The 144,132-nt window shown below is 40.4% G+C and overlaps 5 protein-coding genes across 5 annotated transcripts; 2 read left to right on the forward strand and 3 right to left on the reverse strand.

Moving 5' to 3' along the window:
- Positions 1 to 5,420: 5,420 nt before the first annotated feature.
- On the reverse strand, positions 5,421 to 10,258 carry LOC135473142 (protein canopy homolog 2-like). Its single transcript, XM_064752976.1, has 6 exons — positions 10,136 to 10,258; positions 9,238 to 9,339; positions 8,576 to 8,691; positions 7,952 to 8,149; positions 7,159 to 7,264; positions 5,421 to 6,929 (listed from the first exon to the last, which is right to left on the reverse strand). Exons 2-6 carry the CDS (start codon positions 9,335 to 9,337, stop codon positions 6,727 to 6,729), a joined length of 723 nt encoding a protein of 240 aa, XP_064609046.1. The 5' UTR covers positions 9,338 to 9,339; positions 10,136 to 10,258; the 3' UTR covers positions 5,421 to 6,726.
- A 178-nt stretch (positions 10,259 to 10,436) lies between these two features.
- LOC135472590 (methionine aminopeptidase 1D, mitochondrial-like) lies at positions 10,437 to 17,238 on the forward strand. Its single transcript, XM_064752149.1, has 7 exons — positions 10,437 to 10,494; positions 11,291 to 11,592; positions 12,111 to 12,302; positions 12,678 to 12,841; positions 12,986 to 13,083; positions 13,459 to 13,506; positions 16,309 to 17,238. Exons 1-7 carry the CDS (start codon positions 10,482 to 10,484, stop codon positions 16,449 to 16,451), a joined length of 960 nt encoding a protein of 319 aa, XP_064608219.1. The 5' UTR covers positions 10,437 to 10,481; the 3' UTR covers positions 16,452 to 17,238.
- A 7,336-nt stretch (positions 17,239 to 24,574) lies between these two features.
- On the forward strand, positions 24,575 to 91,078 carry LOC135473861 (ankyrin repeat and death domain-containing protein 1A-like). Its single transcript, XM_064753781.1, has 15 exons — positions 24,575 to 24,672; positions 75,039 to 75,111; positions 79,437 to 79,552; positions 79,972 to 80,070; positions 81,189 to 81,287; positions 81,603 to 81,707; positions 84,269 to 84,367; positions 84,997 to 85,095; positions 86,195 to 86,293; positions 87,150 to 87,248; positions 88,132 to 88,230; positions 88,683 to 88,781; positions 89,469 to 89,564; positions 89,958 to 90,183; positions 90,791 to 91,078. The coding sequence occupies exons 1-15, from the start codon at positions 24,595 to 24,597 to the stop codon at positions 91,009 to 91,011; spliced, it is 1,707 nt and encodes a 568-aa protein (XP_064609851.1). The 5' UTR covers positions 24,575 to 24,594; the 3' UTR covers positions 91,012 to 91,078.
- A 2,114-nt stretch (positions 91,079 to 93,192) lies between these two features.
- On the reverse strand, positions 93,193 to 100,060 carry LOC135473671 (putative amine oxidase [copper-containing]). The gene is made up of 2 exons (XM_064753536.1): positions 97,982 to 100,060; positions 93,193 to 94,786 (listed from the first exon to the last, which is right to left on the reverse strand). The coding sequence occupies exons 1-2, from the start codon at positions 100,058 to 100,060 to the stop codon at positions 94,505 to 94,507; spliced, it is 2,361 nt and encodes a 786-aa protein (XP_064609606.1). The 3' UTR covers positions 93,193 to 94,504.
- Positions 100,061 to 127,224: 27,164 nt separating this feature from the next.
- LOC135473672 (uncharacterized) lies at positions 127,225 to 128,558 on the reverse strand. The gene has a single exon (XM_064753537.1). The coding sequence runs from the start codon at positions 128,494 to 128,496 to the stop codon at positions 127,225 to 127,227; it is 1,272 nt and encodes a 423-aa protein (XP_064609607.1). The 5' UTR covers positions 128,497 to 128,558.
- Positions 128,559 to 144,132: the final 15,574 nt, after the last annotated feature.

Raw genomic sequence — 144,132 nt, forward strand, 5'->3', positions numbered from 1 at the left:
TCTGGTAACTGCAAATGTCTGGCCACGGTGACTGTCTGGTCGCTGGCTGTTTGGCAACGGTGACTACGTGGTAACAGTAACTGTCTGATCACGGCAACTGTCTGGTCACGGTGACTTTCTGGTGACGGTAACTCTCTGACCACGGTAACTGCCTGGCCACGATGACTGTCTGGTGACGGTAGCTATCTGGCCACTGTAACTGTCTGGCCACTGTAACTGTCTGACCACGATGACTGTCTGGTCACGGTAGCTGTCCGGTCACGGTAACTGTCTGGTCACTGTGATTGTCAGCAGTTAACAGACGTTTGGTCAAATAACATATTCCATAAAATCGTATAATTTACAAGTGGTATAAGTGGTAAATAACTGAATACTAATAAAGCTCGTATCATCTTGTTTTCTGTAAATAACAAAGACCATAACGTCACAATTAATACAATAGTACCTACATCGGCGGCGGGCCAAACTTCGTTAACTTTACGTAAATATTTTTCGGTTGACGAAATTCTGATGCTGTCCAAGTGGGTGGGTTGGTTACATTTGTGTTGTTGTTTGCGATGTTATGGTCTTTAAATTCCCACATAATAAGGTGATATGAATTCAGAATTACTTTAAGATCACGAGACACTTCGTTTTATGGCGTATAACGTTGAGACTTGATCGGTCAGTTATTTTATGAGAAATATTTCTCTCTTAAAAGGGAAAAAGACAGCCGCAAAGTGAAGTGTGTAACCAGCAAAACCAAAACAACAGCATGCATGTGTATAGGTGTGTGCTTTGAGCTACATACTGGGGACAGACATTTAGACGTAATGTTGACTGTCTTAAAGGATAACAGGCATCTGCAATATAATTAAACCAACGCTTTAATGTATGAATATTGTTGGGCTGCCGAGGCCTACTTCTTCTTCAACAATTGTCTGCCATTATCTGCACCATTACGAAACAATAGTTAGACCTCACTACAGATTTTCGTCGTCCTTCTCACCAGTACTCTGCCTCGCACTCTTGCTTGTGTCAACCATTCCGTATGTCCGTTATGTTCCCTGTAGGAACCGCCATTGACTCACTGGTGTGGACCTCTGATTTCGAGGTTTGCGGGTTGCTCTAAATCATGGACTCGTAGTTTGTGATGTATATCAAACAAAAATACTAGTAAACCAAAGATAGCTTTGGCGTTTTATAGACACTAACCTCAGTTTTCAATGATGTTAGGAAGTCGATATTCTAGGTATGACAACTTCCAATTTCAAAAACGCGGTCCTGATAATTTCCAGGAAGAATACATATAAATATCTTAATCCTGCTTTCATTGCATTTATCCTCTCGGCAATGCGGTCGCGCTGAGTTCAACCTGCAGCGGATGGTCGCTGATTTCCCGCGAGTCCGGTCCGGTTTCCTCCCGCCATAACGCTGGCCGCCGTCGTATAAGTGAAATATTCGAGTACGGCGTAAAACACTCATAAAAGTAAATCAAGTAAGTTTCAATATGTATGTCGAAGTTGGACATGTACCTACTATATGCTTGGTCCTCGAGGATATTGGTACATGTATAGGCTATATTATATATCTTCATAAAATGGTAATCTGGTATTTATATAAATCGATAATCTATTCTCAGATTTTATCGCGATTACGCTATTCTGTTCCGTAAAGATTTAACGTCACTCTCAACATGATTTCTGTGAAACTAGCCCACGATAGTTACTTGCGCAAGGCCGACTCCTAAGGCGACATATTTATATTGCCGTGTGACATGAAGACCATATATTAGTAGGCCAGTATGATGACTAAACCAGTCACTGCACAGTGACTCCAGGCAGACCAGAACTATCCCCTCGTTCTTAACAAAGCTAAGCTGGGGAAGACTCAAGTTTTCCACTTTTTAAGCCAGACAAGCATGGCTGGCCTCCAACCTGATTCTACGGTCTTGTGAGCTCGTATCTATTAAGCAACTTAAGACTAAAATCATCAATTGCAAGTGATTAAAACGACGTAGGGCCAGCTCAGAACAGGAAAGAATTCAAGACTGTGGTTAGTACACTGTTCTGCAGTAAAGAATTAGTGCGCATGTTTAAACTTCCTATGGCGGAAACATTTTAACATTTTCACTTTCAAATTTTGGTAGAATTTCCCTGAGATGCGTTCGCATTGCACTATCTGTGTCCGTGTCCGTGTCCGTGGGGTGATAGCTGCTCGTGGAATGGAAGACATCGTCAGGGCCCTGGCTCATGCTGCACGTGCTCGTGGAATGGAAGACATCGTGTCAATCTCCTCTGCCATTGGCCAGGGCCCTGGCTCATGCTGCACGTGTACGTGGAATGGAAGACATCGTATCAATCTTCTCTGCCACTGGCCAGAGCCCTGACTCATGCTGCACGTGTACATGGAATGGAAGATATCGTGTCAATCTCCTCTGCCATTGTCCAGGGCCCTGGCTCATGCTGCACGTGTACATGGAATGGAAGACATCGTGTCAATCTCCTCTGCCATTGGCCAGGGCCCTGGCTCATGCTGCACGTGTAGGTGGAATGGAAGACATTGTGGCAATCTCCTCTGCCATTGGCCAAGGCCCTGGCTCATGCTGCACGTGTAGGTGGAATGGAAGACATCGTGTCAATCTCCTCTGCCATTGGCCAGGGCCCTGGCTCATGCTGCACGTGTACGTGGAATGGAAGACATCATGTCAATCTCCTCTGCCATTGGCCAGGGCCCTGGCTCATGCTGCACGTGTAGGTGGAATGGAAGACATCGTGTCAATCTCCTCTGCCATTGGCCAGGGCCCTGGCTCATGCTGCACGTGTACATGGAATGGAAGACATCGTGTCAATCTCCTCTGCCATTGGCCAGGGTCCTGGCTCATGCTGCATGTGTAGGTGGAATGGAAGACATCGTGTCAATCTCCTCTGCCACTGGCCAGAGCCCTGGCTCATGCTGCACGTGTAGGTGGAATGGAAGACATCATGGCAATCTCCTCTGCCATTGGCCAGGGCCCTGGCTCATGCTGGACGTGTAGGTGGAATGGAAGACATCGTGTCAATCTCCTCTGCCATTGGCCAGGGCCCTGGCTCATGCTGCACGTGTACGTGGAATGGAAGACATCGTGTCAATCTCCTCTGCCATTGGCCAAGGCCCTGGCTCATGCTGCACGTGTAGGTGGAATGGAAGACATCGTGTCAATCTCCTCTGCCATTGGCCAGGGCCCTGGCTCATGCTGCACGTGTACGTGGAATGGAAGACATCATGTCAATCTCCTCTGCCATTGGCCAGGGCCCTGGCTCATGCTGCACGTGTACGTGGAATGGAAGACATCGTGTCAATCTCCTCTGCCATTGGCCAGGGCCCTGGCTCATGCTGCACGTGTACATGGAATGGAAGACATCGTGTCAATCTCCTCGGCCATTGGCCAGGGCCCTGGCTCTTGCTGCACGTGTACGTGGAATGGAAGACATCGTGTCAATCTCCTCTGCCATTGGCCAGGGCCCTGGCTCATGCTGCACGTGTACATGGAATGGAAGACATCGTGTCAATCTCCTCTGCCACTGGCCAGAGCCCTGGCTCATGCTGCACGTGTAGGTGGAATGGAAGACATCGTGTCAATCTCCACTGCCACTGGCCAGGGTCCTGGCTCATGCTGCACGTGTAGGTGGAATGGAAGACATCGTGTCAATCTCCTCTGTCACTGGCCAGAGCCCTGGCTCATGCTGCACGTGTAGGTGGAATGGAAGACATCGTGTCAATCTCCTCTGCCACTGGCCAGGGCCCTGGCTCATGCTGCACGTGTACATGGAATGGAAGACATCGTGTCAATCTCCTCTGCCATTGGCCAGAGCCCTGGCTCATGCTGCACGTGTACATGGAATGGAAGACATCGTGTCAATCTCCTCTGCCATTGGCCAGGGCCCTGGCTCATGCTGCACGTGTACGTGGAATGGAAGACATCGTGTCAATCTCCTCTGCCATTGGCCAGGGCCCTGGCTCATGCTGCACGTGTACGTGGAATGGAAGACATCGTGTCAATCTCCTCTGCCACTGGCCAGAGCCCTGGCTCATGCTGCACGTGTACATGGAATGGAAGACATCGTGTCAATCTCCTCTGCCATTGGCCAGGGCCCTGGCTCATGCTGCACGTGTAGGTGGAATGGAAGACATCATGTCAATCTCCTCTGCCATTGGCCAAGGCCCTGGCTCACGCTGCACGTGTAGGTGGAATGGAAGACATCGTGTCAATCTCCTCTGCCACTGGCCAGAGCCCTGGCTCATGCTGCACGTGTAGGTGGAATGGAAGACATCGTGTCAATCTCCTCTGTCACTGGCCAGGGCCCTGGCTCATGCTGCACGTGTAGGTGGAATGGAAGACATCGTGTCAATCTCCTCTGCCACTGGCCAGAGCCCTGGCTCACGCTGCACGTGTACATGGAATGGAAGACATCGTGTCAATCTCCTCTGCCATTGGCCAGAGCCCTGGCTCATGCTGCACGTGTACATGGAATGGAAGACATCGTGTCAATCTCCTCTGCCACTGGCCAGAGCCCTGGCTCATGCTGCACGTGTAGGTGGAATGGAAGACATCGTGTCAATCTCCTCTGCCACTGGCCAGGGTCCTGGCTCATGCTGCACGTGTAGGTGGAATGGAAGACATCGTGTCAATCTCCTCTGTCACTGGCCAGAGCCCTGGCTCATGCTGCACATGTAGGTGGAATGGAAGACATCGTGTCAATCTCCTCTGCCACTGGCCAGGGCCCTGGCTCATGCTGCACGTGTACGTGGAATGGAAGACATCGTGTCAATCTCCTCTGCCATTGGCCTGGGCCCTGGCTCATGCTGCACGTGTAGGTGGAATGGAAGACATCATGTCAATCTCCTCTGCCATTGGCCAGAGCCCTGGCTCATGCTGCACGTGTAGGTGGAATGGAAGACATCGTATCAATCTCCTCTGCCATTGGCCAGGGCCCTGGCTCATGCTGCACGTGTAGGTGGAATGGAAGACATCGTATCAATCTCCTCTGCCATTGGCCAGGGCCCTGGCTCATGCTGCACGTGTAGGTGGAATGGAAGACATCATGTCAATCTCCTCTGCCATTGGCCAGGGCCCTGGCTCATGCTGCACGTGTAGGTGGAATGGAAGACATCGTGGCAATCTCCTCTGCCATTGGCCAGAGCCCTGACTCATGCTGCACGTGTAGGTGGAATGGAAGACACCGTGGCAATCTCCTCTGCCATTGGCCAGGGCCCTGGCTCATGCTGCACGTGTACATGGAATGGAAGACATCGTGTCAATCTCCTCTGCCATTGGCCAGGGCCCTGGCTCATGCTGCACGTGAACAGTCACATGTATTCTTGTCAACAGTAATAGCGTTTACTGAATTATTTTACATATATTCAATTTACAAAAGCAAATAAACAATACTTGATTACAAATGCAATTTTATTCATAAAATCTGGAAAGTGTAAGAAAATAAAGACGAAACAAGCGAAGAAATGAACACCAAGATAAAGAATAGTGTGGGTGCAGATATGTACACTCAAAGTAGTGAAATTCCTTACGAGGTGTGATGAGCTTACACCGTGAAAATAGCTTGATCCACATTAAGCATGATGTTAATGCAAAACTCACTGTATTAAGATGGTTCTGTACCAGATTCTCACATAGCCTGAACACCTTCACCAATAGTTACCCCACTTCTAATGTAGAAACACATAAAAAACAGTGTCACACAAACGTTTTGTCTTTTTGCTCTGCCAAGGTATGTGTGTTTTACAAAATGATTCACTTTTCCATTGGGACTTACCAAGAACGCATCTGTTAAAGCCACCTGTGAGTGTACAATTGCCTGCATGTACAGTAACTAATATACCACATGTTCAGTCACTGGAAGATGCAGATAAAACCGAACTGCCTATAACGGCAAAAGGCACTTTATTTTCATTTAACTGGCTCAATACATGGATTATACTCAGGCTGTTATTTCCAGAGCATCATGAGATACAAATAATCAAATCTCAACCAAAAATGTTTTCAGACTTGGACATATTCAAAACATAATGTTATATTTGTGCAGTGTTCATATGTAAAAAAAATTATTCAATTAATACCATATAAGTGTGAAGTTGATGAAACTAAAGAAAACCAGGCCTTTCACATTACATTCACATAGGACTGAGAGCGCAATGCTTTGCTGAACTCACTCGTTCAATTTTGCAAATAATCATGTGCACATTTTGATAAGCCACATTTAACATCTGTGTCAATCGGTAAGTAATCCATAGCACTTGAATGACACAAATCTAGCCTTCTAACATTTGTGTCACTTAATAAAGCCACATGTGGCATTTGTGTCATAGAATGTAGAGCCCCTCATAACATTTGTATCAGTGAGTATGTCATATGTAACATTTATGTCACCCAGTACAAAGCTACATGTACATGTAACATTTTTATCAATCAGTAAATTAATATATGTAATATTTGTGTAACTTAGTAAGTCACACGTCACACTTGTGTCAATTCGTAAGTCAGATGTCACATTTGAGTCAATAAGTCGCATGTAACATGTGTCATTAAGTATTAAGTCATTTGTCTTTTTATGGTTACACTGAAATAAAATCTGGTAGCAAAATAAAAACCTGGTTAACCCTGGCAATGTTTGTACAGTATTATACTATACAAGATGAGACAATGAGCACTTCAACATGTTTAATAAATATAATTCCTACAGACCGCCATCATAATTCTGTTTTCTCTGCCTCTATTGGAGTGTCTGTCTGTCCATCTGTCTGTCCCTCATCATCTTCTTCTCTAACTGGCTCAGGTGTTTTGGGGGCTGTTTCTGCTAGTCTTTTCTCCAGGTCTTCTATAACATCAGCTTCTTGTTCCTCTAGGGTCGGACTGGGCATAGGAAGGACCAAATCCTCCGGGGTGCAAAATCCTAAATGAACAAAATAAAGGCATATGTCAATACATATCTCTATTTTCTTTGAAGGAGACCAGTAAAGAAAAAAAACAATTGAAGAAAATTTCAAAAAGTTGGACTTAAAGAGCCTGATACCTTAAACTTGATATTGTATAGATGTTTTTGAAGTTTCTGAAGTCCTGAGTTATACAAAAATGCGAATAAAAATATTTATTTAACAGCAAAATCAACCAGAAATCTTAACCTGAAATATCCACACAAACTTTCTGCTCAGCAACAAACTGAGGAACGTCTGTCTTCTTAAAAACAACCATCATTTCTTCATCATGGTCTTCTAAAAGTTCCTCACACTGTCAAGGCATAGAAAAAGAAATGATGTCAAATTATAGCAGTCTTTCAATTTTCTGTTACAGTCATGGTGAAAACAGATCATTTATTTAAGAGATTTTCATGTAAATTAGTGCTGAATAATTCTTTATACTATCCCGTATTAGGGCTAATTTCTATATATTACAGATTACACCTCTCACAGAGCAACCATGTAATGAATTTATCCTGCAAAAAACCTATGAACTCAGCAATGAAGATCAAATCACTTCAGCAACGTCAGTTTTCAAAGCTCAACAAAGGGATAACCTAGTAAACACACATATGGCATCAGCTGCAGGGTAAGTCGCAGTTTCTGTCCAACATCAACAGAAATATTTTGCCTTATGTAAGGTCAATGCATTTAGGACACCATTGGTTACATCATGTACTTAAAATGAACAAATCTTTTCTGTTTCATTCTATGAAAACATATTTTTAGAATAAATTTTGTTTTTTAAGTAATATATGCATTATTTTTAATTTACTTCAATTTTAAATACTGCAAAACTGGGTGTGTGTGGAGGAAACCATTCCTTTCCTATATTAAAGCTGGTTGGATTTAAACATGCACTCACTGGTCAATGCTTTGATGTCTATGGCTAGGATGGTGGCTTGGCCGCCTGTATCATGGAGGGTTGTGTAGGCATAATACTGAAGTATGAACTTACAGCAGCCAGGTACTTCTTCTGTCTGTCTGCGTCTATCTTTACACCTGTCAGTTTTACAGGCTTCTCTTCTTTAGAAGACATGCGCACAATGCTGGTCCTGCCTTCTTGGTCAGTTATCTCCCCATAGTTGTGCATGTGAGTACACAGCTCTTCCTCAAACAGTTCAGTCAAGTGAGTCTCTGACCCAGCATAAGGCACCTCAGCAGAAAAAATGAACAGAGAAATATGTTTATGTGACAAGCAATCCAGTAATCAGTCAAATATCATTTTCACTTTTAAAAAGCAAAACATATTAAAAGAACACAGCACCATGAAATTATCCAAAGGACTGTTCCTTTCTGCACATAACTTGCTCATTGCATCATCATGCCATAGCATTCATTCAAGCCATTGGTTCTGAAGGCAAAAGTTTTGTACCTAGGTAGGTGCAGGGGAGATAATCTAACAGAGACTGCAAGGTCGCTTTTGATTATCTCCCCTAATACATCATCCATTCAAGCTTTGTAAATAAGGTATAGAATTTTGAATGTTCATTATGCTTACTAAATTACAACATTTAATATTGTCTAATAATTACAATGAAATTTGCATATTTTGGATTCCATAGACACCTGTGACAAATACCTCATATCTGGCTTGATTCCCGTGACTGTCCACACGAAAACTTCCCACTTCAATCATTCTCTTTGGATCAACTATACTGATCCTAAACATAGTCTCATCTACAACAGCTCTGCACACTGGCAAATTGGAAAACAGAAAACAAATGAACCAACATTAGTATAGTCATGTACCAAACTGTTTTTTTTTTTTTATCAATACAAATGTTATGATGTACAGTACTTCACCTGAAGTTTAGCCTATTTCAAATGACACATTTTGCTCGATTCTCATAGATTCATGCACCTTATAGGGCCCCTTAAGAGTTTGAAGTTTGAGTATTATTGTATTTTTTTTATATTAGAAAAACTTATTTATTGGCATCAAAACTATCGTCTTAAGGTTTATGTGCTTCTGACAGAGCATTTTTACAAGCTAAACTAAGGTGAAATACAGTATTCTCCCATAATATGAAATACAGAATGACTGAATTTGGTAGTTTCTAAACTTCATATATGTATGAAAATTACTTTTACACACAGAAGACAGGTGTGTAATATATGTTTTTTTCTTGAAATTTTGCAGATACATTTTACTGTCAATTGTTTTGGACATGTAAGTTACATGTATATACCGATGTATCTGGCCAAATGGACATTTAATCAGATATGACTACTAAATCTTACCTTGACATTTCAGATTCTTAATCTCCCCTCCTTCAACATGTCCCAGTACATTCAGAAAGCAGAAAAGTACCAAAACAACCAGTTCAACTGCTACACTCATCTCTGTAAAACAAAAGTTTGAAGAATTTGATGCTGCATACTCAAGAATTGTTTACTCAGGCCTGTAGACCTGCACAGCTCTGTGGGGCTGTGATTATGTATACTATCACAGCCCTGTCTTGTTCCATTAGCTTACCTTGAACACCTGTGTACTTCCCTTGCTGGCTTCAGTATACTACTGCTGGGCACCAAATAATCTGTCTGTCCGTAGTCACAGTCATCACAGCTATCAGTTCTAGGTAGGTGTTCCCATGTGTCATCACTAGTAAACCCACACAAGGATGAACCTATAGTGGAAACTGGATAAATTCCAATTCCAACTGCCTGAGATAGCCTGTACATTGCCTGCAGTGTTCAATTTATCTGTGGCGGAATTTTGAGTGTCAAGAACAAAAACCAGATATGTAAGCCCCTACCTGGTATTAGACGAAGTACATGCAGTAAAGACTAAAGAGAAGTAAAAAAAAAAACAACAAAACAAACAAAAACAAAACAGCTCTGAAAAATGCGCCGACATGTTAATGAAATAAATGTGCACTTGCTCACTGTTGACAGCAACATCTGTGGCACTTGTAAACAGACAGGTACGTATTTTAAGTGATCTATATTCCAGATTTGTGTACGGAATCTATACAATATCACACTAGTGTCTAGTGCCAAGCCAGAACACAGTCAAAACTCTTACTGCAATTTGTAGGGCCCATCTCTACAGAACCGGTAAAAATCCAGTCAAAGATTATTTGGTTGTGGCTGATCGAATTTGTCGTTTTAGCGCAGATTAGTGACGATGACATCTTACCTGTGATTGAATTTTGGCTGGTCCGGCTTGGAAATTTTAATCCCTACTACCGCTTTTCAGATTATCGGCTCGAAGATGTGTTGCCCACGCCGGCCAGTGGTTGACAGCCACGCGTGTCGTTTGCCACCGGCCGCTTACACCACTAAACAATATACACACACCGAGTGAAATGAGCAGAGTAATACGATATTATACTAAGTAACTTTCACCGAATTACAGCAGAAAAAATATGCCGTGATTATTCAAATATTGCATATGATAACCTCTGAATGCTGCCTCATATTGGTCATTAGTTTGGAAATGATGGAAGGGGCTCGATGAACTTCAAATCTAGCAGAAGACAAAAATGATTTTTAGAGGTATACCGGCTAAATCAAATGACATCCTCAGTAATGAATGGAAGGATTGGGGGTTTTTTTGGACTTTACATGTCCTACAAGTATTGATGAATTTTTATCCATGTTCATGGTGGATTTCTGAGTCCTTTGAAGTCAAGTTTTGTGTCGAAAACTGGACGTGCAATGTTGTACGTGGCTTGTGCGTTACCTACCGGCGAAGGCTGAACTTATTCTGTGGGTGTATGAAATATACTTTCGTCTCATGACGAAGCTGAATGTATTTTCCTCCATACATTCCTCTATATTTTAACTGCAGCTTCAGTGACGTTATACATGCATATGTGGAAGGGCGGAGGGTAGGGGGATACTGTTATTTCTAGCCTTGTGTTCGCTGCTGTACCGGTTATGGCATAAAGTTGCTCTCCCAAGTGAGTTCCAAATTGATTTTGCTCCCCTCCCCTCTATATATAGCTGAACAGGGAAACACATGGCCTGGTTTCTCCGGGCTTGTCAGATTTTCCTGCGTTACGGAATGATTTATTTCACCCGAAAGCTTAACCTGCAAAAATGTGCTTTAAGAAACACAATAAAACCTTAGAATGATACGTTTGATACCTACACATGAGTTTGTCTGATAAGAAATCAATATAACTTCATGAGTGGCCCTACAAGATGGCCAAATCAGTCAGACTTCAGCAAAAAACTTGAAAAAAAGGTAAACATTAGGTGAAATACAGTAAGTAAAATAATACTAATCATCATGTCATTGTGATTGATATGAAATAAATCAATTGTTATCTTTTCATACCGTGAACAGGTATCACTTATAGTGTGTTGTCATCAGTAAAAAGTGCACTGTTGAGAGAAACGTACAGGAGTGGTGTTGTGAGGGGTAAAGCTGGTAGAGTCCACTATTCCTTGTTACGACCCTGGGAGTGTGAGGTCAGTCCCCAGAGGGCTGTCCCTGACAGTGTTCCCAAGCCTAACTATGCCAGCTCAGGCTACTCCGAGGAACCTAGGACAGATATAGAGATTAAGACTAGTGAACAGATTGAAACCTTGAGGACATCTTGCTCATTGGCAAGGCACATTTTAACCATCGCTGGTGAAGCTGTGAAGGTATGATGTAGTTGCATTTACTTGACACATTTTTGGAACAAACCTGTTATATGTTTGTAAACTGACCATTTTTTTGTTTGTAAAAAAAATCTTCAAACATATATTAAAGAAATAAATAAATTACAATATTAACTTAAAAATAAGTGGTGCATAATTATCTCCATGAAATACAAAAAAAAAAAATTCTTTCCAGAGTTTTGTTAACCTGTGAAACTAAACTATTGTTATACATTTTTGAAATTTAAATTCTGTCAATTTTACTTGTGGCAGGTAATTTCTAAAAATCAGTTTGACTTCATGATCAGTATTAGTCTTAATTGTTATCAAGTGAGAAAAGCAACACGTAGCTGAAGATGGTGTAGAACGTTTAAACGTTAAGTAATGTAATGAAAGTACACTTCAGCCGTTAAGGAGTAATTTAATTTTCATCAAGGGACAGCACATTAAGAGGAGTTGTGAATGTCACGTGTTTATGAACTTTTCTGTACAGGCTAACTAAATGTCCCTTTGTCCCACAGGTGGGTGTGACCACAGACGAGATAGATGAACTTGTCCATGACCTATGTATCTCACACAAGGCCTATCCGTCCCCTCTGAACTACCACGGCTTCCCTAAGTCTGTCTGTACCTCTGTGAACAATGTGGCTTGTCATGGCATACCAGACAGCAGACGACTGGAAGACGGAGACATCATCAACATTGATGTTACAGTAAGTGTGATTCCGCTGTAAGACATAATGACCAGCCAGTCCTGAGGGTTTTTGTAACAGCCTGTATAAAAGTATAATTTTAATCCTGAATAATTTGTTTAATACTGCATTAGATGTACATATACAGGTAAGGTTTTCTGATATGTGGTGCTCAACATTTTGAATATTTTCTGAGAGCTAAACCAGATCCTATTTTTTTTATATGGCGCTGAAGACATACCGCACTGATGTACTTGCAGGACTATGTATTTGTTGTAAAGGTATTATTAAACCAGTCCGATTTGTGCCAACTGAACATTTTCTGTTTCATCTTGTTTTTAAAATTTTTTAGTGTTGGCTTCTCTGGTTATGTGCTATTTTCTGTTGTATTGTCAGGTGTTTTACAATGGCTACCATGGCGACTGTTCTGAAACTTTCTGTGTGGGTAATGTAGATGAGGGAGGAAGACGATTGGTTAATATTGCCCGGAAATGTAGAGATGAAGCCATTTCTGTATGTAAGGATGGTGCCCGATTTTCTGACATTGGATGCAAAATCAGGTACATATTCATGTGCATGTATTTAATTGATTTGTCAGGTGTTAGCTATGTGCAGACACATGGACCGACAGTTTATTATCTGATTCATGTTACAGACCTGCTTTTTGTTGGATAGTTCATGGTTTTGTAATTCTGCCTTGACAGTGAAATTGCTGAGACTCGGGGCTTTACTGTGATGTCCATGTTCTGTGGTCATGGTATAGGCCAGTACTTCCATGGCCCTCCTGACATCATTCATGTAGGTGAGTAGCTGTAGTTTGTGCTATTAATGCTTGAAATTATATCCACCCAATTTGACAATGCACCATTTTAAGGGAGGCAACTCTGGTGAGCAAATGGAAGATGTGGCATAGTCTCGATTTTACACAAAATAAATGGTTGTTTTCAGCAGATTTTGGTGTTACATTTGAAGTGCTGTATCCTTTGAAATGAAAAAGTAATGTGGGTGTATTTATTTAAAGATGTCTTCGTTTTCAATAAACATCACTGAATTTAACAGAAGCACATATTGAAGACAGTGTAATACAATCAATATGCTCATTTTGTTTATTTTGTAACAAGTTGAACACCTCTGAAATATTCCAGCTAAGAAAATGCATTTTTGTTGCTTCTGATAGCTCATGAGGACAGTGCAGTGATGAAGGAAGGAATGACCTTTACTGTGGGTGAGTGATGAATGCCTGGAGGTGCTTGATTAGCAGCAGTCGTTACTTATTAATCTGTGTAGACAAGCCTAAAGGCCTCAGACATTTCAGGTGTCATATTGTATCTACAAACAGCTCCTTGTGCGTCTTTATATACACATATATTGTGCATCCCTCAGGCTGAACTACAGAGTTCTTGATATGCTGTACTCTATATCACCACACTGTCCATTATGAAGTGTACATTGTACATACAATCCACACTGTTCATTGTGCATTGGACGCAATATGACCACACTGTCCATTGTGCATTGTTGTTGTGATGAGACAACACAGTCTTCTTATGACCAAAGTATGATGAAAGTGAAATGAAATGCCAAGGAAATGAACAAAAAAAACAAATTTGGAAGGGAGGCTCAAATTACCTGCCTGTAAGTCCTCCTTTAAGGGGTTGGTTGAGGTGTGTAGGACATGCCATATCCCAGGCTGGACATAAGATGGTGAAGTACATGTACAGTCATGGAAAAAATTATTAGACCACTCATATTTTCTTTGGTTTCTTGTTCATTTTAATGCCTGGCAACCCTAAAGGTGTATTAACCGAAGATTACAATGAATACGACAAAAATCCAGCTGATTCCATAATACTTTGTCGTATTTGATATGCTTTAAGGTCAGTTGTATTCCTAGGGTGTATGCGAGGCAATTTCATGCTTTCCATTTACATGCAGACTTACATAAAGAGTGGTTTCCTGTTTACATGTAGGCTTACATAAATAGGGGTCTCTTGTTTATATATTAAGACACAGCACAACTCGGTAGTTGTCAGCCCTCATAATGCCTAAAACGAAAGAATTATGTGGAGCCAGAAAGGCAGCCATCTTGGCACAGCTGGATACTGGATTGAGCGAGCGACAAGTGGCCAAAAAACTGAAGATCTCTAAGACAGCAGTTCATTACACCAAGAAAAAGCAAGCCGAACATGGTACTACAAAACTGCTAGCTGGTCGAGGCAGGAAACGTCTTTCTACCCCACGAGATGACCGAGCACTCATCCGGTCCTGTATCAAGAATCGTCGTCAGACCTCCAGAGACCTTAGAAATGAGTGGGCATTGTCAACAAATGTGACTTGTTCAGCAAGAACAGTTCGAAACCGACTTCTTGAAGCTGGTCTAAAGTCGCACAGGGCACGGAAGAAGCCCTTCATCAACAAGAGGCAGCGGAAGGCCCGCTTGCGTTTTGCGAGGGATCACAAGAATTGGACTGTTGATGATTGGGCCAAAGTTCTCTTCAATGATGAATCCAATTTTGAGTTGATGCCTACTCTAGCCAACTTACTGGTTAGGAGGAAGCCTGGGGAAGCCTACAAACCAGATTGCCTTGCTCCTACTGTAAAGCATAGGGGTGGATCAGTGATGATCTGGGGTTGTTTCAGTATGGGTGGAACAGGACAGATGCAGTTGTGTGAAGGGAGAATGAACCAAGTCACATACAGAGCTACTCTTGAAAACAGTCTTCTTCCATCAGCTGCTAAACTCTTTCCTGGCTCGAATGACTGGATTTTCCAACAAGACAATGCCCCTTGCCACACGGCAAGGTCAGTTAAAACCTGGATAGAGAACCGGAACATTCGAACCATGAATTGGCCTGCTCAGTCACCTGATCTGAATCCAATTGAAAACCTGTGGAATATTATCAAGTTCAAAATGGAGAACCACAAGCCCAAAAACAAAGCAAATTTGTTCGAATTTTTGCAACAGGAATGTGCTGCTGTGACCGCAGGGCAATGTAACAAACTGGTGGAGAGCATGCCAAGGCGCATGGCTGCAGTCATCAAAAACAATGGGCATGCAATCAAGTACTAACTCCCGTGTGAGACTGAGAGTCATGTGACTACGTGACTAGGAGACAGGAGAAAAAATGAAAAGCCAACATGTTTTTGAGAATACAGTTGCCACATCTACAGATGTATGAACTTAAGTGATTTTGGTCATTGTCAATAAAGTCATAGAGAACTGATAGATATCACCTCTTAAATAAAACCCTTATGAACTATTTCTGTTTTCATCACTTTCTTTGCCCAAACAAATGTTCCTTCAGTTGTGCAAGGTTTTAAAATGAACAAGAAATGGGAGAAAGCAAGGGTGGTCTAATAATTTTTTCCGTGACTGTATATTCTACACGAATCTTACAACTGTGTATCTTTGACAATTACATATAGTATTATAAACTTAGCCATGATATATTGGAGACATCATGCAGGGAACCATTGAAACAGTATAGAGTGAGCACTTGGCGACATATCATACATACTGCTACTATAACACCAAGATATAGAAACAAAGAGGCTTTCATAGAGTTTGTGACTAAATAGTTCATATATTTATTTGATTGGTGTTTTACACTGTATATTTCACTTATACGATGGCAGTCAGTATTATGGTGAAATAAAACTGGGCAGAGCCTGGGAGAAACCCATGAAATTCTGCAGGTAGCTGGCACACCTCACGTATGACAGTAGAGCAAGCCAGCATAAGTTGGACTTGAACTAACAGCGACTGGATTGGTATAAGGATTCTGGGTTATAGCGCCGCACTGTCACTCTTACCACTGAGGCCCCATGACTAAATGATGCTGGGTTGCAATTATAGTTTCATTGTTAATCTGACTATTAAAATACGTCTCATTTAAGTTCATTACTCCACTCTAGGGTGAACATTTGATTTATTATCTAGTTGAATCATCTGTGTTGTTCCAAAGATTCTTCTCTTATCTCTTGCTGTCTGTTATTGTGAGTGAGGTGTTTTTTTGTTTTTTTTCAGAGCCTGTGATTTCAGCTGGTGGAGGGAAAATCTGTATCCTAGAGGATGGATGGACTGCCATGTCTGTAGATCAGAGTCGATCAGCTCAGTTTGAGCATACCATATTGATCACCAAGGATGGCTCAGAAATCCTGACTGCTTAGTTTGATCAGAGGTAATGAGCGCTCCACGACTCATGCATACTTTTGTAAATCAACTGAGCTCCAGAACTGATGAACTCACTTTTCACGTAATATCCATCTCATCACAAACCTGAGCCTACTAGGTGATCATTTGAGTGTGAGAATCTTATATTGACGACGAAGGAGGATTTTGAAAGCTATGATGTCTCAGGAGCAGGATTGATAATCTTGGGTAGAGCCTATCTGTTTGAGCAAAGTTGTGGCTCTGGAATCCTGATATCATCAATATAAGCTGTGTACGCAGTGTCGTGTGGACATACCATCCTCAATACCAGAGCAAAGTCTAAAGCCTTTTACACGGACCATCCAATATGCTAGTCAGTGAGTGTTAAGTGTGCTGAATGAATGACTTGTTGTTTGACATTTTTGATGTGTGACGGTCTAGAGGTGTGTATATATGTGTGGACAAGTCTTTTTTTTATCAAAACAGTTGTTGATGATTTTGAGATTACATATACATGATATGTACATAAGCATTTTTGATTGTTTTCTTAATTGAACCTAATGTAACTTAACTTATCTTGTGCTTATTTGTTCAACTGTTATATTTAGGGTTGTTCTTTATTGTACTTACTGATGTTTTGTGAGTTCCAACTACTCTACTTGAAGAAATCCGTTACTAGGCTAAATGAATGTGCTCTTCTCGCTGAAAGTCACTTCTCTATTGGATTTTCAGCAGATGATTTATTTTTTGTGACCACCTTCTTGTTAAAGCTGTCTGCAGTTCATTTGTATAGCCAAGTGGTTAGAGGTTAAAGTCATACCGTACGCAAAACTTGTGCAAATCTTCTTGGCATATTACATAGTGCTTATCACTGTCAGAGCTCTGGGTCTTTGCCTGGACTTCACATGTGTGGTATATATCCTATAAGATATTCTCTTAATATTATAGAATAGGGGTGGAGTATATATCTGACACGATCTCAACTGCCATATCAAAAACGTGTCAATATTGGTATGTATTTATATTCATGCCCATGTGTAAGTAGGGGAATTTTTGCCACTGGCTACCATATTTAACAATATCAAAGTTTCAACACCACGTAACTTCTGAGGAAGACCTGGGTTCCTATGTATTCAAACAAGGTAGTCATAAGTTGCAAGTGCTTAGAAAGCCAAACATTAGAATAGGGAAGGACACAAATTGTGTCTGGTACATTGTTCTGAGGTAAGAAATCAGTCTGCAAATCTTCCTTGAGCAAAACATTTTAATTGTAGTTTTGTTAATATTTTTAGTTAAGTTCTAAGATGTTGGATAAAAATGGGGCCTGAACAGAAGAGTGGAATCTGAAGGGTTAGTAAGAGGATGGAAAATACGCTAAGGTGAAAGGAAAGCTCAGCAGAACTGATGAGCTATATTATTGTTGAGTTATAGACGTTTCAGTATTAATAAACATGTGTCGATAAATTATATATTTTACTGAAAATATAGTATTTCCGTAGACATTGTAATATCAGTGTAAATTGTCCGTGCCAAATGGGTTATTGGAATCCGTAAACAAATAGTTGATGTTGAGAAATGAATTATCGATATCAGTAAATGAATGAATTGATTTTGAGTCGATAAAAAGGGACCCATATACCGTGCCTTTTTGAGATTTTGAATACGACAATAGATGTAACAGGGTACAATGTATAGCTTATACAGGTCAATACGAACACGTTAGTATTTGTCAGTGTGTATTTATCTTCGATTCACTACCTCGTCCTACGCATTGTACAAGAAAAACTACAACCACCAAAACGAATTTATTGTGATATTTGAAGTCCGTAGATTATGCATTTTAAAATATACATTGCCGTTCAGGTGTAATTTGATGGGATTGATGATTAAGCCTAGTGATATTTTTTACATTGCTGTGAAATAAAGTTAACGTTTGTGAGTTTAGAATAGATCAAATAGTTTTGGTTATGTTTTGCACGACGAAAGAAAGCTCCTTTGACCAGGGATTACCTTCAACCGGCCTGTTCCATGGCAGGACAGCTGCACAATATGTATAGCATGTTAGGTGCGATTATTTTCCTCGTTTCCGTCATATAGTTGATCGTAGTCAACGTGGTCCTTAATTGCTGATTTAACACACTTTCATTTGCTTCGCTGCAAACCCACTAGCCCTTGATCGTTGTGCATGGCCTCAGCATGTTCGAATCCGATTTCCGCTACGGTCCGATGGGTTTTCAAGGCGCTGCCTTATTTCCCCTATCCATACACTTGGCAGTCATCACAAAAATCAAAACGTCTGGAGATACAGTTAAATCTTTAAACTCTGGATCCAGTAGAACTCGGGGATATTTATGGTAGCAATCTTTACATGAAATCACATGGGACATACCGAACTCCTGCTGTCATTTCTGAGGCTTCTGTCATCACGAGCTCAACATATATTCTTTTTTTTTTTCACTTATACGACGGCGGCCAGCATTATTGTGGGTGGAAACCGGGCAGCGCCCGGGGGAAACCCACGACCATCCGCAGGTTGCTGACAGACCTTCTCACGTACGGCCGGAGAGGAAGCCAGCATGAGCTGGACTTGAACTCACAGCGACCGCATTGGTGAGAGACTCCTGGGTCATTACGCTGCGCTAACGCTTTAACCGACTGAGCCACGGAGGCCCCCAACATATATTCTACATTAACTTATAACTATCAACCAATGTCCGAACAGTGCATAGTCGTTCTCTAAAGTTTTTGTATTCTGGGTGTGTGGACAAAATTACGATTAGCCGGCAGCTAGCTGGCACAATGGCGTAGTTCCTCTCGGGTGCATGGGATTGTGGTGGGTCCTTTTCTCCCATGTTTTGCGGTTTTGTTCTCATTACGTCCAGTTGTTTTAGAATATGTTGGTTAGCCTGAAGTTCAAAACATATACATGATGCAGAATAGATGAACTACTGCCCACAACGTTTATCGCTTGGTGGATATCGTTAAATGAGATTTTGTAAATTCAGTCAAAAGAGGGATTTGAATGGCCAAAATGCGTTCACATCAATGATTTATACTGATAGACGCGCTTGTGCAGAAACAGTAATGTGGAAAATGGTTAGTGAAGTTTTTGCATGGACAAGATGATGGCGATTAGTGATCAAAATCAGGTTAATTCCACGAAGGCTGCGTAACATACATAATGTACAAATGATCTCAGTTGCAATTGCCTCGTCAAAGTATATACGAAGATACATCAAGTATAAGTACAGCTCATAAGAAGATGTGACATTCTAATCCTTTCGTTTTCACCTAGCTCTGAATTTTCTTCCCCGCCAGTCCTGTAGCATTCTTGGAGTGGAGTTGTGTATATATCCTCCCGGCACAGAAAACAAACAATAGCCTTCCGTTTTGATTTCCCAAGGAAGACTGCCGGTAATCAGGTATAGCCTAGGTCTCTCTGTGTTCAACTCTTCTCACTTAACATTCTTATGTAGCTCAGGGGCTTGCTTACGTCCGCTTGGTTAGGTAAAGCTTTTAAGCATCCCTTCGATTTAATGGGTTTCCTTTAGCAGCGATCAGCTTTACTTAAAGAAGCTCTCATCGCGAAAGCATCTTTTTACCTTGCAAAGTTTGAAGATGAAATAAAAGTGCTGGCTGTGTAAGGGAACTGCTGTTTTTTCTGTCTTTTTGCAACCCAAGTTGCATCTGTGAACAGAGCTCATGCAAAACGACATGCACTAAATCCAGATGTCTTGGACGGTCATCATTTAGAGCTCGAGCCACCGACATTGTGTTGAACCGTAACATCCAAATAATAGAATCAAGACGGTTTTATGCTAGTTCCATAAATCAGGGTTAGTATTTAACAAATACCGATTAACATGATGAATGGGAAACAAGTTTTAACGTATACGACTGTGGCAGGTTTTTGCAGAAGCTGGAGTGCCCCTACTCTGTGGGTAGGAACTTATGAAATTTTGATGTGTTTAGACGGGACGCTTTTTTTTCAAAGCAAATAAATATTCGACCAAGTGTGTTTTTTTTTAAAGTTTCCTTAGTTCTTCAATAACGTGTACAACATGAAATAAGATGATTGACAGGAATGATGATCAGACTGGGTACACTGTACCTGAATAACACGCTTTAGATTGGAAATGTGTCTGTACAAATGGCAGATCACTGAAAGTATGCAAGATCATCGTACTTATTTCTGTGTTTGTAAATTAACCATACTTCAAAGATTCAGACAAGGTTTTAAAAGAAAAGATAACAGATGATATGACTTTAGTTATTTTGGAAGAGGAATGGAAACAAACTTAAACGTCCAGAGCAATTTTGTTATGAAGTGTTTGACAACTGTATAAATGTACTTTTAATCTGGAATTCTTATCAGTCCATGGTTTACGTCATGTTAGAGGAATCTAAAACATCATGTTGAGCCATTCGTACACGTACATGTACCTAACGCTCATATGGCTAAAAGGCAAAACATTGTCCGTGTAGTGTCAGAAATAACTCGCGCCTGATAGGTTAAAATTTATAACACGACGGCGCTTTCGATTTTCTCAGTTTGAGCAATTTTGTTTACTTTGAATTGCGATGTATTGGTTATGTAACAAAAATCAAACAGGTGTGTTTTGGTGTACTTTACCGATGTACATACATAATCGGTCTAGTGACGTCTTTTCATTTAACGATTGAAACGATAAAAAGGGACCCATATACCGTGCCTTTTGGTGGTATACTTTGATTCCATTACATTCCTGCTTCTGGGCTAATTGGATTTAAAACATTCATGCTAATTTAGTAAAATTACATCCTGACCCTGTGCAAATAATCTAGCGTAAACCTATGCTGTGGGCAAATTAGGGCTTCGTACTCGTAAGTATGTAAACCTATCTTCCAGATGCCCTCAGTTCCATTATAACTACAACACCTGGCTCTTAGCTAATACCCAAACTTGATTTAGCTTAAGGTTTGCAGTTCAATCCCTGACTTTGGTGCTATCACATGTACATTTACATCATAATGCTAAAGAATTAAAAATTGCTTGATTCGTCTACTCATTGATATACTGTATAAGGCTATTTTACTCTATATGCTCTCTGAGTACAGCCATGAGTCAAACATTACTAGGAGTTTTTTTTTTTTTTTTTTTGCTTTTTACATTTATTTGCCAAAGATTGATATTATGTACAACAAGACCTGCACTAATGCAGGTAGAGTAGTTTAACAGAACTAAGGGTCGACATGTTGTCTAATTTGCTGGATTGTGATTGATAGGAAGCCAGCAAAATAAGGATAAAATTGTAAAAAGGAACGTCTAGAAATGTACGCTTTTATTGATCTGATAGGAGGCTGTAAAATATATTTAGCAATTTTTTAAACATACGTTTGGGCCAACATTTAAATTAGAATGCTAAAATATGAAACTCGGGTTTTCCTCTTTTTATTTTATCCCCGCCAGAGAAATTTGGCAACACCATGCACGATATATCATCTGTACGATTTGTACTAAATGCAGACGACTTAGAACTTGGCAGGCCTACAGGAAGAAATATTTACGCTTTGTATTTATCAGTCAAAGAATCTAAAGATGGTAATATGTAACTAGCTCATGAACCAGAGTGCAAAGGTCTGTCTGACATTGAACTTTTAGGTGTTCAAGTCTTCTGTTTCCAATGATCCAACTTGTTAGAGAAAGTCCCTAAGCCAATTCACTCATAATGTTCAAAGTCCATTTAATATTCTTCCTTCAATTACGTCTAATGACCGAAAGTTCAAAAGAAAATCTAGACGTTAAGAATTTACCGACAAACAAACAATTATAAGAGTCAAACCTACATGTAAAACCCTTTTTTATTTCCTCTCAGACGGTTTCAAAGAAATACTGCATTATTCTGAAGGATTACTTAAATGACACAGATTTTTTTTCTGTTATGAAAGTGAAGAAACATTTATGATTTCTCATATATAAAAGCAGATATGAACAGCAAAAAAAAAAGCTAAGTGGATGAAATGAAATTTTCGTGTTTCTTGGACTGAAATACGTAATAAGTAGGCCCTCACCTGTTAAATCTTGTGTAACAAAGTACGTGCATTTGTTGTTTTAGAAATTGGTCTAGCGATCATTGAGCCGGAACATTCATTATGGTTGTAGGCTGGTGTTTATTTGTTTCGATGCCTAAATAGCCTACACAAAATTGTCCATATTGTTACAGTAGTTCCTTTGTCTGGCCTTTATCGTCCCAGAATAGCGTTTTTTTCAATTTTTCTTGATGACTTATATTGCAGAAAAGACGCAAGGAATGCTCTAGGCAAATGAGTGAAATCAGTATTCAAATCGTGTACAATGTTAGTATATAAGTTACTCGGTGTTCAAATCGTGTACAATGCCACATGTGGGTCTAGATCATTTTTTGTTGTCCCATTGACAATCAAGGTAAAATTGTTTACAATGATATAGTTTTTTTTAATCATATTAGGAATACCATCTGACAAAATGAATGGCGTATTCGTAATATGACACGTGAACATATAATTTCATCCCATTTCCCAGAAGGCTCTCAATTTCAGTTAAACCCAAAACGATGTGGTTCTTTTTAAAGATGTTATAAAATACAATACAGTCAACAATATATTTTAAGTAGATATTTTGTGACATATATGTGCGAAAAAAGCTAACGGTATTGGCAACCGTTATAACAGGTAGGCCTACATGTGTGCAAGGGTCTTCCTTGTAAAACTTAAAGGTGGACAAAACATAAACATGACATACAGTTCATATGAAAGAGTGTGAAAAGTTATTCCTAAATGTGGTCTTCAATATTTTTCCGATTTTTCGTGAAGGAGAAAAAGAAACTTGGAAATAATTTTTGTATGGTGGGTATTTGGGACCACCTTTTGGTAATTATAGTCTTTGTTTAATAATGTCAAAAATGAGGATGTAACACAGGTTTAATAAATATTTTTGCACTAGAATTTGTTCTTTTCAGGTAACAAATGTATTAGACCTCAGTTTGGATTATATTTATATTTTCAATATGTTCATAAATATTATCATAATTTAGGTTAAATATATCCTTATTTAGAACATTATTATGCAACAACAATAATACCAAAAGTTGGACCAAATACCCACCATACAAAAATATTTTCAAATACCCTTTTCTCTTGAAAGAAAAATTTTAAAAATACTAAAGATCACATTTACAAATAAGTTTTGACGCTCTTTCGTATGATTTTGGCATCATTTTTATGTTTTCTTCTTCATTAATGATTTCCAGGCGCTAAACGTAATTTGAAAGGAATAGACAAAAAACCTTCTGCTATGCCCACTGAGAAAATGAATTGATTTTTACACCTGCAAGTTAGGTTAATGAAGGCCCTTTACCTTTCATCTGGTTGAAATGAGACTGCTTGTTCACAGGCCACTGTAGCCTACTTGTTACATTTTTTTAAACTCCAGGCAGCAAACTTGTAGCATATAACACGATTTTGCAATGACGTAACGGGCCAATTTCGATGCAAACAACCCAATGATGGCGCTAATTCAACACAAAAAGTAAAATTATAACGACTAATGGCTTGATATCATATAACGGCTCATGCTATTTTATCATGGTGATAATTACAGTGGTGAATGAATTCCAATGGACCCAGTGGTTAAAATGTCACGGTCACTAACATATAGGCTGATATCAAGAACAACAACATATGGACCTCTGTTCTCACCCCAGGGATTCCACAGAGTTGTCCAGGGTTACGCACTTTCCCTTTCACTCCACGCTGTGCGTGAATTAGTTTTGTGCTTCAAGTATTCAGCACATCACACATTTGAGTCACAATGCTTATTTCTGAGGAAACCCATTCTATGTTTAGTATTGACCCGCGCTCTCTGTTATGACGTGTAGCATTTGTCAGGGGAGTGTGGTTCTAATAGAGTAGGATCCTGCACTAAGCCTTGTTGTTTCTCAGATCGACTCCTCCGAGCTATAAGGCCCAAGAGGAATGGGAGCGGCGGGGATTTGACAGGACCACCATTACGGTTTCTGGAAGCGCATTAAAGAATTAATCACTATCTATGCGGTTGCTGGCCGCCGATGGGCGGTAGTGTTGCAGTAGAGTGATATTTATCTTGGAGCGATTGAATCGGCCAAGAAGCCAGGCGGTGCCATCATGTCCAGGGGAAGATACATACAGTACCAGCTCACGCCGGATCCTCCCCTCTCGCCAGGCCCATCAATAGAATTTGGAGTAAGTCATTTTTATTGTATGCACGCGCCACCTGTACACTAGGCATTCACTTCATACCTACCAGTCCGTGCAAGGTATCATGCTCACGAACTCAAACCGTCCTGAAGAACTGTCAAGAATTTCACTGACTCCGAAAACGTATTTTCAATCATAGTCTGTTCATTGATAATGTCAATTGAAAACGATTTTCAATACTGAAATCGACAACACCACATTTAATAGATTTTCATTTGGCTTTTGGATTTGATATCAAATGTGTTACAATGTGTTTAGCTTACAATGCAACGCAATATTTAGTTCGCAAAACCAGTGTGCATATTGGTTTTATTATATGATTTGTAATCGAGTTGTATGTTCAGTATGTATACACAGCTTTCCTTTATAGTTTGGATGTTATTTTGGCAAAATAATCTTACAATTGGTTTTGAATAGACATAATTACACGATTTTCATTCAAATCACATCTGTTGCTAAAGCAATGTAGCAACTGGCATACAAAATGATACATAAACCGGAAACAACAACCAGTAGCATCCCTTACTCTCACAGCTTTCTGTTCATCGTCATATGACTGAAAAATTGTTAAGTACGACGTTAAACCCCAAGCACTCATTCACAGCTTTCTATGGCGCGCTGACCTATATTTCTTTGACTCCCACATGGGCTATTATTGCTGATGGATTGCGGATGTTTGTAAATTGTATCAATATTAACTACTTTTGTATTCATTCTGAACTCTGTATACTTGTGTTGAAGGGCATACCAGACCTCCATCAGACTTGTTCAACCGTAAAAGTTCCAAGTCGTTATCTTTTTGGACTGGTTGTAAATAGCTGAAGAAAAAAACCCCTCCATTAACCCAACTGTTCCCATGAGCATGCTGTGAGCTAATCAATATACATATGGTTGGCGGTGCGCATCTGCTTGTTCTTTGACCTCACATCATGTGTAGAATCGATTTACTGTCGATATACCACAACAAGCCGCGTACAATCCTAGATGCTTTACCAGGGACGCACTAATCCTGGAACGAAATTACATGATGTTCCTTTGGCTCACGTCACTTTGGAAACAGCAACCACCTGCTATTTAGTTACACTTTCGTTTTGCTTTGCGCACGTCACCAAGCACCAAAACACTTAAGGAAATAATTTAATATATCAGTGGACATGTTAGCGCATGTTGTTAAACCAGAACAGTGAAGATACATCGCAGAGACAATGTTCTTACAGCTATATGATTAGGACGAGAGATGGTATAGAGGCTTCACTATGCTCTTACAGCTTGGCGATTAGCTGATAGGCGGACAGAGGACGTACATGAGCTTTACAATAATCTCACCGCTTGATAACTTGGGATGGAGAATCTACAGACTTTACAATGTTCTCACAAGTTGATAATTAGGGAAATAGAACACAGGGACTTTACAATGTTCTCACAGTTTGATGACTAGGGAGAAAGAACGTACACAGGTTTTACAGTGTTCTCGCAGATTGATGACTAGAAACAGAGAACGTACATAGGGTGTACAATGTTCTCACAGATTGATGACAAGGGACAGAGAACGTACATAGGGTTTACAATATTCTCACATGCTGATGACTAGGGACAGAGAACGTACATAGTGTTTACGATGTTCACGCAGATTGGTGACTAGGGACAGATAACGTACATAGAGTTTACAGTGTTCTCACAGATTGATAATTAGGGACTGAGGGCGTACATAGGGTTTACAATGTTCTCGCAGATTGATGACTAGGGACAGATTACGTGCACAGGGTTTATAATGTTCTCACAGATTGATAATTAGGGACAGAGAACGTACATAGTGTTTACAATGTTCTCACAGATTGATGACTAGAAACAGAGAACGTACATAGGGTGTACAATGTTCTCACAGATTGTTGACAAGGGACAGAGAACGTACATAGGGTTTACAATATTCTCACATGTTGATGATTAGGGACAGAGAACATACATAGTGTTTACGATGTTCTCGCAGATTGGTGACTAGGGACAGATAACGTACATAGAGTTTACAGTGTTCTCACAGATTGATAATTAGGGACTGAGGGCGTACATAGGGTTTACAATGTTCTCGCAGATTGATGACTAGGGACAGATTACGTGCACAGGGTTTACAATGTTCTCACAGATTGGTAATTAGGGACAGAGAACGTACATAGTGTTTACAATGTTCTCACATGTTGATGACTAGGGAAAGAGACCGTAGATAGGGTTTACAATGTTCTCACAGATTGGTAATTAGGGATACGGAACTTACATAGGGTTTACAATGTTCTCACAGATTGATGACTAGAGACAGACAACATACATAGGTTTCACAATGTTCTCACAGATTGATAATTAAGGGCAGAGAACGCACATAGGGTTTACAGTGTTCTCACAGATTGATAATTAGGGAGAGAGAACACTGGCTTAAACAATGTCTCACAGATTGACGACAAAAGACAGAGTACCTAGAGACCAACTTTATAGTGTTCTCTCAGTTTGGTGAATAGGGACAGAGAGCAAAGAGACCATATCATGTTTGAAGGTTACATACAGTGTAGAGACAATATCTTTAGAGCCTAGTGGCATCGAAGCTAGTTTTCTGTTGCAAGTGGCTACGTGATTCAAAATTGGCGCATATATTTATATAAGGATGCTGACAATGACTTGAATATCTCCTCACTCAAGATGTTCAATTCTGTGTGCGTATGTGTAGATAGACAACATATTAATAACGCGAACGACAAAAGACAACCGTCTTGACCTCTCCACCACGAATTGTAGACTTATACATGTATCCTCAAAACGGCCATATCTCTATATTAGAGAGTTGCCACTCAACAGATGTAGCAACTGATAACTCTTAAATTCCTTAGGGACTTATTTCCCTCAGTAACAGAAAAAAGCTGGATTCCTTTACACTTACCGAGATTAAGTCTGGATTCAAACTTTTCTAACGTTTATGAGGGCTGACAGGCCATTACATATAACATAAAGCCATATAATAATGTGGAAAAACAACATGGAAATCTCCGCTATGTGCTATGTTTATCTCCGATTAAGAACAAATCTATTTGAAACTCTCGTAAACATTGTTAGAAAGCAAAACTGCTTTCAAACAACATCGCACACCAATCTTACACGTGAAAGAAAGTATCAGAACTATATTCAGCCTGAAGGCGGCCGATTCAAATCGTAGATCCTTCTGCCTCGTAGATTTGCCTCTTCCAATAGACAGAGTGGACAGTGCTAATGGAATTAACGTACTGACCCGACTACAGGTTGGTGTTAACGAGTTTAATTAGCTCTGGCCATCCAAAGACAAAACATGGTCATGAGCTCATCTCCCGGGACCTCTCGGTGTTCACAGCTTATGGATTGAACACGGCCACACCTGTAACCAGGGCTAGGTTATATACCTCACACATGGTATTTGGAAGCCTTGGCATATGGAACATTTGCTTAATATATCTAGAAGGGCATAAGAGTGAAAAAATACAACCTCATATAACAAGAGCTGTAAGCAGTCAATGTTGAATATTGTTGAGTGGTCATGGGGAGTATAGATTGAGATAGTGTAAGAATATCGACTGTCTTTTCCTGAGTCAGGGAAACCAGAACTGATTGGATGTGCATCTGAGATTCTTGTTGGGTGTACCATTTTACTGCATGTACATAAATGCCTGTATTCTTCGATGGATAGATATACATACACAACGGTTACCTTGTGGATTGTAAACAAAATCCTAGAAGAAAAATTCATAAAGTAGACTGTTGTAGCATTTCCAGCCTTCAGTAAAGACAGGAATAAACGGCATATGAGTCCATTGACTTGATTGACTGGTGCTTAAAGCTGTGTTCAAGGAGTTTCCATTTATATGATGGCGGTTTTTAGATTTATGGGAGGAGAAAACCACCCTACTTGACATGCTTTTTGACTTAAAGCCGCAGTCGAAGTAGCGAAAGCTGGATTCGAACGCACGATCTCATTGGTCAAATACGCAGTTAGCCAACGTTTTAACACTAGGTACAATGTCGAGGTGTAGATACGTTGTACATCTGTTTATTGGAGAAACATCTAGCTACGCATCGAAATCCGTTTCGTGACATTATGTACATTTATGCTTATATTGGGAACCGTATTTCTTATGAAACAGTTTGCAGCTCTGCCTAAACAAACTGAAGTCCAGGCAGATGTAACTTGTTCTCATTATTAGAAACACGTTGGCTGGATTTAGATGGCAAGGAGATTGATTGCAATGAGTCATGGGGCTCTCGTCCTACCGAGAGTGGACCACTGCACCATGGAAATCAATCAAGGCTTAACTTCTCCGCTTCCCTTCCCAATCACCCATCACCATTATAGAATACGATATATATTCACAAAAAGGGATTATTTTTTTCTTTTCTTAGCTCTCAATGCCTGTGGCTGCTCGGCGACAATATGTGGACACTTCTGTCGTCGTTTCCGTTGCCTAAAATCCTTTGAAGACCACTTGAATTTCTGACATGGTTTTGAAGGGTAGGGAAGTCCCGGGTTCGATTCTAGGTGTTGTTTGTAGGTCTGTAGGCTTTTCAGACACCTGTCTAGGTGTTGACACCTCGGCTGTTTATTCTAGCCCAAAACTTTAACGCCGCCAAACAAGTGAAATATATTAAAGTAAAATAAGGAGTAAGTGTAAAACATGAATCAATAAAAACAGTGAACGGGATATATGGTTTCAAGACACCATATAGTCTTCAATCTTACAATAAATTTGTTTCCTATGGCATTGACCTGGACAACCTATTATGTAGCATATTTAAATTATATCTTTGAATAAACTATAGAAGAAAGTACTACAGTCTGGATTTAAGCGTGGACCATCGACCGAAAAGAGTGAGTTATTTATCATACATTGTGGAATTACTGTGGTTTGGAAAACGGTATTTTGTCTGTACTACCATTTAATGGCTCATTTGTATAATGTAAGGTCATTCAACCAAAGAAGATGGCAATTGTCCAAAATCAGCTTCTCCCTAAGTAGTTTCCACTTTCACGGTAAAACGAATATATTTCTGAGAACGTGATTATGTGAAAATGAGAGGTACATTACTAGCTACCGCTTTCAGCGTTGGTATCTGTGTCGACACGTTTACAAATGGACTTCCCACACCTGGGGGAATAAGGATTTTAGAGGTTTTAAATCGTATCTGGCATTAAATGGTAGGAAATGGCGAGCCACCTGCCCCTGAGAAATACAAGATGTGAGAAGGCGAGTTTAAGTGATGATTCACCAATGCCTAATGGGGCTTGAGTTTATTAAGCCATTTGTCAATTAGTAAAAGGAACCAAGAATCGTATTTTATGCAATGTTATTCTCTTGGATGAATGTTGATATATATCCAATGCCATCAGTAACTTTAACATGCTTTTATAGTTTGGTCACGGGTTTGGATCGTGAGCATGATACACATTCAAGAAATATTGTGGTTAAAGAAACGGAAAATAATACTGCAGTTTGTATGAAAGAGAGTTTTCGTCAGAGTTTATACAGTATTCCTTTCCAACGAGAGGATAGTTTATATCAAAAATTGTTGATCAGCGTGTAGGCCTTTAATAAAACTAACCATAAATGGTGCTTTGAAAGGCAATTTCGGTTTTAAAACGTCTATATTTTTGACTACATGTTTAAATGGTGTTGTGATCATGATCTGCATCCAATTACACTTGTTCCTATTTAATGCCCAATGTTATTGAAAACAGAACTCTGACTGTTAAAAACATTAATTTTGTTTTTGTGTGGATGCATTTGTTGAAAGTAACCCCATTTACCTGACCTTACGTAGACTACCTTTGCAATATTGACAGCACTTTGTAATACTTGTTAGACCTTGTTAGCTTTCTGCAAAACCTTGAGTTTTGCTTTGCAAGGAATGTACCCGAAACCATGCCCAATATACTTTCACTATCGCTCAGCATAAACATTATGGCTATGATTTCAAACAGGGAGGCACATTATGATACTATGAAATCGACAAAAACACAAAGAAACAAATAAATTAGTAACTAAACTGAATGAACTGTGTCCTACCTCACTGCTTAATCTACTTCGGGATATCGATAAAGGAAATCATTTCAAAAACCAATTATACAGTCATACGTTGGTGGCAAGTATAAAACCTTATAATATTCGATCTTTGGTAACTTTGCTTCACTTACTCTAAGGAAGTTGTACTGACCATGACAATGGGTACAATAAAACACAATTTTCACCGTTCTAGCTAAAAGAAACCAATCTATTTCGGGCTGTGTAGATTTAGCGCAGGACCCTAATGTATTGATCCCCTGGTGCTTCTCGTAGATTCACACAATACACGGTGATAATAGCTTTGCAGTGACACAAGCGCAACTGATCATCCCGAAATAAAGCTCCATTAGTGGTATAGTTAAATTCACAGACCTAGATGTAAACAACCGGATAGAGTGTTTAGGTCCTAATTCATGGGAAATAAAGGAATTAGATATCCAAAAGTAATACCCAGTGTGTGCGAGGCAGACTTAGCCTGAACATAGGAGAAGGTAGTAATTGCATTACATGTGAGAAGCCAGTAACTACATTAACTGATCAATTGTACCAAGTCATAAGCAACACCTGCTGTGCAAGTTTGCCGTCAGTTATGACTGAAGCTTTAATAATCCCCTTTGTCAATATTCTATTTGCATGTAGACGAAATGGTAAACTGCATTTGATCATTTATGATGAAGTATTAGTATATCTCATGACCTATTTTCCTGTTACTGATTTTGATGGTAGAAGGAAAACGTTACTAGTGAGAACGATGGTAACTGGTACTTTTGTGTTATTGTGGCTATTGTGGAGTGGCTCTTCAATGTTGCTATGAGATGATGCTACAACTTGAAGTTCTCTTGGCCATGCATTCAAACATATTCATTAAATACATTTAACTTACACCTGTCATACCGATCTATGAATTTAGCAGTTCAATTAAAACGCCATTTAGTATCCCACAAACACGTAAAATCCAACATTGTGCTAGATCTTTTAATGGTGGAGAAAGATATATCTTTATACTGTGGACCATAAGCCATGGTAAAAGCAAACCAGACCAGTCGCTGGCTTAATATTTCTGGACCCAATAATCCCACTTACTTTAGAGTACATTTTATATTCCGTATGATCTGTCAATTTATAAGTCCGATAAAGCGGTTTTTGGCGTTCGTAATCTGCGTATACAAGCGTTGGTTCCTAGTGACTTTGTTTTGTTCAAACACTCTAAATTACTGCAGTATTGCGTATTCTAATGAATATGGCAGATCTCTGAACTGACAGAGGTATGTGTTTAGCCAACGCATTAACAACAACGGGAAATTCAGTAATGTGTGCAGGTTACAAGGTAATATAACTTATCACAGACGGTGACCGTGATCTAAAACTTCAGATAAACCAAATAAAGTATATGAAAGCTACTCAAGTATTTAGTTCTATCCATAATGGCCTGGGCCCAGTTGTTAGACTGCGGATTGGCCAATGCTGCTTTGAAGCCATATTTGATATTTAAGACTTTAGCCAAGCTCAGCAGCTGATGCACTTGTCCAAAGTCAAAGTATGAGAGTAGCAGATTTACTTCATATTTAATATACTCTCACGAATTTATTTTGGGACTAACTACAAAATTGAAAACTTGGCTTAAGATTAAATCTGGAATTAAGTGTTAAAACAGTTTTAAACAACCAGGCCAAGGTCATCATCCCAGCATGGCCTCCAGCCTGTGTTCTTCTGGTATAAAACCCACGTGATTCAGGGCAAGAAGAACTCAGCTGACATAAATATAAACAATACCGTGAAGTTGGTTAACAGCTTCTCCATAATCCTTTCAAAGCAGGTTGGAAAACACTTCTCCTATGTAACCCCAGTAAACGAGTGTTTGGAATGGTCAAACTATACAACCTTTTCCTGTATATGCCTGATAATGCATAATGGCACATCCAAATGTCAGAACTAATAACACGTTCCACAGTTTTATCTTTGGGCAATGGATTCAGTCATGAAAAAGTTGATCGCACACTGATACCCTAAATGACATGGTTTAGTATCGTTATACAGCCAGTTTTCTCGTTCAGTTTCCACTCCGAAGCAATAATAACAAATACTTTTATATGATTGTGTTCTGGTTTTATGGCTTGGTTTTTGTTTTTCCTTTTCTGTTTTTTCCCTTTGTTTTTGTTTCCTTGTCTTAGTTTTGTAACGCCTGCTTGGTACTTTGTGGATTAAACCATTTTACGTAAAATATAGAGATTACATCTCTATTATACTTTGGCGCCATGCTTTTTACAACAGCGACGTTGAAAGCGAGGCTCGTGCATTACGTCACCTGATCAGAGATTACTACACTGTTGACCATAAAGTTGGAATAAATTAATTCGACGACTGAATTCGGAGTCATTCTAATTGTACGCGGTATTGAATGCTTGATTATGGCGTAGATATCAGCATAACACCAAATGTTGGTCTTTTCTACACATATCAGCCTATTGTAATCTTTAATGGATCGATTATAGGCTGTAGAACGGCGTAAAAACAAAAACTGGCATTTCAAGACGAAAGGTTTGAAGGCTTTACTGCAATGTCTCCATATCACAAACATAAACGTATTTGTTCCCTTCGTATTATAAGTTACAGACAATACAGTTTGTAAGAGAAACAGTCATTAATATCTCGTATGACCACCCCTGACACGAATCAATGCGTCAAGACGTCGTTGCATGCTGTCGACCAGATTGTTAATGAATTCAATGGGCAGAACGTTCCACTCATTGATCAGAGCCTGTGCCAGTTCTTGCAGATTTTCAGCAATATTGTCACGTGCGTTGATGGCTCGCCCTAACTTGTCCCAGGCATGTTCTATTGGGTTCATATCAGGGGAACACGATGGCCAAGGTAACTGCTCCACCCCTTGTGCCCGAAGAAATTCTCGTGTTGCAGCGGCCCTGTGTGGTGTAGCGTTGTCGTCTTGCAAACGAAAATTGTCTCCATAAACCCTTCGTGCGTATGGAAGGCAATGGTTTTCAAGGATATCAATGTACACGACGGCGTTGACGTTTTCGTCGGGCACCACAAACGGCGTTTTTTCACCATAGTGAATACCGGCCCAAACCATTACTGAACCGCCACCCCCTTGATTGTTTTCCTGCACACAGTTATCTCGAAGGTTATCTTCTCGCAAACGACGAACCCTTTGCCTTCCGTCCACAGGTTTCAGGAAGAAGCGACTCTCATCCGTGAAGAGCACATGTCGCCAATGCCCTAACTGCAATTGTCTGTGCTCCCTAGCCCAGCAAAGCCTTTGGACTCTATGTTGGGTGGTTAGGCGGGGACATTTGGTCATACGTCTTGCTCGATAACCATGCTGAAGTAATCTGCGATTCACCGTTGTTCGGGAAACATTGATTCCGTAATGCCTCCGCCACAAACGGCGAAGATGGTTCGCAGACATTTTCCGGTTTGTGCGAGAGAGATTGAGCAGTCGGCGGTCATCCCGTCTCGTAGTCAGTCGTGGTCGTCCTGGAGTTTGACGTGGCCGCAAATGACCCACGTCTCGATGACGTCTGATGATTTTGCTGACTGTACTTTGCAATATGCCTATAAAATCGGCAACATCGGACTGTTTGTAGCCTTCTTGATGGAGGGCAATCACTCTCCGGCGTATTGGCATTGGAGTAGCACGAGGCATAGCCGGAATCCCCGCTACACTACTTTTTGTTCCATGCGAAACCGAGAACTCCGTTGCGCGCGAGGTAATTTGACCTCTCTCTGAATGAAGATCACTGGAGAAGCACCAGGCACAGGGCTTTTTATCACTACCATCAGAGCTTCTTATGTAATTCTCATATAAGCATAGAATAAAACATTTTTGTACACGTAGTAAAGAGAGATTATGCATCAATTCGTGTCGGTTTACATTATTTTTGAGGCGAAAAATAATATTAAACTTCTGGGATTGTGGCTAAAATATTTTATTCCAACTTTATGGTCAACAGTGTACTTTCGCCTTATGTAAACAACTGCACGTGAAGTCGGACGTATAGAACTGTTGCGCTGTGCGCTGTTTACAGGCGTTCGGGGTTCTCCGTCCGTGCTCAAGCTGAATCATAGCAATTTAAATATATTTACACACTTAGCACTTCATTTGGCACAACAGAATTCCGAATGGATACGACAATAGTTCTCGTGGGTTCCTCACTGTGTTCTCGACGCTGGATGACCAATGGCACAAGCTGAAATACAAGACTTTTCCCATACCCAGTCGATTAGACTGCAATGGCATCTTTTTTTTCACATGCCGCACGAAGAGTGGTGACTTACTTTGCCTTTCAACTCTACATAAACGTCACCGCTTGCCTTGACATTCGCGATTACTTCTTCGAACTCTCTTTTCATGCTGTCTTTCGAGGGCGCCTCCATGTTGAATAACTTAATATTCATTAGCTAATAGGCCTACGTGAGTAAATAGTTTATTTTTATTTTGGATGTTTTTGATTAGTTCAGATACAGCTAGGTGCTTGATTTTTGTACCAGTGGTAGAGATTTAGGCTCAAGGAATATGGAAATACTTATTAAATATCTGATACTCCTCTTTCAACAATTATCCCCCAAAAACTGCGCTGATGGCGCCCGTCTATAAATGAGCCTTTTTCCGGGACGGTAGGATTACGTAGAAAGGCGAGTGATCTCAAATGAGATTAAACATGAGCAATTTGAGCAATTGGGTCCAAGATTTGCTTTCGAAGAGTGCCAAGAATTGAATGGGCAATACTGCCATAGATATATTATAGGTCGTTGAAACACTATACATTTCAGTACTGTTTATTGCACCTATAGTTAATGTATATCGGCATTTTGTCTGACTCGGCTGGAACAGAAAAGTTTTTGCCCAAGGTCATTGCCCTTTTCCCTGGATATTACCGAATGGGCAAACTACTATGCTTTCCCTTCTGGTAGCAACAACTAAAAGATGAGGCCATGCTAGGTTAATTTTCTGATATGTTCGGAAATATATACTTTGGGGGTTGAAGCTGACAAATTTACAGTCAGTGCCTTTTGTAACCTTTAAGCCTCTTTTGTGGAAGTGAAGACGTTCTGGTTCACTTGATAGCATGATGGGATTCATTCAGTTCGCTCAGCGCCAGTTTTATATGATGAGAGGTTTGTAATATACCAGGCAAGGCGCCATTGTCTCCCCTGAGATATCTATGTATAATGTGCTCCGGTAGCTTTTCTCACTAAAAGAAATGTATATTAGCCGAGTATAACAAGCACTGAATGGGTAAATATCCATACACATTTTCAGTGCAGTTGCCATAGAGGTAATTTCTATACCTTTGTTACATCCGAAACTTGGGAATTTTTGCGTCAAGTCAGACATTCGTTTACCACTCGCAGTCCATGAAAGAGTGTGTTGCACCGTGTTATATAATAATACAGGGCCCGGTTTCACAAAGCTTCTTAAGCTTCTTAATTGCTGAAGTTGGTAGTATTTTGCCTAAGTCCATCATGGAGTGTTTCTCGAAAATGACTTAAGTAAAACACTACACAAAACTTGAGCAAATTACATAAATTTCTTAAGTATTGCCATATCAAAAATGGCGGCTGTTTCTTTGTACATATATTTATTTACCTTGCGGGATTTCGTCAAGTCAGTAGAGTACTCAAATAGGGATTCTACCACCAGCTGGAAGAGAACAAGAACTGCAAGGATTTCCGCACCCTTAATGTTCAGGTAGGCATAATTGTTGTCTTATTTAAGCAGTATACATACTCATTTTTAGTCTCAGCTGTAAAAAATTTCTAAAATTATTCTGAAGCTTCAGAATAACTTTTCAAATATAATTAATTCACGGTTAAAAAAAGATCTTTTAAAATATCACAATTCTAAGTTTTTTTGCATTTCACATGATTTGTAACCATCAAATGATAACAAACAAGGGTGCTCAATTGCAAGATACCCATATTTGTGCTGCCAATTGTACAGAGACTTGCTTCAAGATATTTTGGCGTGGTAGTCAGTTAATTGGTGAGCTTAAGCTGTTAACCATAAGCTGCACATATATATGTAGGTTGAAGTTTTATTGGGGGTCTAAGTTGAAGTATTTAATGTATTTTCAGATGCTTCCTGCAAAAACTCCTGACCCCGGAGAAAAAACTCACCATACAGGTGTAATGTTGTCATCTTACAGATTACGATTTTGTATATAACCGACACTGGCGACAATATAGATCTACCGGTACCAGTCGAGTCATTCTGTGTTGCGTTCCTGTCCATAATTAGAACCCGCAACATTATATTTGGCGACGAGAATGGACACATCGTTATCAGTAAGACATTTTGTGACTCAGAAAACACGCGGGAATTAACCTTTTACTGAGAAATCACTCTAAACCAGTGAATTTTACGTCACTTTTGTTCCACTCAGCTGTTGTGGCGCACAGCACACGCGGCTGCAACAACAACATAACGATGGCCCAGTCACTGCCGACATTCCCTTCGTTCGACGTGCACAGTGACCCTTCATCAATAGCTCAACGATGGACTAAATATGTCCGACGTTTCCAAAATCTTCTAGTTGCCATGGATATCGCAGATAAAAAGCGCCAAAGAGCCCTGTTAATCCATTACGCCGGCGAAGAAGTCAGTGATATTCTGGATACGTTACCGGACACAGGTGAGGACCTAGAAGGAGCTCTAGAGAAACTGAATGCTCACTTCAACCCCAGACGAAACATTGACCATGAAACATACGTATTTCGCAGCACTAAGCAAAACGTAGGCGAAACAATGGACACGTACGCTACAAGTCTGCGCCAGTTAGCTCTTACATGCGAATTCTCGGATCAAAACAGAGAAATCAAAGGCCAGCTTATACAGGGATGAAGCTCCAACAGAATTCGGCGACGCATTCTGCGTGATCCAGGCCTCAAATTGATGGACATATTAAATTTAGCTAGAGCTATGGAACAGTCCGAACGCCAGGCGAAGACGATTGAACAGCCCAATCAGCCTATCCCAGAGACTGTAAATACTGTATAAAACAAGTCTCAGCAAAACAGAACAACAACCCCTGCCCGCAAATCCATTCGTAAATATGCGAAACCATCCAGCAACAAGCCTCACAGTAAATACTGTAGATATTGTGGCTATGCATATCCCCACCCAGAAGGAAAAACCTGTCCAGCTAAGGGAAAGGCGTGTGGATTTTGCCATAAATTTAATCACTTTCAATCCGTTTGCCGACAGAAAAAACGTCAACAGCATGACACTGGCAAATTTGAATCTGTCAAGCAAGTCAGAAGCGCTGCACACCTTGCTGACTCCAGTTCAGATGCTGAATATGTATTCACCGTATACAGTCACAGTGATGGAATTTTCACAAAACAACCAATAGTAACTGTCGCTGTCAACGAAAAAAAAACACTCCAAGCTGTAATCGATAGAGGTGCTGCTGTAAACATGTTGAGTGAGACACAGCTTACTCTAAAGCCTGCTCGTGATATGAACAAGTTACTGCAGATATTTGCCTATAAAACTAGTCCGTCATGAGAAATCGTAGGTAAATTTTCAGGAACTGTCACAGCTGGAAATAAACCTGTGCAAACAACCTTCTACATCACACCAGGAAATTGCGACACTCTACTCAGCTACAGCACATGCGTGGATCTTGGAATTCTTAATATTACAGAGTGTATTCGTGAAATACAGTACAGTCCTACATCGCTTACCAATGAAATCGTGTCTAAGTACAAGGATTGCTTTACTGGACTTGGTAAATTGAAAGGTGTTCAAGCCAGACTGCACGTGGACAGCAGCGTACAACCCGTCGCTCACCAACACAGACGTCTCCCGTTTAATCTGCGTGAATGTACGACAGCAGAACTCAAACGACTACTTGAACTTGACATTATCGAACCAGTTGGTGATGTACCCACACCATGGGTGTCCCCTATCCGTGTAGTCGAGAAACCTAAAAACCCATCTCAGATCAGAATTTGTGTTGACATGCGCGCGCCAAATGACGCAATTCAGCGAGAACGACACATAACTCCCACTCTGGATGATATCATATCTGAACTGAATGGATCTACGATATTCTCCAAACTCGACTTGAATGCTGGTTACCACCAAATCGAACTTCACCCAGAATCCCGCAGCCTCAGATCGTTCTCTACACATATGGGTCTCTTCAGATACAAACGCTTGAACTTTGGGGTGTGTTCAGCTGCCGAAGTCTTCCAGAACCACATCAGAATGGCTCTTTAAGGACTACCAGGTGTTATTAACATTAGTGATGATGTACTTCTCCATGGACGTGACCAACAAGAACATGATCAACGACTTGAGGCAACTTTACAGCGCATACGAGCACTCAACCTCACTCTGAACCGTGAGAAATGTGAATTCAGCAAGTCGAGGATTGAATTCTTCGGATATGTGTTCACAAAGGATGGTCTTTCTCCTGATTCACAGAAAGTGCAAGCCATCAAAAACACCACCCGCCCTGCGAATACAACTGAAATTAAAAGCTTCCTCGGCATGGTACAATATTGCGCTCGCTTTATCCTCAATCTTGCGACCTTGTCGAAGCCACTGCACGATCTAACAAGACAAAACACAGTGTTCTCCTGGACCCAAGCAGAAGAGAAGGCATTTACGGACATTAAAGCTGCCCTAACAAAGTGTTATGGTCTACTATGATCCATCGAAACCTGTTGAACTCATAGTTGACGCAAGTCCCGTAAGACTCGGGGCGATACTCACTCAGAAAGACTCTTCCCACACCAAGATAATCTCCTATGCCAGTCGATCCCTCATGCCTGTTGAACAACGCTACAGTCAAACAGAGCGTGAAGCACTTGGTCTTACCTGGGGAATACTGCACAATCATCTCTATCTCTATGGACGAACATTTACCGTTGTTACAGACAACAAACCCTTGATTCCATTGTTCAACAAAGCCAGCTCGAAACCTCCTACGAGAATTGAACGCTGGATCTTAAAGCTTCAAGGATACTCGTACAACGTAACATATCGCCCAGGACATGACAATCCAGCTGATTTTCTGTCCACACACCCTGTTCAGTCACCAGACGCTCCAAGTTGTGAAGAAAAGATGGCTGAGGAACACATAAACTTTCTAACGCAGCATGCAGTTCCGAAAGCGCTAACACTCGCAGAAATTCAAGACGCCACGAAGGCCGATCCACTGTTGCGAACTTTAATGGGCTTAGTTAAAGGCAACAAATGGAAATCTGCCTAAAAACCAAATGTTAACGCAAAGCTTGACAGCGCTACATCAAGACAGCTTCAGTCCTTTGCTACAGTGCACACTGAGTTATCAGTAAACTCTGACGGAAATTTCCTCCTGTTTGGTTCCCGCTTTGTGATACCAGCCTGCCTTCAACAGCGAGTGTGCGACCTCGCCCACGTTGGACATCAAGGTATTGTCAAAACAAAGAAACTGCTTCGTCAAAAGGTTTGGTTCCCTGGTATCGATAAACTCGTTGAGATTCATAACTGTATCTCGTGCCAGGCCGTAACCCCTGAAAACTCTTCCCGTCGAGAACCGCTCAAGATGACTACGCTCCCGCAAGCACTATGGGAAAACGTTTGTGCAGATTTCGTTGGACCAGTACCCTCTGGAGACTACTTACTGATTGTCTATGACGAATACTCCCGTTACCCTGAAGTAGAAAAGGTGTCTTGCACCTCTGCACGATCCACCATTCCCGCCTTTGACAAGATACTTGCCACACATGGTATACCATCAGGTTTGAAAACTGACAATGGACCTCCATTTAATAGTACAGAGTTTCACCAGTTCCTCGATTACCTAGCTATCAAACATCGGAGAATCACGCCGTACTGGCCAAGAGCTAGTGGTGATGCAGAAAGGTTCACCAAGACCTTACAGAAAGCCATGCGTGCATCTGAAGCTGAAGGAAAGCCATGGAAACAGGAACTATACAAATTCTTAAGGAGTTACCGTGCAACGCCCCACAGCTCAACTGACAAACCACTTGCTGAACCACTAATCAACAGACCGTACCGCACAACTTTACCACAACTTGCCCAACCAGTCTCTCAATCTGACATCCAGGTTAAAGACGATAGCGCCAAACAGAGAATGAAGTATTATGTACTCCCGCTCACAACCTTGATGAATCAGTGCAACCACGAGTTTCCAGTCGTAGACGACAGCCATCGGTTCGTTTCAGAGACTATATAACCTCGTGACTGACATTTCTGATTGATGCCCTCCAATCATGAACAATTTGAACTTTTAGTTGTTTGTTGTACCTTTAATTATTAACAAGTACAGTATATAAAGTGCTTAACATTTCATTGCTCTTCAAAGCCTAAGAGTCAGAGCTGGACTATACGGACAATTAATTTTGATATTTCGATTTATATCGTGTGCATAATAGCAGATCTATGATGACTAAGATCTCATGCTTTATTTCCAAACGTTGGGAGGGATGTAATGTTGTCATCCTACAGATTACGATTTTATATGTAACCGACACTGGCGACAATACAGATCTACCAGTCGAGTCATTCTGTGTTGTGTTCCTGTCCATAATTAGAACCCACAACATTATAACAGGAACCGCACCATGAGGAACACAACAATGCCCAAACAAGGACCAGGGTGCAAGACGAGCAGGCGTTTGGGACGCTGAAGCAAAGGTTTTCTTGCGTGTATGCGCATGGCGCTAAACTTAAGTGTACAAACTTGTGTGTTCTGCACAGCTCGGCAATGGACACAGGAGATATTTTACCCAGACAGTACGGCATTTCTGTCCCCTAACCCTTGTTCCTCCTGTGGAGAACGGAATTAAAAACACAATAGGATAGCAGCTACAGTTTTTGGCTGAAAACTTAACATGTAACAAACAATGTATAATACATAACAGTTAACAAGCTAAACAGTCACAGGAACAAAAATGTACATATGACAAAAATATGCTAGATTCCTTTATAACAATCATAAACAAGTAATATAGGTAATTACTTATCACTACTGCCTGAGCTCATATATCAGTTATCGGTACACACATGTTTCACATGTAAACGTATACAAATATACATTTGAATTAAAAGGTTTACTTGTAATATCACTGGAAAAAATGGGAATATAACGAGGGATGGGAATATCAAACAATAAGATCCAAGCATTCTGTAACAAACAGAATGTGTAAGTAGAAATCTGTGCTTATTTTTACTGTGTTTGACCTAAAATTTCTCCATGATGAGGTTACTCAATTTGTCCGATTCTCTGAGTTCCATGGAGCTTAGGAAAGTGTTCATATGGTATCCCACTGACAAAATGTAAGTTTCAACAGCAAAAGTAATATTTTAGTACATTTATTTGTCTCTAAAAATGCACTTATTTGGGAAAATTTTAGTGCAAATAAAGTAATTTTCTCACACCAGTTTACATGGCCAATGTTTATACATAAGTGTCAATATTAATAAAAATAAAATTCAACTATGTTGATTTACCATGAGAGTTTGAATATAAATGTAAATTGTCAACAGGTGAGCGACAAACAGATCTGTTGAAAAAATGTATAATTTCCACATGAACTTTGAATACATATTAAATACTGTGAGTTGCAAAGAATTCTAAAAGTGTAAACGTTTTTGGCACTATTTGAAACTGGAAACTTACAATTTGTATAGAATGTATAGGTAGTTTTACACCACTACTGATCTACCAATGTTATCATGTTGAATTATTATCCCTTATTTGTACAAAAGAATGTTACTCTGTATATTATCTGACTAGCTGGTATATGGATTATTTCAACAATAGAAAGTTAATCATACAGGTTGTCCGATGTATGTTAATATGTGCAGTGTAATAAAGTTAAATGTAGAGTCCTACAAAGACTTTGTCTTATGTTTTCAGAAAATCAAAATCGAGGAGACTAGTAGGAGACCAATTCAAGTTTACCACGTTTCAGATGTTGAATAGGTATAACACCACAATGATTTGATACATCTTCATCTTGCCATCACTATTAAACAAGTGTAACCATGAAGGTGCACAATCCAAAACCCTTTGCTTCTCCAGCACTTAACAGTTGTCTATAAACACAAAATATTAAAAACTTTTTTTGGAGCCAACTATCAACCTCACCACTCAATCCATGTACGTAGTTTTATTGCATTTGTCCCGATAATTTTGACTGATTGATTGAATGATTAAGGCTGTGGTTAAGAATTGTTCACATTTATCATTCATTGGTGAAGAGTACCTGAGTGCCCGGATTAAACCACCAATTGGTTTGAAGATGTCATGGTAAAAATCCAAATACGAACTCTCACCACACTTGACTATTTTCTGGGAGACCTACAGTGATTCCCGGTACACACATTAAATGTATTTGGATCAGTAGTTTTGGAGATGTAGACCATTAAGATAAATGTGAATTCTGATCACAAGAAAGTGGGTCAAAAGGCTTAACGATACATGGGATCCGATTTTCACAAAAGATGCCTTTTTCACCTTCTATATATGTGTTTATCTCACCAGACTTACACGTATGTAAAGGGGGATGGGTATAATTTACACTTAAATCTGCGATCCACAACCTCTGCCTCCGCTGAAGACATCTTAATTCCACGCATAATACTTAGCTGGATTCGTCTTCGATCCACTGCTGTGCAGATTTTCACTGTTTTGTGAACATTGTGAGATTGGATCTGTTAGTTGAATGATAAATTGATGGATTGATCGATTAACATTGCCAGTTACAGACAACTCAAAGAGAACTGGATCTGAACACGTGGCCTAACTGGTGAGTAGATTTGAAGACTTGCTTAGAATAAAACAGAGTATCATGAATGTTATGACATATCACTTCACTGTTACACTTCCTGTTTGAAAAGTCATAATTACTTAACACGGTAACCTTTATTACATAGCTCGCAGATTGGTTTTATTACATCATACAAAAAAGTACGTTATGCGGTGTCATTACTTTACCCGGACAGAACCTGGTACGGTAAGGCGGACAATCGGCCCCAGAGAGGTACTGTAAAAAAGGGCAAATTTCAAAAACCCAGCACAATTCTGTAAATTTCCGAATCACAAATATAAAACTTGATCGAAGCACCTATACAAGTTATATGGTCATAAAATAGATGGTTGCCTAGTATTAACCCATCAAAACAGCACTGTCGATCAAAAACGCCAACTTTTTGTTCAAACACAGACACTGTGTGTTTAACTTACAGTATGAAGATCAACATTAACCAGAAAAAATCTTTTTACTGAAACTTCCATGTATGTATTTATATGTGCCGTCAAAGTTTCGTTTTGGTTAACGTTTGTTTTCTTGTGTAAAATACAAACTTTACAGAGAGATCAATTTTGTCATATTTTAGCGAGTTTAAATTCCTTCCATAGTCGCTCAGGCATCCTTCATAGTCCAGCGAACTAACGACCTCACTCTGGAGAACAGATAGCACCTCAAAGAGGAGTTCGAATCTTTGTGGGGCTTTATTTCTTTCGAACCATACTTCTGTATGAGTGAAGATATAGGCCGTCTTGCATTAAATAAATGTTATCACGAATTAGAGTCATTTATTTATTTATTTGGTTGGTGTTTTACGCCGTACTCAAGTATTTGATTGGTGTTTTACGCCGTACTCAAGTATTTGATTGGTGTTTTACGCCGTACTCAAGACTCGCCGTACTCTATTTCACTTATACGACGGCGGCCAGCATTATGATCTGAGGAAACCGGGCAGAGCCCGGGGAAAACCCACGACCATCCGCAGGTTGATGACAGACCTTCCCACTTACGGCCGGAGAATTTCAGAATTTCAGTTGGATAATATAACAAATATATGAATCACAGCTCCTATTTATTCAATGAGCGCCGTTTTCACATAGGTACTAATACAGTTACCAAGCAAAAGAGCGAGCGTTCTTCAGCTTGACTATGGTATTAGTGCCTATACCGAAGCGTCACTCGCTGAGTAAAAAGTGGATGTGATCTGTATATTGTGATGTTATCAACCTTCCATATCAATATAATTTATGATGTTGGGGTCATTTTTAATCTTAAAATCAAAGTTAGTCACTACAAAACAGCACAGCTTCACGTTTTCGCTTTGGAGCTGCAATCAGTCGAAGAAGGGTATCATTTCACTGTGATGTAATGGAGCGTAAATCCCCTCTAAACGTCCCGTAACAAGCATAAATCTGACAGCCTAATTACCTTTAGAAATTAAACCGCCCCAGCATATCTAGGTAGCTCCACTGGCTGTGTCTGACAGTCAATTACCCTGAGCTTCAGGCCTATTATTTATACCCGCATATCCTGCAGAGCAATACTTAATCGTGTACATAAATGCTATACTTCGTATGGAAATACATACGCTAGACATTGTGTGTAACGTTAAAAAGGACGTATCCAAAACGAACCTGTAGTCCGACATATATGGCCAGCATGCATGGTGTATTTTTCTACCTGTACATTCGCATACTATTTTCTGCTCTTCCTTTTCAATAGTAATACTTGTGACTGGGCTTTCCAGGCCTTGGGATAACCCATACTCTCAGACGAAATCTTTAGAATCACTGTTGACATTGCGTGTGGTTTTCATTGCTTTAATTCGTCCTATATTTCTGTCTGCATACCAGAGCAGAGTACAGTATTGTTTGGGAGCTTTGGCTAGTTTGTCTCAGATTACAGTAACATCAAGCGTGGCGTTAGGAGCACGCGGGAACTACTTTACTCTCAGTGAACCGGTATACAGATGTTTTAGGCTGACTGTTATAGTAGCGATGCCAGTAGTGGTAAGGTATAGTCATAAAATTTCTTGACAAGGCAGATCGGAATGGTAGTATGGACTTCCTAAGATTTTGTGATCGGGACGTGTGCTGCAGAGACTTGGTGTTCGGCACCAGTAGCATTAAGGATGTACGTATATCTCTACTCTGGTGATCAGAACCAGTGACATTAAGAATTTTACGAGATCTTGTGATCAGAGCCAGTAGCAGTAAGGATTTTATGAGATTTTGTGATCAGAACCAGTAGCATTAAGAATTTTATGAGATTTTGCGATCGAAACCTATAGAGGCAAGGGTTTTATGAGATTTTGTGATCGAACCAGTAGCAGTAAGGGTTTTATGAGATTTTGTGATCGTGACCTGTGGTTGTTAGGGTTTTGCCAATGATGTCTTCCAGACGACTAGAATACAACCTTGCGGTGGCTATGGACTCAGTTACAGACAAGAAGAAAACAGTAAGTTACATATCTCTTCAAGGGTACATTGAAGACTTTACCTTTGGCTCTGTTTGATGAATAATACGCTGTAGTCTCTGGCAGCCTGATCCTTTGTTCTCAGTTATATGTCGGAACGACTACATTTTAAACAAAGCTAAACTGTGTATAGTAATCTTTTTCATCATTTTTTCCCTGGCTACTGACCTTTCAGTTGAGATCTACCCAATAAATCTCAAACACGCTTAAGTTGATCTCTCACTGCACTCTGAAGTATTGTTTAACCACGATGTTTTGCCATTTGATCGAATGGATGAAAAAATGAATTTGTATGAAAGATAACCGAAGGCAATAAAATAATGTATTTTTAGTGGGAATTATCAATAGAGGTTTCCAGAGACAGTTTGCGACCGTTGTCGGTAGAACTGTAACATCCCTAGTCGAGGTATAGGTGTACTGCGGCTTAGTTACCTATATATTTATTAACAGAGTAGTCTCCCTTGCTGTGTATGTGGTACCACTATATCACCCGACGAAACATGTCGGCACACTCCAACCCTCAGTGGGGATGATCAAGTGCGATTTTGACTAATACAGCCATTATTTTTCGGACAATAATTATAGGTTATTGGATTGTATGGTCCTGTATGGACGAGTCCTTGGCGCCCAGCAAAGGGATGAGCTTGCGAGTCCCTTTCCGGCGCCCAGGACGAGTTATACATCCACTTCTCAAAAACGCAAGTAAATAAACTCGAACGCTAAACAAATTGGGTAAAACCGTGCTAATTATTTCATATCGCGTAACAATAGCCGATAGCCGGTTGCGGATGAATATGGAATATTGAATGGAGCACTTTCATTGGCTGACGGAAAAATGGGTCAGGCGCACGTGACCGAAGCGGTATTTTACAAACAGAAGTGTAAAGAAAAGGAATGCAGACGTTTCAGTGAAAATTAAAAGTGCAGTTACTGAAAACTGCGCAACCGAACAGACTAGTGTAATCTTTACAGGAGGAGGACGAAAGGGAAGAAGAGAAAAGTTTGCTGACAAAGTTAACTGATTATCCTTGGGATTCTGTGCGGAAGTATATGGCATCGGAGTCGTAAAAACTTCGTTTGTGTGCACTTGAACTGACCGGCCAGGGAATGGAAGCGCGGGAGATGGTTGACTGAAGGCGCGATTGCCCTGAAGTAAACTCGACATTTGCTTCTGCTCTATGTGATATCATTTAGAATCATACTCCTGGATGCTAGCAAGGGATTTGTGTCCAGTGACCTGCATAATTTTATGTTGAGCGACGCCAGATTTTACAAGGGTTTGGACGGTTGTTTTTCGGACCTAGTGATTAGTTTTCCGGCCTTTCAGTCCAGCAGCCTCGACTGCTCTCTTCATTAGCTCTCCCATTGGAGTGGAGTAATACCACACAGCTGCATCAGGTTTGAGGCGACATTCGGGAACTGGTGTGAGGTAGAACGGACTGTCCGGAGACAGATTTTTCTGGACGAGCACGGACGAACATCGTGTTGTGTCGTCTGCTTGTTGACAAACAAAAAGTAGTCCGAATATGACGTCACAGTTACAACTGTCCCATATACTAAAAATATTGGACAGTTGTATTTACTACATAATATAGTAGGCGCTGGACACTTAGGTGTATAATAAGCATACTTACTTGTCATCTACATATTTTTGTTAGCGTGTTAGTCGCTACTATTTAAGAATTTACATCACCAGTTAGAATGAAACTTTAACCAAGCTCAATTAACAAAGGTCGATTTCCATCGGTTACATGTGAGCATTTATCAAACACCACACTGTCGTCGTTGCGCTGGTTTTACTTTCCATGGTGTAGTCTCTTATATTGTGTCATTTCACTTAATTCAACCAGTATCAATTCAACTAATAAAACATGAGAGGTGATAGCGAGTTATCACAGATGACTCCGAAATCCATCACAGAATTTACCAATGCGGATTTTTACTCACTATCTTGTATATTTTTCTTGTTTGTTACATACTTTTCTTCTGTCACTTAGTGTATAGCTTGTAAAGCTGATAGCCGTTGAGGCGAAACATATACAATTACACATTAACACTTGCAAACAAGCTTATAGTTCCACACAGCCTTTGCATGTGACACAGCGCATGTGACACAGCGAGTCATGTGTGACATTGTGACAGTGAAAGTCGTATGTGACACAGCAATTCATATAGGCCTATGTGACACAGTTAGTCCTGTGTCGTAATGAGCCCTTTATGATATAGCAAGCCATATACACGTATGACACAGCGAGTCATATATGACTCAGTGACAGTCGTTTGAGACACAGCACCAGTCATTTGAGACACAGCGAAAACATATGACATAGCGAGTCATATCTGAGCGTACTATTTAAAGTTATGTGTATCAGTTTAATTCTACATGTATGTAGACCTTCGACTAGCGCTGCGTGAAAACTGTGTAAGGGGATTTTTGACAAACGTTGTATTCAAAACGATGCATGTCAGTGTATCAGCTTGCTATAGCATTATCTGTGCTATAGCTAGTCTGGGAGGAAACAGGAACTCTGAGTGGAAATCCAGGTCAAGGTCGAGGGAAGAATATAAATCCTCTGTGCTAATGACTATCTCTAATTAGCTGTTCCTAGAAATCTTACACTCTTTCTGGATAGCGGTGAATCACTTCGATTTGTCCACCCTCATTGTATGACCCAGAAAACATAATCTCACACGACAGCCTAATTAAGTTTGCCAACGAGATATACTCAACCCAGTAAAGCCTTATCGATGTAGAGGTTGATGAAATTGTCTACCCAGTTTATACATAGAGGGCTGTATTCTATGGAAGCCCACTGTGACCACGGCTGCTTTACTTCATCTAGCCCCTGCTTGAACAGGATAGAAACGCTCTATTTTGTCGTTCATTCTGCCTCCATGTGAAATTCATGGATAGAAAAGCGAAAGTGATATTTTACATTAAAATGGTTCCAAACAACCTAACGAAGATGGAGAAGTGTGCTTATATATTTTGTAAAATTACGGAGTGGACAACATCTTGGTTCACAACAACGTTTTAATTTAAAACGAGTGGTCACGTTGGTGCGTTGTGGATAACAAGACTGAAATTGCGAGGCTTTCTATTTTTGGGACATCCACAGGAAACAATAAGAAAAAATTGTCGCTTACCTGTCACCGATATGCACATTTGCATATAAATCGATAAAATCCATTCAGGGCTATCTACCTAGTTGCTCCGCAATCAAGTACTATCTGGTGAAGCACCATCCGGTCATGCAACAGTCTGTAAACGGAAACACTCTACTTTACATCATATCGTCTTTAACAGAGCAACAACGCAACATTTGTTGCCAGTGGGTGTAAGAAAAGTAGAGAAAAACAGGTATTCAGAGTTATCTTTTTGTTGAAATGGTCGTGGGTTTTCTCGCTTTCCTTCCACCATAATGTATAAGTGAAATATTCTTGAGTGCAGCGTAAAATACTAATCAAATAAATGTCCAAAATTGTTGAGCATTACCTGAAAATGTTGCAGATTTGCCAACCCAAATACTGTTTTACAACATATTATGTTCCTATTCATTTCGGTCTACCGTAGAAGTACATTGGTACATATATACTCGTATATTAACTTCACGGGCTTCTTTGGACGTCGGCTAATGACTTTTTCGGTTGTGTGGTCAGTTGTGTTAAAGCTAATAAGTAATAGAGCAGAGGCTGCTAAAAATTGTGTAGCCTTTGTTATTCCCATCCATACACGTTCTTCCTGGTCATATGTTGACGATATTGCTGCCTGGTACGGTGGATTCACCAATTTAATTAAAAAAAAAATTAAAAAAAAAACAAAACATCGAAGAGCGTTTTCTCCCAGGTGGATGCAGGTTTCTCCGCGGTGGGAAATTTAACTCCACGGTATTTTGGAATATTTTCTGCTAGGTATATATAGTTTTTTTCGCGAAACAGACTTTTATTCAGACTTTTATCAAGTTTTCCTTGATGCAAGATGGAAATAACTCGCTTTGAAAATGTTTTCTTCGAGGCGTATATGTTTTCCCTACGATGCAAGGCTTTGCATGCTTCGCGATGGAAAGGTTCTTGCTTGTGGTGTGTAGACGTCTTAATTAAATATTAAGCGACAGATACCCCAGATTCAGATCAGGCGTGAGGAAAAGTATTAAACAGCGTGGAACAACTTTGCGTCGCGGAGGAAACGTTTACTCCGTGGAGAAACATTTACGCTGTGAATGGAGCTGGCGGAGGGACACAGTCTGCCACTGCGTATGCGCGGACAAAACTGTTTCTCCCGCGGAGAAAGGCTTTTCACCATGACGAAAAAGCTTTACACCGCTGAGAAAACTATCTAAACTGTTTGTATATTTCTTCTACAGTGAAGATCATATTTGTATTACACAGAATCCTGTGATGTGTATTCTTTATGATACATTTTGAAAGGAAAACTTATAAATTCATGTTTGTAAATTACCATAGAAACCGATATTAATGGACCACCATAGTCTGGTGCATCAAGCAGATCTGATTCAGGTAATAATGGGGAATAAATGATTATTCAGATCGCACTGGTCGTCCACACTGCATGCGCATGGGCTATTTCGGATAAACCTTCGATTATATAAGGCACAAGTGCGTTATGTTTATTGGTGTGAGAATTAGTATGGCCGAATGAATTCTTTATGAGTTTTAAACCGTTTCCTGGCAACCAGGGAGAACATCATCAGCTAACGTGTCATAGTGGGCGTGTTCTGTTGTATATGTATATATGATGATCACGTGTATGTGTATGGATACGCTCACTTCCTGAACGATGCCCTGTTCGCAATTTGCTATTGCATGTAATAGTACAGGATAAAATACAGCATGCATTCGTTAGCAGAACTATTTCAAATGTCATATATACTTAATTGTATTGTTTGTTATTCTCCCGAGACATGCGACGCCCATTTCATAAAAGCGGTAACTCCGTCCGTACGTGGGAAGGTCTTACAGCAACCTGGGGATGATCGTGAGTTTCCCCCAGGCTCCGCCCGGTTTCCTCCCATCATAATGCAGGCCGCCGTGGTATAAGTGAAATATTCTTGAGCACGGCATAAAACACCAGTCAAATAAATAAATAAACAAATAAAAGCGGTAACAGTTCTCAATTCTGTAAAGAAATTCATATTGATTTTGTGAACGTATACCTATATGTTCTTACGCACAGCTTGAAGGTTTCTTTTCCTTTTCTGAGTTACATGAAACTCATATTTGAGGCATACATTATATGATACATTATGGCTCAAATATTGCTATTGTGGCGTTAAGCTCTAAACATCCATTCAGGCTTGATTGTGAGCTATGATGAAATTCAGTGTGCCAGTATAATTTCAGAACCGCATTGAATTGGGGTCAAATGCCCAAAACAGCCAAGGTGTCGTGTATTTATTCGGTTGTAACTTTGAAAAAAGAATTTTAACGCCATTTCATAATGAGTCGGGATATACCTATATAAATATCTATGTTTGTGGTATAGAATTCTTTTCAATTTATGTACCCCTAGTTTAAATAAATAAATATGCCTAATAGGCATATATGTTTCAAGTATAATGTTCCAGTATGGAGGTACATTACGATCGAATCCACCAGTAACTATACAGTATAATTGAGACGTATAGAATAGAGAGAAAAACCAGGGTAGTGACGACAGTGTGAAAGCTGGCAAATGGTCACAGGTAACCGGTGAAATACGGTCTCTTATCAATTTGCGTCAGTCAGAGCTTTACTCTAACTGTTCATGTAAATGCATATATAGTAGAAAATTACACGCCCTTTAGCACCATGTCTTAAGTGGAATTAGATAAAAAGATGCAGTAATGTTAATTGCAATTTACGTCACAGGTCTAGAATTACTCAAAATGCTGTGTTTTTCGTCTTCATGCCAGTTACACAGCGTTTCGTAATGACAGTAAATGCAGATACAATATGACTGCAAGACAGCGTAGAGAGATTCTCCGGTAAATCAGGTTGTTTTCATGGACAGTCTTTGATCATGCTAGCATAACATCAGAAAGTGTTGATGGCACACTTCGTCTAATAAAGACCCTACGAATTCCATATCCTAATGTCACTCAGGACTCAACCAATCTAGGGCTAGCTAACTTTGGCTTGAGAGGCTTTAACTGGCATTATCCTCCCCACCAGACTTAATGTCAGACAGATAGAGGGTAATTCCAAGTGACCGGTGTAACTGACAGCGCCAGAAGACTGTAAGAATCGCTCCCAGATAAAGCAATTGCCCTCCTGTCGTTCTAAAGGGCATGCCAGCTTTTGATTGAATCACTGTGTACAATTTGGATGGAAGCCAAATAAACGTATTGCACAAAGAAATGTCATTCCATACTAAGAAAACAGGTATCATGTTTTGCTGGATGCTGTAGCAATATTTCATCAGGTAATCAGGTTTATGGGTGAAGAAAACCGGAATGCCCGGAAATATGGCAAGCGAAGGCGAAGGCCTTACCGGTACCTTGATCGGAATGCCCGGAAAGATGGCAACCGAATATGAATGAAGGTTTTAATGGTGCCATAACAGTCTCAGCCGAAGATGATCCACGTTAAAACAATAAGGCTTTCAAGTTTCTGCAGTCAATATTTTCCCACGCACACCGATAATAAAAGTAAAAAAAACTACCTGATATTCTTACATGATAAACGGGTGTTCATATGCAGCCGTAAGGAAGATTGTTGTTGTTAATATATTTGGTGATATATTAAACCACTCTGTCAGTTTAATGGTTGACAACTGTTTTCGACTGTCAGGTGGTAGAGCTGTATTGTAGTATTTATGTGTTTAATTATTTACCATTTATTTATCGTTTATTTATTACTAAGTTATATACTCTCTGAATTAATAAATAAACTTATTTAAATATACACTGTAGTTAATTAATTAATTAATTAACTAATTAATTAGTTTCTGCACCTATTTGATTGTCAAATGGGTGGAAAAAGTCAAGAGTGCCAGAGTAAGTCACTGACTATTTGCAATTAAGTTGCAAATTTTTTCATGTTCAGACCAACACGCCATATATATGTGGAAGACAAGTGTTCTTAAATAACAAAAAACGGCGCGAACGATCGTGTTCGAGTGCTAATTATCTCTAAGTCTTGATGAATAATGGATAGGCGGAATGTATAAATCCCATGTCCAAGGCCGCGGTTAAACCCGGCTCTTATGTGCCAGCAGTGGGAATTCCCTTAGCTTAATATCAACCTCGTGCAGAATATCATTTCTTTTATGTCTCGCCCAGACACCTCAATCTGATAATGAGTTACATACATCAGCACTTTTATTTATTTAGGAAAGGGAAGTGATGCCACATTCTTTTGTGAAAATATGGCAATGCTATTATACTGTTGATCAGTATAAGATTTTATAACAAAGCGATAAGAACTCACGCTTTGTAGAAAGGGCCAAAGTCAAACTGAAAGGGTTAGTGCTCACAACAATTCACAGACAGCTTAATGAACTCACAGCGGTAATGTATTCACTTCTGCCGAGAATTAGGCGAGCGGCAATTCCTCAAAGTGTCATCAAGAGATACAGTTAAAGTTACATACTGTCAACAGGTGAGTGTTGTTCCCAGCGAAAGCCATGATACGTAATGGAGCGCTATTATTCATCACAGCTACTTGTCAGTTTCACGCAAAATACTCATCCATAACCGAGATCTGTTGACACACAGAACTGGAAGTACCTCGGTGATATATTTATTCGTTATGATTTATATCGACAACACTCACATCGGCTCGAGCCAAGTTGGTTTACCCGTGTCGGTTCTCTGAAATGCTATTTGCGTGTCGTTTTGTCTGATTGTACGCAAATCGTACATTGACAAAACACAGCTAGGTGTATCATTACCTTGAGTGGAAAGATCGTGCTTTAATGTATTATGCCAGCAGTGCCTGTTTCGCGGGTGCCAATGGACGATATTGTCACCACATGTAAACCTTACAACGTAACAACAGGAAAACAGCCGTGAGCTATCCAGGAGACCTAAACTGTATATACCTAGGGACTCATACAGACTTCATGCAGTAAATCGCCATTATTTGCCTAATATCTTGTTAGAATATCTTATTGAAATAATACAACTAAGCCATCGAAGTGTAACCAGTAATGTGGCTTGTGATACCACTGGAAGAAGCTATCGAATAGCTGACATTATGTTTTGTGCCCATACCACATGTTTCAAAAAGGGTGAAGGTTATGTTTAATGATGTTTTGTGCCCTTACCCCATGTTTCAAAAAGAGTGAAGGTTATATTTAATGATGTTTTGTGTCCATATAACATGTTTAAAAATGGTGTGAAAGTAATGTTGAAGTTATGTTTGTGTCCATATCACATCTTTAAAAAAGGGTTGAATGTTATGTTGTCTTGTCAATTTGAACCTTGGTGTATATGATTTTGTGAATGCAGAAATGTAAACTCGCGCCACCTTATGAACCTATGGCTCACTTTTGTAAGACACCTAATGTAAATCATCTAGGAGACAAAAGTATGTCAAAAACAAACGCATTTATTATTAAAAACGTTTTCTAGTTGTCAGTTATCGGTATCTCAATATTTTAGACTCTGTATGTAGGCAGTGAAGATATCTTGTTGGAAAGGTGCTGAGGCAGGAATCGTCCAGTTGGGGAAGAGGGTGTCTAATAGGAAAATCACCAGTGCATGACACTGTTCATCTCTTTTCTAGCTCCGCAAAGGGACAAGGGGTTTAATGATTCTGTTTTGTTACATTTACCTTTTTACAGTTAGCTACAATAGGCCTATGTTCTTGATTCAGTTTGCAGGTGAATTTTTATTATGTATAGCTTAACTAAACTTAAAAGAGCTCAGAAATACTTATTGGATTGGTGTTTTACGCCATACTCAAGAATATTTCACTTATACGACGGCGGCCAGCATTATGGTGGGAGGAAACCGGGCAGAGCCCGGGGGAAACCCACGACCATCCGCAGGTTTAGTCAGACCTTCCCACGTACGGCCGGAGAGGAAGCCAGCATGAGCTGGACATGAACTCACAGCGACCGCATTGGTGAGAGACTCTTGGGTCATAACGCTGCGCTAGTGCACTAACCAACTGAAACATCGAGCCCCCCCCCCCCGTCTGCCCAGCTCAGAAATAAGACCGACCATGCATATCCCTTGCGAGAACACGCGTTTTGACTTATTCATACCCAGTATAACTATATCAGGCATACGATGCATTCTTGTGGTACAGGGTACAAAGGTTACAGCAAAAGAACACAGGCCTTTCATACAAAAGCCCATGAAGTGGATAAGCACACCCAATAAATGTATTCTACTGCCCTTATGAAAGGCTGGCTTCTGAGCGAATCGCTAGTCCCAGGCGATTATTCTTCTTTATCATTATTAACTTACAGACACTTTCATTGTTTATTTCTCGAAACAATTGTCACCTATGAATGACTGAGTAATACCCTAGTCATAAGATACGTGAACTTAACAAGCGGAAAGTATCCATATAGCGAACAAAACATGGTATGACCATGGATGGAAAACCTTCGCGTATGTCATAATATATAACCAAACTTGCATCTTTACGGTGTTGATACATTCAGTCTGACAGCCTAGTTGTTTAAACATGACAGAACATGAGCGTAATAAGTCAATAGGGTAAATGTGTGTCTCTAAATCGCCAAATGTATTGACACAGTGCAGGCTGAATGTGTCCTGTGCTTATGTCTTTGAGCTAATTATATCTTGCGGACAGAAAAAACTTCTGCATATTAAGACGTTCTTCAGTTTTGTGGTATAAGCAGAGTGTACATCATCGATAACTATAACAAATTATTCAGTTCTTTGTAAGATAAAATGGATGCATAGTGAACTAAACAGATTTAATAATATATATAATCTCTAGACTACAAGAAGGATGTCATGATAACTTAGCAATCAAGTCGTCGGTCGATGAAGTCAGAGGAACCTTTATGGTAAGCTATCAATCAGCGGAACCTTTATGGTAAGCTGTCAGTCAGCGGAACCTTTATGGTAAGCTGTCAATCAGTGGAACATTTATGGTAAGCTGTCTATCAGCGGATGGTAAGCTGTCAATCAGTGGGACCTTTACGGTAAGCTGTCAGTCGGTGGAACCTTTATGGTAAGCTGTCAATCAGTGGAACCTTTGTGGTAAGCTGTCAATCAGTGGGACCCTTATGGTAAGCTGTCAATCAGTGGGACCCTTATGGTAAGCTGTCAATCAGTGGAACCTTTAAGGCAAACTGTAAGGCGAATTTGTTTATTTATTTGATTGTTATTTAAGACCATACTCTAGAATGTTTCATTTATACGATTACGGTCACCTTTGGGTGGAGCAAACCAATGCGCCCGGGGAAAACCACCAACGTTTGGTAGGTTATTGACGAACTTTCCCGCATGTGAGCTAAAAACAAGGCCGCCATACTGGTATAAGATAATTGGTCTTTAGGGAACCTTGGATTACGTGAGTGACTACACGAGCGTCTTTGAGCAATTATTGTCTCCAAAGCCCTACGAATAGACTTAAAGATGGATGTATTGTCTTTGTAAACACTGTACGAAGATTCTGCAATCACTAGAAATGCCACCCTTCCCGAAGCTTTTGTGTGAAAAGCGTTCCACCTGAGCCTAATGGACGTAGTAAAGCAATTGCCTGCAACCTAACAAACAAAGAGATAAAATAATCAGTGTATGGTGTCGGACTCCCCCCCCCCTCGGGTGTTAAGGCCCTGCGCTCAAAGCAGTTCGCACGCTTCCGACAAATGTGACCAGAATGTTTTCCAGGGAAAATATATTGCTAACCATGAATAGAGGCTCGCACGTCTCATAAATAATATAAGACAACAGACCAGCGACACGATTGGTATGTTAGCTTATTGATCCCTACCAGACATTGTGACTAGTGCAATGGTAAGTCAGGGAGGCTGCGCATACCTAGATTAAACAGGTCACATTCTCTTTGGGCGAGGATGATATTGTACTGTGGCCAAGTATCTGCCATCGGAAATGATTTACGGAGATTCTGCCTGCCAGTTGTTATGTCTTATCTCTCAGGACATTAGTTAAAGATCTGATGAAATAAGCCGTGGAAAATGATAGCGTCACAGGATATCGCGTATCCCAGTGGTGTCTACGCGGACAAGTGATGAACGGATATGATTACGCTTCGAGTCCGATCATCGACTACGCTTAAATGATGACACAGAAGCAAATTATTCAGTCAGAGATTTGTCTCATGTCTGGAACATTAACTTCACACTGGCAACATTCTTCCAAAGAATTATAACGCCAAATACGTGATTTAAATTTAATCGCGGGCTGATACATTAGGTATGTCTCCTGGGTACAAGATATAGAAGAGGATCGTCTTGTGATTTTCTTGAAATGATGAAAGAGATGGAGCTTGCCAGAGAAGTTAACTCCTTACATAAACCGAAGATATCCATAAAAAAGTGTGCACACAAAGGTTATCTAATGTTATATGTGGCATACTGTAAATTTTGGAATGTAGGTAATTATTACCATGGACAGCTCTTAACCACTGTTCTATATGCACGACAGTGTAGGGTTCATGATTGGGTTTACGTGGTTCTGCAATTCCCCGGCATGCATTGTATGACATCGTCCATAATTCAAAATTAAACCAGGACTGCTGACCCTCAATTTCCGTATTAGCTCTGTCGAAATAGTAAAAAATTATATGTATATTACATGACATATGGCCATCATGACATGGATTTGACTGGAAACTCTACAGGTCTTCTAAAAGCATAGCAAGATTTGTCGTGCGGCTCATACGGACGGAATGCGCTGGTTTGTGTCCGTCTGTAATTTAGATTGTCAGCTGGTGGAGGTTATGACGGCACGTGTCCACAAACCCCAACCCACCGGAGGAATAAATGTTTGACAAATGTTTTGCTGTTTGCATTGGTGGTGCTAGATAGACTAGTCCTACAGGTGACTTTGTAGGACAATGTATAGCAGCTAAGAATGCACTCTGGTCACCCATTAGCATGTGTGTGACTGACTGTAGTCAATTTATATCCTGTAAATAAGTCTATTACAGACAAGTTGTAAGTATCCAGTGTTAGAAGTACTACTTAAAGCTCTGAATCCACATGTCCACATGTCACGGTGTTCAACGGAAATGAAGGACTAAAAATAAAATATCGAAGGTCACTATGTGCTGTACCCTAAGTTTTTAATGTTTTTAATGGATGTTTTACTTTGGCGTTTCTACAAATAGAAAAAAAACTCACACATTGTTAAATTGGCAATTTTTAGAAACCGATGCCTACTCGTTTAAACGTCTGAGCCTCGATGTGAACCTATGATTCGGCATTCGCTGAAACTCTGGTTATTGCATTCGTCAAGTTTGCCCTGCCTCTGTGCTTGTGTATTTGTCTGTCCATGCGTTTGTCTCAACCACATTGCAGCTCTGTTCTGTGAATCTGGCTACTCGTGTGACTGTCTTGTCCACCCACGTGGGCCTTAATTTGTGTATTTGTCTGTCCTTGCGTTTGTGTCAGCCACACTGCAGGTCTGTTTTGTGTATCTGGCTACTCGTGTGACTGTTTTGTCCACCCACGTGGGCCTAAACTTGTTTATTTGTCTGTCCATGCGTTTGTGTCAACCACACTGCAGGTCTGTTTTGCGTATTTGTAACACGTAACTCGTGTTTTTTTGTCTTGATCATGCCACATTGGCTTGGCCTTGTGTATTTGTCTGACCATCTCATTTTCTTAAGCAGAACGTTGTGTCTAGGCAACGGTCATTTTCTGACAATGTGGTTGTTCAGTACATAAGTGGTTATCACAATTTACCCAAGCGCGATGCAGATTTCAGGAATTCTTTATTGGGTTACTGACCAGATATCCCGTGTAAGAATTTTGCGGGGTATACGAGATTTGCACTAAATGGTGGGGTTTCGGCAGTTAATTGGACGCTTGCGTGCTGGATTTGTAAGCCTATGAGACAGGCCAGATAAAGGTGTCGATAAATACATCCTGGATATATCCGCTTTAATCAGATTCATCAGTCTGGTAGCAGTGGTCATAAAACGCTCTTTGAAGATTCGGTTGTTGAGATTTCCAGGAGATTTTTCAAATGTGTGCATGGAATGACACATGGCAGCCTGTCGATCTTAAGGCGTATATAAAGCACTGTTAGCACCCGCTGAATTCGGGTTCACCATGACCTGTAAACTATGGTGAATACAAACTGTCGACCAGGGCTTACGTAATGTGTACAAATATAACTGAAATCCTAAAGAAATAATACGATCTATTCTGACACTATTACATCTCAGATTCGGGCTTGTCTGAAAATCTACCGGTGCTTAATAATTATAATGACGCCCACACTTTATGCCTTGCATCAAATATCCTTGTGGAAGGCAAAGTTAAGCTTCAGCTAAGCGGCCCTTAAGTTGAAAGATGTATCATGTTATTGTGGAACCAATCAAGGGCAGATTTCTGTTTTATCACTGCAGTCCAGAAATAACTGGGGATATCGAACGTGCAGATTAAATCGCGCAGTGTGATTGTTGATGGCAGAGCCCTTAAAGGCTAGCACTAATGAATGTATGACAGTAGATCAGAAACCCCACATCAATGGATGTCCCCTTAGACCAATACACTACCGCTCAGCTACAGCAATATTGCGCGGAGTTCCAAGATGTTCAAACGGCTCCCTGTTTACAGTCTGTGGCAACTTTGTGAGAACACATTCTGGCGGAAGACTATACACCCCATTCATAACCGAAACAATAACCTCAGAAAAATCAAAGCTCCCCATATTATGCATTACCTGTGGTACTACCGACAACATCAGGACCTCGAGTGCTATTAGTTATCATGGTTGTTAGACGGGGATGCGAATTATGACCATGGTTAGTTTGGAAATACCCTAACAGTTCTAAGTTGTGTTAAATTTATGAAGAAACGGGCATTTGTTTCCATCCAATATTTCGCGCAGGTCACGCATAACAATCACGTCTATTAATAGCTCACGCGACATCAATGGTATATATTGTACAATTTCCAGCTGGACGGGGTTATATCAGGTTAAATATAGAGCTGACAATTTCTGATAAAAGGTGGATTAGGAGTTAATATGGTGAAAAAAAAAACGGTCAGATAGCACTTAAGAGGAGAAACACAACCGCCAGGTAGCACGTAAGAGGAGAAAAACAACCTCCAGGTGGCACGTAAGAGGAGAAAAACAACCGTCAGGTATCACGTAAAGGGAGAAAAACAACCGTCAGGTAGCACGTAAGAGGAGAAAAACAACCGCCAGGTAGCACGTAAGAAGAGAGAAACAACCCTTCAGGTAGCACGTAAGAGGAGAAAACACTTCCGTCAGGTAGCACGTAAGAGGAGAAAAACAACCGTCAGGTAGCACGTAAGAAGAGAGAAACAATCCTTCAGGTAGCACGTAAGAGGAGAAAAACAACCGCCAGGAAGCACTTAAGAAGAGGTATTTACAACAACCATTGAGATGAATTTAATGAATAATATAAAAATTTATTACATTTAACAGTAGTAAAAGGACGTAGACGATACTCTTGATATAAAGTACTCGTCAATTCCTTGATTAATCTATTGTTTGCCCAGGATACACAATCTGCTTAGTTTTCACGAATGGCTAAGCCGTCTTTGCTCTCCAGTAAGAATCTCAAGAAGAAGCTGATGAAAGCGCGCTTTCCTCTCCCATATATACGTGGATAATCACGTGAAATCCAGTCAATGGCAACTCGTAATTCAGCTGTCCACGATAGGCTGGTCTTACACACCACAGTCAATATATCGGAGATGCAGTGTGAGGGACTGTACACTGAGACAAGTGTGGAAATTTTATCAAACTGTGCTTCACTGTGCATCGGTACGTTATCGATGGTTGGCAAGAGATTTATGCTGATACGACTCAGCCATCATTTTGCAAGTCAGTATAGATCATTGTATACAGTGACGAAGAGAAATCCCTCATATTGATTGCGGCTCTGAGTTTCCCGCATTTACATGCATATTTACTCGGCAAACCCAGGAAGTATCTTACCTCTGTGACAGCAGCAAACATACTCAGTAAAGAGCTCAGCCTTGGTGTGTCAAAGAGCTGTCTCTTTACCCTTCAACGTACTGAAATAATGCCGTGTGAGCGCACACCTGTCTCCAGATTCTGACTCATTTAGCTACAGTAGGCGTGGTCATACACCAGTCGGATTAAGACACTGCTATGCATATCTAGCTTGTAAGGTATGTGCGTGTCGAAAGCGTTCAGTGTTCACCGGGACCATGTTTCTAAGAGGCACTTTGAGATTGTGGAGAGTGTGTGCTTCCCAGCACACGTTAGCCTGTAGTTACGCTTTACACGGCGATTTTCCTGAACAGTGTTAAGACGGTGATTTAAACCATAGCTCGTACCAGACAAAATGTCCGAGGTGGAACTTGCACGAGAAGTCAAGGTAAGTAGGTTCACAATAGTCCAATCGCCTTTCCCATCTACGTACATGTGCTCACAGCACATGAATACAAACATTTGGGCAATTCTATATCACAGCGTCCATTGCAATTAACAGTGACATCAGCGAGCGTATTTCCGCATAGAATCCTTTTACAGAGTTCGACGTCTGGTCTGATCCGAATTGTTGTGTAAACAGATGTCCTTAATCGGCTTAATGGTCAGTCGTTCTTCCTGTGCTTCTAGACTGAACACCGATTAGGCAGTAGGTCAACTAAACTTGAAGTTCAAAAACGCAAAAGATGAGTTCCCTACATGAAAGGTTTTTATATTCTCTTATAATAGTCCTGTTGAGATTAGACCGAGTGCTCATAATGGAAGCTTAAGGGTATCCGGTAGTGGGGTATAGGTAGTCGGTAATTCAACAACGGTCGTGACTCTAATCGTGTATTATTACGTCTGTATGCTCTATCGAATTAACTGGAAGCTGGGACCAGATTTTCTTCCAGTTCACTCAGCTAGGAAACGAGTAATTCATTCCTTCATCTTAAACCATTATATGAAGAATTAATATGTGTTTGAGAAAAAATACATTCTGCTTGTTTCAGGTTTTTGAAGGGTTTGCAGCCCAAATTATCTGAAAAGCAACGTTTGTGTACGTTTTCTCTCACTTCACACCCCATATGTTTGCGTTGATCACACATAACTTTCCCACATTCATTCACTTTCGTTGAAGTTTTCCATTAATTATAATCTTTCCCTCAAATATACTTCGTTACACTAAGGCTATGTGGCCAAATTTTAGATTTCCCGTGCACAGAATGTCCCTTTGAAAATACCTTGCTTGATGTAAAAAAAGCTTGTTGGTTTTCTTGATCCCCAAATACCGAACAACCTCAGTAAAACCACAGTGTGAAAGGATCTCGAATGTGGTCAAGGGTAACAAATTATTTACTTGGAATCGGCCTTTGACATGTAGAATGGTTCTTCACATTATATTTCCCACACACTACATGGAGGAAAATTAGATATGTATGAGCGGTTATTATTCATTGGTGACATACTTCGTTACACCTGCAATTATGTTCAGGTATTTACTGTAATTAAGCTGTCACAGTCCTATGATTGACATAAAACGTTTCATGGTGGCAAATAACAACAATGGCGTATCGGGTGCTACAAAATGTTATATAAAATAACAATTTCCACGTGGATAAGTAAACACTGAGCCACCATTTCCTAGGCTGCATCAATGTGAGGATACCCCCGAATCGATCGAGGTTTCCACGCATGCCGCTGGTCGTGGAAAGCGCCCTGTTAACTATAGTACTAAACCGTGACTGTATTCATCTTTCTCTCGTGTGTCTTCTAATGTAATTTAGGTGACTAGTTTATTCAGAATCGTGTAGTGTTGCTAGTTCCACCCTTCTAAGATTCGCAATGGCCTTCTATGTCTGCGTATAACTTGTACAGTGTTAGCAGCCTTTACCTGGCTCAGGATGTTTAATTCATACAAGATACTAACACCTTGCAGTTGTAGATACGGCGCTAACGGCAAAAGGGGCGTATACAGAATTACCGTAAGGCTGCATTTAGCCTGCATGGTTTAAGTACGAAGGGATATAGAGAGTTTAAATCCTTAATGATTTATCCGTCTGTATTCTCTTGGCAATCACTTGATCGATCAGGAAATAACAGTGCGTCACAGTTTTATCCGTGTCATAGCTGAATGTTTTTTTAGCGTATAATCTAACACTCGACTGTGACATAGCTGTGGTGATTTGAAATTTACAATATTAATGGGATACTACAGCTTGAGTAAGTGAGTGCTTGGGGTTTAACGTCGTGCTTAACAATTTTTTCAGTCATACGACGACGAAGGAGTTCTTAAAGTGTAGGTAATGTGCCTCCTTGTTGCAGGAGGGATTTCTACCGCTCTTTTATCTAGTGTTGCTTCACTGAGACGACTTACCAAAGGCAAGTAAGCCACCCCTCCTGATACTGATACGGGTCAACCAGTCGTTGCACTATCCTCTTATTGCTGAACGCCAAGCTAGGAAGTTACCTTCCTCTTTTTAAGGTCTTAAATGTGACCTGACCCAGGATTGACCCTGGATCTACGGCTTCCGAAGCGAACGCTCTACCAACTGTGCTATCGGGGCTGCTACAGCTTGATGATTGATCATGCTGGCTTCCTCTCCGGCCGTAAGTGGGAAGGCCTGACAGCAACCTGCGGATGGTCGTGGGTTTCCCCCGGGTTGTGCCCGGTTTCCTCCCGCCATAATGCTGGCCGCCGCCGTATAAGTAAAATGTTCTTGAGTACGACGTAAAACACCAGTCAGAGAAATAAATGATAAATACTTGTTGATCGCATGGCTACACACTTACCAATATAGCCTACAATATGTACTATGCATGGGCGTTGATGTATATACATACATATGTAGTTCGTTCTATAGTTCTCCTTAGTTTTATGTTTTAGGCAAATGAATACAACAATACAATTAATCATTTTAATTTTAACACATATTAACCAAATGATTAACGAAGAAAAAACAGGTGTAGTTATATTTGTCATTTATTTTCTCAGCTAAAGCAATGTTCTAAGGTTCTGCCACGTTCATTGTTTTACATTAAACTTTATTCACACCATGAAATCACAGGAACAATTGCCAGTGTCTTCCATCACGAAACGCCTAAATCAAGATGACAGGATGGTTTGTTCCATCGCATTTTTTAGTCCTTCTCGCAGAAGACATTTGAGTCATACTTGCGTTTTTAGAGTGTTACTATTATAGTGGGCTGCAATGTTTCTGGACGATTCCAAAGGCAGGGCCTCCGTGGCTCAGTTGGTTAGCGCGCCAGCGCAGCGTTATGACCCAGAATTACCGATCTTACCGATGCGGTCGCTGTGAGTTCAAGTCCAGCTCATGCTGGCTTCCTCTCCTGCCGTAAATGGGAAGGTCTTACAGAAACGTACACATGGTCGTAGGTTTCCCCCGGGCTCTGCCCGGTTTCCTCCCACCATTATGCTGGCCGCCGTCGTACAAGTGAAATATTCTTGAATACGGCGTAAAACGTCAGTCAAATAAATAGATAAATAAGATCCCAAAGGCATGATTGTTATGAAAAACTGCCGACGAATTGCCTTTAAATCGCTTCATCAATAACCCCCAACCCAATTTACTCACACGTAAAAACGGAACCAGTCACAGATTAAGCATTCTTAAGTAGACAATGCACTTTTACCTACTTGTGAAAACTATGTTTGTCTTCCATAAATGAGTTTCACATTTGTTTCCTTTTTTCTTTTGTGTAGCCAATTTTACCGAAAGAGAGGAATGGGTATAATATACCGTTTGAGTCCTTATGATCCGGTGATTTGTCGTGTTCTTCAACATGGGCTATTTGTGCAAGATACAAATAGCCCATTTTTTTTCTTTTTAATAGCAATATATATAAGGCACCAGCCACACACATTTACCTGTATCTGGAGTCTTATACATTGGGAGGAATAAGAACACTACGAATGTTGCCCACTGTTGGTCGGACACATAATGTTAGAATGACCGTTACGATAATTACGGAAATTATGTTCTTGTGTTTTGTGCCCTGCCGGTTACAGACTACGGTCGTAAAGATGCATGCTAGTGTGATTAGTTTGTCATATTCTGAACATACATTATGGAAGTACACATTTCTTACATATTCCGATTTCAAATAATTCACCAAGCCCGAGAGCCTTGAATGAACAATCATAATAAAAGCGTTGGACATTAGAATTGTCAAGCTGTTGTACCAAGTTTCCTCAGATTGTTGATGTGAAAAATCCGAAGTGGTGTATAGTGTAAGGCCGTGTCGAAGTAATATCAGACCAACCAGCCGCCTGGGCTGAACTTGTTATCAGGACTGCCTCATGGGTATGTCTGCGACAGGGCCTACACTCGTCGATGGCTCGAATAGAAGGCATTATGTCAATGACAGGTCATTTGTGTCAGTGACAGGTCAGTGTGTCAGTGACAGGATATCACAACGGGTTGTGTGTCTCTAGTGAAAAAGCGCCAACATCAGTGCTTTTCATTTTCTCATCGGAAGAAGGGTTCCTGTCCCCCGTTAATGTAGACTGTGTCGAATGAACGTTTTCCTGCTGAAGCTTCCCGTGTAGCAATAACCATCTTAACAGCTAGAAATTCACACCTTATCCAACCCAGTTACAGACTGATATGTTCTGCTTGATTTGATTTTTAATTATTAATTTGTTTTTCTTATAGTCTTATAGATTTACGTTAGTCCATCCGTAAACTCAGTCCGTCATGTAATATTTTATACTCATTTTTTCTCAGCTCATGGAGCTTATCAACACTTTTCATCACAATCCTTTTCATCACAGTTTTCACACTGTATTTGGGGGCTCACACAGACTGCCATTTCTTTAAAAAAATTCTGTAAAAGCTTAAGATATGTCTTAAGTAAACATGACTTGTCCCAAGAATTGTATATGCTCGATTTATTTATTTATTTGATTGGTGTTTTACGCCGTACTCAAGAATATTTCACTTGTACGACGGCGGCCAGCATTATGGTGGGAGAAAACCGGGCACAGCCCGTGGGAAACCCACGATCATCCCCAGGTTGCTGTCAGACATTCCCACTTAGGACCGGAGAGCAGCCAGTATGAGCTGAACTTGAACTCAGAGCGACCGCATTGGTGAGAGACTCCTGGGTCATTACGCTGTGCTAGCGCGCTAACCAACTGAGAAACGGAGGCCCTTGTACATGCTTGAGAATGGCTTTCAATCACCAGTGGCTGAATCAATCAATTCGCCAGTCATTTTTGATTTTAACCTAAGCTGAACAATGTTTCAGGGGTTAGTTTGAAGGCTCTTTATTCACTTTCGAACGATGTTACAGAATATCTCCCCTCTCAACTTTAATATAAAAATGTTTACTTTGAGCTACAAAAGCAACTCCTCATTGGTATGTGTCGGGTCATTTCTCTCCTGTATTTCCTTACTAACATATCCTTCAAATTACGTAGATATTTACTGATCTGGAGAGATGCCGTGTATTATTCTTCCAACAGTCCGATTGCATGTCCAGTTCTAATTACCCGCTTTGTACACGTCCAAACTGGCTGTCTCTCTCGACAGTCTAGCTTAGGTAATAGACTCAAAATCCTGAAAATACCGCGATGATAGCTATGATTACGTTATTCTTGCATACGTTTCGTCCAACGAAATGATACCTACCCTTGAACACACAATGATTGCTGGCTTGTACTCAATAACTGAATAAATGTCTCATCTAATTTGTCGTTAAACTGGATTGGGTGGATAGTGTGATACAGAATGAATAATGGCGATTTTTTTTAGAGAACAACGTTTAACAGAGTAAGATTACAATTGATTATCAGAACTAGTAGTAATGCTGGCTTTCAACAACTATATCCTTTCCGGGAACCTCTTATCAGCATCACATGCATTACTTAAACCTATTAGTTGCATAGCACTATTTTGTTAGAAGATCTGAAATCTGTTTTCAGTGAACACCTATTACAGCGAAGAGATACAGGCATGATACATTTAGACTAGAACTGCGCTTTTAGTTTAAAAACAGAATGACTAAATGGGAACTCTTACTCCCTCAAGTCTCAGTCCAAAAATGTGATGTAATTTGCAATGTTTTTATTTTGAGAAAGGATCCGTTTTTCAAATTAAACTCTTAAACACCCGCAAGAAATACGTACAATTCTGAACACTGATTCACTGAACACTAAGCTTTGGTGGTGCAATTTCAGCCAGGTTTGAGTATCCACCTTGAAATATTTTGTTTGTAAAAATGGTTAAAGTTTGGACCATAGTCAAGAATACTTTCGTGAAACAGGCCTGTAGGCGTAGGAAGAGTGGCAATCATCCGCTTACGGAGTGGCGAAAATCACATAGCGTGATCAAAATCACATATTGTGTTCAAAATAAACGAAGCTCATTTAAACCAATTCAAAATATACGCACTGTGCGACTTTAAATTTTCATCACATAATGTTCTTCTGATATTTTAAAATCTGTATCAGTGGCACTAAATAAACCTGGCGTAAATTTATGACGTTCCATATTTTAGTTTTCTGGCAATTTGTTCTTTTCCTAATGCGATCCTTCAGCAGGATTAGAAACGAACAGTGGCCTCTGTAAGAAACTGAACTGAGCACAAGGGAAATCAGGGCACCTCTCTATAGTTCTTCTTTAAGACATGACGTTAACTTCCAACAGCACGGCTACAGTGTAAAAACAGGTATCCTTCCAGGTGGGTTTCAGCAGGACAGTGGGAAAACTGATACCGTTTATAATCTCCTAAGATCAGGTGTTAGTCATGCTGAGTTATGGTTGCCTTGAAATTCAAAACAGATTGTTTGTTAATAGATTGGCATGATGAGAATCATGCTATCGCCGAAAAGCAGCCGATGATTCCGCTGGCCTATCCACCGCTAACTGGTTGCCAGTTGCTTCATGCCCTGTGACAAGGACGATCCAGGCATATCCAGAGCATGTGACAATCGTCTACTGCATTGGTGTATAACCACGGCGAAGTTTTCTACCTGGAAGCCACACTCACCCATCTCTCCGCTGTGTCATGGATTTTGTCCAGTTCTATGAACAAGGCGATATATCTTCATGTGTCGTTATAACACGCCTTAGTGGATTCGACAGTACAACCTGAAGTATGAGCTTTCGCTAACCAGTAGTGATACAGGGTTATTGTCATCTCGCCCTGGAGCCAGCTGTGATCTATCTGTCCTTGTAAAAGTGATATGCCATGTCTATTATGTGAGTTCGGGCAGAAAATCAGAAGACCGGCCGATGACAGAAATTAATAGCGCAGCTCACGGTACCATGTTATGAGAACTCACTGTTCAACGATTTTTATTTAGCATGTTTGTATCAGCACGATTTATCTTCGATTTTTCTGGCAAAGACATAAAAAGTCATTATTGTCTGATAAGGTACAAAAACCAAAACCAGCTTCAGCAAATACAGTACTGTTTAGCAAAGAATGCGACGAACCTCAGCTCAGTTCAAAAGACTGTCATAGGCCTATGTAAACGCGTAAAAGAATGATGGTCAGTCAGCCAAACGTAGATCAATCTTAGCTGACTGTACATCTTGTGTCTTGTGGCTTGTCTTCGAGCATTGGTATACATTTGTGATAAAACTGTGAGATAATAGCTGTACAATCCTCTCTGTGTATAGCACGTATAGATTGCCACGAACGTTGACAGGCATTTCCAGGCGACTACAGAGATAAAATATTTATGAAAGACCACATCGGCAGAATATTAGAACACTGTAATCTTGGATCAATCTCATTATGATACAGACTGTAGATCACTCTAAACGGTTGGCATACGCGCAATATCTACAATGGTATATAATCTCCTACAGATACAGCCATTCGTTCTGCATCAGTGTGTAACATAATACGTGGCACACTATTAATGTCTTAGACTTGATACAGTCTCCAAGACTGAATTTTCATGTTTTGTAAAAAATAAGAAAAGTGGATAAAAATGTCTCTCCATAAACTCAGCTAGAGTTGAAAAATGAGTCGACGTCGTAAGAGACGTTCGTGTACCGGACGTCAACAATAATTGACGTTCTAGATGAAAAATCGCAAGACCAATTTTCAAACAACGTTTAGCACAAACCACTGAAGATGTAAGAAAGTATGCACACGAAGAAAGTATACACAGTAAGAAATTATACTCACTAAGAAATTATACACACTAAGAAAGTATACACACTAATATATTATACACACTAAGAAATTACACACACTAAGAAATTATACACACTAAGAAAGTATACTCACACTAAGAAATTACACACACTAAGAAATTATACACACTAAGAAAGTATACACACTAAGAAATTATACACACTAAGAAAGTATACACACCAGGAAATTATACACACTAAGAAATTACACACATTAAGAAAGTATACACACTAAGAAATTACACACACTAAGAAAGTATACACACCAGGAAAGTATACACATTGAGAGGGGAAGTCATGTACTGAGAAGGGTCAACAATTCTCGATGATGTCGGGAAGATATTCCAAACGTGACGATTGTATTCCATGTACGATGCATACAAAACCATACATTTGGAAGGGGGTTTTCTTTTACTGAAGGAAGCACCTGTTTCCTGATGCCGGTCCATAAAGTTTACCATTGTAATGTTGGTTATTGGTTATAGCTGAGAAACTTCCGCTTCTACTGACACGAATACGCCTTCCAAAAAGGTTTAGTAGATCATCTCACATATTGTGTTTTCTTAACTATGTGACACTAAAAATTGTGCTATGTCAATACAGGCCGTAAAATCCCATGGTTTTAGGTTTATATTATCAGCAATAAACCAGCCACCATGGAAATCTATGCACTCTGTGATGATATCCGCCAATTGTAAAAAATATCTTGAATATTTTATTAACGGAGTTTTCATATCGACCCACACCATGTTTCATTCCTGTGCTTAGGTGAATTAACTTTGGTGAGGTAAGGTGTTAAAGGGTATGTAAATATGCCAGTGCGCTATTCGTCCTCAATATAGCACTGGGAGCCAATCTCGTCTTGTGCCTATCATGCCCCTCTAGCAATAAAGGGTGGTGTCTTAAACACACCACTACATTGTTATGGTAGACGTGTGATTAATTATTGATGGTTCTTCTCTAGACTCACAAGCCAACAACAGTTAATGTCTAATTCCAGTCTGTGCCTTCTAGCAAGGTGCTTTGCCTTAAGTAATTAAAGAGTAATACACATACGAGCTATGATCAGTCACAATGAAAAATTGTTTTTCTTTTTGTCAGGTTTGGATCATTTTAGTCTCTGAAACAATTTTAGATGATTAGATTCCTTTCATAAGATATAAGTGAAATCTGGATATAACCATTCTTTGTTTGAAGAACAACGTCTGGGAAACACAAATCTCGTTGACATCCGGGTTATCTAATGACGTCGTTCTATAGTCAAAGTCAAAACAAACAGTGAACGTTTGGTACATATGCTTATAAATAATTATATCTGTGCACACCTGCAGGTAAATATCACCCAAAATTCTGTCAAACGATATGTGAGATTACTTCACACATTAAAACCGACATATGGTAGTGGATAATAGGTGTGTCAAAATTATAAGAACTCTGATAAACTAGTTTTTAAAAACGTACATCCGGTAGTTTAAAATATGCATGGATGTGTATTTCCCTGGTATTCGGTGCATTTTGATGACCGCTACGTCTATATGGTGTGCTAGATGTCATGGATGTGCGTCTGTTATGTGCACATATGAATGCATACAAAACCAAAGGAAATCCGCAAGTCAGCGCTCCAAGCGTAGCTATAGCCAAATTGACCGCCTGGGAATTGCTACGCACTTACCACATTCAGTTGCAGCTTCAACATTTTATTTTCCGTTACTGTTGTTTGTTCAAAAGAATCTGGTTCATAAATAATAACCAGAATCTTTCAGTGCTGCAAACCCTTGGAGTGGATATCAGTGGCAATACCACACTGTTACTACGGCCTGGAGGAGTGAGTGAGTGCTTGGGGTTTAACGTCGTACTCAACAATTTTTCAGTCATATGACGACGAAGGAATCATTAGGGTGCATGTACGTGTAATGTGCCTCCTTGTTGCAGGACGGATTTCCACCGCTCTTTTATTTAGTGCTGCTTCACTGAGACAACTTACCGAAGGCAAGTAAGCCGCCCCGCCCGAGCCATTATACTGATACGGGTCAACCAGTCGTTGCACTATCCCCTTCATGCTGAACGCCAAGCGAGGAAGTTACAACTTCCTCTTTTATGGATCAAGGATTGATCCTGGATCTACCGGTCCCGAAGCGGACGCTCTACCAACTGTGCTATCCGGGCCGGTTGGCCTGGAGGAGAAAAGCTGTCTAATTAAGTACAGCTCTCATTATATAGAACACCCCTCCACAGCCACCTAGCAAAGTCGTTTCAGACCTCATTCTGTAGGATCTAAACGGTCATGTGATGAATTATCATAATGTATTACCGTAATTACAAGTCTGTATAAACTGACCGCTTCCTATTTCACATGAGCATGTAACGCAAAACAAGATGATCACACGTGGACATAGACTGGGCAGCAGGTGTCTATAGTGTGTCGGAAATCATATCCTTCCGCCTTAGGTCTTCTGCGATGATTCTCGTACACACCGTGTGCTTTACTATCCCACGCTTTGGCATACTGCTAGCGATATTTTTTAGGTTTCTATGCGCCTGTCCGTCTGTCCATCCGTCTAATTTCGATAAAATTATGTGTGCCGATTGATTTTGTCGCACCTAATATGAAGCTCGAATACCACCACATGATAACCCTCGCATAACTTTGCCATATTTAACGTGAGATTAAAATTCTCTGAGTAAGTTAGTTATTGTATTCAACATTTAACAGTTGCATGATGTATTTGTTGATGAGAGTTGCATGCTCTTGTATACTTTCCTTTTTTCTTATACATTACACGTTTACAACAGATATCGGAAATTATATACCTTACAAATAGGTCGAGGAAAACCAATGGAGCTATATAGATGTGCATATTCACATCTTAGAATATGTACATATGGTCTCAAGTTAGCTGGAACTTAATGAATCAAGCAAGTGTTGTAGCCTGTTTATAACAATTACCTTAAACGACCAAAAAGCATTATGCGAGGCGTATCGTTGGTTTCAGCTACTCTGGCTTTACAATTTTATGAAATGCGCATTTATGATATTATGAGAAACAGATGCTGACATAATATGGAAGTTAATGTGCTTCGCTATCGGATGATGACTCAAACGACCATGTCAACCCTCCCTGCGCCTCCATTAACACCGATATATATATCACCCTGCTTAGAAACGGTGTCTGCCCATTGTACAAAAAACTGTCATTAACAGAGAAGGCTCGATCCATAAGATTTTATCTTATTGTTAGCTAATTACTCGACAAATGATAAATAATTGAACCTATACCTGTAATTCACGTAAAGAACATATAGCAATTCACATGTAGGCTGCGTACCTAAAACTGAATAAAAATTCAGATTTATGAGATTTTGTTGAAGCTCTGATTTTTTTTTGTTGCGTGTGATGATGTATTAAATGTGAATTTCAGTTGACACAGAGGAAGTTTACCAGCCTTTGTATCGCTTCATGTAGGAAATGGAGCAATACACACAACGATAAAGTGATAATGCCGCCCACAATTGTTTATGCTTGTATTACACTGATATAACCCGGCGGAAAATGTATGTTTATTGCACACAATGTTGAAATATAAACTTATACTGCTTGCCTGTATACTTCTTTGATTACATAGGTCATGACCTTTACCTTTTAATTTGTCCTATTCGTAAGTCTGCTGGCAGGAGTTTGTTACATGTGTGTGACTTCAGCGTCCTGTTATTCACGCATGCATGCTCTAACAAGGACGAACAGACTGGACTGTAACGGTAACGAGTTCCAACCTATAGTTATCGATATGACAGAGTTCAGTCTTAACTCTATCGGATTATATTGTACGCGTTATGATTATTACACCGCCATCAATGAGGCTATGCTTTTACAGGCACTCAGCTGTCTGTCACTCTGCGAGAAACTATACGAAAAAGTTCTGGACGGCTTGGAATAAAATTTTGTTGGTAGATTTTCCATTTTATTCAGATTGGGAAATAGGAATTTTGTAAACGAGTCTTCTTTACCTTACATATACATTTACCTTTGGGAATGGGTTGTGCTGTTCCACATTCAACATTTTACCATGGGATTTCGTCTCGTGGCAGCCAGCAAATCGTCAATCACTGGTATGCTATGTTTGGATCGATGTGTGCGGTATCTTGGAAAGAAACTTCTTACTGATTATAACTGGGCGTCCTGTACAGATATCTCCTTCATAGGCTCGCAATGAAAAAGGAACATACTAGTGTGTGCACATTCATGCTCACAAAGAGCACGATCTAGGCACATTTCCACACACAAAAGGCCTATTTCCACCCGCAAAATAAGATAAATCACATTTGCCAACACATATACATATTTGTTCTATCAGGATATACTTTGCAGTGAAAGAGTATGATATATTTACTCGGGTCAGAACGCAGGACATACAGAAGCAAATTTCCCTACACAACGATCAAGGTACATGAACATTTGGAATTGTAAATGGATATAAACTCACATTCAAACGTAACCAGGGTGTGATATTCACCCAGCTGTTACACACCCATTATGGGCAAGTAAATAACATATCAATTACGTCCGTAACTCGTTTGTTTAAATTAGAAATGCTAACCAACACCATATTAAAAATTGGCATTTTATTAAACTGGATTTCTGTGTACGCCAATATTAGCTGTTTAAATAGTACGTACATCAAACTATTATTATACTTTAATATTCTCAGCAGTATCTGGCACAACCTTAGGTGCAAGTTTGCCAAGGTCATTTTGGGTTTAGGAGTGAGTGAGCCTGTTTAATAAGATACATATTCCGGGAGTGTGTGTGATAACAAGCATTTGTGCTCTTAACAAGAAGGGAGCTAATCCTGCACAGTACCACTGGCCATGCTATGGTGTTTACATCAAGTAGGCTCCGGGCAGGCGCGTAAGTCACGCATGCTTGATTACGGCCCCAAACACTTTAAAAAATAAATTCTTATTTTAAAAATAAATTGTCGCTTGAAAAAATAAATTCTTCCCGTGACTTGTGCACATGTTTTAGCATTCACTGTTATACTAACTCCTGAGCCTTTTCTGAGTTCAAACACGTGCAAGAATTTGTAATACACACAGGCATTTTTGTTGTTTTTCAAATCAAATCCCTGTCCCTCGTCTCCAGTATTCTACGTTCAACATTGAATGCATTTATAGTGTCTTTCAATTCAAATACACTTAGTAAGTTTGGTGCATAAAGCGTGGCAGCTGTCAGTTTGCCAGATGCACCGATGTGTGTCGAGCCGTGTACGTCACGAGTCATGTGTAATGTGGATAGTGGACCTACAAAAGCTCCTGTATACATGTGTACTGTGTACAGGTAGATATACTTAGCCGTGGGCCAGGTTCAAGATTCACACCTGCCGTATGATTGTAGTATGACTGGACTACTTTCCGCGGAATTTCTGGTGAAACACGCCTTTTGCTAGATGTTATATGTCATACATGTGTGCAGGATGTAACCCTGTGGCGTACTCTCTGAAACTTCTCACAGTTGTATGACAGATCCACCTTCAGTACTGTGTGTACTCTAACCTACAGTATATACTCAATTTACGGACAACGTGCATGACAGTACGTTTGTGACAATCCCTCTGCTGAGCTAAAACCCCGAGGGGTCAGGGTTAGAGACATGATCGGCACAAGGGTGACAGTCGTCGATCTCTGGGGGGAGAACGGAATGGATGAGGTCGGTAAAGATGGCAAGCCTAAGACTAAACGTCATTTCGAACCTCGTTTTCAGGTTGATGACGACATGAAGAAAAAGCTGAGAGATGACGACTGTGGCCTGTCAACTATACTGCAGCCCTCAGAGAGTAAGTTACTGCTTTCTTCTCTATGCATACACCGCACGGTCATACAACCGTACTTTCGCCCTCATAAAGTAAGTTACTGCTTCCCTCTATACATACACCGCATGGCTGTCAACTATACTGTCGTCCTCAGAGAGTAAGTTACAGCTTCCCTCTATACATACACCGCATGGCTGTCAACTATACGGTCGCCCTCATAAAGTAAGTTACTGCTTCCTTCTCTATGCATCCGCCGGGTGGTTGTCAACCATACTGTCGTCCTCAGAGAGTAAGTTACTGCTTCCCTCTATACATACACCGCATGGCCTGACAACTACACCGTCGCCCTCATAAAGTAAGTTACAGCTTCCCTCTATATATACACTGCGTGGCCTGTCAACCATACTGTATCCTTCATTGAGTAACTTACGACTTTCCTCTATACATACACCGCATGGCCTGACAACTACACCGTCGCCCTCATAAAGTAAGTTACAGCTTCCCTCTATATATACACTGCGTGGCCTGTCATCCATACTGTATCCTTCATTGAGTAACTTACGACTTTCCTCTATACATACACCGCATGACCTGTCAACCTTACGGTCGCCCTCATAAAGTAAGTTACAGCTTCCCTCTATATATACACTGCGTGGCCTGTCATCCATACTGTATCCTTCATTGAGTAACTTACGACTTTCCTCTATACATACACCGCATGACCTGTCAACCTTACGGTCGCCCTCATAAAGTAAGTTACAGCTTCCCTCTATATATACACTGCGTGGCCTGTCAACCATACTGTATCCTTCATTGAGTAACTTACGACTTTCCTCTATACATACACCGCATGACCTGTCAACCTTACGGTCGCCCTCATAAAGTAAGTTACAGCTTCCCTCTATATATACACTGCTTGGCCTGTCAACCATACTGTATCCTTCATTGAGTAAGTTACGGCTTTCCTCTGTACATATACCGCATGACCTGTCAACCTTACGATCGCCCTCATAAAGTAAGTTACAGCTTCCTTCTATATATACACCTGTCAACCTTACGGTCGCCCTCAAAAAGTAATTTACGACTTTCCTCTATACATACACCGCATGACCTGTCAACCTTACAATCGCCCTCATAAATTAACTTACGGCTTCCCTCTATATATACACTGCGTGGCCTGTCAACCATACTGTATCCTTCATTGAGTAAGTACTGCTTCCCTCTATACCTACACCGCATGGCTTGTCAGCCGTACTGCAGCTTTCATTGAGTAAGTTACTACTTCCCTCTATACCTACACCGCATGGCCTGCCAGCGGTACTGCAGCCTTCATTGAGTAAGTTACTACTTCCCTCTATACCTACACCGCATGGCCTGCCAGCCGTTCTGTAGCCTTCATTGAGTAAGTTACTACTTCCCTCTATATGTACACCGTATGGCCAATTAACCGAATTTTAGTTTTTTGTAGATAAAATAAAAAAACGCACAATTTTTTGTTTCGGTTTTGTCGCTGTTAATAAAATCACTGAAGTTTCTATGCAAAACATTGCCTAATTGTACAAGAATATTAAACAAAAGAAAATCCTTTTTCTTTAACCCCGTGCAACAGTAATAAAACCCGGTGACTTTTCAAATGAATACCATGCGATAATGTGCATTACCCATATTGTTCATGGTCAAACACTGCGAATGATGAATGGCCTTCTTTGCCTTCAGCGTTCGTTAGGATGGATTCGATATGTACAGCTACATTAAGTTACGTACACACTGACACGGTTAACTGGTCATTCCGCGCAACACGCACCTGTCGGTTGTGATGACAACAGTTACATGTGTATGTCATAGCTGGCACTGTTACATGCCACATTTGTCGTCCGTCAGATATAAATGAATGTAAACAACTCCAAATGGTCTCGCGGATACAGATCCATGCAATTTATACTCGGTTAAGTAAGATAATAACTCATTAGACAAAGTTGTTCATGTCAAAGAGCTATTTCAGACAGGCACTCCGGGCATGGCAGCACATATCTCCATCTGGTGATTGATATATAATATACACAGCTTAACAAAAACAAATGGAAGATTTAGAGTGTGTTGAACCAGCGACCATTATACACATCAGTTTACAAAATCAGGTGTTAATAACAAAAGAGTAGGGAGCTTGGAGTGACTTGTCTTAGGCGCGCTTGGTTCCACATTGCCACTTGTTTTCGCTCCTATCAGATAAACAAAATGGTCTTTGCATCCCCCACAGCGAATGCGCCTCCCGTGACTTCCACCATTAGCAATTTTAATACAGAAATCCGCGGCATTGCCAAGGTCATTGCAGTCGTCAAGCAGGAAGATATGTCAGACAAAACTGTCTCATTGTTTCTGTTCATACATGTACATGTATGTGCTTCGTAAGTATACGTCCCACAGTTTCTGTTCATACATGTACATGTATGTGCTTTTTAAGTATACGTCCCATTTTAACCCAGTTGTGCACAATATGATTTTGTAAAAAGAGAAGAAAAAATACATTTATTTAATGTATGTTTACGGACGAATGTTCATTATAAAAAGACCTTTAGTCACGATGAACCCTAACGTGTGTCACACGCTGTGCAGCACAAAGACAGAGTACGGGGGCATGCGCTGTCGTCGAGCATGAATTTGAACTCATGAGCTTTTTATCAAAATGACACTATGGATTGGCGTTTAGTCGGGCAAAACTTGATGCTGTCTCACGTAACCTAGCGTCCAACGGATATTCCTGTAATAGAAGTTGAAGGCCTCTCTGTGGCCTATACATGGGCGTTTTTTTCTAATTGTTTCACGTGCGGAAGCCAATAAACCAGTCAGAATTTTCGGATGTCATCGCTTTGAACATCTTTGGTGCATTTGAAACTTTTAAACATTTGGGCTGTTCGTTGCTGATGATGGCTAACCATGCTAGAATTAAATGTTCAAGAACTTCTGTTGAGCAACGTTTATTAGAGAAACTAGCAACAGGTATGAAAAACTAACTACTATATTCCGCTTGCAATAAACAACCTGTCCTCGTGTAGACAATAAAAATAACCCAGAAGGGGTAAACGTTACATATCTTTACTAAAATAGCCAAACCAAACATTTAAAGCATTGTACTAGGCCTACGTGGAAATTCTAGCATATATATATATACAGGTCTACGATAATGTGTGAACATGTTATATAAGGTTGAGTGCCCAGGTTCTGGCGCCTGTAGCTAGGAGAGTGTGTCACTTATACAACTAAGCGCAAAAAGTGGGTTCACGTAGTGCATCTAGTTCTTGTCCAGCAATTCTTCACGGTTCACGGGTTCGTGGACACGCCGTACTGGGTTTGTAAACGAACTTTTTGGTTTGTTGAGAATGAGAATAGTTACGTGCTTCCCTGTATATGTGAGTGAACGTTCTCCACTGGTAATGAGTACATAGTAAGCGTCAGGTACAGACGCACTCTTACTGATATTTCTCAACAGAAGTGCATTTTGTATGTTGGCGATCGTGTTAGATTGACTTTCTAAAAGCCAAACCTTAGTTCTACTGACGAAGAACGAGTAAAAATAAGGATTTTACAGCAAACTAAAAGAAACCAGGGTGTATAATGTAGCAGCGTTTTACAGAAATTTTTTTTCAACAAACATTTAACTCACATAACTTCTTTCCACTATCTGCAGCCAGCAAAATAATCGGGACACTAAACGTCCCAGAAAGACATAAGCTAGTAACATTCCCATGCCATGTTAATTATGTCTTGGTGACATCAGGATCCGCCTTAAGTTCTCCCCCTCCCTAAAGCCTCACCCCACGTCTTCCTCATATGACATGTGTGCAACAGACAGATTTATAAGGACACATTGACAGGGTAAGTTGGGACATAATGGAAGAGGAGGGCAAGGTGGAAGAAGGGGCGCACCGTAACCCCTGTGTGAGGACAATGACCTCCAAACCGCCGTTTATCAAATTTAGTTTTAACGGTATGCCCAGAACTCATGAAGCTCCCATGGGAGTGATATCTGTTATACTGATTTGTTAGGAACACAGCTTGAATCTCCAAAATGCCTGAATACAGGGAAGATATTCCATGGAAGAGTGTACTAGGTATGAATGTGTACATATTTGCTTGGTTTAGCTGTTAATTTAGAGTCTGTTACAAGAGCCATAATGTGGATGACCTTTTAGCAGTGTTGTGAACAGCCAGCAGGTGTTAGTAGAAATGACGTCTCTGACTGATTATAGTTTATTTCTGTATCGCAAATACCTGGACGCGGCGGCACCCTGATACACCCTCCCTCTTGTCATGCATGATAACTGATTCCTGTGTCCATTTATATTACACAGTGACAGAAAGTGAGGCAGCTCTTCACGAAGCCGCCAAGAACAACGACGTGGTGAAAATAAAGAAGCTGTTGATACAAAAGGTTCCGGAGAGGGTGGATGTGAACTGCAGAAATAACGTAAGTAGAGTTCAAAAGGTGTTATCGATTGTATATTTATAACACAAAATGAAGCCTTATAGGCTTGCCAAGCTTCACCGTGTCATACGCTAAATCTCTAGTCTTGTTTTGTTTCTTTTTAACTGCAAAACATCTTACTTACATGATCATATATTAAAACGTAGTGATCCCTTACTTTGTTACGGTATTGAGACGGCAAATAACTAGATGTCGAATCCTGAAGACGACAGCCTTGGCTGTGTCAGACTGGAACACTGTACACGACAACCTTCACAGTGCCTGGTTAGAACACTGTAGACTACTGGAACACTGTACACGACAACCTTCACAGTGCCTGGTTAGAACACTGTACACGACAACCTTCACAGTGCCTGGTTGGAACACTGTAGACTACTGATTCTCCACCTGTCGGTTCACAGTTTGACAGGACAGCTGTGCACTGGGCGGCGGCCATGGGGCACTGCGAGGCTATTGAAGCACTGGTCACCCTGGGGGCGGACATCGACGCCAGGGATAAGGTCAGTTTATTAATAAAATGCTACAATACCACCTTGGTTTGCCTTTTGTAAGGGTACTATAGGCCTTAAACAAAATCAAAGAAAGAAACACAAAGACGCTTGAATAAGTTCAATACATATATTTGGACAAAACAGACCAATAGTACAACTGATGATAATCTACAAAACAATACAAATAATTACAAAAGTATATAGTCTCTTACTGATGACAGCGTCCAAAAAACATAATGACTAAAAACATTAGCAAGTGGCTAAACACAAGCTCATGTACTACGTACAGAAAATGGAGTACAAATGACGAATGTTGAATGACTCGAATGCCGATATCCCCAAACCCGGTAAAATCCTACACAGTGGATGACAGTAAATAGACTTGATTAAATGACTGCGAGCTTCAAAACTCCGTCGTTCATATTTATAGACTAACGTAAAGAAAATTCTGGATGGTTTGATCGTAAACATGTTTACAACACCGATACATATTTCCAGAATGCGATGCTTTCAAACATTGTATGTGAGGAAAAGCTGGATTAGTTGACGCATCTGCACCCTCCAGTGACAGCTAAGGGCAAAGTGATACGGAAGTAGTCAAGTCGACCTGCGCAGAAACAGAGGCAGCGTTTGGTGGCCTCACTCAATTCTGCTAGAGAATAAAAATATGCATAATTAAATCATATAGTGCCGATAAAAAGTATGCACTTGCTTATGCACAAATTAAAGGGAAAATATATCGAAACCGTGTAAAATGTTTGCGATTTAAAGTGATTATAAATATGTACTTTTGGAATTACATATATGTCTAATGTATGTATGTATGTACGCTTGGGATTTTACGACGTACTTTTCAGTTATTAGATGCTTGTACATATACTGTGTCTTTCTGTAACAGGCCAATTTGCAGGCCGCCAATGTGCTGCCGCCACTGAGGTATTATGCTGAAGACACCAGACATGACACCCAACCCTGTCACATTATACGGACTTCGATACGGGGACTAACCATTAAGCCACCGAAATGGTCATATATATGTTTGATGTGTGTGAGTCTGTCCTATGTGAGACATAGGCAAGATAACACATGATAATCATGGTGTACATATATGTTTTTGTCTTCGACAGTACGGAATGTGGCCTGTGTTGTGGACTGCCTGGTTTGGTCATCTCCAGGCTCTGAAAACTTTTGTCAATATGGGTGCCAAAATATCCGTGAGTAACAAGGTGAGCTCTCTGTTCTGGGTTCTGGGAAGTTAACGTCCTATAACAGATTTTCAGGCCTACGTTTGCAAAGACTAGGACTACAGTCATACTATCATGTCTAGAACTGCCCGAAAGGAAATTGTCGTTTTTCCTTTCCTTTCCATCATCTTCATTCTGCTTATAACCTATCTTCGTGGACTCGCTGGCTTTGTTGTAAAACAAGGCTAAATCTGGCCGTCACCAAGATGTGTCCACCCATGAAACAATAAGAACAACAGTAATATTACCAGCCGATAATACTTTTGTCACGAACGATATCTTTATTTTCATTTCAAGCAAGGAATGGACATTCTGCATTGTGCTGCTCAAAACAACCATGTTGTCATCCTGAACTTTGTCTTCGAATCACTCGAAGGGATAAAGAAGAATAATGTGGATAAGGTAAGGAGCGCTTAATTGTATCAACCGAGGTCACCTTGTAAGGGACGTTTTATTGTATCAACCGAGGTCGCCTTGTAAGGGACGCTTAATTGTATCAACCGAGGTCGCCTTGTAAGGGACGCTTAATTGTATCAACGGAGGTTACCTTGTAAGGGACACTCAATTGTGTCAACCCCGGTCACCTTGTAAGGGACACTCTTTCGTATCAGCCCAGGTCATCTTGTAAGGGACACTCAATGTATCAACCCAGGTCACCTTGTAAGGGAAACATAATTGTATCAATCTAGATCACCTTGTAAGGGACACTCAATTGTGTCAACCCAGGTCACCTTGTAAGGGACACTCAATTGTGTCAACCCAGGTCACCTTGTAAGGGAAACTTAATTGTGTCAACCGAGGTTACCTTGTAAGAGACACTCAACTGTGTCAACCCAGGTCACCTTGTAAGGGACACTCAATTGTGTCAACCCAGGTCACCTTGTGTGGGAAACTTAATTGTATCAACCGAGGTTACCTTGTAAGGGACACTCAATTGTATCAACTGAGGTTACCTTGTAAGGGACACTCAATTGTATCAACCGAGTTCACCTTGTTAGGGACACTCAATTGTATCAACCCAGGCCACCTTGTAAGGGACACTCAATTGTGTCAACCCTGGTCACCTTGTAAGGGACACTCAATTGTGTCAACCCTGGTCACCTTGTAAGGGACACTCAATTGTGTCAACCCAGGTCACCTTGTAAGGGACACTCAATTGTATCAACAGATGTCACCTTGTAAGGGACACTTAATTGTATCAACCCAGGTCATCTTGTAAGGGACACTGAATTATATCAACCCAGGTCACCTTGTAAGGGAAACTTAATTGTATCAACCCAGGTCACCTTGTAAGGGACACTCAATTGTGTCAACTGAGGTCACCTTGTAAGGGAAACTTAATTGTATCAGCCCAGGTCATCTTGTAAGGGACACTTAATTGTATCAGCCCAGGTCACCTTGTAAGGGACACTGAATTGTATCAACCGATGTCACCTTGTAAGGGACACTGAATTGTATCAACCCAGGTCACCTTGTAAGGGACACTGAATTGTATCAACTGAGGTCACCTTGTAAGGGAAACTTAATTGTATCAACCCAGGTCACCTTGTAAGGGACGCTTAATTGTATCAACTCAGGTCGCTTTGCACGGGACGCTTAATTGTATCAACCTAGATCACCTTGTAAGGGACACTCAATTGTGTCAACTGAGGTCACCTTGTAAGGGAAACTTAATTGTATCAGCCCACGTCATCTTGTAAGGGACACTTAATTGTATCAACCCAAGTCACCTTGTAAGGGAAACTTAATTGTATCAACCGATGTCACCTTGTAAGGGACACTGAATTGTATCAACCCAGGTCATCTTGTAAGGGACACTGAATTGTATCAACCGATGTCACCTTGTAAGGGACGCTTAATTGTATCAACCCAGGTCACCTTGTCATCTTGTAAGGGACACTCAATCGTATCAACCAAGGTCATCATAACAGGGTAATGTAACCAGTGCAAACAAGATGTAACTAAGGTGGAATAAGATTGACAAACGCTGTCCACCAGTTGTTCAGCATGGGGTTATAAACAAGCGCGTACACTGCATCCTGAGTCATAAATGTTTAATGATCCATGTCAGAGATAACTTATCGTGCGGAAGGCAAACCAAAAAGGTACAAATGGTTATGTTTTACACAGCTGTCAATCCAAACCAGATGCCAACCTCATTTATTGATCAAACTAAAGCGAAAAACGATAAAGTGAACAGCATGAATAACCTTGCCACAACGATGAAGCAAGTTGAATAACAAAAGCGCGGCACATAAGGAGACTTTGAGCACAGTAGTAACAAGTAGGTTGATGATCTATAAACTTGGTTGATTAGAGAGCTTAAAGCTCAGGTGGTTGACATTTTACTCAATTCTGAATGTAGAAAACAATGCTTTCATCGCAGCGTGAAGTATTTTGTGGAGAACAGATGTTTGCGTCAGAGATGAATGCTCCCGATATTCAAATTTAAGACTGATCATAACTCCGCAGGCTTTCAGTGCCGTGTTTATAGGCTGGTCCTCTTTCATGTAGTCATGAACCAATATACAACAGAAACATCGACGCGTCTATACTTGTGAAGGTGGCCGCAAAACAAATGAGGAGTTAACATTTTAGACCCAAGCACTCGGGAGGTTTGTCTTGATGTTTGTGGCGAGGTTTGTCAAATAAACTAATAGTCAAAAATGACCAAAGCGTCGAGTAAAGCCTTCAAGAGGTTATAGAGGAGATTTTGGTAAAAATGCGAGTTCGCTGGTGGCCAAATTTTCTTTATTTTCGACGAATAGATTAAATCATTGCCTTTCAGTAAATATCAGACTTGCATTTGTACTATAACTATATAGTACCGATTTTAACCCGTAACACGCAAACGAGGGTGATATTTTGTGAACGTTTATTATTTGGACTGATTGTTTTCTCTTAATCAAAAGCCTCTGGTATAGCCTCTTTTAGTTTATTTTTAAACTATTTTCCCCCACTAGAATCAACAAACAGCCCTTCATCTGGCGGCAGAAGCGGGTAATATCGAGGCTGTAGATTCTCTTATAGGCAGAAAGTGTGATATATCCCAGCGTGACAAGGTGAGTGATAAAGTTATTGTCGCGTATAATGTTTAACCCTGAGCTCCATAGCCCAGCCATGTCATTGAAGAGTGAAGCATTGTTTTCGTACCAGCTAACCTGAGTACTCCTGACCACTGTGGTCGCAGACTCGGATTCAGCTGGTCTTGGTTCGGGTGGGGCGTTAAATCGTGAAGTACATGGCGAATGGGAGTGACTTTCTGGTGTCTTTCACCCTTAAGCTTGATCGCTGTCATGTACATGTATAAAAAATGCTTGGATATGACGTTAAAGAGGAATCAGGTAATAACTATGAGTTAAAAAATAGAACATTAACGCCAGGTGAAACTACCGTCAGTCAGATACATGCCAAGTGAAACTACCGTCAATCACATACACGCCAGGTTAAACTACCGATAATCACATACACGCCAGGTGAAACTACCTTCAATGATATACACGCCAGGTGAAACTACCTTCAATGATATACACGCCAGGTGAGACTACCATCAGTCATCTACCTTTTTTTCTCACAGTTAATTTTTCCATTAAACCATGTACTTCATATGTATATTCATTCTGACATTATCATATACAAGCGTTCATTAGATAATGGCAGTAACTTTTGACCTGTGTGTACATCTCTCCAGACAGGGAACACTCCTCTACACTTAGCTGCCAAAGAGGGTCGATCAGAAGTCGTGGAGCATCTCCTGTCATCCGGGGCCTTATCGGGAGAGAGGAATGACGTAAGTGCTCTACCATTATTGCCGCGAGCCCACTAATCTAAATAGTTAGTTGACAAGAAGACTAAACTCAGAACAACCTTTATTGGTTTATGTTGTGTATTACGCCTATGGAGACCTTAAAATGAATGAAATTATGAATTTAATATGCCTGTTACGGAATTCTTTTTCAGAGGAGTGTGTTGCAGTACGATTTTCATGTGTAAATTATGGTACAGCAGATTAAGGACGTGTGTTGCAGTACGATTTTCATATGTAAATTATGGTACAGCTGATTAAGGGCGTGCATTGCAGTATGATTTTCATGTGTAAATTATGGTATAGCTGATTAAGGGCGTGCATTGCAGTATGATTTTCATGTGTAAATTATGGTACAGCTGATTAAGGGCGTGCATTGCAGTATGATTTTCATGTGTAAATTATGGTACAGCTGATTAAGGGCGTGCATTGCAGTATGATTTTCATGTGTAAATTATGGTACAGCAGATTAAGGATGTGTGTTGCAGTACGATTTTCATGTGTAAATTATGGTACAGCAGATTAAGGACGTGTGTTGCAGTATGATTTTCATGTGTAAATCATGGTAAGGTTTCATAAGAATATTATAGTAGAAGGCGTTTAAAATATGGTAACTATCTACTAAACCATTGTAGCGTAGAAAGTTAATACGATGGTAAATGCGTATGGTAAAAGAGGGATTGTAGCGTAAAATTATGTTGGATCGTTGCACATTCAGTCTGTCACTGCGAGTATTAGCACCTGTTAATGTTGCACATTCAGTCTGTCACTGCGAGTATTAGCACCTGTTAATGTTGCACATTCAGTCTGTCACTGCGAGTATTAGCACCTGTTAATGTTGCACATTCAGTCTGTCACTGCGAGTATTAGCACCTATTAATGTTGCACATTCAGTCTGTCACTGCGAGTATTAGCACCTGTTAATGTTGCACATTCAGTCTGTCACTGCGAGTATTAGCACCTGTTAATGTTGCACATTCAGCCTGTCACTGCGAGTATTAGCACCTGTTAATGTTGCACATTCAGTCTGTCACTGCGAGTATTAGCACCTGTCAATGCACCTGTTAATATTGTTTTTCGCCAGGATGGAAAAACAGCCTTACATTTTGCTGCGGAAAATGGTCATTTTCAAACTTCAACAGTCTTATTACAACACACGGCAAGCGTAAATGTAGAAACTGTGGTGAGTGCTTTTATTTATTGAGATCATATAAAAGTGGTTTGTAATAGTAATGCTTGGTTGTTAAGGTATGCTACTGATAGATGTTAGTTTTCCCTTTGTAATCAGTGAGTGAGTGAGTGCTTGGGGTTTAACGTCGTGCTCAACAATTTTTCAGTCATATGACGAGGAAGGAATCATTAGGGTGTATGTAATGTACCTCCTTGTTGCAGGACGGATTTCTACCGCTCTTTTATCAAGTGCTGCTTCTCTGAGACGACATACCGAGGGCAAGTAAGCGGCCCGCCCGAGCCATTATACTGATACGGGTCAACCAGTCGTTGCACTATGCTGAACGCCAAGCGATGAAGTTACAACTTCCTCATTTAAAGTCTTAGGTCTGACTCGACCGAAGCGGACGCTCTACCAACTGTGCTATCCAGGCCGTTCCCCTTTGTAATGAGCATGGAGGTAAAATAACCTCTGTCTTGTGTAGGCTGCAAGTTTAAATTGTCCATCTTGCCAGGAAACTTGCAGATCATCATGGATTTCACATATACTCATTATACAGTTGGTCCTAAGAACAACGTTTAACCTCGGTCAACTGAAAGAATATACATGTATGTCATATCTTTTCAGACGCCTTTTACATCACATGAGCAGGTGCAAGGGAATAGAGCTAATTTCCGTGACCTTCAGACTAACATATTTTGTTAATGACAGCTAGCCAGTACAATGCGTATAACCATGATAACGTTTGCCTTGGGTTAAATCCTCTCTACTCAGAATCCAGTGCTTCACAGATATCCATATTTACTTGCTCTGTGCACTTGTTTTATGGATGGTACTGCTACTACATTGAAGTTCTATTCATCGACAGAAAGAAATGACGCCTCTTCACTTGGCCTCCATGAACGGTCATACGGAAGTGGTTCAAACTTTGATAGAAGGCAACTCTGATCTGAACTGTAAAAACTGTGTAAGTACATACAGCCTTACATACAGTACAGTACATACAGAAAACTCAGTACGTGGTGCAATCCCTACCTAGCCACAGGACCAATTCCCGTCTGAACAAGTAGCTTCTAAGCTGTGTAAACACATGCCCTGTTGTTATGCATTACCCCTCCCTGTATACCTACACAAGTATACAGAAACAGTGACGTATATTACAGAATAGAACAGAAGAGTACGCCGTTTGGACCGGTTCTCCAATCAGTCAGGGGATTCAGTCAGGGGATTCAGTCAGGGGATTCTTTGATTGCATCTGGTTCATAAGTTTATTATCTGTAATCAATTTTTTTTACATGTATGACATTTTACTGCCTTGAAAGTTTTCGAAATTTCAAGCTGAAGTTTGTTACCATCAGTGTGAGATATCCTGAAACCCATTGGTTGGTTCTATCGTGATATTGAATAATAAGGTAATCATATTCAACTTCCTGAACAATTCCAAAGATTTAGCAACGTCTACACCTGGACTAAACCAACTCGTCTTCTTACGGACTGTCGGCTAATCAAAGAAGCTGAATTCAATGTCCTCATAAATGTAAATGCGCTGATACGGCGTCTGTGATTGTATAATCAGACACACCCACTGATAGTCAGGGTATCACTGGATCATTGCGTTTGATCGTTACTTTTTGTGTAAGCACTGTACGTAATATCTGCGTGGAATCTGATTAATCAAACCCCGCCCACCATTCCCAGATTAACTCCCCGTGGTAGACTTTCACATCGTTTATCGCCTTAGTGTAACCTTATTTCTTAATTCAAAATTGACTATTCTACATGCTACAATTCGATGATACATCGGTACTCAATTACTAACAGCTAGATCAAGAGTTTCCGTTTGTTTTCAGCAAGGGAATACGCCTTTACATTTGTCCGCTATTTACAACCACCCGGAAGTTGCCCGGAAACTTGTGGATTCCAGCTGTAAATTGGATATACCCAATCAGGTATTTGTTTCATCAAACTTGGTTCAGTATCAGTTCCAAATGTAATGTACATATACGTCTGGGTTTAATTCATATTTCTCATTTAATTTCCGAACCATTTTAAGCGTCTACCGTTCAGCACCATATAAGGCTTACGGGGTTAAGGGTGTTTGATTAATAGCCTGTGGCGCAACGGTTTACTTCTTTCTGTGGGATTCGTCATTTTATATCACCATAGGTAATGTCAAACGTGTGTAGATGCAGTACGAGGTCAGCAACTTTTCGGATAATCATGAATTTCCCCTGGGCTTTGCGGGGTTTCCTCCCAGCATATTGGCCGCTGAAATACTTTTGACTACGGCGTAAATAACCAATCATAAAAAAATAAACAAAAAATGACATACAGTATGCAGTGTGCAGTGATATATAGACAGTCACATATCAATAGCGTGTTCCCTTGTCTTGTTTATCAGAGACATCAGACTGCCTTGCACATAGCCGTGGTGAGTGGATATGACGACATCGTGGAGATCCTCCTCCAGGCCAGGGCTGATATACAGGCCAAAGATAAGGTAAAATAATTAGTTTTATTACATAACCTTTTAATCTGGTGCAACATGTCATCAGTTAATGGAAGCAAAATCCCTGCGTATCTTCGTGTGCGCATGCACGCTAAAAAAAGCGGATGGATTGTTTGAAGGTTGCTATTAAACAGTCACTGTTAAGACGAATTGACTGGAACTGTGTAAGCCTGTTGCGGAAATGCACTTGGGATTGACCACCTAAGCCGTGACACTGGTACAGTTCTTAGGACATTATGTCGACTGTTTGACACTTACGATAGTGTTAATCAACGAATAAGCTTAGCACAATGGATCATTATTTTCATACTACAAATAAACTTAGAAGTTGTCAATGTGGTTAACAATGCGGCTTTTCAGTCTATTCGGTGAATCCATGCTTGTGTATTCACATTCATTCATAGCAGAATTTCTCACTTTCTCAGCAGAATTACTTTTTTCATGTCGGTAAAAAAGATTCGTCACACGTATTTGGTGGGTTTGTCCATTTCCAGTTTATTTTGATGTCTTCAAAATCAACGGATAGATTATGAATAGCCAGTTGGCGAGAGCTATTTATAACTGCGTATATTACACATACATTGTTGCACTGGACAACAGGTCATTACGCTTTAAGATCATCTTGATTTATGACTGCCCGAACAGTTAAATTATCTTATCTATCTTTGTTCACTACAGCATGGCCGAACGCCCATACACATGGCTGCCAGGGGGAGCTTTGTACCTATTGTAGACATGCTTATCCAGGCAGAAAGGATTCGGCTGATGGAAGAGGTGAATATTTAATATACCCCCATGGACATTGCTTAAATCACTTCACCTGCTCGCTGAAAAGTTAACAATGCAAAAGTTTTTCAAACGCAGTTTATGTGTCATTATCACCACGGTCGAACTGTCTTAGGTATTTCCTTCACTGTGATAGAATTGTGACTTTAGATGAAACTCACTTAATTGACTCTCACTTTGGGAATGAAGAACAAAAAGTTAATGTACACAAAATACAATTCATAGACGTAAGGAAACTCGTGAGTTATGTGTCCAGAATTCTGTGGTGTGCACATCCGTGCCCAAACATGACCACCGCTATAAACATGAAATAGTCCCGAGTAACAATTATTGGAACAACTATTTACTGTAATACCGTTTCTTATTTGTTAATGCATTTAGTGTTTAGTCAAAGAAGGACTGAGCCAGGCAGATGATACTGACAACCCCTCCCCCGCTCGGAAACCTCTCCCCCTACGGATCCCCACACACCCCAACAGTGAGCAGATGAAGGGAATCCTCTGGAAACTGGCCACCAAGCATTTCAAACCTAACGACTGGAAGAAGTTAGCCATGTACTGGGGCTTCACACAGGAACATATAAAAACAATTGAGCACGAATACACAGGTAGACCGACTGTTTACAGTCTTCCAGAAAAGCAGGGGGGTGGTCCATATGCACAACCATTAATACACAATGTCTTTAATTTGATCAACAGTTTATCAGTAACAGAGAGATTTATAGGTTTCAGTTTAGTTACAGTTACAGTGACTAACAAGTTTAAATACTAGTTTCCAAATGTCCCAGCCAGATTCACATGTAAAATGCATGTATGGTACAAAGCGTTTTGACGATTTTCATGGCTAATCGTCATTTTTATACGGTTGTACCTTTTAAAAATATCAGCGCTTACTGGAATATCCCCTACTTCGCTAGAATGTCCTATTTCTTCTTGTGGCATACATGTATCTTTTATCCCAATACATTCTTGGCAATTATTGTGACAATTGTTATAGGAAAGCTGTGATTGAAATGAGTCTATACCCTGAAAGTAGTTCCTGTGTCGAACATTCACAAATAGTGGATTTCATATCAACCATTTTATCCTGAAAAAATAGTGCTATTTGTGTTATTCATTTGCACTGTCAGATTAACAAAGTTACATTAGGTCGATACTGGATGCTAAACAACAACCGACTGAATGTCACTACACTTCGTTGTTCTCTTTGTACAGGCCGCTTTAGTTATAAAGAACACGGCTTTCGTGTCATGATGATCTGGCTCGTGGGACTAAATAAGGACGAAAACCCTCTTAAGGTTCTGTTCGAGGCGCTGGTTGTCACAGGCAAGAGGAGATTAGCAGGTATATTGTCAGGAACTTATTACTGGTGTCTCCTCGTGCGTAATACGTTTCCGGTGACAGCAGAGTGTGATGGTCAGGTGATAATTTTGTGACATTTCAGATGAGATGGTATCGATATATATATAACGATAAAGGCGCACGCCTTAACTTGGGCAGAAATCCACATAAAGTCAGAAATAGCTATCAACATCTAATCTCTTCCATAAACTGAAGTTCTGTGCATTTAACACAAAATTTATGTGGTTTACCTAAGGGTGTTTCCGTGGCCAGTTAAAAGATGGCTACCCCAACACCCACCGTGCCCCCTCTTCGGACTGGGGACAAATGATCGTGTCAACTATCTGTTATCAGTTTTATGATTTGTTTGTTTGTTTTGATTGGTGCTTTACGCTGCACTCAAGAATATTTCACTTATACGACGGCGGCCAGCATTATGGTGGAAGGAAACTTGGCAAAGCACAGGGGAAACTCACGACCATCCGCAGGTTACTGACAGACCCAGTTTTATGAATGCAATACGAACATTTATTAATGATCCATAATAGTTCAATAAATGGAAGTGTTATGAAGTGCTAAAGTACATTATACATTTCCAGCTATAGTTTAATACCGATATTTTGTTTGAAGACATCATATGGTACAGATACTTAAGCTGAATGCTGATTTTGTTTCATTTGCAGAACAAATTCGGCGTGAAGTCAACATGCAAGCCGAAAAACCCGATGCCAAGCTCTGCGTACTAAGCTGACAAGATACCTGTTAATTTTAGCTTCATTTATGTAAGACAATATATTTACATAGTCATAAAATATGTATGGCTTTCCTGTCATTTGACTTTCCACTATCATGCATGGTCATCTTAGGTCGAATGGAGCGTACCATTTTGCTACTTATTATATTATTAAATATACGTATTAGCTACGTGTAAATTGTCATAGCTTGACTGGATATCTCGCAGCTCATCCAGTATACTCGTCACTGTATAAACAGGGAGTGCATCAAATACAACATATTGTAACTTACCTTTGCCACATAAAATGCTGAGAAATGGTGCTAATTTTCTACATTTTATTACAAATGACCCATTGCCTGTATAAAGAAAATAAAAGTATGTATTTGCAATTTTGTAGTCCAAGTATTTCGTCTTTATTTGTATTAATATTTATAATTCAACAGATCGGGTAAAGCTTTATGTCGTCGTTTGATGTTGAAGCCTTCATAAATACCCAGTATGTACATACTGGTATTTAAACCATCGTGAAGTAGCGTAGTTAATATCTATATACCAAATAATATTGTAGAGTGCGGTGTAAAACACCAATAAAACGAATAAATCATGTATCAAACTAAAAGCTCTACTCGTTTACACAGAAACTCGAACCATGGCTGCTATCGAATTCTGTACCTATCTGTGGGAAGCGGTTTCTATACCCATAGGCCTATATGCCTAAAATTTACACGATCTTATAGGTACATAATAACCAGGCTTTCAACTGAAACCAGTTTGCAATGACAGGAACTACACATCATTATACATCTCCAAAAGATAAGAGACTCGATATCTCTTAATACCTATGGTAACTCTGTTTTACGCATAACGTATCCAGAGTCAAGCGCACGGGGAGTTATTCTCAAGACATTCTTCAGAAACAGCAAGAGTTGTCTCCCGTTTCAAAGGAAACCAAAGCCGCTGGTAATTTTTGCCAAAACCCAAATTAAACTGGATGTGGTAGTTATATGAGAAAAACCCAAGAGAATCAATAACAAATACGCGGTCTTTTTTTCAAAATATTTCAAAATATTGGTCCTTTATTGGTCTATATTCGCAAGCTTGTTTAGGAAGTTAAAGTATTCTCACTTCATTGCAGGCTCCAATTTTAAAACCGCCAATTTTCTCAAACAAATTCCTCTTAATGTGATAGGAAACGAAAATGCATCTTCCACATGGTCCATGTTAATGTAATATATTTGCCAATATATTTGCCAATAAACTAAGAGCTATAGTTAACCATGTTGTGACCGTGATAGCATTTATTTAGATATATTCTCCTAATGGTGCGCAACTTGGCTGTGGTGGAAGGTACAGAGCTATCAAAGTGGGTAACTCACATTCTGGAGTTCGTCCTAAACAAAGGCATATATATATATATATATATATGTACCGGTAGTCCAAGGAGCACTCGCATTCTGGAGTTCGTCCTAAACAAAAGAGTCTATATATATATATATATATATATATATATATATATATATATATATATATACATGTACCGGTAGTCCAACGAGCACTAACATGAAGGTTTATTGAGGGAAAAAATGTGAACAGGCAAACCGTAAACAAACAAACAAAAAACACAGTGCAGATACATAGTTTTAGTTTTAATGCAGACATTAAGGTATAATATAGAAATATCATTAATAACATACGAATTAGTTGAATACAAAAATCAGCTATTTACAAGCTATGGCATATTGTTCTCAGTGTTGTGATCGGGGCTTAATCCATTTTGTACACTTTCCCCATATACTGCGATGTCGTTGAGCAATATATCACATCCGTTAGTGTATACTAAGTTTGATTTATCACTTTTAGCATGTTACAATACGGCTAGCCGACAACCCTGGAACAGCCCATAGATGTGTACGAAGACAATCTTTCGGAATGAACGTCTTTTGGGGAATGAAAGGGATACAGAATCGATTCTGAATGGCCTGTGTGAGTGATAGGCAAGCTCAGTCCATGCAGGGTTTAACACAGGAAACATTATCTCCACTGTCAGCCAATCAACATTGATTCTATATCCCTTTTATCAATTGTATACCGACATTGTGTGACACGTTTGCAGAATCCATAGAAATGGAAAAATCCTAACATCGACTGCTTTGTGGGTTTATTAGTTGATCAGCTTGATGCACCGTAATATTATGATACGTTAAATATTTGTGTGTCCCATAAGTATTTAAGTCGTTATTTACAATTATATTTGACAGCCGCGCAGTGTTTATCATAACAGCTATTTTCAGCTGTTACACTTTAAGACAGGAGGATTGTCAGATACGTGGCTAAGGGACAATCTCGAGTACGGTGCCACACACTGATAAAAATAAATTAAGAAACCTAAAGGAATTCGTGACGCTAATTCTCAACTTTCGCAAATCCGCATATAGAACGCGCATAAGGTAAGACAAACTGGATGACAAACTATAAATTCTTGGAGATTTACCATTTACTCTACAAATAAATTGAGCTCTGTAGATATTAACAACTTCACATTATTTACAGATAAAAACATTTAAAGATATTTTACATCTAAATGTATATATGGATTCCTAAGCAAATATGAGACTGAGACACAAATTTTATGGCTCTCTGTCTCAGGAGAAGATGGATATTATGCAGGATAAATCTACCCTTTCCGTCAGCTTTGGCGTATCGAAGGCTTTTCATGATTGTTTTAATTTTGGTTTTAAAAAATTAGACACAGATCTTTCCACAGGCGAATGTGTTTGTGCAAAATCCTCTAGTGTGTTATTTTGGAACAATATTTGCTTGACCACCAAAATGATTCTAACATGATCCAGCAGTTACCTGAATATCTCTGATATGTTCATGCTGTTGTACTGCGGAGGCACGCAGTGGACGTCTCGACTTATCCCGTTAGTCTCCACGTGGACACCTATATCTGGATGGCGGGGGTCCTGGGGGACGACATGGATGGCGTTCCTAACAGCCAAGCTGGGGTCCTGTCTGTAGTAGTTGTGGGGCAGGAGGAAGAAGTTGAGCTGGTTACCTGCTGTGGCCGCGTTAGGGACATCCTCAGAGTGAGGGATATGCTGGGTGCCCAACGTGACCCATGCTACCAAGTCCTGGGAAAAGAAAACACAAAAATAACGGCGACGAAAACAGATGTCCTCACACTTCTCGCTGGGTATGTTGTCTGTTTATATCTACTACACTATGGTTACATATAATATATGAATATATAGGCCGTATCAGGCAGTTAACAAAATTAACCGCGGCAAACCAAGTTAACTTATAACCATACTAGAAGATCTGGAGAAAATTTGTCACACCAGTTCCCTATTTTAATGAAAGAAAACAGAGGGTTAAGTATTTCACAAGGTGTCAAAAGTGTTGTTTTTAGCTCAGCCACAGTTACGTAATATGCATTTAATGTAAGTCGTCATTTTATCTGACATAAAATCATTTAATCTAGGCGACGAAGCAGACATCCGTATACCAGCCGCCAACCATAGCGGACATTCCGGATTACTGATCATAGGGCCAATTCCCTACAAACTGAGTGCAACACAATCCATCAAAGAACTCAGAAAGTATATGAAGTAAGAATTCTTAGACGAACCATGTAATAGAATCAGTCAAAAGTTTTCAATGCTGACGGATAGAGGAAGGGTTCCCCTGCTGGTTCTGTGGTGTTTAAAGCACATAGCTTATACCTCAGGTCACTGATCATTAGGCTTGAGGAATCTAGCTGATACCAGAGGCAGTGACAATTCAGGTAATTAGGCTTGAGAGATCTATCTCATACCACAGGCCACTGACCATTAGCCTTGAGGAATCCAGCTGATACCACAGACCAGTGACCATTAGGCTTGAGGAATCCAGCTGATACGACGGACCAGTGACCATTAGGCTTGAGGAATCTAGCTGATACCAGAGGCCACAGGCAATTAGGCTTGAGGAATCCAGCTGATACCACGGACCAGTGACCATTAGGCTTGAGGAATCTAGCTGATACCAGAGGCCACAGGCAATTAGGCTTGAGGAATCCAGCTGATACCACGGACCAGTGACCATTAGACTTGAGGAATCCAGCTGATACCACGGACCAGTGACCATTAGGCTTGAGGAATCCAGCTGATACCACGGACCAGTGACCATTAGACTTGAGGAATCCAGCTGATACCACGGACCAGTGACCATTAGACTTGAGGAATCTAGCTGATACCACAGACCAGTGACCATTAGCCTTGAGGAATCTAGCTGATACCACGGACCAGTGATCATTAGCCTTGAGGGATCCAGCTGATACCACAGACCAGTGACCATTAGACTTAAGGGATCCAGCTGATACCACAGACCAGTGGCCTTTAGACATGAGAAACCTAGGTGATACCACAGACCAGTGGCCTGAGGAATCTAGCTGATACCACAGGCCACTGACCATTAGACTTAAGGGATCCAGCTGATACCACGGACCAGTGACCATTAGCCTTGAGGAATCTAGCTGATACCACAGGCCAGTGACCATTAGACTTGAGGAATCCAGCTGATACCACGGACCAGTGACCATTAGCCTTGAGGAATCCAGCTGTTACCACAGGCCACTGACCATTAGACTTGAAGGATCCAGTTGATACCACAGACCAGTGACCATTAGCCTTGAGGAATCTACTTATACCACTGGCCAGTGACCATTAAACGAGGAATCTAGCTGATACCACACGCCAGTGACCATTAGGCTTGAGGAATCCAGCTGATACCACGGACCAGTGACCATTAGGCTTGAGGAATCTAGCTGATACCACTGGCCAGTGACCATTAGACTTGAGGAATCCAGCTGATACCACAGGCCAGTGACCATTAGCCTTGAGGAATCCAGCTGATACCACAGACCAGTGACCATTAGACTTGAAGGATCCAGTTGATACCACAGACCAGTGACCATTAGCCTTGAGGAATCTACTTATACCACTGGCCAGTGACCATTAAACGAGGAATCTAGCTGATACCACACGCCAGTGACCATTAGGCTTGAGGAATCCAGCTGATACCACGGACCAGTGACCATTAGGCTTGAGGAATCTAGCTGATACCACTGGCCAGTGACCATTAGACTTGAGGAATCCAGCTGATACCACAGGCCAGTGACCATTAGCCTTGAGGAATCCAGCTGATACCACAGACCAGTGACCATTAGACTTGATGAATCTAGCTGATACCACAGACCAGTGACCATTAGGCTTGAGGAATCTAGCTGATACCAGAGGCCACAGGCAATTAGGCTTGAGGAATCCAGCTGATACCACGGACCAGTGACCATTAGCCTTGATGAATCCAGCTGATACCACAGACCAGTGATCATTCGACTTGAGGGATCCAGCTGATACCAGAGGCCACAGGCAATTAGGCTTGAGGAATCCAGCTGATACCACGGACCAGTGATCATTAGACTTGAGGAATCCAGCTGATGCCACGGACCAGTGACCATTAGCCTTGATGAATCCAGCTGATACCACAGACCAGTGATCATTCGACTTGAGGGATCCAGCTGATACCAGAGGCCACAGGCAATTAGGCTTGAGGAATCCAGCTGATACCACGGACCAGTGACCATTAGACTTGAGGAATCCAGCTGATGCCACAGGCCAGTGACCATTAGCCTTGAGGAATCTAGCTGATACCACAGACCAGTGATCATTAGACTTTAGGGATCCATCTGACACCACAGGCCACTGTCCATTAAACGAGGAATCTAGCTGATACCACAGGCTAGTGAGCACTAGACTGTAGGGATCTGATTGATGCCAATTAGGCTTGAGGGATCTAGCTGATAGCACAGGCTCCTGACCTTTGAGGGATGTAGTCGATACGACAGGCCAGCGACCATTAGACTTGGGGGATCTAGATTTATTTAGATCGGTCGTGACTTAACGTTAAGGAGTATCATTGTGTTACGTTTCTGACACGGCGATGTGGTGCCATCGAGGTACTGGCTAGTCTTATCCACAAAACGTATTAGTTACCTGCTTCCATTTCTGCAGAATAATTTCTGCAGACATTTTTAAAAATGTTATAAATATACCGAATACCGAATTTCTGCTCGGTTGCTTGGCGGATATGGATACAATATCCACCTGGACTAACATCCTCGGTCTGCACCGTTCTTCTCAGGCTCACAAATCCGTGTGTCTACCTCCTGGAAAGTCAATATTTGCACATAGTGGAAGTGTAATACTCTTAACTAAGGTCACATATAGCTCTAATAAGTAAGTAAATAAATAACTTAAGACAAGACCAGTAAGATACATGATTCTCACCTGATCCACAATGTTCTCATCATCATCGATGTAGGATTGGAAGTCGACTACGGGGTCTCGAGCATCCCACATGGAGAACACAGAGGTGCTGGTGTCCTCGCTGTCGTGCTGTTTTGTCACAGCAGCCTGGTACCTGGCCCATGGCACCGATTTCTCAAAGCCGTAACCTTCCGGAAGCAAGGATTTGGACATGCCTCTTATTAACAGGCGATACGATTTAGGATTTTCACCGATGGCCTGGGGTTTGGTAGAAAATAACAAATATTTGGGCTGTTCGAAATCATATTTGTAGACAGCCTCCTTTTCACAGTTCTTTAAGTTCCGCGTCATCAGTTTTTGTACATGACGCCCTTCTTTCTGAAACGACCACGGAACTGTTATGTTTTCGATGTCGATGTCTAAAGTTTGAAATCTATTCGCAACACCTTTGATGTCCATGTCCACTTTGAAGTGGAACAGATGATTATGAAGGCCAGCAACCACGGTGTCAGTCAGTTTAGTGCCATAGAAGTCTTCCTGGGGGTAATAGAAATGTGTGGTCAGGTAGCCAGAGAGAGATACGCGCACCTGCAACACACCGTTCAGGTGAAAGATAAAGTCGTATACATAGTCGTACCCTACAACGGAAATAATAATTCGAAAGATCAAGACATCGTCATTCAAAGCACCATAAATATTACTGGAATGTCTCGATGGTTTATGTCGCCGCAATGGCGTCTCATTGCTATGCTCAAACAGGCATATAGTATTCGGAAAAGTGGAGCTTTTTCCTGTTTTAGAATTGTACATGTAAGTGTCTATGTAAGAGGCTTGACTGGGACAATCATAGCCAGGCACCAAACCTTTGGACATCATACCGAACAAGCCTGCTCCGTCCACGTAGTAAGCGTACATGGCTGCCGGGCTGTGTCCGGAATATAGCACGACAATCTCCTGCATGCTCAGTTCATACACGATCCTTTCCCCTTGGAACTTAATGTCGAACAACTGAATTCCGCGGCTTGGTGACATACTGTAGTTAAAACTCCAGCGCATGTAGCGAATATTGTCTCCGTAAATACTGTACCTAGGGCCGTCTGGGGAGTACTGCCGGGGTCCACGGGAGCCGTCCTCGGGGTAAGGGTCGTCACTTAACCCCATGGTGCCAAACGATGACTCCTCCGAGGGAAATTTAAATCGACTCTTGTTTATGACTCCGTCTTTGTATTGCTGGACAAACCCGTCCAAGGAGTTGAACAGCTGGTTGGCGTACCAAATCTGTGCGATGCTCCATTCTTCTGGAAGCCGACTCGTCACGTTGATCAACATTTGGAAATCCACAGGATGCAGTGAGGACGATTTTGTTTTGTACTGTAAAGACAACCATGACATGCGCTGACCACGAGGAAGGTAAGCACTAGAAACCGGAGTGACTGAGTAACTGAGGCAATGGGAGCCGCAGTTGAGAAGCGAAGCATTGTAGCTATCCAGCAGCACGTCGTTGGCCACATCCGTGATACTGGTGATAATGTACTTGTTAAAGTTCTTCAGCTCGTAGATAGTGAATGGGCGGTAATGGTAAGGCACGGGATTGCGGCGCCCCGGGGCATTCAGCAGTCGGCAGTAGGTTGGACTAGGCAACACACCAACGGTGTACTCTACCACGATTGGTGTCTCCAGGTCGCCACGGAATACCATGACAGAGGCCTCACGGCGAGGCTTAGTTCCATTCTGGTCCAGGTAAGACAGCACATCCGCTTTAGCTGGACGCTTCAGTTGAACGTAGAAAATAAAACTGGAATTCAAGTCTATCCGATCCGGAGATGTAAGCGCTAATGACTCAACCGTGAACAAATATGTCAAAACTGACTGAATTTCCGACGGCGTCAGCTCCGACAAAACACCAGATTTGGTCTGTTCCCAGGCACGGTGAGGTGCTCTGTGTTGCTTATTTGCTGCACATGGAGGAACAAACTGATCCCTGAGTTGTCTGTCCTTAGTTGTCCACACTGCCAGCAGGGTGATGAAGAGAACAACGGAGACGGCTGTCAAAGTGTATGTGGCAATTTGCCAATGGGCTTTCTGTGCAGTAAACGTCATCGTTCAAGTGACAGTCACATTTTCTGGAAAAGAACAGATAGTCCACAGCAATGGGGAATGGTTTTTGACACGGATGGAGAATATAAACTCATGCTTTAGATAACGTCACCTGTGCTTGTGCGGCTCGAAAACCTAAGTCGATTTTAAAATACTATTGTCTATTTCTTTCATTCAGTCACATATATTCAGCTGTCTAAAAAATCACTCATACCTGCAACTTAAATTGCCATTATTCAGTGACACGTAATAACACAAGTTTGCGCATCGATATGTTGGAAGTCCATATTCTTGTAAACGTAATGAAGTTTCTAGTATATAATGTTAAACTCCATGAGCCTTACTTCTACACAAAGAACTCATTGCCACCGGTTTCATTATAATTATTAAAAGAACAGCGGCATGTACGATATTGGGTGCAGTTCAATATGTCTTGACGAAGGGCGACACCTGGGCCCGTTTTCACAAAGCGCACGTAAGTTTACGTTTAGGTAACTGCCATGGTGACGTAATACCTACAATACTGGTTGCCACGGAATTTAGATGCAACGTAACGTTATGCGCGCTTTGTGAAACGAGCCCCACTTACCTAAACGACTATCAACTTTATTGTAAGCCATGTTTCTGACACTGTCATATTTGACATTGTTCGCATGTTTTAGTATAATGTAACGTTGATAAATGAATTTTATCTCCTCTCTTCGCGTACATTATCTGAAGTCGGCATAGTTTTAGAGTGAGGTGTTTGGAAATTCTGTAATAAAAAAAACAACGTAGTCTGTTTGCTGAGACAGTAGTGTAGCTGTGTTACTGCGTGAAGTTTGTTCTAACCGCATGTTGGTGCAGCAGTTGTACAACAAATTACTCTCCAAGCCCACTACCGAGCACGCCACTTGTTTCTGAATAATTATGACGTCATTCGAGGAAACGAGTTCTTGGTGTTATAACCAGGCGTATGAAGTTTAACAATATGCATTAGAAAAAATATTCCAACTGCATTTTCCTTGCAATAATATAGAAGTAGACCATATCAGTTTGTAGAGCTTGTCTTGTTACGTGTGACTAAAGACAGGCAGTTTTGGGGGCGTACGACTGATTCCACAGAGAACTGGATACAGGCGAATGGTTAAAAGAAATAGACTATAACTTACAATCTACGTCCTCTTAGACAAAGGGATTATTGTAAGGTAGGGTCGTTAAGGTTATAACATACAATTAAAATCTACAATCGACTGGACACCATTGTACTAGTTCTGAAAGGCCAAAATTAACGTAAGGTACACATTTTTAGGCGGACTGTTGGTTAGTTATTGCAATGAACTTAATTGTCTTCTAAAATATGTTACGAGACTTTTTCACGTACTGTTCTTGTTGGCTGTTCAATCATTGTATCTGTTGAAAATGAAGACAACATGGCTGGTCCATTGTCAAGTTATGTAGGCCATTTGTAGGCGTTCAATTTGTCCTACAGTTTAAATTCTAGAGTTTACAATCGACTGTAGCCAAGATCCTTTTCTAGAAACGGGCTCTGTATTGTGATTCTGCCAGACGGAACACTGCATCATGAGCATCGGATATGTCAGAGGAGCCAGGTTCTAGTCGACAACACAATGTAACTTTCAGCAAACATCCGACTTATGGAAATTAGTAACAATTTGGCTTAATAATAAATTTGGTTTTTAACATACATAAGTGCACCAAAATAATGTTTTCCGGTTAGACAAGATATCTGAATATATGTATGGGACATGATGTTAAACGTCTCCTATATGCACACTGTTGTAAAGTAAAGCTAGTCAGAATTATAGAAACATTGCCCGAATTTGTCGTACAACAAACTGATTCTAAAAAACATTAGTAAAGACGTAATTTCCCATCCATTTATGCATTCACTTATCTGTATTAAATCCCCAATGATCCGGTACTAGGTACAGAAATGAGCACCCAGTTAACGTGAAGGTATCCACGCTGTTCACTGACAAGTTGAATCAAACATAGAATAAACACGTCCTTTAGCACCGTAACTTAAGTCGTGATGAGGCATAGTGTCGTCCAAAAGTGTGTACATTGTTTAATTCAGTAGGTCAGAACAAAAGTTACACATCTAGGGTCATGCTTATTCCATGCAATGCTACTCTTGGTCCACGGAATGAATGTCACGTTGTAACCCTAATGTAGTTTTACTTGAATGTAACCGTCTGAGTCATTCGATGAAATGCACTCATTACTCGTATAGCACTTCCACTCACCCAATCAGCTATAGTTCGTTAACTTACAGAGACATGTTCGCAATTGCCAGTCTTACGGAGGACATGGTGGATTACGTAACAACACATGTTTTCTTCTTGTAATGAATTCTTTGGCCTGCTGTGTGGAGTTTGTGACCTGCTAGCTTAGTACACATAATACAGTTTGCACCGTCAGGGTGGGCACTAAAATGAAACACAGGACCTGACTAATGTTTATGTCCACTGAAAGACTACCATTCAAAGTATCTTCAGCCGGAATTAAATATTTTTTTTTAATTTTTTTTTCAACCTCGTAAAAGTTTAGCGAAACTTCGTCATGACACAGCTTCAGCACGTCTTCATTATCAAAGGGAAAGATGAAGTAACGTTTACACTAGCTCTCAAACGTTGAAGGTACCACTAAGGCTGATCTGGGTATTCGACTGTCGCTGGATGTTATGCTACAATTTTGTAGCAGTGGCTTCTAAGATGAAAGCAGTGCTGATCTAGTAATTGCGGACGTCAGAGAAAGTACCGGGCTTGAACATGGCGCTTCAATAGTTTTACTGCATTTCATAAAAGAAAAAACCCTTGTATGCGAGAAAGACGAAGGAGCAAAATTTAATTTTTTCAGCTGTAATACATTCAGAGAAAAAAAATTATATCATAAGATTTTAAAGGAAAATTAATTTTAAGTGTTGTCCCGGAGAGACGCTGCATTCTTATTCCCATGAACCTTCGGCATCCCTAATAAATTGTGCATTGACTCTCATATTTGTTATTTGGAAACTGCTTACTAAACGCAAAAATGAACGGCAAAAAACGAATTTGAGGAGATGAATGCTATTTGGTCCGGGACGATATGCTACTGTTGAATATTACACAGCATGTAAACTGATTTACGTTTGTGGTGGTCGGTAAATAACACAGACCTGCCCCGACAACATTTTGTGAAATGGCCCTTCAGCTACATGTAACTAAATCGTTGTAAACGATCTCAAAATCATGTCTTATGTTGTAGTTTTGTGTTATCATATATCACATCATGGAGTGAATGGGTTCAGGTTACTTCACAGCTTAGGCCGCTCAACCTGATGGCAACGTGTTTGATTGGATAAAATTGTCAAAATGGCTGCCTCGATTTACACCAGCCATTTGTGCAGTATTGTCGCATTGCCCTAAATGTTATTCGCTGAAACCTCATTAAAATAATAAAGTATGATACTTTTTAGAATGCCCGAGTAACCTTCTTGCGATTGAAATATGTTTTGGCCAGGTGCTGTCTTGTCCTTTGAACATTACATCGTCATAAGCAGGCGTGCCTAATGAATCGCTCGTATACCACAATGTTAAAGAGAAAACTAACGTTTATTAGATAGTGAAGTAATAATATAAATGAGTGTCTCAGGTCTGAATATACATGTTCACATGTACGTATTCCGTATCAATATTTACCTGAATGAATCTACAAACGAAGAACAACTAGAAAGTTTGTAGTTTGTTAAAGGTTCCGAATTTTGTATGGATAAGATCTTTTACGTTCTGCTATGTCTCTGTTAACTGCGCAGATACCGGTAGTGTGGAATTCGGTTATCAACAGTCGATGATTCACTAGAGTATCTTGATATGGATCTAATGTGACGAGACAACCGGATATAGCTTCGCGCGCCAGCAGTAGCCATTCAAATTGGCCTAAAGAGCACAGTGTTTACGTGGAGTAGGTAAATGTTCACTGAATAACCCGGCATGCTGCCAGTGTGGGGACTAATTCCAACCTGCACAGCTGGTGAGATGTGAGCGTATCCAGGCAAGGGCTTTAGCCATGTGGAAGCAGATTAAACACCATGTCAGTTGCTGGCAACTACAGTTCCTTGATACGTGCACATGATGGAACGTAATTACCGTTATGTTTTGCACTAGACAGCACTCTGCGAATTTCCGCTGGATTTGATATATATGGAATGGAGACACCCCGACCTTTGCACAACAAGGGTAATGGTGTAAATAATTAATTGTGAACATTGCAATTAAATTATTTCATATTTTTTCACACCGGCTGTAGTTAGTACAACTGGGCAGTTTAAAGGTATACTTTCTGAGCTTATAATACAAACAAACACGTTGATGGTGGAATAGCAAAACTGACCTTCAGCTCTTCATTGCGTAAAACAGTACTGCACTTTTAATACATTTAAATATGTAAGCATCCACAAACTTTAACTGTTGCAAAGCCTAAGATAATCCACAAATAAATGTATTACTGTTGTAGTGTTAAGCCATAATTAGTTATTCATTATTCTAACAAACCTTGGGTTAATTAGGCAGAAATATAGGCCGAAGACACAGAATCTAATATTACTGGCACTAAGTTCGCACAATTCTCCAGTGCTCATCCCGTGTTGTAGGACACATAGTGTATCAGCAGTCATGTGCATCACGCACCATGTGTTACCGATGTGCTCCTATAAAGCATATCTGGGAAGGAATACGATTTGATGATAGCCTTCTTTTGGTACAGATGGCCACATTACTGCGCCTAACAAAGAAGATAAAACAGGGTAAGGGGAGACGGGAATGGCATCGGTGCACGAGTTACAGTTACCAGGGTAAAGTGTGTTTAATGGCACAGTTGTTAAGATTATCACTTGATCAAATGCAGAACGGTTTTATCTTCCTTTTTGTCAGATTGCAGCTGAAGAAACTCACCCGGCTAAAAAACCGAAGTCTGCTTTTATGGAACGCGTGTGAAAGCAGCTCTCAAGTATAAACGTGACGTTTTTAACGCAAAAACAAAACATTTCATAGTCTTGGCCTTCCAATACATGTCCCACACGAAATCGTTTGTAAGTCTGCGCTATGCAAAGGGAATGAACTGTGATTCAAGTCGTCGACAACGTACCACCAACGCCTCATTTCTCCATTGATAACACTGTCATTTCTGCATGAAGAATAACAATATAATGGAAATGAAAGGTACAGGTACTTATAGTCTTTACCACTTTTCATCATAAATTAAAATCCTTTTCTTCTTTGCAATAAAACGAAAGTGGCCGACCCTATTTTTTCGCTTAACTGGTCATGTAATGAGTGACCCCTGAAAAAATTCTTCTTCCTTTTGGGAAAAAGTGTCACTTCTGGTTTGATTTGTCAGTTTGTTTGAATTCTCCATTCAGTATTATATTTTATATTCACCAAAAGGCCGGCATTGATACCTGATGCGTTATGTTAGTCGAGGAGAGTAACATTAACATTACTGAATCTGATATACGTATCCTATAGTTTTTTCCCAAGAGAACTTTAGGCCTGGGACATGTTTAATAAAATTACTATGGCAGCCAGTGATGTCTCTAATAAGTAGTTACGTAGGCCTACTCCTAATTGCCATATGAGCCGTTGTTGTATATAATGCGTAGTCATGGTAGTTACGTGTTGTAAGTAATGCGACCTCATTGTAGTTTTGTAGCCTTACACATAATTGCCACGGCAACCAGGGATGTCTGTAATTTTTATTTATTTGATTGGTGTTTTACGCCGTACTCAAGAATATTTCACTTATACGACGGCGGCCAGCATTATGGTGGGAGGAAACCGGGCAGAGCCCGGGGGAAACCCACGACCATCCGCAGGTTGCTGGAAGACCTTCCACGTACGGCCGGAGGGGGAAGCCAGCATGAGCTGGACTTGAAATCAAAGCAACCGCATTGGTGAGAGGTTCCTAACCAACTGAGCCACGGAGACCCCTCCATGTCTGTAATAATTCGCCATGGTAGTTACGTAGCCTTACACATAACCACCAGCGTTGTGTTTGATACGTCGCCTTGCGCGGCCCCGTTATAAAACTACGGTAGGCGTGGTGATATTAAATGAGATTTTTTTGTTATAAACAGAAGATCTTGAACCACAAGAATATGGCAGGCTAATCTCTCTTCAAGAACAAAATGGTGTCGGTGCGTTACCAGCCCCATCTTCCTATTGACATTAGTTAAATGACTATGGACAGAGAGGCTTGGAGAAAAGCCAGACAAGTGGCGAGAGAAACAAGCCTGTTATTCCCTGATAACCACGCTGCAAATGGCCCTGGCGACAGTAACCTCTCCATAAGTTTATGCCTGCAGCCTTATTTATCAACGGCCGCTAACAGCAGCTGTCACCAGTCGGGCCCCTTCCGGTGGTGTGGAGGCCGTATGGTCAGTGTCAGCGTAGTGAGGAGATTTGCGAGCTTTCATGTAAACCGGTCGTGTTCCAAATAATGATTACACCACGGAGATAACCTAACTATAGAGCGATTATAGTTGGGATTTTTTAAGATTAAGTTGCCGTAGTAGAGTGACGTCAAATCATTGAAGAACCTGCTTTTCACAATGAACATCTGAGAACAGGGTGAGCGACAAAGACATCAACGTAATCTTAACAAAAATCATCATAGTCATACTTTATCATACTATGTAGGAACAGTGTGGACCTAACGCAGCCGTATCTAAATCACACACCGCGATGGAGTTTTGATTTGTCTGAGTTCAACAAGATGGTGTCTCCAAATTTATTTTGACATTTTTATCTCAAAAAGTTCCGTTTACATTTACTTTAAAATATAAATTCATTTTATTGGTATGTAGAACAACGAATTACTTAGAACTAGACCCATTCCATTTGTAAACCGTTCTTATGATTTTATAAATGCGTGTATATTGTTCAGGTATTCTCTTTCTTAAGCAAGCTTACAAGTAAGCTTAAGTAAGCATACTTACACCAGGAACAAACGTCACATGACATTTGTCCAAAATAACATTAATCAAACCAGCTGGAATTGAAGATTACAGTTTAAAATCATCAGAAATAGCATCCGGCAGTTTCATCTTGACGCAAAGAAAACATTCTGTTAATATCTTGACTTTCTGATTATGCTGGAGAATGTGCCTCATGGGCTCGCCATTGGAGTCAGGCGGAGGTTTTCATATGGTAAGGTCTAAATCCACAATAGCTACAGAAGCCTGTGGTCCACTCAGGATTGTGATTCCTGCTGAGCAGAGAAGCATTCCCCACCTCCGTCCATCATCGCCGAATGAGAGACGAAATTATCTACATTCATAAACGGCGGGAGCGGGTTTGTCAATTTAGGAATCACTAATAACTGCTGAAAAAGTTGGTTTTACTCTAAGAACTAGGATGTTCCTTATGGGGACAACTGTGCTATGCCGATGCCGCAGTCCTCTCTGATCTTTGCCAGAGACACGTACCTCAGTTGCTGTGTTCCATAGACACATTAAGACGGAGGCAGTCTTTTGGTAGCCCCAACACCAGATGGTCTCCCACCGATAATTTATTTAAGCATTTCCGGGTTCCCCTACAGCACATGTGAACCAGCCGAAATAAAGCGTGTAAAAACTGCACAAGCTAACAGATAACATATATATATGTATGCCGTGGGGCCGCGACTAATCTGACGTTAGCGTTGCATCAGAATAACTACTACTAACTAAGTCAGACTTACCATTATAAAGTTAGTCAGATCGTCGGTGTAATTCCTGCCATTGGGTACCTCCATGGTGCCAGTTTCTGTTCGGCTAGGCCAGTCCACTGGGCAGAGCAGAAGTGTCTGGCTGTTTGAGAACGCCAGTCGCTCCGGGTGTAGGGATGGTAACAATTACTCCCTGCTGGCCACTTCAGCCTCAAATCGAGACCTCTGTGGCACATTAATAGGGGTGGGGGCAGTGGGGTGGCAGCAGCTTGAAGACGATTTCTTGGAGAAGTAAGCGGATTCCGTGTTCGTTATGTTTAGAGCCCGTTTACCGCTCCTTGTCAGTGTGGGAACCAGACTTTATACACTGACGATTGATCCAAACTCCGTTCGCTCGCTCTCGTCCAAGGATTAATTTTCTTCTCCTGTTTTTGATTTAAACAAGTATCTCGTTTCCATATATATGGGATCGGGTCACGTGACTGGCCCTGCTGTTCTGTTTATCGTCCTCCCATGTGCTTTCACAGATCGTACTCCCGTGGGGACTCGGGTCAGGTCAAAATTGACCAGTAATATCAACATAACGCTCATGAATATTAATGTCTCGTGTTTTTTTAAATGACTAATTTCCAGTAACTTTCACAAAGCTTTCAAATGGCTGAATAATTCCATGTCGTAGCAAAATCTCAATTACAACTTAATCAAGTCTGATAAGACCAACTTTGTGTAGCACCTTAATGCTTGGAAGACAGACGTTCTAAAACGTACGAACATTTTTTTCAACTGAAACACTGAAACGTATTGTTAAAGAGAGCGATCTGCATCTTGTTAATACGATTTTAGAAGTTACATCTTGAAATGAGTGTACTTTTGACTCGAAATAAACGTAGCTAATGTCATGAATAGATAATATTAATTTAATCGTTAGTTGTGGTTTGTTCATAGCCTTTTACGGTTAGTGTGGCGAAGTGGATAGAATCGTACTCCGTCCTTTCACGTTTGCTAATAAGCACTGAATTCTTTGAAAATGTACACTTTGCGCATGCGCGCACGCACTTATTCATTAGCTGAGTAAATCGCTCGTCTTAAAACGAAGATAAATATCAAGGAAGAGCTTATGAGAGTCATCACATTTTTATAGTTCATGGTGCAGCTTGCCCTGAGCTGGAATCTATCTCCCCGGAAAATCAAAATATGGGCCAGCCAAGGCCCAGAAGGCGCATTTCCCCGTGCCCCGGTGTCACTACAGCCTGACCCACAGGCATGAACCGCGTGTGGTGCCCACATGGTATAAAACACCCAGCTCTCATGTCTGTTTACCTATGTCAGATACAGCCCCTCTTGTATTTCACTCTTACCAGTTAGTGATGTGCGCTTAGACGCTGAGGCTAATTTTCTGGTAGTTTGTGTTTTCACTGCCCAATCCCCACCGCTAGTCCATTCTTTACCACATACACTAAACTCCATCCTAACCGCACCATTCCCCCGGGAGGCCCATAGATTACATGCATATACCTCTAACCATGGCTTTGTCAAACGTTTGCGATCTAGATCTAGCTACAGAACCGCAGGTCTTTCATCCACACAGCGGTGATTTGGTATCACATTAAATTAATGTATTAGACAGTCACCCGAATTACTGAGTAAACAGGTGCGATTGAGGAACTTTTTGAAATGGTGTCATTGAGCCGAAATTTAGGAGTTAAATCCATATCCACCTTGAAAAGTTAAACGACGTGTGATCTAGTATTCCGAGTGTTTATATACGAAGATATTGAATTAATGTTGATAGACGTCCTTTAAGTTTAGTAGCCACTGGGTTAAAATACTTCTCACATGCCTCTCATGGTTTAATCACACTCTATTATGTGCACGGGTGAAATAACTCCTACGCTTTGATTTTCACAAAAACATAAAAATTTCTTAAATGTCACTGACTAAAACATATTGGTATATTTAAGTATATGTATAGAAAATTAACATATTTGAGTGAATGCCGCGATCAGACATGTACATATGTACTTAACATAAAACAGATGAAACCCTTTTCCATGTGTAAGTGAATCTAGGTTCAGTTGAATATATATGCTGCCTCTGTATAAAGTTTTATATTTAATAGCTCTGACTTAAACGTGCTCCATATTTTGCTGTCTCACTTTTTTGCGCTTAAAGTAGATCATGGAGTTATTTATAGACGAATTAACTAAAACAAAAAACATAACTGTCGCTCAGAACCTGCGCAGGTTGACGGTCCCAGGCTATTAGCACGGTACGCTTCTCACACATATGGCACAAATTAATGGTTAAGTCCCTAGAGCTACTGAAAACTTATCTGTCTTTTATAAACAAATATGGGGAGGTGCTTTTGGCAGACAGAGCAGGTTTCGGACAGCCCAAGCGGCTGAACAAACTGTTAGTGTAGGGATTTACACCAGACAAACACCACAGCATGAGAGCAACCACCCAACCCACCCTGTCTCTCTTGTCATTAACCCAGCAGGAACGGGGATATCCATTTTCACATATCCGCATATCCGAAGTCATTTATTATGACATGGAGGATACAGATGTGCTCATCAGCTAAGAGAAAGCGCGTTTGATTATAACCTCACTGAGAGCCATAAAACCTCAAAATGCCATAAAACCCCAAAATGCCATAAAACCCCAAAATAATTCATTTATTTGTTTCAATGGTGTTCAACAGCGTACTCAAGAATATCTCACTTATTCGACGGTGAGAAGGGGAGGAAACAGTGGTTGATAGAGGAAAAGGAGTGGGTGGAAGTGACTGATCAAGGAACTTCCCCACATGTATTGTCACATCATGACTGCAATATTGCCGAAGTGGCGTTAAGCTATATGTATTCGTTCCTCATAAATGTGAGGCCGACCTATGTTTGTCCACAAAGCGGGCTCGGTGTGCATGTATATGTCATCTAATAAGTGGAAGGTACACGATCTCAAATGAACTTCATATAAAACCATAAGCGTATAAACGGTCCTATACGAGCGCTATCAAACGCTAGTTGTCACCGACGTTACCTCCAGCAATCAATGAAGTCCATTAGTCCATGTCCATTAGAAGGCGGGGCAGAACCAATGTCCATTAGAATGCGTGGCAGAACCAATGTCCAGCTTGTCTTTAATCTATAGAAAGATATTTGACCACTCGGCCACCATCCGGCCAGTCACAAATTAATAAATATGGATTATTTATGTTAATATTAGGTGTTCTGTTTGCCCCTCCAACTACTTCACCTTTATCCTAACTTAATTGGCATGTTTTTTTATTGCGGAACTTGCCTAGTTTTCTTAACAGTGTTACTCTGAAATCAACTGGAAGTTATCTTTTGAGCAGATCGTTTAGTTTGAGAGCGACCAATTTTCATATCAACAGTCACTTATGTCTGAAGGCACAGACTCACAAAAGTAACACGTCAGGCTACAAAAAGCTTGCAATGACCCAGTAGCCTCCCACCAATGCGGTCGCGGTGAGTTCAAGTCCAGTTCGTGCTGGCTTCCTCTCCGGCCGTACGTCGGAAGGTCTGCTAGCAACCTGAAGATGGTCGTGAGTTTCCACCGAGCTCTGTCCGGTTTCCACCCACCAACATGCTGGCCGCCGTCGTATAAGTAAAATGTTATGGATTACGGCGTAAAACACCAATCAAATAAATAAGTAAATAAAGAAATAAGAGCCTGAATGTGCAATGACCATAAATGATGTTTAGACAGGTTGTAGAATTTGAATATCCCGAAGTACATTTATAGGTATTAGTCAATTCTGTCTTGCAAAATAGTGTACGTGTTAATGGGAAGGTATTTAGTCATGTGCAAGTAGTTTTACCGTATATGTCTGTTGAGAAATTTATAAAATATCTGCATGTTGAATTAATTAGGATGGGTAGCTGTGAAGTGTTACCTCCCACCATAATGATGGCCTCCTTCGTATAAGTGAAATATTGTTGAGTATGGCCTAAAACACCAAATCAAATAAATAAATAAATAACTGTGAACTATTTGATCTGAGTACGATATTACTACGACAGCTTTGCCTCCACGATACCAATTTTTGAAAAATGAATAACATAACATCTATTTTTGCAAATGCCTAAGCAATAGTATCACAATAAGGCCACAGTATAATGTTCTCATCGTGTACATCATATATTTCTGACTTTTTTACGGGTGTTTTATCTCACGTACAAAACAGACACATGATGCCTGCGACATGAAAGTTGGTTTTCATTCATTTTTTTTTTTATATTTACCTCTTTACGTAATATAGGGTAAAGTCTGAAATGATATGACTCCTTCTCAAAATTGTCCTAGTTTTTCCTGACCGCGTGTCAGGATTTGAATAACCCATGTCGGGTCACCGGGCTTCGAGGACAGGCGTGGTTTGACATGTATATAACGTTAGCCATCTCTCAATCTGCCTGTCTGTGTATCTCTTTAGTCGATTCAATCTGAAATATTTAACAGGGTTTCAAAGAAAGGGCTAGTTGTGATTTGTTCCGTTTGTTTGTATACCGTCGTACAAACACAGCGTGGAATAAGTCAGGAATTTTATCGCGAGCTGGTGCATGGTGATCATGCCCTCGCAATCTTTAACAAAACAAATGTTCAGAAAATAAAGACGTTAAGGACAACTTGTCACCAGCATTTATGGTCAAATAATCGCTGAATTAAAATTCGCTTCAATATAAATTAACCTACATTGACCGAGGTGACTGAGGTGGAAGTTCAAATACCATGTACACCTGTGTCATATGTTGTTTGGTGCACCGGAGCGGTGTCGTCAGAGCCCCTTGAACCACAGACCTGCATCCATATCGTCATGTTACACGATATATCTGTGTCATATGTTGTTTGGTGCACCGGAGCGGTGTCGTCAGGACCCCTTCAACCTCGGATCTGCATCCATGTCGTCATGTTACACGATATATCTGTGTCACATGTTGTTTGGTGCACCCGAGCGGTGTCGTCAGGACCCCTTTAACCTCAAACCTGCATCCATGTCGTTATGTTACACTATATATCTGTGTTCAACAACATAACATATAAAAAACTACAGTATAGAGAGTAAAACCAGAGCAGCGATAACAGTGTGATAGTGGCAAACGGCCACACCTAACAGGTGAATATGGTCTAGTGTCAACTTACGGTACCTCTTATAAGGGTTTCTATTCTACTTGTCCATGCTTAAACAGTATCACCTTATACCCTCCTGACACCGAGTAATGCATAAGCAGAATGTACAGTAACAATAAATACAGTGATATTAATTACAGTTTATTGCTTACTGGTTTAGAATTAAACAAAATGCTGTGTTTGTCGTGATGTACATTTAATAAACATTTACATGAACTCAGTGCAAAGGGACCAATCCTGCAGGTCACGATAACTTTTACCCTGTGGGTTTTGTGTATGTATCGTGAATTTCTCTTATTTACGACATTTTCCGGAGTTTTAAAGCACATAATAAGAATTGACATTTCCTAGCTGTGTAAGTAAGAACTTAAAACGCTCTCACCCAACTCACGTGATACAATGGAAGCCTGTTTACCCCTCCCAAAACCATGTAGATAAACGTTACTCAAACGACTGGGTCACCTTAGCATAAAATTTTATGTTTCACAAGACTACATGATCAACGCACTTTCCTGTCAACTCTTTCTCATTTGAACCAGAACAAGACTGTGGTATAACGTTTTCTGCTGGGTGGGCACGGTTAAAGTATCACTTATCTTTGGGTGAAAAACTTTGTCATTTGAGTAAAACACGTGTCCACGCAAACTAGCGTCAACACAGACATTCGTATACATGCCGAAATGGACTTTCCCCGTCAACAGTTCACGAAACAACATTCGACACAAACTACTAAACAACTAAGTATAAAAAAACGAAATTAGGACGAAAACATACATAGAGAAGTAGTCAGTAGTTTCCAATGGTTGGAAAGACGCAAGTAATGAATTAGACATCTGAATTGAGTACCATGCTGTAGTCTATTTTTAGCCAATTCCATATATTCAGCTGTCTGTAAAATCAGTCACACTCGCTACCAAAATTGCCTTTAGTCAGTGATACGTAATTACACAAGCTCTATACATGGATATGTTGCAAGTCCATATTCTTGCAAATACTTTGTCTAATTGATAATGTCAATCTGCATAAGCTCGGTTTAAGCTCGGTTTTGACTTTCATCTCAACCCTGTTTTTGACACTGCTATACTTGACATTATTCTCACAATTTAGTATAATACAAAATTTGTAAATGAATTTTATGTCATCTCTTCTAGTATGCGATGTCACAGCAGTGTGGTTTTAAAGTTAGATGATGGGAATTTCTGTTATAAAAACAATGTAGTCTGTTTGCTGAGACAGTAGTGAAGGCTGTGTTATCGTGGAGATTGTTCTAACCGCATGTTAGTGCAGCCATTGTAAAACAAATTATTCTCCACGGCCATTGTCCAGCATGCCCTTTGCTTTTGAAAAATTATGACGTCACCCAAGGGATGAGTTTTTGGTGTTGAATTAGAAAAAGTATTCTATCTCCATTTTCCTTGCAATAATATAGACGTACAACATATCAATGTGTAGAGCTTGTGGTGTTACCTGATACTAATGAAAGCCAAGTTCGGTAGTGAGTATGACTGATTTTACACACAAGAAATAGACTATAGTATGAAAGTTGTCCATAGCCATCGTCCAATAGACCCAGGCAAATTGTTTTTTCAAAGGAGATAACTATTTCCACACAGGTGAAAAGGCTTTAATTCTCGGGAATTTCATAATATGTGGACCAGCGTATACTGGACGGTCACTTTTGTCGGTTTTACATGAGTGATTACGCCTTCGTTTAGTCTTTCCACATGGCAATGCTGTTAGGAGAAAAAATGGCTTTAATATTGTGTCCTCAATGATATACAGAGATATTTGATAGTAGACCTATAGAGCTGAATTATAGATTATTTGTTCAGATAGTGCACCAGTACATCTGCACCATTATATACTGTCAAGCTGGGATTTCCCAGAGTTAAGGGAGGGAAACAGTGTTGAATCCCATTTGTTGGTCTAGTTACGCCCCCTTGTACTTCAACGCGATATTGTTTTACCAGTTTATATCGAAGTATATCAAGTCTACACTTTCTCGATAGATGACATTACCGCACCTCAGAATTTCACCTAAGAGAAAAAAAGTTTTCACCTGTTTGAAAATCGCTCAAAACAAGAAGCCTCCAAATTCATGAATTGTTTAACCTCACATGTACATGTATTATTTTACGTGAAGGCTGTCTCTGCACACGTAAAAAGGTTATAAAAATGAAAATGGCTTGTGAGCCAGAGACGTCTAGACAGGTCAAGTCTAATAAATTGCATTTAAAATTACTCCATTTTTTTTCACCTATTTCTGCTTAAGCCATTGTGCTTAGGGGCGTGTAAATTGCAACTATTTATGCATTTACATCGACAAGAGGCCGTATTTTACTGGTTACGTGTAACCATTTACCAGCTACCATACTGTCGTCGCTGCTCTGGTCTTACTGTACGTCTTTAATCATACAATACAGATGTCACGTCATTTAAAAACAAAACCGGGCCAGACACTACTTTGATGGTGAAGACAGAAGCGGTGACAATCGTGGTAAGTTGTCAAAGAGTTTAAACGCTGTTTGTGTTTTGTTGAATGAATATAGTAGATAGTCGATATAGCAGACATCACCTCCATCCTTGCCTCTATATATAACTAGAGCTGATGAAGACATTTTTGTCGGAAATTAGTCTAGATTTGCATACCGAATCTAAGCGCCAACACAGACAGTGCTCTACCAGCCGTCAACCAATAAGGACGTTCCATTGGCAAGGCCAATTCCTAAAACGATGTATAACATCGAAACATCCCATGAATGGTAACATTTGTATGTAGTGGAATTCAAGAAGGTTTTGTTACTCCTGACGTAAATATAGCAATGGCCGGTTTTATGAAACACCGAAACTATTAGTGACACCGACAGTTGATTAAACACTACATTTATAAAATTGATGTAATGGTTTTCATGGCATTTTCATCTTTTAATAATAATAATAATATTTTTCAGACCGTGTCAGGTTTAATATACAGAGATATGGAAAAAAAACGATATTTGTAGTTTATAAATCATAGAAGAACTATTATTAAACTTTACCTTCAAACTATTTATGAATTTGACGTGTGTATGAACAAAATAAATGAATACATGTGACAACAATGTCAGTTCAACAGACTTTATTTTATTATCGCGTGGAGGAGGATTTAACCTTACAAATAAGAGCATAAGCTCTACCACAAATTTTTCTGATTTGTACATCTATATCAACATCATCTTGTATGTCAGACGTTGTGAAATGCCCAAGATATACTTTCTAAAACAACACAGTTTTTCACCACATAATCTAACTACAGGAGACCTAGAATTGGCATAAAGCTGTGCTACAATTACAATAAAAACAGATTTGTAGTGTTATAAAATACATCTTGCGATTCAGCATATGTAAAGCATGAGTCTCAAGGTTATTCCACCAAACGCCTTCATTCCAAGTTCGTTAAGTTTTACATTGAGTATAATAATTCTCCCGGAAGTAAATATGGACAAAGCGTCCAGAATTTATGGCACTCCGTTTCTTGTGTCTAATTTCGCGTAACCCGAGGCTAGAGACTGTGTATTCATCGTGTTGAATGAGATCACCATGTAGAACATATGAACTCACATATTTTGTTGCCGACAACTTATATTTTACCATGATTTACCATTGAATAGTGATTTTACTAAGTCGCCTAGAACATGCCTTGCATCTTTCTACTAACATCATTGGGAACTATTGATTGCTTCTCTTTGCATAATTCCGTCCTATTTTTGTGTTTTATATACTTTCTTAGTCTTTTCGTGGTTTGTGATATGTCGTTTTATTTATTTACTTATTTATTTGATTGGTGTTTTACGCCGTATTCAAGAATATTTCACTTATACGACGGCGGCCAGCATTATGGTGGGTGGAAACAGGGCAGAGCCCGGGGGAAACACACGACCATCTGCAGGTTGTGCGTCGTTTTAGGAAATGGCCTTGCGATTATTGACCTGGAACGTCCTTATTGGTTGAAGGCTGGAATACGAATGTCTGTTTCGACGCATAGAGCCATAGCTTATGAAGCCCTGAGGCCGAAAGACACGACAGCCACATTTTATCAACATGAAGTAAACTCAACATTGCGTCAATATTATACAGCCGTCTCCAGCGTTCAGCGGGTTTACATCCAGGTCATAAAAATATATAGAAAATAAGCAAGAAGACAAAATTTCTCCTTTTATTACACCATTTGTACGGAGACTGTAGATTCTCACTTAACGACAAATTACTGAAAATTCCACCAAAATACAATAAATAAACAAAAACAAGCATTTATGTTATGATGAATTGACTTGTTAAACAAGGTTCAGTGACTGACACGATCAAAAGCCTCGTTGGCATCCATAAAACAGACAATTACTGGGCTAGTATTAGCCCCAAAGAAATAGAATCTCCCCGAAAATGCAGATTTTATACACTGATCTGTAGAAATGTTGGCATGAAAGTCAAACTGGAGTCTGAACTATACAACTCAGCTCCACAAGTCTGTAAAATCAATAAATCTAGTACTGGTATGATATTATTTTGAAAATTAATCTTGCGATTATTTAACTGTAAGGTCCGTTAAAGTAGACGACTGGTGTAATAAGGTGCATTTTAACGCCTAGATTTTTATCTTTTCGCTCCATGATGAGGACACACGTTATTGTGTAGTTCCTACGTTATGTCGGAAACATTTGATCGTGGGCCACGCATACAATTGTGAAACATGACACCGAGCATAATAAACAGATATGGTTAATAAATCACTCATATCCTTTACTGAGCATTGGTCCTCTAATATTCCAGTCAGGTTGATTGGCGGAAACCGACAGACTGGTCCCTGACAAACCTTACTGGATGGTTCATTGGAAATGAACTAACGAGCGCCGGATTCGAGCGCACGACTGTATGGGTCAATGGCCTGCTATCTTAAAGGAGAGCGACAGCGTACACGACTGTGCACCCCGCATATCTGAAAAAGATTTTCAAAGGCCAACCACCGCAAATAAAAATGTGCCGAATATATGTAGTATATGTAGTTTACAATCACTTGAACCATTAAATATAACCTTTTAACTGGTAGTAGTCAGAATAAAACATACTTCACCTAGTTCTACACACTAAATAAAGTTTACAGAGCATGTATTAATATCAACAATTTCAATTTACACTATAAAACATTTCGGCTGAAAATTCTGAGTCAACGCTTTACCGTCAAACGCCCTCAAAGTCAAGCAATCTAGCCATTAATTAGAACTTAAAACCATAAAGTGGAAGGTAGTATGGCGCTATATCTTTAAGTAATGTTACTTGTAGTGCATTTTAGAGTCAAGCTTGTATGTTGTATTTGCTTGAATATGAAATAAAATGAGAACGACCTATTTACGAAGCATTTTTGTTTGCAAATTAAGTCCAGAAAACATATCTGTATGTATTTCGGCTATGTCACTGTGCGATAACGGTTATACCAGTGTAAGGGCCGCAGTTTTCATGTAACGTTCTGTGCTTTAAACATGTAAACGACGTGCTGCTGTGTGGGATTTTATATTTATGTCCATGGCGATTTCATGAAAGTATAAAATTCATTTACTTGATGGGTGCTATATTCGTGTCATTCACCTAGCGTAGTTTTCCATCGCTGCAACCCGTGTCCACCTGGCTCAGGTGCACCAATCCTACTAGTAGCTCGTTAACGAATTACCTAACTTCTCTTTTCGCTAATCCAATCCCATTTATGCATTTACCAAGAAGGGTTCAAATTATTGCCTTTCAGTAAATGTCAGGTTTGCATCCCTTCGCTATTTATAATGTTAAAATGATTCTGGAGTTTGAAAAAAGTGAAATGCTGTCAGCTTTATCAATTTTAGGAATATTACTACTTTTCAGCAGACGAGGGGGATATTTTGTAAAATCTAATTATTTGGGCTATTCCAACATAATCGAACAAAATTCGAGTGGATTTGCACTGATCGATTTTATGACAAAAATCTCCTAACATCTCTTTTAGATGTTAATCTTTCAATAGGTCGTGCACACCAGCTCTTGGATCGGATGCGGCCTGAGGACTGAGTAGAATAACAAACATCAGCATTTATTAATCATTTTAGTCCAGTGATTATTAATTCTAATAAATTGCAATTGATAATACTGCATTTTAATTTTTACCTAATTCTGTTTAACATATGGTGCTAGGGATGCGTAAGTAGCTATTTACTTTTAGAATAAAACCCTAACTGAGGTAAGCTGACAAGAGATTTTCAGTCAAGGGAGACTATCACACTGTCATCACTCGGCTCTGGTTTTACCCTTTGTGCTGTACGTCTTTTATAGTGAGTTTTGAAAATTTCTTTACTCCCACTGTTCTGAGAACTGAGGTGGTAATAAGCAGGATGCTCATTAGGGATGGTTTGCCTTCATTCCGTCAGCTTCGGGTCCCAGTCCAATCACAGGTCGTTGAACACTTTATCTGGCATCACGGGAGATTTCGCCAGCGAAACCCACCAGTTATGGGGTGCCAACCTATCGATTTCCAGAAAGTATGGAGATTACTGTCCCTCAGCTAAGTATAACAGTATACCAATGGACTTTCAACTTCCAAAGACAATTTTACACGCTCACTTTGATCTGCTTTGCCAAGGTGTTTTTCCTTCAAAATGGGAATTATATTTGGTAGAAGACGCATTCCATGATGTGAATAGATGAGCCAGTTCAGCTGGCGGATCGAACGAAAGGCGCTGTTTACGAGGATGGCATCCTCCAAGGAAGTGCACATAATGGTATGGCGTGCAGATTTCTACACGTCACATGTTTAAAGACTTCGTCAGTTATTAACTGCAGTGATATATACCATCCACCTCGGTTCTCACATGACAAAGACATCCATCGTATACGTGGTTTATTTTTGATTATGGCGTTAAACACCAGTTAAGTGTGGTAAGGTGTTTCAGGTGTATTTAGAAGGCCGACTGGGTTTCCTTGCATAGATTTGTATTACGTCCATAAAACTGATTCAAAGCCTGATAAGTGAGCAAACCCACCCAATAAACACTGAACAAAAGAACAACGACAACTTGGTGCAAAACAACGTGTTGACCAAAGCACTGGCTTAAGTCCAAAACAAACTCTAATCAATCTATGTAGGTCGCCTGAAGGTTAGTCAAACTGGGGGTGTTAGATATACGAATGTCAATAAAGAGGGCTTAAGATGCATATTGTTTGATAGGGTCATTCATAACAGAGTGCTGCCCCGATCCCAGCCGTGGGGGAAAGTCGAGGTTTGTAAATACAACACGGGAATGCGACTCACGCCAAGTCATGCCCACACCGTTCCGGTTAGGAATAAATGTTGAACAGTTAGTGCACAATCATGTCGTTTGAAAAAACTTCAATAAAGAATGCAAAGAGTGACACTGAGAACAAACTTCGTGACCAATCTAATTAATAAGACTTTGATACTTTTTGAGTTGAGCATTCCTAGCACAGGTACTTTGGTCCGTGATTCGGGTAGCCGAATTTCTTAAAACATGATAAGAGCTGGGCGAGGAGCGGGGAGGTCGCGAGAAACCTTTAGTTAGGAAGAAAACGTCGTAAAAAGATTGATCAAGGGAAAACAAGTGAAAAGCTTAACAAGCATTCAGATTTCAGGGAAACATTAAAAAAGACAGAAAATTTGCATTTGGGTGAGGACATTTCGCAAACAGCCCATTGGATGCATGTTAAGATTAAATACATTTGATGCCACACAGAAATCAAAATCAAACATCGTTTGATACCACGCAGAAATCAAAATCAAACATCGTTTGATGCCACACAGAAATCAAAATCAAACATCGTTTGATACCACGCAGAAATCAAAATCAAACATCGTTTGATGCCACACAGAAATCAAAATCAAACATCGTTTGATGCCACACAGAAATCAAAATCAAACATCGTTTGATGCCACACAGAAATCAAAATCAAACATCGTTTGATACCACGCAGAAATCAAAATCAAACATCGTTTGATACCACGCAGAAATCAAAATCAAACATCGTTTGATACCACACACAACTGGAAAGTGTTTTTTTTTTTTACTTTTACTTTAAAGTGCATGATAAGAAACACATCAGCATCGAAGTATAACTATATAGGTCATTGAGATTAAAAGCAATTTATTGTACGTCAGTATCCTATAGAATTACTCAAAATGCCGCGCTGCCATCAAATTTGCAATCAAGTAAAAGTCAAAACCTTAGAAAACCTGCAGGGTGGGGAACAGATTCTACGCTTTGTGTTCGATTGTAATTGTTCATGGCGGCTAGCAATGATGTCTGTTTAAAGAATGTTTGTTTCCATTTTAAACTAAATATTGTTATCCTTAATGTGTATGCCTAATATACACTTGTGAAAGAAAATAAAATTCAAACTACACAATACTCTGAATAGCACAATATACATCATTAGGGTAAAGCATTGTAAGATAATGATTTAATACTCCTTTCAAGTCTCACCACATCAGTGCTTAAAGGTTTGACCGACTTTTGCGCGAGGAATTCTCATTTGTACCCCGTATTATTCCGCAGGTAACAAAAAGGAGAAAAGAAAGGTTTGTCAAGGTTTCTTGAAGAAAGGTAAAACTGGCATTACGCCAATGGAATGAATGTTTTCGTTTATACGCACGACACATTATTTGTGAGCCGTATTTTTCCGTCTGCATAACCTTTACGGTTAGCTTACAACGTAGCTGAAAGCTCGGGTTACAAAGACCGCCGTTATCGCTCGTTTTCGTAATAGTTTGCAATCCGATGCATGCAGTAAGTATATATAGTAACTTCATGTAATTTGTGACAATATCTACCAAGTTAATTGTGGCCCAACTTGACCCTTGTCTAAATACTCAGTCTCTGGGCGTGTTATGTGTAATTCGTGTTATACCGATCTAATGATGAAATTTACCTGAATATTTCAAGTTTAGAAATGGCAGAGACAGTCACTGTATAGCGGTCGTGGTCTGACTAGTTAGCTTGGAGGCGGGAAAACAAACAGCCTGTCAGACACTATTGTCGCCACACAAAAACCTCGCTGACGGATTGGGCTTGTAGTGGGGATAGAAGCTAGGCGAAAGTTCGAACAGGAGTTTAACATGTCTTAAGTCAACAAACCCGAAGGCTGTGGTCGTATATCAACACTCACCTATATAATCCGGGCATACCTAGCCAAGACAGCGGATAAATAGTTAGCCCAAGCCTCGAGATATCAGACTAACGTGTGCAGATCGCGATCACTGACCAGGCCACACAGTTTCTCTCCTACCAGACTGTGATCTTTACGCTTTGTTCTTTACGTTGAACAGTAACTACTACAGGTGGTTGATGACAAAAGGCGTGGGGTCTGTATGCAGCCATGGGGGACTCTATGCTGGTGTACAGTGAGAAGATGAGGCGAATCTCCCGCAACAGGTACCACCAAGCCTCACCCTTGTCACTGCAGCAACTTGGCAGTTTGACAAAGAACAAAAAGAGAATGGTCCTACATGAACAAGAAGGCAGTGCCCAGTCCACGAAGTCGGCGGCCCACACGAAACCCGGCCGACCACTGCGATCTCTCTCCGACGCAGCTGCCCACAAAGCTCTGCGAGGTCGCCATCTGGTGAGAGCAAAGAAGAAAACATCTCTAGATATGACAGGGACATTTGCTAATAACGACGGAAACAAGGCGTCTGACACGGATAAGGATTGTCACATTATTTCTTCGGCTTGGGAAACCTCGGACTGTGTTTATCAACGACAACGTAGACGCGGATTGACAGCAGTTCCTAAGCTGGAAACATTGTGTTTACAGGACAATTCCGTATCTGCAAACAGTGAATTAGATTCAAATGGAAATAGCTTACCAAGCATTAGCATCTACCCACAGGATTTCGTACCGAAAAGAACATCTAGCAATTTGCCCGGAAATTCTTACCAATGTGAGTCAGATTTAAGGCATGAAAATTCGTCTCTCATTTGTTATTCAGAACGAGGGGTTTCCTGGAATGACATTGCAGCAGGCAGGAAATGTCCTAGGTATTCCGAAGCAAGTCAGCTAGTGTTAAGAAGTTTTGTCCCAGAAATCGCCCGGTCCCCCGAGTCTGTGGCGGAACGTTTCTTGGACACCAGCACCGCGGAGTTGAATTTGCTTAGAAAGAACCGTCATCGCCTTTCAAGCTCTTCAGCTCCAACATCTCCGGTCCTGTCCAGTGATGAAGGAGGCGAAGATGACATTCGCCGGAGAACGCACTCCGTGTCATTACCGTGTAAAACACTGAAATCTGTCCTAAAGAAAACGACTATCTGTCGTAAGAAGAAACTAGCTGTGGGTAATTCGAGACACAAGACTGTTAGTTTCAAATCACCGGATGTGATTCGAGTAATCTCGCGATGTTCAGGCGACGACTGGGACGCGACATCTATCAGTGGTGCTGGTCAGTCAGAGACTACAATTGTTGTCATCAGTGATTAAATTTTGCCGTTATGCTAAATTACACTTTTGTTTAATGTGTGTTAATGCTATTTTTTGTTTAACTTTAAACTGTTGTACTGCCTCGTTCTGATTGCCACAAACTGTTATATAGTTTAATATGTTTTATACAGTTACTAGTCACACATAAGTCTCTCTTCATAGAAAAATGACTTACCATTAGCAGTATATCATTATATCAGAACATTGCATGAGCAAAGTATGGACATAAAGTATATATCAAAAAACAGGCATTTTAACTCCTTGCTTGTTGATTACTAACAACATAAACTGAACTGGAAATGTACGAGTTGATGGCTGTTTCTTGATTACCAGTCAAGATTTTGGTGTAGTAAGCGCTCTTAAAATCTTCTCGTTGAACACGGAAACAGCAAACAGTAGGCCTATAGGCACATGCCGTAGAAGTGTACAATATGCGAACTTGTTGTGTTACACACTGCTGTCAGGGATTCTCGTCCCTTATCAGTCAAATCTCAAATCTTCAAATCTTGCTCCAATCCAGTAACAGTCCCGGCATTCCGTCGAGGTTGGGATGGGGTGAGGTGGGTTGGTCGAGGGTTGCGTGCATGTATCATCATACATGTTGAAGGACAAAACATAAACGAGAAAACGAGTTCAATCCCATATTCGGACAAGATTTCCTGCTTTCGTCGACCTCTGGTCCTTGATACCTAAAAGCACTTTTGTCTTGCAGAAGTCACCTGAAGACTTCTTCCCTTCTCGGTGAGTAAGTGACTAATAAAGGAGTAAACTCACCAGAGATCGGTGGTTTACTCTCGGCGAGTAAATGACTAGTCAAGGAGTGAACTCGCCAGAGATAAGTGGTTTACTCTCGGCGAGTAAATGACTAGTCAAGGAGTAAACTCGCCAGACATCAGTGGTTTACTCTCGGCGAGTAAGGGACTAATCAAGGAGTGAACTCGCCAGAGATCCGTGGTTTACTCTAGGTGAGTAAGGGACTAATCAAGGAGTGAACTCGAGTAAAGTACTAATCAAGGAGTAAACTCTCCATAGATCGGTGGTTTACTCTAGGTGAGTAAGGGACTAATCAAGGAGTGAACTCGAGTAAGGGACTAATCAAGGAGTGAACTCGCCAGAGATCGGTGGTTTACTCTCGGCGAGTAAGTGACTAGTCAGGGAGTGAACTCGCCAGAAATCGGTGGTTCACTCTCGGCGAGTGAGGGACTAATCAAGGAGTATGGTGTTAAACGTCAATCAAGTCAAATCAAAAAACTTATTCTGTAATTCAAACCGTAAAATTTGAGAGATGTAATTCAATTTAGATTGCATCATTTTCTTAGGTGTTTCTTAGCGCTAGAATAAGGATGATGGGAGTATGTGAACTCTGCATTTATTTTAATGCTTTTTGTTTAAACGCGGGAACGTAAGTATTGCATCAAAACGATGTTACAGGGTGTTGCTACTTTTTAAGCATTTGTATAAACAGTTGGAATAAAACCTTAGCTTCATTGGTTAAGTTAACAAGAGGGTGGGCCTCACCAGCTACTTGTGACCATTTACCAACAGTAACACAATGGTCGGTGCTCTAGGTGTACTCTCCTTGCTGTAATGTTTTGTGAGCATGCATTAACCAGTTTTCTGTCGATGCGTCATTAGCCTTTGGCGCTTGGCCCCTTTGTATTGCTTTCTTGTGAATATTTAATTGTGAAGGCAACGCAGAATATTGAGAAATTCTAGACGTCTAATAAAATGCAATGAACATCGATGCCGTCTTTTACCTAACTCTGCACACGCATGATGTTCAGGAGTTTCTAGCATTTACATGAACAGTAAGACGTAAATTGTCAAGATGCCACACGTTTCAACAGTTAGAGGTAAATTGCCAGGAGGCCACACCTTTTACCAGTTACCTTTGACCACTTGACAACTATCACTCTATCGTCGCTGTTCTTGTTTTAATCTCCATGCTGAAGTGTTTTGTATCACAAGAAATTTCGTGATAAACACAACGGTGTTGGTAAATTGCTACAGTAAATATTTTAAGTTCTCACTTTTACATCAAGGGAATGTCAGTTTCTGAGATGCATAATTTAAAACTCTGAAACGTAAAATATCATAAATAAGACAAATTCACGATACAAAGAAAGGTAACGCGTAGATGTTATCATGGTTTCTTTTATTGTTGGCTGTCTGGGGTAAAATAACAACAGGATTTGGCTTTGCTAAGGCTTAAAATATAAAACATACATGTACATTTAAGCCAGAAAGCTTGCTGACTATTACAAGAACTATGGCGTCTTATAACAAAGGAATACTGGCAAGTGAGACACCGCCAAACCTGGTTGTAGAACTCACCACAAGTCAAATCAGTAGGATATGCTTTCCTGCGTAGTGACGATTTGGGTGAACGCCCACTTCGCCCATGTAATAGTTCTCATGGACTACAGGAGTACTACGTTACCAGTAGTTTACCCACAAATCGTCGTCACAAAGGCAAACATGAACAATGGACTCCACGGTCTTAAACGAATTACTTTATGCGGGAAAGTTTCCATATTTACGTTTGGTTTGACGGGAAAAGCCATCCATGGGGATGGAGTACACAATTAACAGTGGTCGCGCAAGTTTATTGTGTTTTGGTCCTCTGCGTACTATTATATCCTTTTACAAAAGGCCTAAATACACGGACCGGCTTACAAGCCAAAAGAGGCGATGTATGTAAATACCCTTGGCTCACAATACAGAGACATGAATAACTATGCCAGTGTGTTGATTGTGAATTTCTTAATAACATTAAAAACTCAATTCTTTATCCGTTGGATATTTTTAAGAGTATGTAATTCCTTCTAAAAATGAAAGAAAAAGTTTCGAAAAAAAGGATTTACACTCCCTAGTAAAAATCTTATGACGTAAAAAAGAAAAGAGGAAGTGTAGCAGAGTATATAATAATAAAGAAAACATATCTGGCGTGTATTTTATAGTCTTATACCTTTACACAACAAGACTTTGAATATTACAAAATACTCGTGGCGAGCTCTTCTCCGGAATTTTGTCAATACTTTTAAATATTTCCAAATTTGATTACAATATGAACCTTATCCACTGTACAAAAACTTTCTACGAAAACGGGAGGATTTGGTCACCGGAGAAAGGCTAACATGTAATTACATATCACAGAAAGTTGTTAAATCCTTTGGAAATATCGCACGAAAACGATGGTGTTAGTCACCGGATAAGGCTAAATGGCAAGTAGATCTCACAGAACATAGTGAAACTCCTTCAAAATCTCTTTCCGAAAACAAAGGATTTACACACTGACTGAGACAAGTGGGAAATAAATTTGACCATGGTAACATCCAGGTATAGAACACTCTTTTCGAAAAGAAAAGCAAAGACTGTCACCCCGGGGGAGCTTAACAACAAATAGGAAATTTTATAGTGCAGCGAAAACCTTTCCTGGAATTTTATTGAAAAATGAAAGGTTTGAGACATTCACTAAACCGATACTATGCCACAAGTCAGTATGCGAACATGCATCTTTGACAGTGGATCATACCCTAGTGACATTCATCATAATGCAAAAATAAGTTTGCATGCAGTAATTAAAATGTAATTACGAGTCAAGGAAGTCCTTTTAACGAGTGAGTTTTCATTAATACATCAAACAGAAGGTAAATGACAAGAATACAGGGATAAAAAAGAAGCCTCTAACCTACCGGTTCTACTTTCTATCTTCTGCTACATGCAAAACTTTTTTTTAAATTAGTATATGTTTCTTCATATACTAATTTTCTGTCCAGATTTTTATCCTTAATTACACTTAACTACGGTATAGTGAAAAGTCGGGAATATGGAGTAGTGATATTGTCTATTGAGATCTGTTGGGTGAGTCTTGTAGGAACACTAACCTACCGTACCCTGTTTTAGGTGTAGATTTGTAACCATCTCTACGACGAGTACGTCTAGACCTGATGCTATCACCGCATGCAGGCTTTACTTCTTCTGGTGCAGTGGGCCGAGCACCATTTGTTTCAATGTCATCAGAAGATTTGTAAGACCTCTTACGAGGAACAACAATCTCCATTTCGACGCCTACTTTCCTATCATTTTCCCTCTTTCGGTGTAAAGTTCTAATGGGATTCAGCGACGCACCATACTGGCCGATGATATTTCGCACCGTGTAATTGTCAAGCGGTTCTAGAGCTGTGTTTCGTAAAAGTGAATTACCTTTGGAGGCCGATAAAACTTTGAAGTTCAGCTGCCTCCCTGAGACTTCAATATCCGGAGATCCTCCATCTGCTGGATCATCTTCTGGTATTAGATCTAATGTTGTAGTCGGTAGCTTCATCCTCTTCATCCGCGAATTCCGAGCAGAAATCCGTCTTTTGCGGATGTTGTTCAACGGTTCCAGTTTACGTTGTGGTATTTTAGAGCCAGTTTCGCTTATATCGTCGTCAGACGATATGAAAACGTAAAAATCCTTTGTAGCATTCTCCGTTAGTTGCTGATATACATCTGATTTATTTTGAAGCGGCGGAAGATTTCTGGGGGCAGTTTGTATTTCATCAGCGACGTCCTGTTTTTGTACATGGCTTAGTGGCATTTGTGGCTTTTGTGGCAATGCTGGTGACGATTTGCCAAATTCAGGTAAATCTCCAAAGTCGTTTAAATCTGAAGCGCTAACCAAATTCAGTTTCAAATAATCCGCACGGGAATGTTTGGACGTAGGGTGATGGTCAGCATGTGGGAAGGCATGTGTGGCTGATTCAGGGGGAATCGCCATAGGCGCAACACGAGTGTTAGGCCCCCTGCTAAGTAACTCCTGCAAAGTTAATATTTTCCTGTCTCCTCTTCCCTTGAATCTCCTGATTGGTTTTGCTCTCACAATCAGCTCTTCACTTTCCGCCCTGTCATGATGCTCGCCTACTCTACCTTGCTGTACTGTTGATCGTAGACGAATGGAGTGGGCCAAAAGCGACTCCTGTAGTTGTTTTTGCCTAGCAGCGATGGACGAGGCCCTGATCTTGTACTCCCGTTCATAAGCAGAGAGTCTTTTCTCAAGACGGTCTTGTTCACGGGCTTGGCTGGCCCTTAACCTTGGGTTACTGTCACTTCCAGGGTTGTATTGGTAATTATTCATTTGGACAATTCAGGTGTGATTCACACCTTCACTGAATTAAAGGTTTCAGCCTTGTGGTCATATTGTCTGTAAACAAGCAATGATATTGTATTGAACATGGTCAAACAGATTTAAGCAAAACTGACTGATTATTGATTACTCTCTTTACCTCCGACAAAACAGATTCAGTCCGAGGATATCGGACAATGACTGTGCTTTAGCAATGGTTATGGTTGCGGCGTTGCTTTAGGCGCTGTAGTCACGACGTTGTTTTAGGCGTTATTAGCACGACGTTGTTTCAGGTGTTATAGTCACGTCGTCGTTGTAAAGTAAATTACGTGGACATCAAACATAAATTCAATTCTCGAAAGTTAAATGTGCTTATTGGTGGTATTTTATAATCAGAATATGGTTGACTGACCATTCATGACTTTTAAACGCATAACGTGATACATTGCCGTCGAAGTTAATACTGTGTCCATTTGATGAATTCTGCAAAACTTAGTTGATTAGCGGGCTAGCGCGGGAGTCTCTCACCAATCCGGTCGCTGTGGGTTCAAGTCCAGCTCATGCTGGCTTCCTCTCCGGCCGTACGTGGGAAGGTCTGCCAGCAACCTGCGGATGGTCGTGGGTTTCCAACTTGCGGTATCCAGTTTGACATATTCCCCATGATGTACGGTGTCCATTTGAACTGATTGTTGATTATACTTACCTACGGCGTCCGGTTTGACAGATTCCTGATGCGCTGTCTAGTCTTTGGCTGATCACCTCCAGACAGAACTCAGTGCGTTAGAACTCCCATATAGAGCAGTTGCTGATACCTGGCAGGTGCCCCACAAACTAAACTGGGAGTTAATACCAGGATATGATAACACCAGGTAACTTCGTCTCTGTTAGTAAGTAAATAATGGGGGGAAATCAAACACAATTACTGTAGGTAACAGAAGACATGACATTTCTGGCATACTGCCCTCTATATCGTAACGTAGTACTATCGGTTCATTATAAATGAATGTACGATCTGAATTGAAATAGGATATAGCACTGTCGTATGAGATGTATTTGACTGGTATGACACGAGGCGTATTAAACTGTTATCAATCACAGTGTGCCTTCGGTGCAGTTGTCGTACTACCGGGAGAGAGACGTAGTGTATTTACCAATCATGTATACCAATTACTGCGGAAAAATCTGTCACAGTGAATTTGTCCTGAACTAATTGAACCTTCAGCTTGTCATTACATGTCTCCGATGGTCAGCCTGCTATTATATGTATTTGAACATTACATTAACAACACAGTGTCTGTGTATTGTGGTCTGCGCCTTCTTTTTACCAATGCTAATGACGAATTGCAACTGATGTGTTCCCTTTTGAAACATGATACAAACTAAAGTCTATGTGTTAGTACATTTACTGGCCTAAAAGTTATACCCTGAATGAATAATATAGTTAATATTTGTTCCGGTAAAACGACTTATGCGAGATATACCAATGGTGCCAAACTTATGTTGATATGAAGGTTTAGTGAATATAAATATGCATATTTAATTACAGGTAACCATTCTTTTAAGTCAAAGTTAAGTAAAAGGATGGCAAGAAAAACAATGTTAATTCTAGAATGACCCTTGTCATTTACCAATACAAATGATATAAAATTCTTACAAAATTTCCTCGTTTTAACATATTGAGCATCAAGAGCCAAATGACTATTTACGAAGAGACCAGTTACCCTAGTAACACCCCTTTTTAGTTAAAATATCACATAGAAGTTCATTAGAGAGACATACAAACCTTTTCGTTGATGATTAAGCCCGTCCACCCTCAAAATCGCCTTAGCAGCCTTGAAATGGCTTTTGGTTCCACGAGTGAGGTGAACCTACGTGTAAAATACGGCAGAGGCAAATAACCTAGGTTTTTCAGGCCTTGGCGGAACACATGTTTGTACAGCGGTGCGCGTACGTAGAAACATAATCATATAGTCAAATAAACCTATACACAACTTTTCCATACCAATGGCAGTGTAATAAATACTGACCAAACACAAGGTAGTCGGCTGTTCCAGTCAGTGACTATTTGTGTTTAATATCAGATCAATATCTCAGCCCAGTAATTAGGTATCGAGTGGTTTATGCATGGCAGCACAAGGTGCCATATAAACTGGATTCCGTTAAGTTAATAGTACAACACAGTGAAGATATAATATACTGCAGTGCATACAACGAAAATCGTGGGTTCCCCAAGGCTGGCTGTTGTAATCCAAGCTAAGTCAGTGATGTCTAAATTTGTATATCCGTGGCCTATTCTAAACGACATTTCAATTGCCGACTTAGGCTCGTGTAAACTTAGTGGGTAATGTTCAGTGTTATATCAAGTCAGAGTCCATCGGATTAAATCTACAGTAAATTACGTTATGAATGTGAATGGCTCTACTCTATATGATGCATGCAACCAATAATTGTTGGCGTTGCCGAAAATATGTAACCATGGACCATTTCTATTGCGCCCTACAAAGCTTAAGCATTAAGTTAACCGCTGCATACTGCAATCATTAATAAAGTAATACTAATGTTTATTTTATTCTGTTAAGGCAAGGTTGAAACTTAAAGGTATCTTAAAGGTTGAAACTTAAAGGTATCTGTAACATCATGACGGTTCCTTCCTGAAATCCTTATTTCCGAAAGGTAACAAAAATCTTTAAAACTGATTAAACCTCCATGCCGCTTTAAAAGCAACATAAAACTGTATCAGATTGTATGACAAAGGGTATGTGTTGAGAATGCAGTAATATTTCACAATTTCAAGGAAAATTCTGTCTACAATTTTTGCTACTAATCATTTGGAGGCTACATTCACATAACAGTAATTTTTCAGTCTAGATGACACAATTTCAAAATAAGAATGCTGAATTGAATCTGGTTCATATGGGCGGCACAATGTACAGATTGTGGAACACGGAACAAACAATAGCCTATGTGAACACCTGTGTCTTCCCTGCTGAAATGAGCTGAACGTTTTCCCCTTTGTGTCGTTGCAGGCGCGAGCTTCCCGGTTGACCTTCAGAAGATATAAATGTAGACACCAGAATGTATCTTCTGCTGGCTGGCTCTTCTTCCGGCTTTGCCCAGAAATGAAACTGCAGTAAATTCAATGGCCTAATTTGCTAAACCTCTGTCTCATTCATTGTACCTCATTAGGCATTCTCCAGTTTTTGTACTCGTTTTATTCATATGTCGTTTTGTCCACAGCGATGCTATACGTTACATTAACATTGAATTGACACAACTGGCTGTGGTACGTTAATGGGGCATAGAATACAAATGTGGTGACTTGTTGTGGCAGTTTTGACTGTGGTATACGGTGTTGTATTTGCACGAATATATACAGTATGTATATGTTGTATACAGTATGAATTTGGAGTTTAGTCCATTTGATTGTGGTATGCCTGAGTGGTATGTGGGTAAAGTGTATGAATTTGGAGTATAGTCCATTTGATTGTGGTACGCTTGAGTAGTATGTGGGTAAAGTGTATGGATTTGGAGTATAGTCCATTTGATTGTGGTATGCCTGAGTGGTATGTGGGTAAAGTGTATGGATTTGGAGTATAATCCATTTGATTGTGGTACGCTTGAGTAGTATGTGGGTAAAGTGTATGGATTTGGAGTATAGTCCATTTGATTGTGGTACGCCTGAGTGGTATGTGGGTAAAGTGTATGGATTTGGAGTATAGTCCATTTGATTGTGGTACGCTTGAGTAGTATGTGGGTAAAGTGTATGGATTTGGAGTATAGTCCATTTGATTGTGGTATGCCTGAGTGGTATGTGGGTAAAGTGTATGAATTTGGAGTATAGTCCATTTGATTGTGGTACGCCCGAGTGGTATGTGGGTAAAGTGTATGGATTTGGAGTATAGTCCATTTGATTGTGGTACGCCAGAGCGGTATACCAGTATTGTGTATGAATTTGGAGCATGGTTCATTTGATTGTGGTACGCCCGAGTGGTATGTGGGTAAACTGTATGGATTTTGGAGCAAGGTTCATCTGGTTGTGGTACACCGGAACGGTATACCAGTATAGTGTATGAATTTGGAGCATGGTCCATTTGGTTGTGGTATGCCAAAGATTGATTTGGTAGTTGAGTATGTTACACTTGATTTTTGACAGCAGTGTGGTTTGTTTTGGTGAGTGTGATATATTTAGCTGGGGTTCACTCTCGTATAGTTGATGAGTATACATACAGATATGCCTGGTGTGTACGCGTGTTTATTAGGTCTATATATTCTTGATTGCGTGGCGCAGTTGCCGCTTGTGAGTACATGAACTTGGTGGTTTAAGTCCGCATTAGGGCGAGAGCGCATTGTGAGTGTGTATTGCTATGGTAGTCGAGGGCACCGTCTGGGCAACGAAAGAAAATATTCTTGAGTACGACGCACTTTTTTCCCGTCATTGTCAAAATCTATAAAGCCATGTGCCAGTTTGGCCTACGTCGGAATAAATGACTATTCTAACAAATTTTTGGACTGTAAATGGCAGACTGCTGAGATGCTCGAAAATCCAGTCAGTCATATTTGCCATTACCGGTGAAACAACAACAACAACTAAATGTAGGAGTGAAAGGAAGATCAATTTCTCCATGTGTTCGGAACAGGCAATATTTTGGCAACGCGAAATGAAAACACAACACCATTTCCCTGTAAAGATAATGGTCAAGCAAGCCAGATAATTTGTCAAAGAAACCATTCATGGCAGAAACCACAGGAGGTCAGATTATATTCAAGTTTGCCCGCTGTTTATGGCATTCATAGCTCAGACCTCAGCATGGAGCTAATCCACTGCAGAAGTGGATTTCCAGAGTGTCCGGACTATAGCCAGCTGGGCCTCATTAAAGAATAATAGACTTCACTGCCATTCACCAATAATGATCACACTTCACTTGTCATCACAAAGTGGCGGGTTGTAACTTTTAATCACTACAAAACGTCCGAAACCTGTGGTCGCCATTTTGAAATTTTTGAATGTCCAACGCCGTAATCATCATTCCTGTTGAAAGTCTCTTCGGCTCAGGACAGGCTGATATAGAATTTGGTCGCAAAATATATTGGCCGCTGGACGCGTTGGACAGGTGCCCGAATGTTACAGGTCGTTTAACATGGAAAATTGTTTGGTCGCGACAGAGAGTGGCCGTTTACGGCAGATGCACGCTTTTTACAGGTGACCGTAGGTACAGGTTTGACTGTATTAGCAATTATTGATTGCAATACTGCGCTTGTTTCCCGGTTGCTATCTGAGTTGAGTATATGTCCTACATATGTTGTTTACCACGTGCACCTGCATTGATCATGTCTCACAATGTTGCGATGATAATGACCTACACCTAATTGTTAAAAAAATTGAGTACAAAAAGTATGGTTACATTCATAGTTTTCATCAATACAGGTCATAATGAACAGCAGCATTTTTTTTTTATTTTGAGATCTTATTTTATTTTAATCAATAAATAATGAATAGAAATTATAATCAGTAGCATTGGTATCAGTTACCTTTAATTTTGGCATATAGACATCACTCTCAGATAGAGTGAGTGAGTGCTCGGGGTTTAACGTCGTACTAAAAAAATTTTCAGTCATATGACGACGAAGGAATCTTTAGGGTGTGTGTAATGTGCCTCCTTGTGGCAGGATGGATTTTTCACCGCTCTTTTATCAAGTGCTACTTCACTGAGACGACATACCGAGGGCAAGTAAGCGGCCCGCCCGAGCCATTATACTAATACGGGTCAACCAGTCGTTGCACTATCCCCTTCATGCTGAACGAAAAAACTCGACCCAGGATCGGGCTGGTCACATAGATGACTGTGACACACCCTTATGCATTCAATGTGCATTGATGAACCAGCAGTATAGTTTCAAGGTGTGCTGTAAGCGGCTTCACATGGTCAAACTCACACAGTGAATTTCACTCAATTATACCTTGGTTAATATGACTTCCGCTACCGGCAAATCACAGAATGAAGGTTTAACAACGCCAAACAATCGCCATGTGCCTTGAAGTAACCTCGAACAATAATCTAAACATTCTTTTGTAAACATGGATTTAATTCTGTAAACTGATTGTGGTATTTCGATGAGTCTGGAGTATGGTGAAATGTATATTTCCTATCAGATCAGATATACTTATAAGCCATTTTACTCAAAAACGTCCACCCAATTAGAGTTTATAATTTGAATCTAATACATGTATTATAATAATATACGAGTGAGCCGTCATCACCCACCTTGGTCGAAACTGCTTTTAAAAGAAGAAAAGATATTGCCTTTGTAAATTTAGAGGAATGGATTCCAGTTCAAACAAAGTTTTTCAATCAGTAATGTTCACGCATATAAATCCGAGACACCTCCTGACAAATTTCTAACCAGTTTAGACACGTGTAGCTTGTTTGTCCGGGAGTGATAAATATCTTGTCTGATCACTGAACCCTGGCTGGTCTGTTGTGAGGTTTTACACGTTGTATATGCAGTGATGGTGTGTTCCAACAATGGATCGCTGTCGCTAGGAATAGCAGAGTTAAAATACACTCAGAAGCAAGTCACTCGAAAATGTCATTATTGTGAAGGAAGAATTTGTACGAATGGAACAACAACGTCTCACAAACAAAGCCGAGAATAAATACTCAAAAAGTCCTTTGTCGGTTTTATCTCTTTGTTCGCTTATTGGTGAAGAGGATTTATACATTTGGGCGTCGATTTTAAGTGTTGTTGGACATCGTCTGTCCGTAATGGCAGGTGCAGATAAGCCTATGAATAAAACACGAAGCTAGCCGCACAGCGACTGCACCTTATCAGCACCTGTACAGAGATATGACAGCCACACCTCACTGCACCTTGTCAGCACCTGTACAGAGATATGACAGCCACCCGTAAAGTAAAGAGGAAGTTCACCGGCTAGTGTAGGTGGATATCCCGTGTCTCAACAACCTAAAAAAGACCACTATTTAAGTAACTGTCCAGGAACTTAGAAAAGACAGTGTCGGATTCGAACCACTGACCTACTTGACAGCGATCTCAAGTTAAATCATGTCTCAGGTCAAATTCTCAACAGTTGCGATTTTCCGTCAGAAAGACCCGTCTAAGTGAATAGCCTAATGAAAAAGAAAATAGTATGATAATAAATTGACCCACCAATCGACGTACTCATCGAACAACCAACACTCAGAACGACTTACAGGGCTGCTAATCGCAGTTAACATACGTTGCGTAAACAGATTTAGGAAAGGGTCAGGATTTGAATATTAGAGTGCAATGGAAAGATCACGAAATACACACGCCTACATAAGTCAATTTACACAACCAGTCTTAAGGAGGGTTACGTCTGTCTGATACTGTAACAGATCATATGTCGCAAATATTTCATGTTACTAAAAACCCAGCTAGTGTTTAAGCAATCTGTGGTTGTACGTACTGCAGTTGTTTACACGATCAGCAATGTAAATTGTATTGCATTGTTTCGGATAGGAGTGGTTATTATATTGTATTTCTGCATAAACCAGGATTCTACTGGTGTACTAAGTATCCCAGAGATCTGGTCCCATTGCATTGTTTTGATGTTATTGTATGATAGATGTACGTTTTTAATTATGTTTTATTATATTCTCAATTCTCAACAATAGTTTTTTGTCTGTTGCCCTGTTCTAGAGCCGTGAGATATTGCTTTGGTCAACAAACTTTATTAAACACATTTTTGGCAATGTGTTATGTATGAGAATGCAAGCTATAATATCCTGACTTTTGGATGCTTACTGTACTTCACCAGATCCATGAATTTATTGTCAAACCAAACCCATGTACGCCTGTCAGAAAATTTCCACACTAGTTTTGGCATGCGTGCGTTAACCAGCAGGTTTTGCACGCCGTGTCACTGTGGGATTATATTACTTTCTCTTTTGTCAAAAACTAGCTGTGCCGCTGTTAGTAAACTCGTATCTGTGAATACCTAAACTTTTGCACTCTTTAGATATTTTATGGTCTGTGACAGTCCCCACCCATTCAACAAACCGCTCCATAGTACCTTGTGTAAATTGGCAAGCAGTGCAAAAGTGCTTCATCAATAGTTGTTGACAGTCTTGTTATATGGCGAGCGGTGTGAGTTTTGTGCGATAGAGCGCATAACGGTTCGTGTTGGCACAACCACTACTAAAACATTTGCTGGAGAAAGTACTACATTTGCTAATGTAAGAGACAGGTGTGCAGTTTACTGATTGTGACCTAGAGGTTACCCGCAGTACTAAACTCTCGTATTTTACTAGCCACTAGCCACTTTTGATGACGACAAACGCCCGAGGAGAAAAAACAAGTAAGTAAAATAGATGGGAACTTAAAGACTAAATATCTCATATGTAAGCTGGTTTCGCTAGAATTCATTACTTTGTTTGTTCGCAACAATATATGCAAAAGTACGACGGTCACTTGTTGAGGAGATATACTTCTGGTTTTACTGTAAACCTTTGCCTGTTAGGTGAACAATTAATGTCAAATTCAAACTGGAAAACTGATTCCTGAATTTTGAATATTGCGTAAAACAGCAATAAACGCCTGAGTTAATCAATGAACTGCATAGTCGTACATAACACCTTGTGAAATGAAGGACATGGTATAATGTGTGGGTGACGTAAATAACAGAAACTAATGTTAGACTTGGCCTCATCGGCCATATTTCTGCCATATGGTGGCGAGCAACTTTGCACCTTTTATACCAAATCAATGTGTAACTGTTTTTCAGCGACCATGGTGTTCATACCTAAGACTTACCCTCGGGCTGCTGGGCTCCAGAGTGAGATTAGTAAGATGGCTGTGGTACATATAGCTCACCTGGAGAACGATTACCGACGGCAGGTACACATGGCAAAGATGGACATGAAAAACAGCATTCGAGAGCTAAAGCACAATCGGGCAATGTTAAAACGTTCCGTAAAACATTACACCAGCAAACTTCGTGAGTACAAAAGAGCGAAGGAAAACAAGTACTATGATAGTTTACTTCGTGAGAAAGTTACTGGAAAAGAGATGGACATTGTTACGGCAAAGGCTGGGGATACAGACACGTCAGGATCAGGTGAATACGATGCTGATGAAAAAAAGACTGTGCGTCCGGATGATTGCACAGACAGTAAACCGAGCATCAACGGTGCTGAGAAAGATGAAGGCAAGAATGTCTTGCTTAACTTTGAGCTGGATATAGACAGCAAACATGAAGTGTCTTCTGAAAACAGTGCAGTGACGGAAACAGGTCAGACGCGTAAAGAAGCATGTGAAGAGGCAAACCGAGAAGCTCATAAACCCGAGGATGATCGTGTTTCAGGTAAAACGCTGTCCTTAGAAGAGAAGTCAGAACAGCTCACAAGCCATGAGCAAGACACTCCTAAAGAAGGCTTAGTTTCCAGAATTAGCCGGAAACGCCGGAGCGGTGTCGTAAACCTTGTGAACATTACGAAACTGCAGTACCGTTCTAATGTCAGAGCACTCTTCCGTGCGGTTGACGTACTCGCCAGAATTCACGGTGTCAAGCAACCGGAACCAAAAGAACAAAGGATTCCTGACCTTAGAAAAATCTCACAGGAACAGCAATTAGCTGTGACCACACGGGATCCGTTAGATCATCTAACGCTGCCGTCACAGTACCTGTACAACATGAAATATGGCTACTCTGCATTAGAGGACGCGCCTGTACGAACTGCCTCCTCACACGCCCTGAACGAAGATCAGAATAGTGATGTTAGTCAGATACGAAATAGAGGTTCATTTTTTCACTCCAATAACACCACTGCCGGGGTTACCTCCCCTATTCCCCTTCCCCGGATTTCACGCACTGAGCTCCCCAGCACTGAGTTTTTGGACAAACCAGAAAGACGAAAATTGTCGAGAAACAGCACTCAGAGTGTTTCAGAGTCGTCCAAGCGATCTTCACGGTCCTCTTACAACGCACATGACACCAATGAAATTCCATCCCCACACGTCAAACTTCCAGTTCTTAAGCAAAGAATCTCGGTTAGTCGAAAATCCAGAGAAGGAGTCAAAATTTCCCGGCCACAGCTTTACCCAGACAGTTATTTTGAAAGGAAATTTTCCGCTGGAGACTGCGATGACGTAAAGTGGGATACAGCCTTTGCCAAACTGAAACATGTGCATTTCATCGACACAAGTGGTTTGTAGTTTTTACTGTGGAGCTAACTGTAACCCTATTTCATGAGACCAATTGCCAACAAGATTAATTAATTCTGCTTCATATGTATATTACTTTGTAGTTTTAGTCCATAATCAAGAGGCCATTCACAGGTTAGGACTGAGCCAGTTGTGAAGGACGATTCCATAAATCATTGTCTGAACCAGGGTAACATGTTCATTACCAATGGTAACCAGACTCGCAGGCTTAGCGCCTGCATGTCAGCATGGCATAAACATTCAGTCAGAGGTGCGTAATAATTAGTTTACACAAACGATGCGAAGGAATCTCTGCGTTTATAATAAAAACAATTGTAGTGTTTTAAATTTCCCATCATATGTGAGAAACAGACGTATTACATCGCGTGTGAGAAACATGGAATTGTAAACAGACGTACTACATCATATGTGAGCAACATTGAATTGTAAACAGAAGTACTACATCGTATGTGAGCAGCATGGAATTGTAAACAGAAGTACTACATCGTATGTGAGCAACATGAAATTGTAAACAGAAGTACTACATCGTATGCCAGTAACATAGAATTGTAAACATAAGTACAGCATCGTATGTGAGCAACATAGAATTATAAACAGACGTGCTACATCGTATGCCAGTAACATAGAATTGTAAACAGAAGTACTACATCGTATGAGACTAACATAGAATTGTAAACAGACGTACTACATGTATATGCAATAAAACCGCACGAAATATGACACCCAAGGTTTTGGCTTGATTCCAGTCATGCAGATGCCTAAAAACCCTCAGGTCTGGGTTGGGTGCCTGTAATAGAAGGTCCACAACGCTCGTATTCTTATGCACTTGAATGACCTTAAATAACATTCGTTTGAGATGACATTAATTTTTTTTTTTGGAAAAATTAGTCAAAAGTCGGTGGTTCATTTTGTTTTCCCCAATCTGTTAAACTGGCCAGTATTGGGCACGGTGTTAAACACGGATCAAAAATATATACGAATGTTTGATCACTATAGGTTATAGGCTTTACGTCAAGCAATTTAGGCTATAGAGCCTAAATGCATCGTTTTATCACCACCAGTTCTTTCATATTAAAAAGTTTTTAACACCTGCCATTAACGTTATAAACACTTTGATGTTTACTTCCGGATACTCTCCGATGAATTCATCCATACAGCATTATCCCTGTTTACTCGTAAATGGCTTCCAGCATTTACATGAACGGCTTCTGGCATGTATATAAGAATAGCATTACTTACAGAATTACACAACAGAAAAAGTTGTGCGCATTACTGTGGTAAATTACCTAGTTCTTGCAGAGTGCCGTAATAAGTACTGGCTGCCGACCTGTATTCCCACGCCAACTACTGGCGTATACCTGTTCCTTTAGCCACTCAATCAGTAAACATACAGTTAATTCCTCCGGCTAATTACAACCTTCCATATGCACACTTCCGGATCCAAACATATACTCGTTCCCATCGCTGTCTTTCTGCGTTCTACATAAGGTTTATTACTTCAAACATTAAACGAGCCAGGCTGTAAACTATGAAGAGCGAGTTGATCTTTTGGTTCAAGTACTTGATTTATTTATGATGTTATAAGCAGTGCTAGTTTAACGAAGTCATGTTCTAGTTCTTTTCCCGTGTACATATATACACCCTACAGGTCGTCATAGAGATCTTTGTATATTTCCCATGCATTTGTCGTTGCATGTAACCTGTAACTATGTATGTGACTGGCGAATTAAGATGGCCGACAACTGTCGTTAACATTTAGAATGCGACTTTGGTGAGGTTGTGCTAATCCGACACGGTTGTTGGGCCACAACGGAAAAGGAAACCAATGAGAGACGAACTGTATTTTAAATTCCATCAGGATTGTATGACATTAGAGAAGTAAGGATTTGTGGATGGCAGTGACATGCCTTTGTTATATCATTCGTATGCATCAGTGAGCTTTTGTATCACCCATTTGTCTCTAATGTAACTGGTTTGTCATAATGGAAATATCTAGTCTTTCAGACATCGTCTGTGACGCCCGTCACGCGGGGTGACCATGCACGTGGGTTCCGTAGTTGTATTGATTTGCTCAGTGCAGATTAGCTAAATAGCATAGCAAAAGTGCGTATGGTGTTCCAGTAAAACACATACATGGTTTGGATGGCAGTCTTATTGTTGTGAACGGTTGAAGATTTATGCCAGTATGTAAATCATTTGTCTGGACATTGGTTTGTTTCACAAATGGAAGGCAGTTATCAGGCAGATGAAATGTTTGTTCTGCAGGAATGGCTGATCTGTTTCTATTTACATTTCTCTCCTTTCAATTTATATGTTTAATTCTTCCATATCTATATGGTAACGTTAGCTTTTGTAGCAGACAGATATAGCCTTGGGTACCTCCTTATTTAAATATCAACTTTAGCTTTTGTGACAGACAACTAGCCATGGGCTAAAGCTTTCCTGTGGCTGACTATGCCAACACAGAAAATACAGTTCTCCCCTGATAACAATTGATGGCGGTATGCGTAGAATTGTGCAGAACGGCTATCCTCAGCAATTAATCACGGCATTTGCATTCAGTCAGATTTGTATCTCGAAAGCAGTGAAGTGTTCGATCAAATCCATATTCACCCATTTTGTCTTCATTCTTATGCCAGATTGTGTGCTTCGGGTTAATGATCCCTGTGAAGTAAGATGCATTACGACCTGTGAGTAGAATTACAAACCACAGAGGTATCATTATTGTTAATAATGTAAACGTGTTGAACAAACTTAATATTACAATCGGAGGGAGATTACATACTACTCTTTGGCTTATAATAAAACAGTTTAATCGTACAAAATGTCATGGAAAAAGGTGTATAATTATTGAACTCCTTTAGTACTTACGCATTTTTTAAATTATTTATAAGGTCAGCCACTCCAATAACAGTATATGAAGAATGGACCAACCAATCCACTGCTATTTGCCATACAAGTTTAACGTAAAGTAAACTGGGATTTTAAAAGTTGTTCGACTAATACAACCAACATCTTTACATATCGTGTCACGCAAACAGTATATCATATGGACTGTTTATAGTTTATTCATCTTACATGACGCTGTAATCGAATAGTTTTATTATGCAGTACTGAGGAGGTTTTATTATTTTTCCCTCTCCAGTAAATAAAAATCTTTGTTCTGTTTTTCCTATATATGACTTAAACAAACTGCAATAAAACACTGTCAGCAGTAATTTAATTTATTAAACCAAGGATAACGGTTCGAAACAACGTGTAAAAAATGAATAATTTCCATCATTTGATCACAGAAAGACTATTAGCAGCAACAGGACAGTTAACGGCTGACAAAGATTTGTTTGCGTTTTGACGCTCTCATGGACTGTGTCAAGAGATACACAATAAACACCACGTGAAAGATAAAACGTGTCAACTGGTGGCAATTGAAAACCAAACCGCATGACGGTCGATTGCTATTCATGTTGGTCACTCGCAGAAAGCCTGGCCTAACCGAATATGGTCAACAGAAAGCAAATGAGTTTGATGCTATCTTCCACCGATTTCCCCGTGACCGAGAACAATGTGATGACTGTAGTAAACATACGCTTCATTCCGTGACGTTCCCAGTGGCTATTTTTTTCTCGTTATAAAATGTGTTGGTTGTTAATAAAACGACGTCAACGCTTATGGAATTGGTTAAAAAATTCCATTGGGTTATTTCAGAAGAATGGTACTTTAGATCGATTATAGAAAACGAGATATAGTTACATGAGATTAATTTAGCGTGAAATTTTCTCTCTGTACGTGTGGCGTTGTTGGTAGCTCCTGCTCGATCGTCTTACTAAATGGTATTGGGCAGCAGGGGTGGATTTATCACTCTGGCGTGACGGAAGTTGGCAAGAAGGTCATGAGGTACTGTGTGATATGTAGTCAACGGACATAGAATTGAATTAACATGTCATGGTCCTAAATAAATATAAATACAAAGATAGCATACAAAGATAGCATTCTCTATGTAAGAATAGATTTGTTGTCATATTATAGTCCTGGTTGAAGAACAAATATAGGTTAAGTTTTATTATATTTGTATGGGAAATCTAAATTGGTGGAACTCAGTGTTTGCCTGGGTCGGCTGTGGCTTCGAATCAGTCGGTTTTCCAGATCTTGTCTTGCTCGCTTCGACTACAAGCTCTTGACCACTGAAGGCGAATGTCGGAATCCAGCTCTCACTAGTACAGGAATCCAGCTCTCGTTAGTACAGGAATCCAGCTCTCGCTAGTACAGGAATCCAGCTCTCGCTAGTACAGAAATCCAGCTCTCGTTAGTACAGAAATCCAGCTCTCGCTAGTACAGGAATCCAGTTCTCGCGAGTACAGGAATCCATCTCTCGCGAGTACAGCTGGGGCTTTATTACAGGAGAATTGTCAAATGCCTTGCAGAGGACAGTAGTAAACTCCGGAAACCTCACCCATAAACCTGACCGCCATCATCTAGCTAAAACATTGTGGAGTACGGCGTTAAACACCACTCAGATGGAGAGGTAAATTCCAAAATGGCTTGCAATTGAATTAACAGTGAGGTCCATTGCAGGCATTGTGGTTTACGTTGTATTTGTATCAAGCAATAGCCTCTCGCCAACGTGGTCGTGTGTATAAATCTATCTGCCACAAGCAGATAGACGCTCTGAGTTCTGACGTTTCCCCCAGGTTGCCTTCTGTTCAGTCCTGAAAAAGTGTAAGGGTTTCCCCCAGGTTATCTTTAGTTCAGTCCTGGAGAAGTGTAAGGGTTTCCCCCGGGTTATTTTCAGTTCAGTCCTGGAAAAGTGTAAATGTTTCCCCCATGCTGTGTTTGCTTTCTTTCATCAGCATTAACTTCGTTTAGACTGAACACGTCATAGTAAACCATGAAAAAGCTATACAAAAATATATATAGATCAGACGAATGCCACCTGCGGATTGATGTATCAAGGCTGTATGACAAAAACCTGGATTTGAGTATACACTATATTAACCAGAATAAATAGGATATAAGTTTTCATTTAGCGTATGAATCTGCAGAAGAGACATCATACTACATTCTCGTAAAAAAAAACTTAGCTTTTGTTGTCGAAAAGCTGCTTCCCCTGCCCATGTTGCGACCTTTGTGACATAGGCTTGTCGGGGATCGTTGCTGCCGCAGTGCTTCATTTCTGTGCCACTGTTACACATCTATTCATGAAGTGTCGCTGTCAAGCACTGTGTGTCTGTTACACCTGTCTTCGTGATTTGCACCGCTGTTGAGCATTGTCTTTGTGTGTGTTATACATTACTTCGTGAAGCGTTGTTGTCAAGCACTGTCTGTTACACATCACGCCATGAAGCATCGCTGTCAAGCACTGCCGGTGTGTCTGTTACACCTCTCTTCGTGATTTGCACCGCTGTTGAGCACTGCCTTTGTGTGTGTTATACATTACTTCGTGAAGCG

This window comes from Liolophura sinensis, chromosome 8 (assembly GCF_032854445.1).
Source record: "Liolophura sinensis isolate JHLJ2023 chromosome 8, CUHK_Ljap_v2, whole genome shotgun sequence".
NCBI classification, from domain to species: Eukaryota; Metazoa; Mollusca; class Polyplacophora; order Chitonida; family Chitonidae; genus Liolophura; species Liolophura sinensis.

Excerpts from the sequence above, each read along its gene's own strand:
- LOC135472590 (XM_064752149.1), top strand. Across the intron at positions 12,842-12,985 it reads GACATTGGATGCAAAATCAG|TGAAATTGCTGAGACTCGGG; the intron begins GTACATATTCAT and ends CTGCCTTGACAG. Across the intron at positions 13,084-13,458 it reads TCCTGACATCATTCATGTAG|CTCATGAGGACAGTGCAGTG; the intron begins GTGAGTAGCTGT and ends TGCTTCTGATAG.
- LOC135473861 (XM_064753781.1), top strand. The coding sequence starts at position 24,595 with ATGTCCAGGGGAAGATACATACAGTACCAGCTCACGCCGGATCCTCCC. Across the intron at positions 75,112-79,436 it reads TATACTGCAGCCCTCAGAGA|TGACAGAAAGTGAGGCAGCT; the intron begins GTAAGTTACTGC and ends TATATTACACAG. Across the intron at positions 79,553-79,971 it reads ATGTGAACTGCAGAAATAAC|TTTGACAGGACAGCTGTGCA; the intron begins GTAAGTAGAGTT and ends GTCGGTTCACAG.
- LOC135473672 (XM_064753537.1), bottom strand. The coding sequence starts at position 128,496 with ATGAATAATTACCAATACAACCCTGGAAGTGACAGTAACCCAAGGTTA.
- LOC135473142 (XM_064752976.1), bottom strand. The coding sequence starts at position 9,337 with ATGAGTGTAGCAGTTGAACTGGTTGTTTTGGTACTTTTCTGCTTTCTG. Across the intron at positions 7,265-7,951 it reads AGAAGAAGTACCTGGCTGCT|TGTGAGGAACTTTTAGAAGA; the intron begins GTAAGTTCATAC and ends ATGCCTTGACAG. Across the intron at positions 6,930-7,158 it reads AGTTTGTGTGGATATTTCAG|GATTTTGCACCCCGGAGGAT; the intron begins GTTAAGATTTCT and ends TTGTTCATTTAG.
- LOC135473671 (XM_064753536.1), bottom strand. The coding sequence starts at position 100,060 with ATGACGTTTACTGCACAGAAAGCCCATTGGCAAATTGCCACATACACT. Across the intron at positions 94,787-97,981 it reads ATGAGAACATTGTGGATCAG|GACTTGGTAGCATGGGTCAC; the intron begins GTGAGAATCATG and ends TTCTTTTCCCAG.